The sequence below is a fragment of the Copidosoma floridanum genome, unplaced genomic scaffold, assembly GCF_036245765.1.
Source record: "Copidosoma floridanum isolate Cflo_tuat_1 unplaced genomic scaffold, Cflo_Japanese_pri ptg000013l, whole genome shotgun sequence".
NCBI lineage: Eukaryota > Metazoa > Arthropoda > Insecta > Hymenoptera > Encyrtidae > Copidosoma > Copidosoma floridanum.
The window spans coordinates 30,743,410-30,853,304 of record NW_028321890.1 but is presented as its reverse complement, the minus strand read 5'-3'; the positions used below and the strand labels follow the sequence as shown (position 1 = coordinate 30,853,304).

Sequence of the window (109,895 nt, the reverse complement as noted above, 5' to 3'; positions counted from 1 at the left end):
ATTTTCCTCCCTTTTTTTTTTTTCCATTACAATTGTCATTTTCTTCATCCTTGCGCCAGCGGAGTAATTGTCACTACTCCAATGACACCGAGAGTTTGAAATTGGCGCGATTTCGCTTGGACGCCGTTGTTTGATCTTAATTTTTTCAAAAACCCCACACGAGAAAAAAAAATCGAATGTATTTCCTTGGGAGCGTACATCGTCTTCGAAGCAAATTAGTTGCGCAATCGACAGCTCCGATCTCGAATAATCCATATTATTACCTCATATCTGCCGTATACAATAAACTTGTAATTATATCGTGATTATCGACTCACTACGAACTGCTATGGGAACGCTGCGGGTACAAAATATATTAAAATACAATTCCGATTGCATTGTACCCATATACATAATATATATATGCTTGCAAATATTGTACGACGCGCACATGAAATTTAATAGCCTCGCGAATAAGTTTTCATGTGCACGAGCCTCGACCTTGAACGACAAATAAAATTGAGAAGTAAGCTTTGACGCACGTATATTACATACCTACACGAACACTTGTTTATGCGAACTGGTGTGGAGTGTAAAAGTTTCCTTATCCCGCGTGCATGTAATATCTCTAAATCCGCTTACGTGGATATATCTTACACGCGAAATTCTCGCATCTCAATCGAAGCAAATATATTTCCCACCCATCGACTTTACGTATGTACTTACACTTACTCGTATAAGTAAAGCATTTATACATGTCGAATGAAATATCAGCAGCGCAAACCTTGGGTGTTTCTCCGCGAGATTGACAGTGGAAAGGGTGCAGTGAGTTGTGAAAAAAAAAAAAAAAAAAAAAAAAATCATCAGATCCGACGATAAAGCGGGACACGGCTCATAGAGGCGATTTGGTCTCTCTCGGAAACGTGCGAATTATTAGGTATGTAACTAGCATACTTGAAATGTATCCAGACACATAAACGCGCGCGTACAATTGATCATATATTTTATGTATGGCGGAACAAGTTTCGCGGACTACCGCTTGTACAGGGCGGAGGTGGCCAATATATGTACCTATAATGGTATCTACAACAAAATAATGCCATTGCGTTTGCCATTTTGAGCCATTTTTTTTTTTTTTTTTTTTTTTTTCTTTCATATACTCCTGGTGTGCGTATCACTGAAGCCGTTCTCTCTCGAGGGCATTGTTCCCTGTGCGCCTGCCCCTCGAGACTCGTTGGCTGTGTATTGGACCTACGTGTATAACTTGCGATGACTGTAATAGGTGCGAGGTGATTTCTAACAAGCGACGCTTATAACGTTAGAGTCTTTTTGTTTTTTGCCGTGTTTTTTTCATTACTCGATACACTTTTTCAATTTCACGGGTTACGGCGTGTTATGGATATTAACAGGGACTAGGTAACGTGGGTGACCTCATGATCGCTCCGCTCTGAAACAATATGCTTATATATGTACCCACACAAGCATACAAATATACGCGCAGACGCTATGTATTGTACTTGGGTATTTATGTTATTGGAAATTAAGGCCCACACTTGCAATAATACAAATATTAGATGGATTGTGCAATGAAATATGCTTCGGAGTAATTACGACACCAGCAGCTTTCGATTATTCATTGTTACCTGGCATTTGTAACACTGCCAAGCTAAATATTCGCTCGCTTTCATTTATTTATTTATTTTTTTATTTTTTTTAATTTCACTGTTTCACGTATACATAAGTGTAGGTTCGCTGGTTGTCATACAAATACACGATAACCGGTTGGCAATAATCGCTATAATATAATGTACAAAATATGTGGACCCGCGTATATATATATAGATACTTTTGTACACCGATAGATTTATATGGCACCTTTGGCCGTGTTGGGACACAAGTATAAATTTATGGTAATAACTCGAGTGATTTTGTCGTAGAAGCGAGAAAAAGTTTGTTATTCGCGTAACGAGAGACAGTCGAAATGCCTGAAATTTCAGAGGAAGCGGCAGAATTTCGCGTCAACGGGAACGCAACAAACGCAAGTGGATCGAGTAAGTACTTGTGGGTATATGTATACACACAGCGGCAGCTGCACGGCTAATCTCTGCAACTCAAGGGAGATAGCGCGCAGCTATACATACATAAGGAGGTATATAAATGTATAAATATGCGCATGTATGTATACGTATGAATATAAGAAAGGTGTATACATGTGGCGAGAGAAAGGCGTGGCGGAATGCGTCGAGGGTATACCCGAGTGTATAATATGTACACAGCGGGTCTTATACGGGGTGATCGTTCGGTTCGCCGGTTTTGGCCCGTCGGGAAAATCAGCCGCGACGCAGGAACCAGTCGGCGACACAAGACGCGGCGGAAAAGTCCGCGGAGAAAACGCCGAGGCTCGCGTTTCGTTTGTTTAGTCGTTTAGAGGGAGATGGAAGACGAGTTTACGCGACCCGCGGACAAGTAGATCCTCGGGAAAGTTGTCTCGACCCGAGGAAAATACCGTATATCCATCATTGTTTGTACAGCTAAACGATTGCATTTTTTTTTTTTACATCTAAATATTTTTATTTAAATCGAATCAATCACTGCTGTCCATTGAATTTGACGACAAAAATATTTCACCGATGCTATGTTCAACTTTTTTTTTCTTTTTACGTAAACCAGTGATGGGGAAATAAAAATGTATACATTTACGAGTAATAAAAATATGTGATCTTTCGCAATTGGATTACGAAACAATCTTTAATATAAAATCGATGCATAAATCGGCACAGCTGGTGCTTGGCACAGCCAATGACTTGATTTCCGGATCACGTAAAGCCGGACTTTCGGTTCTCGGCTTACATAAAGTGGGCATACATGTGCTAAACACACACACCTCCCCCCCCTCCCTTTTGATAGTCTCGGACACACAATGAGATATTATATACCGTGCATTATATGTGGCGCGAACGTATTTACCCACACGCGCGCGGGCAAAAAAAAAAAAAAAAGGAAAAGAAAAAAGAAAAAATCGGAGCTAAAAACCAAACGCGACCGAGGGCACATTCGCGACGTATATGTATATTATAATCTCCTCGCGTGCGAGCTTGCGCAACGCCGACGTCGCGCTGCAAATTTCACGCGTTTACACATATACACGTATATGAATTATATACGCGTGTGTGTGTACATTGTACGTGTGATCTTCGAAGGTATATTATTTCGCAAGATCTGCCGCTGCGGTCGTCGTCGTAGCCAAGAAACTCGTTCTTGCTCCCCGAAAGCCTCCCTCCTCCTCCCCCACCACGTACCGTATGCATCGACGGATCGGCCGGTTTTAACGAGGTACACATACGTGCTCGTTCTGAAAGCCAAAGCCACCGACTTTTCGGCCACGTAAAATCTTAATTGCAAATCATAATCCTCGTCTCCCTTGCCGGTCAGGTGGATCGGTCCCCTCGATCGGCTCGCTAAAACTCATCATCATCATCGTGTGCTTGGAAATGCCCTATTAGGTGTACAGTGTATGTACAAAAGCAATGCCCGAGCTTATTCGATCGCCGATCTTTGTAAAAAAAAAAATCAACCGTCAGGCTGTTCGCACTATGGGATTATCGCTCTACTGGAAGCCGATACTTTTATTGGCTGTACGGGCTTTTTTCTTTTTTCACTCTCCGCAAACACTTTTATCCGAACATTTAATTGCCATCCCCGCGCAATTGAAGTAACTATCGTCGAACTCCTTATCGTCTACTTAATCTAGCTTTTGTTTTCAAAGTGCCCGTGGGCGTGTGTATACACGCATGTTGTACCCTGCTCGCAACGCAAAAATCGGTACTTTGGGGACAACGATCTTGCACCGAGACGATGAGGTTGTAAATTGTTTAATAAGCGCACGGCCACTGTTAATGTAATGTAATTAAGGCGATTTGGAAAGCCAAAAAGTCTTCGTAATAGCCGTACCTATACATATGGTATAGGTAACAATTGCGTGCACGTGTCATAGTTTTGTGTAATAGAACTCCATTGTAATACATACGTTGTGCACAACGGGTTTTTAAACAACCACGTACATAATTATACAATATATGCATGGTATATATAGTTGCCTATGGTGACAAAACACGTGACCGAGCGCCAATCGGTTACATATATATATATACACTTGCATATTGTGAAAGTTCCACTCGAGTTCGATCGGCTCTTTAACGCATATATACTTATAATATTATACACGAACACGCGTGCAGCTCCATCAGAAATATACTTACGCGCCAGTGCCTCTTATAAATATACACGCGTATGTGTGTGTGGTGCGTAGGTTAGTAAAAAAAAGGTACATATAAGTATATATATATATAACGCGTCGACGCTCGAGTTAACTAAGAGATTTTGCTCTCGAGGCCAGAGGAAGTGATGAACTACATTTTTTTCCCCCTTTCTTTCTGTCGCGACTGCAGCCTGTCTCTCTATACAGGTGCTTCTTCTTCTTCTTCTGCGGGAGCTCGAAGGTGTAAAAAAAAAAATAGGTAGGTACGAGCACGTGTATATATATGTGTGAGTGCCTGTTGTGCGGATAATAATGGTACTCGGAGCCCCGGCTCATCCTCGAGTTGTGATGACTCCCGACACTTGTTTCTTCGTATTTTTCTTTCTTTCTTTTTTTTTTTTTTTTTCCGAGCAGAAGAAGAAGAAAAGAAAAGAAAAAAAATTCATTATTGTGAAACCGGCGGAAATTTCATGTATTTCCATACCGCGGAGGTGAAAAAACTCTCTCTGTATACGCGTCGTCGGGCAACTAATGCATTAGCATACACGTGTACAAGTACAGACTGTAAAACATATAGTAAAACAGTATGATATATATATAGGTAGGTATATGTACGTAGCCTTGTAGTAATTTCAATTTATTATCACCCACAAAATCTGGAAATATCACGGTGTCCTCCAGCAATGAGATTTACCAAAACACGTATATATATATATATGTATTTTAAGCTTACCTATAAAAGTGCGCTCATCCCCTTTGCTCGATTAATCAGTAAAAATCACGCATAGGTGCGCCCATCACCTTACATTTTGACCACATATACCTAATTACCGAGTGCCATGTGTACGCGACACAAAAAAAAAAAAAAACGGCTGACAAGTGCGTAGGTGGTGATAATTTTGCTCGTGCACTTTCGAGCGTGCGATAAACGAAAAGAGAGAGAGAAAAAAAAAAAGCTCGCAGTAGTTCTTGCACAATGGAAACACGAGATACCCACACCGTGTGGTACACAAAAGTGACAAGCAGACACTTACTGCTTAGCTTCATATAATATTATAATCTTATAATACCGCAGGCTGCGGTGCTGTCCGCATACGTCGGAATCTCCGAAAAATCCCCTACTGTGATGGAAATGAAAGGGTTTCTTGATCCCCGTCGAGACTCCGAAGCGCCCAGCTTCTCTTTCACATGGATTTTTTCTGCGAAGCGAAAACTTTTCGAGCTCACCATAGAATCTCCTCTATGATTTTCATTCAAATTGGCTTGAATAACTTGAGTTTTTATATACATTTTATCACAAATGTGGCAAAATCGAATTATTTTGTCCCGCAAAAACCAAAAAGCCATCCGTGCGAAGTGCACCAAAAACGAGCCACGAAGAAGTGAACGCACCGGGCAGGGGACCTACTTTTGCGAGCACGAGTATATGCCCGTGCAATATACGTATACACACAGGTGGCACGTATGCCCCCGGGATACGCGTTCCTCTCTCGCACCGACTCCAAAGGGATACCCCTCGAAGAGCGACCGAATTTTTTAAGCGGTGAAAGTACAACTCGCAAACCCAAAAGATTGCTTTCCCTTCGCGTACGTTCTCATGGCACCTGTATGAATATATATTTATACGTAATGAGTGTAAGGTCGAGCACGCCGATTCCCTCGTCTCTTAAACGAGCGCGTGCAGTTTTCCAGGCCAAATTTTTTTTCCCCCCTTTCCAAAACCAGTTCTTCGACGTTGCTTTTTACCAAAATTTCCTTACCTCAGACCATCGCAGCAGCGGTGATGAAACTCTTTTCGCCATCGGTCCATACATACTTAATGCCTTTTTCTCCTTTCGTTGGACGCACTCGATAATTTTTTTTCCTCTCCTTCCAGCAAACGACTAAAAGCGAAATCCCATGTTTCTCGCTGATCACCCTGCTCCTCTGCTCCTTCAATTAGCATTATAAAACCCCCCATTCGCCATAGAGCCAATTATATCCGTTAGCTATGCAATTAATCGTCCAAAAACGTCATCTCCACGTATGCCCCACGAACCATCACTCACGTGGGTATTATAATATATTATATGTATTTTCACAACACAATGACGTGTTACAGGAGGATCCGCTGCAAAGTGGTGTCCCGACAAACCTATATTGGCCACAATTAATAATCGTCGTATGAATAATGGCTTTGATTGTTGTAACCCTCCCTGAGCTTCATCCGTCACTCTGTAGAGGAGGCAGCGATAAAAATTCCTCCGGTCTATAGTGATCCTCTTTCCCGAGAAGTCGAAAAAAAAAAAAAAAGAAACCCTTCCAAATCCATCATATTAAGTATAAACTGTTGCATGGGTCGACGGGACGAAGCCAAAGAAGGATCGAAATGATGATCAAAAAAAGGGAAATGCTCTGTAAGCATCGGACACTTGGCTGGGGCTCTGGCCCTAATCCTGTAGTTCCGCTCGGATGGTGTACTCAACTATGCCAGTTTACCTATATTATACACACATAGGTAAGTACACCGTTCGACGCCTGCACGTACAACGCGTGGCCTCGACGTGTCAGCGCACCTCGTTTGCTAATACGCGTGCAGTAATGCAGGGTATACATATATATAAGGTATAACATTGTGCGCACCTATTGAAAACGTGCCCCCGAGTTTCGCGCTTAGGTATATATATATTATATACGTACTCGTACATAGAATGCTTGAAATTCTGCGGGTACAAGCTATAAGCGTATATACTTATACTTGGTTCTTTCTTTGCTCCGGCGCGGCCTGAGATCGTTGTACCCTGTGAATACATTATATATATATATATATACGGTTATATATAGCGTTTGTGCCTTCGGTATTTTTATAACCATACGCTCCCTCTGTGATGTATAATATAAATATATTAAAGGATTATTACACGATTTTGCCTTCAAATAAAAAAAAAAAAAAAAAAAAACAACAACTTGATTCTTTGGGAGCCTTACATCATATTGATGGTATAAGCAGATGCGCGAGGTAACTCAGGGAAACGAATTGTGGATTATGTTAACAGCACACGATACTCCGATCGACTAAGTAGTACCCATTGGCTACATACACTTGTTTGGTTGCTCGAAGGAAATGACGGAGTACCTCGTCAGTTTAAAATCGAAAAGAAGTCCTCAAGTAAGTAATGTCTTTCACTTTGCTTTTTCTTTGCTTGCGTGCAAAAAAGCTCCCCTGAAAAACTTCGAGCCCAAAAATACACAGTTTCCATTTGCTAGTTGGTATATATATACCGCGGGACTTTGTGCACGTTGGGTGTGAATGCGTTTCATGCAAAATCCCATACGCATTGTATAAGTACGGGTTAGCTGTTGCCACTGTGCGCGGAGAGAAAGAGAGGCCAAGGGACTCGCGGTAACGTACATCCAGCAGCAACCATACACACCCGCAACTAGTTTGCCGGTACGTGCGCGAAGAGAGACAGGGCACGTACAGTGTGTGTGTGTGTACCTATATGCCTCAACGTGTCTCCATTGTTCCGCAGGACGTCGGCTCTGCTCGCAAAGCGGTACCTTTTTCCGTGTAACTTTACTTCCACCAACCATGCACGTATACATATAGTTCGACCTCTGCGAGCTGTGGGTGTACCTAATTATTATCATTTTTGTTTTTTTGTTTTTTTTTCGTCTCGAGCTACGCGACGTCGCCCAGTCGTTTTCACGTGCCACGCGTTTGTGAAACCGATACGGTATATATAGGTATATACATTCCCCTTTAACGTTGCACTTCCTGATTCGCGTCTCCGATCTGATTATGTCACGCGTGCAAACTTTAACACGCCCACCCACACACACGTATAGGTGATTCTGTTAGCTTGTTCGTTTGATCTGTTCGCTGGCATGACATATGCAATATACACTATATTATAAAAAATCGAGCGAATAATATCGGTAAGAGATCGTACAGTTGAGCTACACGCGAGCGTATATACAACGCTGTTGTCCGCCTTTAAAAAACGAGATGAGGGATGTATATAATACATAGGTGTAGGTGTACGACTCTGTGGGTGTGACGATTTTTACCGTCACGAGATCTTTACTTACTTTGATTCCATCCAACAAGGATGTAATCAACTATAATCAACAGCCAGAAGAACCAAAGAATCGATGCATGCGCGAGTAACTATTTCAACAGTCACTCAAGTGTAACATACAATATATGCCACGTGATGAAGGTTCATTCGTACAATTGTTATATTATATGTATAACGGGACACGCGCAGGTATAAGCCGAATATTCAAGCGAATCAAACGATATGCTTGTATGGATGTACAATTCACGATCAGTGATACATATAATATATGCACATAAATGTACCAAGCACCTGTATGTATATACCTACCCACACAACACAATACAATAAACCATTGGAAGAGCATATATATTTGTAAGGGGTAACGAAATGATAAAATAAATAAAAGAAAAAGAAGGAGCCGAACCCATTGTTGCACGACTTGGAGAGAGAGAGAGAGAGAGGGGGGGGGAGGAAAAAGCGATTTAGATCGGCAATGAAAAGCGCGAATCTGAAAATCACTTCGACTTCACCGTTAGGTGTTGTATGTAACCGTACGTATGCAATGGTGCGGTAGTAATTGTACAGTTAAAAGCTCAGCGCCTGCATACATATATTATACCCTCGTTCCCTCTCGCGTTGGATAAACATTTTTGTTTGCCTGCTCCACGCGGCGAACGGACTTGGTTGTAACTATATAATATACCACCTACACTCTATATGTATATACGGGTGCAACATTGTTAATAACCCCGCGATAAAGGCGAGCGCGATTCTCCGGGGATGGTGTATAGTACAAGCGCCGAGTGCCCCTTTTGCCGATCTCTCGCGTCTATATATATACATGTACAATGCCTACAGGCAATGGCCGATAAGACGATTAATCGCCGAGTTGTTTATCAATACGTTGCATTTTTTTTTTTCCTCCCTCTATAAATACAAAAAGTTCATACCGATCTGCGAATGTGAGTCATAGGGAAAGTAGCGATCGCAGCGAGAAATCCAAACGATCCGAAATTTGCCGACTTGTTACATACAATTGCGGGGCTGGGCACATTCTTTACAAAGATGTATCCACACACTCACGCACGGTTATCTCTTGTGCATGATTATACATTGTACGTATCAAAAGGAGTCGGAGTGCAGCGAGGTGGGGGAATACACGGGCTGCCGGGAATGTTTCGACGGTGACACAGAGTCGAGGTGCGCTCGAGCGAGTGCCAAACTAAATAGGTATACATTGTACTTACTTGTACCGTGTAAGCTATGAGGTAATTTTGTCACCACAGGTATACCAAATATGATATAATATATATATATAATAAATGCGCACGGGTGAAAGTTCATCCACCGAATCAAGGGTGAAAGAGATGGCTGTGAGTGTGCAACGGGCCGAATCTTCTCCCCTGCCGATTGCACCTTAGTTGAGACAGACGCATGTATATGAGGCACGCGACCGGCACAGCGCAACATCATATCGTTTTTTTTTCGCTCGTACTAGCGCTTTTCTTCATAATTACACGAGAGTGCGCTCTCTGGGCTCGTTAGTAGGTGCTGTATACATAAATACATTCAGAGTCGAAGCTTGAAGAGCCTCGTTATTGCAGCGATCGCATAGTGCAGCTCACAGAGAGAGAGACAGCACAGAGGCTGTCTGTAAAGTGCGCTTGCACTCACGAGCAGCAGGCGCCGATCGGTTATATATATCGGTATGCGTTGTTTCGTTACGCCTACTGTGCGACTGCGTTGTTACTATTTTTTCTTCACGTAATCACGTCTGTTTCGATCGACCCGAGGGATGACGACGCTGGCGTGCGAATGAGGTTGCGTTTTGCCTGATGCGCATACTACGATGGGTGAACTGTCGTACGGTGATGCATCATCGACGGCCAAGTATATATGTCTTTGAATCAAAAGTAAAAGAAATTAACTTTTTTTAAACTTTTTCTTAACCAAGGGTCTCTAGATTTAGTCTCAAACGATGTGCATTATAAAGGCTATGGCAAACACAAACCCACTTTACCCCATTCCAAGAACAGCTGATCCATTGAATTTTCCAATCCGTCATATCGGTGTATTAGATATACCTATACGTATAGAGCACGTGCATTGCAAAAAAAAAAAGAAAAAAAAAAATTTCGGTCGCAGTAACGAGCAAAGAATGCAGAGTCGTGCACGCGCAAGCCTATATATGTATATTGTTGTAGCAGCTGCATTGTGCACATTTATATATGTATATATACATGTATATAACCAAGACACGAACGAGACTTTTGATCGAAAGCGATCGAGTGAGAGGAAAGCCAGCAAAATCGCTGCTGTACACATAAATGCACGTGTACGTATACATATGGAACCTTATAAAACTGCTCGCCCGCGAAGCTTTCGCTCGACACGTTCTCGCTGCTGCTGCTGTATAATATGCCACTGGCATGCACACTGTACACACATATTACACACATCGGAAAGCGCGACTCTCGAGTTCCCGATTTCTTCTCGAGAGAGGCTGCAGTCGTCGTGTCGATATTTCCCCGGCAACTGACCCTATTCGCCCCCTGCATGAGTCCCGCGAATGGTGTATGGAAAAAAAAGTCCTCGTGGCACGATCAAGGTTAAAGAGCGACACCGGGATGATCGAGCCATCCCCCTCCCCCCCCCCCCACTGTATCCAAGCTTACACTAGTGAGAGTGGACTTTCGAAAAAGCCCACAATATTAATGATGGCAAAATATAGACACATTATGAATTGGACGCTTATTATTGCTCAAAGTGTACCGTACACACGCGGAGAGTGGATATGCCGGCGTTTCGCAAAAGTACACCCCTCTCTCTATATAATATCTGTTATCTCCAACATACTGCGATATTTTTAATTATATGACGTGTATTTTCTGGAAAAACAAGGCTAGTAGGGGTGTAAAGGTCAGAGGGGGTGAGTTTTTATCGAAAACACAGCAGTTACCAGACATATCTTTTGTTTTGCATAAAATCACACAAATAAACATTCACACCACAGTGTTCGATGGTATGATACACCTACTTTAGATTGCCGCTCTTGCCCTTTTGTTCTCCCCCGTCATCCTCGGGTTAGTTTATTTTTTCCTTCTTCTTTGGACGCTCAAATGACAATGGCCGATTCGACAAAGCACCGTCGATCGGATGCAAATACTCGCGTTGCGAAACCAAAATTACCCCACGATTGCGCGGAAGGGAAAAAAATTATTTTTCAAAGTTGGCCTATCGATTGCGCGTTAATAAATCGCTCCGTCCGAGCATTAAAATCACCGACGATCGACGAGGTTGTCGTGTATATACTCTTGCTCAAATCGACGCTACGCGCCAGCCGTCGTCCTTCCGCGTAAAGCGAAATTTCGATGCAAACGAGGACTCACGAAACGCCCAATCGGTCTTTTTTTTTTTTTCGATGTCGACGTCTCTTGTAACTCCGATCGTACGCGCAGCTCGTACCATCGTGGCATCGAATACGCGTGCCTGTTGCGTCTAACGAGGTGCAGGGAGGGGCCACGATAAAACCCTCGCTCATCGTAATAAAAAAAAAAAAAAAAGGACGATGGAAGCGAAAGTGTCCACTGATGGCGTGTGTATAATACCCGTGTATTTTATACGGGAGGATGATGTAATCACGTTACATAGCTGACCGATCGGCGCGAGGAGAGTCGAGTTGATGAAACCGATCATCACCGATCGCGCGTGTCTGTGCTTACCGATCAGAACTTGAATTTACGTTTCGCATCACCTGGATCGGCCATAAATTTCGTTTAATTCCCACGATTAAACGCCGCGTGTGTCGTTGCCGATTTCACGTATATCACGTGTATTATTTCGTAATCGAAAATGTGTTTAGAGGCCGTAACTGTACACAGCTGTACGCTACAGCCGTGTAATGATAATTGCACGAGTGTGGCGTATGTGCGGTATGTAAGCGCGCATAACTTTCTTGGCTCGTGTGCATACACATGTACGCGAATATGTTTATTACCACATATACATATATTATAGACTGCTCGTCAGACCAACGGGATTCTCCTCCGATTTTTCCGGATGTTTTTACTGCGTGGGTACACAATTTTCTTTTTTTTTTTTTTTTTTTTTGGCTCCCCATCGTCAATTTGTTCCTACGTACATGTGTGTGAATAAATAATGCATAAATCCACCGATATCGACTGTTTCGGTTAAAATTTGTTAAAGTAATCGAGCCAAGGAAGCAAGAGATAAAAAAAAAACATGTAAATCACCAGAGATTTGTACTTGTTTCGTGCAGTGCATGATTATATCTAAACTATATACCTATACGAGAGATCGGGTGTACACGCTGGTCTCGATTTTCATAAATACATATAGACGCGTCGCAACCTTTGTGTTCTCTATAGAAGCGAGCTTACCTCACAGCGTCATCTCGCATTATAAAATACCTGACATGGCTATGGGCATATCGGACTCACGCAGCGGAGAAGAACTGCAGGAGAGCGAAAAACAAAAAAAAAAAGCTCTTGACATCTGTCAGGTCCGAATAAATTAGAAATCAGCGTGTGCGTATATATATTTATGTATACATAACAAAACCTCGTATATAGGCAGGGAGGAGCATCGGCGATCGGTATTCACGAGAGAGGAGATCAAAAATCGAGGAATAAAGTTACAAAAGGAGGAAGAGGGGGCTCTCGGCTCGACTCATCGAGAGTATAGGCGGCGGATGATATTTCAACGTGTATTCGCGTAAATCACATATACGCAGCAGTATGGTTTGTCGGGTGGTGTGTATATCACTCTGAAAATTAATTTTTTCCTTTTTTTTTTGTTTTCAACCCATCCTAGTCCCCTTTTCAAGGTAAACGTGTACATAATATATAGCTACCTACTCCCTCAAAGTGTATATATATATATACACACACGTCTAATCGCTCGTCGTAAACGGGAGGATGGAACGGGTGCTGCGTACAAGTGCAAGTACATATATATACTCGGATCGTATAAACGCGGGGACTAAAAAACACACAAAAAGATCGTATAGGTAGCCCTCTAATGAGCTTGTACGTGTACCTACGTATACCCGATGCGCTTCGTGCGGGAAACGAGCGGAAACGAGAAATATTATGCGTATATATATATATAATAATATATACGAAGACGACGGGGAAGGTGGTGGCGGCGACTGTTGTCGTGGCCATCCAATATTTGTATAATACGCCCCTCGTCCGAGGTCCGTCCGTCCGTCCGTCTTTTTTCCCTTTCCTTTCTCAACGGCTCGCCGATTTCGCACGTCTCGGCAACTCATCCCCCTCGAAAGTCCGCGGAAGTGCCATAAACTACACACCGAAACCCATCCCTCCCTCACCTACTATGGCACATATACAGGTGTTTACATCGGTCCGAAGGCAAAAGGCGGTGTAAGTATAACGAACAAAAAAAAAAAAAAAAATCAAAATGCAAAGTTGTATGGGAGTAGGTGTATACATCGGAAGGTGTTGTATCGGTATATAGCGCACGCGGGTGGGTTGGTATCCCATGAGCAAGTGTATACGCGCGTATACACGAACGGGCGGTGAAAGTAGTGTAAAGTACGAAAACCCATACACATGGACGTACAAGACATCCACGTAAGAATAACAATGAAAATAATAATAATAATAATAATGATATTCTGTGGAGTTACCTTTGTCGTTTGCGAGGCGTATTATGGTGGTGGCGGTGGCGCGTGAGCGAGGGAGCCGACTTATCAGGGATTCACCGGTCCGTCTCGTCCATGGTCCCACCCCCCTCCCTCACTCGGCCCCTGCACGTGAATCCGCGTCTCCTCTTTGACGATTCGCCGATGAGTATACTATCATGCACGACAAGTAATACTATTGTGCACTGCCGATCCCCGCTCGCATCGGAGGAAGCTATGTGTATGTTGTACAGGTAGATCGGCCACCCGATGAATTACCAATTTGATGCAACACGTATGTACGTGCACACGGTTGGTTTCATTCCACACTGTTTGTATACTGCGTATAATCTGTAACGAGTATACCTATATACCGATCAGAGGAGAGTGCAGCCACCCCCTCCCCCTATATATCGACACAACAAAAACTTATACCGGTGATGCACGATGATAGAAAAAAAAAAAGAAAAAAAAGAAATTAAAAACAACAACAACAACGAAAAGTCAGTCAGAGTCCTTTGGCTGCGGCTTGAAATTCACTCACTGTGTATTACACGTACTACTGGTAGTAGAAGGGCCGTTAAGCGAATCGCGGGTATAATACTTGTAATGAGGTATTACCGATGAACTTGTTGTACATGCGTAAAAAACGGTTCGGCAAAAGATCGGCCGGCGTATAATACGTATACATGTATATGTAGTTATTATGCCGGATGTAAAGGTCGCGAGGGTAAGTGGTAGTATGACTGGTGCGAGGAGCAAAAGGCCCTCTTTCCTCGCGCAATGGTGGCGTGCGTTTGCCAGCGAGCCGTGGGGCCCGAGCGGCGCCGAGTCTCTCTCGTTGTATGCGGTTGCCCGTCGCCAGGCAAAAGGACCCGCGGGCCTCGGCGCTTGCGCACACGAGCGGTCCTTCCTCTCTCCCTCTCGAGTTGAGTGCAGGCCAGGTCGGCCGAACAGAGAGAGAAACTTGCATATATACGAGTTAATCCATAAAAAAAAAAAGCCCGTGCAAGTACGAATATCTTAAGGAGTAACGGGTGGTGGTCGAACAAGTATAGCTTGAAAATGTGTGACAAATTTTGTTCATCCTGCGGGATCTTTATTCGTTTTAATTTAAAGAAGGATTTTGCTTTTGAACAGTTCTCGCTTATTTCATTTCAATGTGTGGTTGATCAAAAGTTGTTATGAAAAAGACGATTTTATGTAGAATCGCTCCTACGCATTTATGCATATATAATATAGGTGCTCACATACCATCACCGGTTACCATATCCATATCCACCATCCATTTCATTCTCTCTCTTTCTCCCGTTTTCCATGCATATACTTATACACACTCACGGCGTATAATACACCTATATACGCAGCTACCTGTTGCTCACCTGTGCCGATCTCTCAGGTGGCAGCACCACTCGTGTACACCCACGTACCGGCTACCACGTACATACCTATGACGATGCCCCATGTTTTCGGCTCCGGGCTCGTCAAAGCACATCATGCGTGTGAATGTACGTGCAAGTACATCACACATACTTTTGGTACCGATACAATAACGATCTATATCTACAGGTGCCGAAAGAGATGAGAGGATGAGGCACCTACGCGAAGAAAAAAAAGAGAAAAAGAAGAGGAGGCCCCGAGCAACTATACATGTACACATACCGTCTACGTATACCTGGGTGTAACTGTAAGGTGTGGGCCGCAGTTGCACGGACCCGATTTGCCCCTTCGCTTCTATATATTCTTTTGGGCTCGGTTTGTTGTGTACCCATACTACACGTGTACTACCTGCCACATCATCCGCGGTGACTCTTTTGCGCGCCGATTTTGTCACTTTGCGCGTGTCAAGATCGTTAATGCAATAGTTGAGCTGAAAAACACCTATAAACTCGCTCGCGATAAAAGAAACAAAAGGAGACCGAGGACGCGTTAACAAAAGCTGCTGCTGCTGCTGCTGGTTATAGTAATTACGCTCAAAAGAAGTAAATCACGTACATGTACGGTCAACACATTTTTTTTTCTTCTTTTTTTGTTTTAGAAAGCTCTTGTAAATTGTACGGGTTTTTTTTTTTTGTTTAAATTTGCATCGATATGACGTAGTATATATATTGTGCAAGACGTTGTTTGCGCAAAGAAAGTAAGAGTTAACGTGACGACCGGTTGTAACGGCAAATAATGCCTAAATCCCCCTGTATCCATCTCCAAAAGTAAGAAAAAACAAAAAAAAAAAAAAAATATTCATACGTCCAAGTAAAATTAATCTAAGATGCCAGGAATCGGCACTGTGTACGACGAGACATAGTCGGTTATTCTCGTCCACATACGCGGCTATACATGACTCATCCATCGGACGATATATACATGTACAATATACGCGTATACATTCTCCAGGCTACCGGCAGGCGGGCCCCTAACTTTTCCAAGACTCGGAGTCGACGTAAAAAGATACGCGTGTGTATCCTGTATAGACATACACATGGTCAAAGAACTAAATCCCATTATACCACGAAGCAAAAGTCCGGCAGTGATTGGGGGGAGTGGGGTCCGTGGCCATAGAGTCCCACAATGAGCCACATCCGCACAACACCCACCCACACATCTTACCCGGGCAATGCGTGTGTAGGTATATATATGTACATATTGAACGCGAGCGCGAGAGAGACCTTGAGAAGAGGGAGCAGGTAGACAATATGTTTGTGTCCGTATAGTATATATGTACAGCTCGTGACGTCGAAATGACATAATGATCGGGTGAAGAGCGGACGGGCGGAGAAATTACGCCCCCCCGTTTTCCTGACCCCTCCAAAGGGCTAGCCGTGCACAACTTACGAGGATTATTGCATCCTGCTCGGCTTCTCAAGAAGTTGGGTAGGGGTAATACACGTTATAGCGCGCCGTATAGATACCTACCGTGCACCTGTGTACTAATAACGACCATTTGGGTTCCGAAAAAGAAAAAAAAAAAAGGAAAAAGGAGGAGAAAAAAGCTATTACCTGATGTGTATATGTGTAAGGAAGCTGGGATGGGTCGCGCGCGACGTCGGTAGTTGTTGTGGTATTTACGATGGGGTCGTTAATACGAACTGCGCGAGGTCTGCAGTGGAGGAAGGAAAAAAACGGGGAGGTATGACGATGATGCGACGCGCCAGTTCTGGATGCTGATGCTGGTGGTGGTGTGCACCCCCCCTTTTTTGTTTATATTTCACTCCCCATCCCTCCTTGCCCCATGTACCTTATATACAAACTACTGCATTGCACGAGCCTGCACAGTTATACACGTTATACATGTATATACGTATGTACCCATACAATACTTTGTCTCGATAGTGGTGAATTTACGTCGCGTACACAGTAGGATGAACATGTGTATAGTACAATGTTCCCCTTTTCTCCATCTCTCTTGATGTACCTGCAGATGCTTTCCATTTTTTCTCTCTCCCCCGCCCGTACCACCGACTCCCACGCACTCGCGAGTCTCGTCGGCCGTTTTTTTTTTTTTTTTTTTTTTTTCCTTCTACACCCACGGGCACCATGACGCACGTCGACCCCACGTGCACCGTGAATGGAGCAACAGGTGTAGGTATATGTGGGTGAGCGTGCACCCACACACGCGTCGGGCGCGGGAGGATTTTTGTTTTCCTTCCACGAAAAACCCTGAGACTGCAACGGGTAAATACTTACGTGTATATATATACAATAGACCTCCATTACCTGCGACGCTGCTGATGCTTCCGACCCACCAACTCCGTGTGACCGATGGCAACTGGATTTCCTTTTCTTTTTTTTTTCCTCCCTACCAATTTGCTTTTACAATTATGCTGCGTTCCGGCTGTTCGTTTTATGGTGCTCCCTGTGTCTTTGTGGGTAACTTTTTTTTTTTTTTCGATTTAGTGGGAAGTTTGAGATTTTGCACCTTTCGGCAACGATTCGATTTGTTTATACGGTAGAAAAATTAATTATTGATTATTAGGTACAAAGAAAATACAAATATGTTTCCACAAACTTGAAAATATTTTTTCGCGTTGAGTACTTCGTTGTGGACGTCGATGGAATTTTCGTCTTTCCAAAGGGGTGATAAAAAAAAAAAAAAAAAAAAAATTCTCATCCGAAAAGACGCAGATCAGTGAAAATATGGCTTCTATTTTCCACGAAACCATTTCACGGTTATTTCATGTACCAGCTACCACCACCACCATCAGATCTAATACTGCGGACGAGTCGTAAATTTTTCCTCGGGGCTCTAAAAACTCGTCGAGGTTTTACGATTCCCGATACACATGTATACACATTGGCATTCCAATTTCCTTTACGCTAAATATCGTCCACTTGCTTCAAATATCTCGCACAACCCCTTTTTCCCCCGTCCTCCAACTCCAAGTTGAGTGGAATCAGACTTGATAGCAAATTAGACCATTGAATTCGAGGCCCGCGCGCTTAAGCGACCCCCGAGCAAATATATATTTCTAAAGTTTCAGCGAAATTCCAAAACCAAAAACTCCGTGCTGAGCCGCTTGTTTGCGGCATACTGGTACACACGGCTTTTTTTTTGCTCACGGGTATAAGGTATGCGTCCAATAACAACACCGAAGCCAATAAGTTCCGGCATTTTATACCCTATGCCCCCCCTAAGCAAATAAGTAATGCTCTAAGGCTCGCAGGCGTTTAAACGTTCAAACAGAGAATGTTTGCCACCACCGCGGTCTGATAAACGGATTGCACGCGGGGGCTCATAATCCCCCTGTGCCTGTTAATGTCATGTACCTATACCCTACACCATCCTATATAGTAATACAATCCCTGCCGCATTGGCCTACATAATATCGCACTGTTTGGTGTGCAACGTCGCTCATGTACGTATACATATACCGTAACTCTATTACATGCGCTCTCTCTGCACGCATCCTATACAGTAATATAGGGTCTCATCATCCGATCGACCGTTTAATGTATATATATACAAACGCAAGAATCTATTAAATACGTACACTCTATCCAATTTTTTAATACATAAATAATATTGTGTAATGTACGCGTGTGCAGTGTAGGTATATATATATATATCTACTTGTAATTAGATAAAATAGTTTATCTGGAAGAGCTTGAGGGCACAGGGATAATAAGACGGAAGAGAGACGTGGCTCCATTAGTGGTATCGATATTCCGCAGTACCTATAGGTATAATACCTGTGGGTACATATATATATATAATATAATATTATTGTGAGGTTCTAGTCAATTACCATTTCCCGCGAGCGAGCGACGCTTGATGGTATGTACAATCATCGCTCCTTCGGCTAGACTTTCAGGGCATATGCGGACACGCACACCATGTTTTACCATGAAAACACTTGCACGATTTTGTTCACTTCACGATTTTGTCGCGCTTCGAGGAGAAATATTTAAAAAAAAAAAGTAAACTCCCACCCGTGATTGGTTCTGAGCTCGTCCGTTTGCAGTTTGTTTCGCGAGCTCGAGTCTGCGCCGACGTGCGAGGAGAGAGAAAGTTATTGTTGGCGAAAAAAAAAAAAAAAAAAGAGCGAGAAACAAGTTTTACGCGTATAACGTAACGCGGACACGCGAATGGCCGGTCTTTGTGTGTATATATATATATAATACCCATATTGCGTATATAGACCACACGTTTGATAAGCCACTCGAGGGGGACGCGAGCATGCAATTGGCATTCCTAAAATTTAACCTACTCCATGCAAATAGCGTTATTGTCATTATTATTATCATGCCTATAGCTGTATACGTGCGCGCTTGTTATACAATGGTATATATACTTACACTTTGAGAGCCTTGTTGCTGTTGTTGTTGTTGTTATGGAGCTTGTACAGAACTCGTATCTGCGGAATTGGCGAGGGTTATTATGGTGAGGCATTTTTTGCACCTTTAAAATCGATCCGTCCAAAGTAGTACACATTATTTTTAAGACTATGTAAAAATAATTAAAAAAATAAGCTAACAGTTTGTACCAATCTTGCGTTTTACGTAGGTATACATTGGGGTACCATCAATTGAAATTTTTGTGTTAAATACATTCTTTTACCTGTACATGCAAATATGCAAATTTCAAACTCGATAACACGCCAAGATAACATCCGATGATTAATTGTAAAGAGTTTGTGATAAGAGTCCACTCAGCTGCCATTGTCTTAAGCTGTTGTACAATGTACAGATAGCTAATACGTAAATGTTTCAACGAGGAAGTGCGTGAATCGGAAAATAAAATTGGCCTGTTGTGTAATTTCACGCGAAGCGCCTGTATGTACGTGCATACTTTTACCTTATTTCATAGTTCATAGTTCATAATAAGTAGGTGCAACTTGTACAGAAAAATCTAGGTGGTGTGAATTACGCTTGTTCGACACCGACATTGTGCATTATTATATACCTAATACTTAGGATATGCAGGAACCGCACACACACACCCCTGTATCTGTATACATATGTGTGTGTTACTATAATTTGCACATAAATGTAGGAAGAAAGATATACGTATGAAAATATATCATTAGCTTGAGTCGAAATTAACCAAATTATTTGATTGCAAAGGTAACTTTTATCATTATTATTCATGGCTATTTTTACCAAGGTAGATCAAATGCATCTACAAAAGTGGATAAATTAAAAAAAAAAAAAAAAAAAAAGAAACAAAAGTTTGAATAACTCCTTCGTAAACGCAAGATTGAAAAAAAATTATTGACATCTTAATTTCAAATTTTATGTGCCATGAAGATTTCCCTCTTCATACCGTATTACATTGTACACAACAACGAGATCTACATCTCAAGTGGTGATGATGATGATAATAATAGTTACAATAGTAATAATGATAAAAATAATAAAAATAATAATAATAATAATACATAAAGATAAAAATGTCCCTGTTTATCGAAAGAACCGAGCCTTCATTCACCGTCTACAGTGAAAAACAATAGCTTTTCATTGAAAGCCAAACCAACGGTTATTTATCATAGATTTCGAAAGCAAAGATTGCTGTTGAGCTGTGACTGAAAAAAAAAACAAAAACAAAAACAAAAACCAGTCAATTCGATTTCAAGCGAGAACTGATTCACATATATTATATACATAACAGGCTGTGTATCATCGAAGATTCGCAGCGAAAGATACTTAATTTCATTGGATTGCAACCTCTATATATATTATGTACACGAGCGGGGTAAGATGGAGCGACACAGTCGATCGACCGTCTCGGCATCGCAGGTACATACACATATAATAGCTGGTGGGCATCTACACAGCTCCGACTCTAGGGCGCGCGCGGATGGGCCATGCACGTATAGAACCCATAAAAAACACCCATACGGGACGTATCACCTCGCTTCCGCTCAATTTGTCATCCCGCGAGAGCCCCCAACAGTATCCATCCGTCTATCCGCAAAATCCTCGGAGCAAAAGAGGAGGAGGAGGATAGGGTTGAAACATACCTACACAACGTGCATGTGCTTTTTAATATACCCACATTACCGTCTCTCGGTTGAAAAATGCCGGCAGGACGATCCTTTCTCTCCCCCCACGACTCGTTTGCATATCGTTACGTGCAGCGTGTGTGTGGGTATACGTGTACACACACCCTCGCGTGCGCTTCACGAAGGAGAGCCGCCTCCCGAGAATTCACGCCCGAGGAGGAGGAGGACGCGAGGGAGGCTTGCCTTGGAATTCAATCGGCCGGCCGATCCTCCATGTGTGTATATATATAATGTACCCTGCAGGCTGTTCCTGCTCCGCTGACAGGCGATCTCGCGAGATACGATCGAGACTCCGAGCTCCCAGGGACTCCCTCCGCGTGCAAAGTCAATTTGTCCCGAGAGCCCCCCCCACTACCCCTCTTCTCGCTGATGATGCCAAGCTCGCTTTCGCTTGGAGTGCACGTAGTATACATGCAGTGTTGTAGGGTGGGTACGTTTTACTTGTACCTATATGCCCCTTTTGGTTTCATCCTCCGGCGGGTTACCGATTTTTCTCGATTTTCACGAGTGGCAATACCACATGAAGAATTTTTCACGGCGATCATCGATAAATTAATATTGTGCTCAGAGTTTTTGCGGATACGAGGTGTGAAAAAAAAAAAAAAACATACATGGGTGTGTGAATTTTTTATTTATTTTTTTTTATTAGCGCTATATTATACAATTACAAAGTTCATTACGTTAACCAAGTGGATTTTGGATCAGGGGTTGTTGTACTTTCGTGTCGTGCGCGCAGGGGGTGTTGGACAGTATATTACGTTCGGAGTTCAATATAATTATCCGATACGATTTTGCAACTATTGTGTACTTGAATTGCGCTACGGATAGATAATGATATGCGTATATGGTATTATTTACAGCTTACTTATTCATGGTGTTGTGGTTGAGTGTAATTATTAGGTGTACGGTTTGCCAACCCCTACACACGTGCACAAGTTATCGGTGATTTTGAACATTTTCTTAGCTCTACCTACACTTTTCACGAGCAATGATTCATATATATATATATATACTAGAAGAAACAATAACGTTCGGTGACAATTTATCCAACTGATTGCATCGGTCGATCGCTATTACAAGAGAGTCACACACCACCTCCTGACGTAGCTCTGGGCTATGAACGACCACGGATGTAGACGTACACTACAATGCTTTTAAAAGGACAAGACCTCGGACAGATGGACCATCTCGCCCACTTTTACACTTTAATATTATATCTACATGAGTTATCTATATACGTGTATACTATTTTTGGGAGGAAAAAGAGGACAGTTCACTTTCGGGATGGAATGAGACATCTCGAATTTTCGGAGGTAAAGGGAAACATGCCTTAATAGCCAAAGTGCTTTCTTTTGCCATCAGTAGTAGAGATATCTTTCCTTTTTTTTTTTCATCCAAAAAAAAGCACATGCCTCCTTGTTCCTTTAAAGTTACGATACGTATATTATACTTACATCGACGACTCGAAGAATAAAAATTTTTCATTTATCTAGTTGGAGAACAAGTTTTGTTTGCGTAAATTATGAAGAAGTAAGATAAAAAAATTAAAAAATTATTTTTCAACACCACGAATTTTGTAAGAAACAACATTTTCGAGGTAGAAAATTTCAGACGAGCGATTTCTTCGAGCCATCGATGTAATGAAACTGCATTATACTCACCACGCAATAACCTCGCACGCCATTTTTTGGATGCAATAAAATAAAATTAAAAAAGAAAGAAAAAAAAAAGAAAAACACTTTAACCTTCACCTCATCGTATACGAGTATTTACAATACGTGACGGAAATTGTGCGCGTTTCGATAATCAACGAAATTTCTCTAAAACAAGACACACGTCTCTTTTGGCGAGAAAAAAAAAAAAAAAAAAAAAAAACCTATACACTATTCACACTCACATCCAACTCGGGGATAATATTCACTAGTAAATTACCGCCACGCTACAACCACGCGTTAATCGCTCGTTGCTTGGAAAGTAAGAATTGAAGTTTCTCTCTGACACGAGGAGAACGCGGAAGCAAAGGGAGAAGCCATACACGCGTGAAAATCGACACTTTCTATACACACACTGGGTGCTTCAACATCTCGAATAATAGCGCAACTAATCATCATCGTTGATGCTCGGAGACGTTTATCCGCAAGGAGACACCTTCGCGATGACGTGTGACTTTCGAAAGATCCTCGGCCCCAAAGCTCGACCCACCTGCTCCACGCGATTCGTACACCCAATCAACGAAACTCAATTGTCACAGCGAGCCCAGGGGCGGGTGGAGAGCTATTAACGGCAAACTAACGACGTCCAAACTGCTGGGGACGCGCCGTACGGTCCATTATCCGAATGAGTAATGGGCGTCATCGGTATTTTTCGTGAGCGCGCATTATATATACCTACTATTCGCATTCCACAGTGGGCCCAGAATAAAAAAAAAAAAAAGTAGTAAAAGGATGCGTTTTCCGTTCCCTCGTGTGTTTATATTGTATATATAGGTACAACAACAACAACAGCAGCAGCAGGAGCAGGAGCATCACTCATCTCAGGAGGAGCTTATACATAAGGGAGAGGGAAGAGGAGCAGACACAATAAAAACGAGAATAAGCATCATAGTGCAGGCAGCTCCATAAATATCCTCCCGTACCCTATACTCTTGTTCTCACCGATTCGCAGAAGAGCCTCTCCACACACACACACACACACACACATTCATACACTGCAGGGCTTGTGTGAAATCCCCCCTCGAGGGATGAAACGGATCACGTGGTGCGGTCAAAGTAGCGCTTGTTGTCGATGCTGCCGTAGCTGTTGATGTACCGGCCGCTGTACGAGGCCCGCAACCAAGCCCCGGCCCTGTTGGAGGCTATCAGCGAGTTCATGCCGCTCGGCCGGTCGATCGATACGCCCCAGGCCCTTTTGCCACCCAGACCGCTACCATGCGAGCACCCGCTGTCCGTCAGCGTATCCGTTGGCTCCTCCGAGTGGAGGAGTTCCTGCCTGCCGATCTCCGTGTACGGCTTGCGCTTGCGGTCGCAGCAGCTCACGAAGGCGAACGCCGTCACCCCCTGCAACGCAGTACGCAATTTTTTGTCGATCATTTTTTTCTTACGATTTTTAAATTAAAGATATAAATCAGGTGTGTGTATACTCACGACGAGCATGTGCAGCACGACGATGAACATGGAAGCGCTGCGGAAGCCTATCCTGTCGAAGAGTATGCCGGCGACGCTCGGCCCGATGAAGGCCCCGAGGGCGAAGGCGCTGGTCCACAGTCCGCTGATCATGCCGTAGGTCTCGAGGTTGTTCGGAAAGCCGTTGGCTCTGCAACAAGAGGGATGTGATCGATTTTATGAGGAGCCCCTGCCGATGCGCTACCCGCTCGCCAGCTGTGCATCGGCTGTCGTCTTTCGGGGGCCTTTTTTCTTGCCTCCCGCGGTATTATGTCCGCAGTGTTTCAAGAAAACCCAAATCGATGATTCGTTAACTATTTCACACCTATTCTATTAAACCAAACGACCGTTTTTCTTCAACGATCGACACGTGGAGAGTAAAACGTTTTCACGCTTTTTGAATGTGACAGCCAAGTTGTTTCACTCCAAAACATTTATACATTTTTGTTTTTTCCATTCAAAAGTGTCCAGTAGATCTGGTTAAATAATCGGTGCACCTATAGACTTGATTTTTCTCCAAATTCTTATCAACACGCAACTGCTATATGCATCTGATGAAAAAAAAAAACAGAGCAATTTTAACGACACGCTTTATATAACCGCGTTTTTTTATCATACCCTATATTAAAACATGATTATTTAGTTGTCATCGAAGCTATATGTACAAAAAATCACCACACGTACGCGCTGACCTCCACGCGTTCTCGTATCGTAAGACAATATGCAGAGGTAACTTTTGTCTTTGTCGACAAACCACTGCATCGACAGCTCGACCCTGAATCTCGTTACCGGTTGACTCTAGTTATTCAAAATCGCAAAAATGAAGTACACACAAACAAAAACCTAACTCGAAGAATTACGCAACTGTGACGCGCCGTAATATCACGTTGCACGCGGTGCGTAACACCACAACCACCACACATGATCTTCAATACAATGATTATGAAAAACAGGCTCACATGGATATTCTGAGGGCGTCGGTGAAACTGGCGACGAGCTGGGCCGACATGCCCAGCCCGTGGATGATGAGGCCGCATATGGTGACCCAGAGTATGGTGTCCAGTGGTATGACGGGCACGGGTCCGATCAGCCCGAAGCCAATCATCACGAGGGCGCAACCCGCGATAGTCGCCACCTGCGCGAAATCAAACAATTGTATACGTAATATATAGGTATGCACCGCAACGCGATCTATGGTAGGTATATTGTGTATATAGTGTACGCACTTTGGGATTGGAGTGGTTGTCGCAGAGCCAGCCCCAGGCGGGGGCGGTGAGGGCATAGGTGCCCCCGTTTATGACGAACATCAGGCCGAGGGTGACGGGGCTCAGGTTGAACTGCCTGAGGTGGGGCTCGAGGGTGGCCTGGAGGAAGCCGATGCTCATGCTCGTGGCGATTATCGAGACCGAGGCTATCATCACTCCCGGTATCCTCAGGACTTTTTTGTACTTCCCTGGAGGTTTTACGGGGGGCGATCGCATATAATTTATATATTATTACATATAGTCTATATAATTATATATATGGGCGGGTATGGGTGGTTGGTCACCTTCGATGCTCTGACTGGCGTCTTCGCCGTCGTGATGGACGGGCAGGACGAAGAAGGTCGACACCGCGGCGAGGAACAACGCGAAGCCCAGTACGACGAAGGGCGTCGTGTAGCCGCCCAACTGTGAAAACATTCGAAAATTGATGAAAATAATACTGGCTTTTATTTTTTTCATCTCTCCCCTGAATTTGGTTGTTGTCATACCTGGTAGAGGGCTCCGCCTACGGTGGGCCCGACGATGAGGCCCAGGCCGAAGAAGGTCTCGAGGCTGGCGAAGGTCGTGGCGACGTTGTTGGGGAACTCCTTGGCGATGATGGCGAAGCTGGCGGTGAGGAAGGCCGCGTTGCCCATTGCCTCGATTATCCGGATGACGAACGAGAGGACGATGAACGGGTAGTGGCCGTCTATCCTGTCGAGGAGCCCGAACAGAATGGCGCAGGTGCCTGTTGTCAGGATGCCCCCGTTGAACAGGATCTTGGGGCCTATCCGGTTTATCTGTGGAACCGTAGATCGAACTGTACCACTAGTAGTACAGTAGCTCGTTTTTTTTTTTTTTTTTTTTTTTTTTTTTTTTTTTTTTTTTTTTTTTATAGATAAAACGAAAAGTCAAATTTTCAGGATTGACACTTGCACTTGACGCGCGAATGAAGGTTGTTGCGTCCAATTTAAGTTTGTGACGAATTCAATCTGTTGTGATGAATGGACATGTCCCAACAGACGCATAGTCAAAAGAAACGTAATAAATCGTCTTTTTGTTATCGCAAAAGGGCGACACAAGTTTTATACTAAAAATAATTACTAATTTCTTTTGAAAGACAAAAAAATCGTTTCAAAACACAAAAATTCGTGGATGCGTCGGAATCTCTGGAGTTGTTAAGATGTGCTGAACAACAACGTTTATTCATTGTCAATATACAACCACACTTTTCTACCGTGATTGTATTTCTCTGGATGGAAAGCAAGTTGAGTGTGGTTTTTAATTTTCGTTTCCTCAACATGTTACTCGTGGTTTTTCCGACGTACAATCACCTACGCGTGTAAATGTAGATGTACAAAGTACACTTACGTGTTTGCCGTAGACGGGACTGATGAAGAAGACGACGAGCTCGAAGACGCCAAAGACGAGTCCGTACTCTGTGGCGGTGGCACCTTTTTTCTCCGCCTGTTAGCGCCAACGATTATCGAGAGACGCAATGAAACGAAAAAAAAAAAGAAAAAGGAAACGTGAAACAAGGTCATGCGTGGCTGAAATTCAGAAAAAAAGAGCCGGAATTCGCGGCCCAGTTTTTTTTTTGTTCCCAAACGCTCTCAAGGCTCTCGAGAGATTCGGGAGCTGTACGCGGTTTTATCGCCGAAGCGAAACACCCTCGGAGCGGCACAGCCGTAAGTTTATCGTCTGCGTTATTTATTCAATTATCTGCTCGGGCAGATTGTCGATTGCACTACACTCGAGTGAGGGTCGTGTAGTTTTATCGCCTAGCATTGCGAGAAAAAAAGTGTGACCGAAGAAATTTTTGCAAATCCATTATATACCGATGATGTTTAAATCGCGTATTATATATTTTTTGCGGCGTGCATTTACGTGGTATATGCGATTCTTTTGTTCTTATCGCACCCTCTCGCGTGTCTGTGTGCAATTGTACTTGCTCGCCGTTAGTTCAAAAGATAATGGGGTACGAGCACTCGTTCGTTCAAAGTAAACAAACACGCGTCTCGATAAAATACGGGTTAGATAGAAATCTCGGTTATTCATGTGCATCATTACGCGTTCGTTACACTCGCTCGTTTGGCTAATTGAATGTCTGGACGATTTTTTTTTAAAATGCGTCGATTAGTTGATCCATGGACAATTTTTATCTTACTGCTCGCGATTGGGCATCAATATTTTTTTCATTTTCATACTCGACTGTTATTGATTGCAATGTAAAAGATTTTTTTTTAATTTCCAACTATTTTATCACTGAACTCTGGAGGGAAAAAAAATGCTTATTTTGACTCTGCAAATTCGAGTGTTGCACAAGTGTGTTTGTTGGAAAAATGTTGTGGACCTTCGAACACAAGTAAAATCGGTTCTTCGCCCCTGATGTTATCAACGACGAAATGAGCCGATGAAACAGTTTTAAAGCCAAAGTATGGCACAAATAAAATTTCGGCTCCGTTGACGATTGCATCAATGTTTTTTTTCCGAAATCCAGCCAGTCTCGTTCAATCGCCGATGCAGCAAGCAAAAGACCGATCAATGCCCGTATTTCTCTCGCTCGGCACTTTGATTACACATTTATCATCGCGCGCGGATAAGCCCGTCTCCCGTACAAACGTACAAAGGGGAAAAAAGCCACCGGACAATGTCACCCGAAAAATGGTAAAAAATGTCAAAGGGGGAGGAAAAAAAAAGGAAAAAAGAAAGTGTGGGATTTACCTCCTTGGGGTAGAAAGGCGCCTGGAGAGAGACGCAGATGGCGTTGGCGAAATCAGCGATGCTGATGACGACGAGCGTGAGCCACTGCCTCTTGGTGAACTGGCCCATCATGTCCGTTCCGTTTCGTAAGGGCTCCTACTGGCTACTGTCGTGTCTCACCCACTCGTCCCTCTACGCCGCGCTGGGCATGGGCGCAGCAGTATATTATAAACGCGGACAAGACACGGGAGCGTTTACCGTACTGCACCGAGCCAACAACTGATGCGAGAGAAGGCCCCGTCGTCGCCACCACCACCACCTACGTCGACTCGGGAATCGTGTAAATTATGCGCGCGAACATCGTCCAGCTGCCCGACTCGTGTGTCAAAGTTCACGATAGCTGATAAGTGACAGTGCGCGCGCCCACTTTTGCACCACCGCTCTATACGTATATTTATAATAGCACACTTATAGCTTGCCCTCTGCGTGATGTATACACATGTATATTTGTGCGTATATGAACAAAGTATCTACGTCTCGTTTACCGAGTGTGTCTCTTTTCTTCTTTGCGCGAGAGTTTCCTCCCTTTCTGAATCAATCACTGCGCATTGGCGGCTCGAGGTACTTCCTTATTGTCTCTCGGATAACAAAAGTCTCGTGGCGCATCTAATGATAACAATTTCCGTGCAATACATTTTACGGTTATTTAGATCTCACTCACGATTGTGTGAATCTGTGTGTTTGTTTTTTTTAGTTAATTTAGCTCGAGTGATTAAAACTCGTCGATGAGGTATAATTTATTGTTTAATAGTATCCACGATGAAAAATAACGAAAAAGTGCTATGTATATGTATATATATTTCTAGTGCACGTTTATTTTCATAAAAACTATTTACAATTCACATGTACTCTCACGCCATGAGATATTGATTGCACGCTAAACAATATATGGATACAATGCTGCCGCGTGACGATAACGCGCTTACTTTGTAAACGCCTGGTGGATAATAATATTCGAGTACAACAAAAAGGAAAAAAATAAAATTAAACTGCAGTACGTCCATCATCTTGACGTGTTATAGGAGATAAATACCTACACTCTGTATATAAAAAATTACTACTAATTATTCTAGTTATAACTGTACTTGTTATCGTTTTCTTTCAAATTATTATAATTATTATAACAATACATACATTATACGTAACAGTAGGTAACAAAAAATATACATATATATAATACATATATTGTAGATGCGTATGCGTATGAGTATATGCATATGTACGTACTTTGATGATAGTGAATGAATCGCGATTAAAGTATACAAACGTCAAAACATTGATAGTGTCGTACATATAACTCTTTTTGCGTACAAGCATGTATAAATATCTCGGTCGATGTGATGAAATTTCGTTGCAGTCGTGAGTTATTGCTACAGAAAAAAAAAAAAAAAAAAAAAAAAGAAAAAGAAAAAATGAGCTCAACAAGAGTCCCAAGTCGAAATCAAAGTGTATTCGTATGCAACAGTGTATACTTTATTGAAAGGCGCCGATGTAAATTTTTTTCCGAACCAACTGGTGATATTTCGTACCACGGGGTTATTGGATGCAGGCCGTATATAAATAGACAGATAAAAATCCAATCGCAACGATAGGACCAAAGTTATTGTTGTTGAATGACAAAATCGGATTAGTTGATTTTAACGCCTACTTGTTGAAACAACTCTAGCAGTGAAAAAAAAAAAAAAAAAAAACTACAGGCGCGCAAACACTCCGAGAGCTATACAAAGGCACTTTGGAGTTGAGAATTTACAAAAAAATAAACACACAAGCCCCTGCCAATCGTGTGGTCCAACAAAGTTTGAGACAAAAAGGCAGAAGGAAACAAAAAAAAACTACAAAGCAACAGGCACTTTGCGATACACTTTATCCCACACCCTTTGTACACCAACGTGCGCGATGAGGGAAGGGCGTGGGAAAAGGTGTAGAAAAAAAGTGGCTCTACGTGTCGCTGAGCCAAACTTTGAGGGGTATCTTGGTGAAGGCGTTGTTGAGGAAGGCCATAAAGTGCTTGGCTATACTGGCGCTCGCGGCAGGGCGCATCTCATCGATGATCTCCTTGTGGTTTTGATTGAGGAAATTATTCATCGCTTGGCCGATGACGTTGTCACCGTTCACTTTGTCGTTTATGTTGAAGCGCGCCCGCTCGAGTTTGAAGTCGATCTGCATCTTGGCGATCCTCATGTACCGCACGCCGTTGCGCCTCTCCTCCACTCCCTGGACTCGGGCGAACGCCACCACGTCGCCTACAAGGAAACACGAGAATCATCGTCGGTCGAGGCATATCGGGTTATCGGAGCATATCGCGTATCGTTGGTCATAAATGTAATATATATATATAGAGTATACTCTTTTGCGCAATTGTTGTTTATATGGGTAAACGTGTATAGCGGTGCTTACCGAAGAAGGCCCAAAAGTCGCCGATGCTCTTTATGGGGAAGAGCAACACCTGCCCGACCACGGAGTACCGGCCCCGGATCTCGATGCTGGGTATGCCCAGGGTTATGTCCAGCCTGAGGTTCTTTATGTCGGACCTGACTTTGCTGATCGAGTAGTTGCCGGGCCCGAAGGCCGTTATGTTGGAGAAAACGGCGCGCACGCGCACAGCTCCCTGGCCATTTTCCATCAGCAGCTCGGGTATCACCAGCGGCTCGATCGGCGGCACGTCCAGGTCTGTGCTGGCGTCTTTCAGACCTACGCGATCATTTTCGTTTGTCGTTAGTATAATGGTCATTGAGTTTTTTTTCTTTTTTTTTTCAATACTGACCATCCACGAGGTACGGACGGAGGTGGTTGAAGGCTATCTGGATACACTTGCTGATTTCGGGATCCTTTCGACTGCAAGGCTTTATGTATTCGGCTGGAAGAAGATTAAACGTAAACATTACAATGAGCTTTGACTTTTTTTTTTTTTTTTTTTTTAATTCGACTTGTGTCAGTCTTCATGTATACAGCAGTAATTTTTTATTTTTCATTTCTCTCCTCAGTGTTATTACATGTATTTTTTTTTTTTTTTTTTTTTTTTTTTTCGTAATAAAAGGTAAAACTACATGTAAGCACTGATTTTTTTATTGGCACTAATACTTAATTATACTCGGAGGAATGTTTACTGCGGGTAAATTAAGTGCACGGATGAAGTCAGTCAGTCAGTCTAGTGACTGTCTTCCTGCTTCCGCGAATGTCGCGCAGCTAAAGTGTCAATCACTCGGGATTTTTTTTTCTGCTTACGTTGTATGTAATTGTCTTCGGAAATTATTGCAATTAGCAAAAAAAGTTATGAAAGAACGAGGAAAAATTTGAAGGACTGTTTTCGGGGAATCAAAAGGCGACACTCTTTACTCTTGATGCCTAAAATCAAAGAGTATTTAATGCAAGACAACAAATTTCCAGCAAAACGTTTTCGCGATTTTCATTCCTTCTTAGTTATCAATGCCAATTGGTAATTTTGTTTACTCGGTGCAAAGTTTAGCGAATCTCAATTGATGGAAAAATACATGACTAAACATTGACTAATGGAGCAGTGCAAATATAACGACACAATCGGAAAATAGTGATACGTTTTACCAAAAGCACTGAATTACAATGGAATTAACCGCGCGGCGGCGTAGTTTTTTCACAAGTGGTTTAGCCATGAAAAATTGGAAAACTTTTAAAAGCAACTCTTAGCAAACAAAGTTGCCGCAATTGTGTATACTCAAGACAGCGCACTAACGGGCCCGAGGACTATTGTATCCTTTGAAAAGAAGGTCCCATTCGATTTAGCTGATCAAAGTAGCAGCAGCAGCAGGTATATGTACCTAAACAACATAGGTATAGCTTAAAACTGCAAAGGCAACCATAGAAACGTTCAAACATCCCAAGAAGGTAATATGTACATGTATACACGACGCTGCGGCTAAAAAGTGAAAGGTAAATGAGCTACGTTCGGGAATTTCGACTGAATGATCGGGACGCTGGGAGTGATTTCGTAATAAAATGAGCACAGTGTGCTGTATGTAGTCAAGTACACACATAATATTATTCTATGACTTTTATGGGTATACGCGATGACAAGGAAGGCCGGCACTCTTCCTTGGACGGACGATGGATAGGTACGACTCACTCATTTTTGCCATCACTCGACTGTGCGTATATGAATTTCAATGTGCTCGAACGTTCGGATATGCACCGGGCGTACATCGACCACTTGTGTGTATGTATTGTAATCAATGAAATCGATAGGATCGATACAATATATTAAGCGTATGAGCTATTATTAGATTCACGAACGTACGAATATAATTTACTTTCAAACTCTCGGGGAGTGTGCCAAATCAATTGAATGACACGAAATCGGTAATCGCCAAGGCGCCCGTCAACAATAATCTCTCATATGTATAATATATACACGCGACTCTCTTGCAAAAAAACTTAACGAAAACGCCGAGCTCGACTCCACACGCAATAAACAATCAATATCATTGTGTAATGTACCTAATGTAAGTGGAGCACGCGGCAGCCGAACGATTTGTATAAATATACCGCAAAACGATTTCGAGATACCGGTCTGCCGATTTAATTCCTTGCCGGTCATTCTAAATATATGTATGTATGGATGAATGGGTATACACATCGGGTAACAACCGAAGAGTGACAATGCCTCCGTCATTGAAAGACATAGATACTTACTCTCTATTGGCTCGCATAACTCGAGCGTCGCGTATATAATATATATATACCTATGTACATACTTACCGCGGGGCACACACTCTCGCGGACTTTCTCCGGCCGGCGTAAGGGGAGTATATATAGGTATAGGTGAGGTATACAACGCACCCGATGCTCCTTATGCAACGGAGCTCTGACATAACCTTCGCCACGCCGTATAGTTATTTTCGTACGTATATACGTGTATACTTACCGGCTCGAGGCTCTCTCGCGCGCTTACGCCACTTTTTCTCTCGCTCTACCGACTCTCTAACGGAGCGTATATATACATGTATATATGCGCGCACAAAATGTGCCTGTCACGCGCGAGAACACTTTTTCGCCACGTGCTCCGGGTCCTCATGGGTCACTTGGAACATATGCTTTTCACTCGTTTGGATCTACTAATTTTCTTTTTTTTTTTTTTTTTTTTTTTTTTTTTTTCGCTCGGCTGGCCACACGACTTTATATACGTACAGCATTTCCCAGCCGAAAACATGTTGATCGGTCGGTATTTCGAAAACTATACAAGTCGATCGGACTCGGAGTCGCTACGAGGACAAATTATACAGTCCCGCGAGAGTGGGTGTACAACCAATGAATCGTAAACAAAAAAATAATTATTATTCCCAACCCACTGCCGGTCGGAAGAGTTTTCGATACCGATCTGTCGCTACGGTTGTCACAGCGATGCGTCGCGTTTCGTTTGGAGGTCGATACACCGAAGCCTCGGCGTTGCGTCCAGTCGAGGGAAATATCAAAAACGTGAATGAAAACGCCCGACCTCGGTATATTATAATGACGCGTAGCTTTTGTCGGACCGACAGAGTTATAATTCGTCGCCCGCAGGCAGGTAAAAAAAAAAAAAAAAAAAAAAAAAAAAAAAAAAACATTTCCAAGGCGCGCGCGTTTTAGTGAAACAAGCAAGTGTGGTAGAGATACGGTAGTCCATGAATCGCTTTCACTGGGCCGTTTACACCCAGGAGGGTTCAAGGATACCGTGTTGGCTAATGGGCTATTTTTTTTTTTTTCAAATGCTTTTGACACTCTGGCCAAAGGTATATTTGCATGAAAATTAAACGCAGCTACGGTCTTGCGCGATGTTCTTGGGAGTGAAAAAAAAAAAAAAAAAAAAAAAAAAAAAGGAGCAAACGAATGGTCGCACGGGCAGGTACTTACAATTATTACATGCTGGTCGAGAAAAACGAGAAGACGCGGATAAGCGAGGGGGGAATGAGATAGGACACGAGACGCGAAAAACTCGTCCTTAAGAGCGAAGGGGACTCGTTTGACCGGCAAGTAAGGCGAGCAGGTACACAAGTTGAGTACAAAGGAAACAAAGAGAGCGAAAGTGTCCGAGCTTTTCTGCGGTCCTGCGTGCGTTACCTACCCATCCCTAATTACGTAGGTAGTCTCGTAAAAATTGAGCATCCAAATGCCGAGATACGTTGTGGATGGTAAGATTGATTTTCCGAAAAAAAAAAAAGAAAAAAAAAACGATAGTCCACAGCGGAGTTTCAGAGAAGGCCTGGTAGGAAGTGTGCCTCCGTAACGATGATCACGACGGACTACCGGGATCGTAAAGGAAAAGCTTTTACCGCCTCTCATTTGCCGGATGATGGTATTTACGTCGCACTCGGTTTTTAACAGAGATGTAATTTTGCGCGCCAAGATGAGTTGTCCAATATTTATTTATTTTTTTCTCTTTTCACATCGGCATCCGATTATGAAACGCAAGTCTCCAGATTTCCCAGACAGTGGGGCACAATGTGTACCTCAACAATCGCACCTTTGATCTCCAAACTATCCTACACAGAAGACGAGGATAAGGTACTCACGTATGGGGAAATCCGGCTCTTCGGCTCCAGGGTTGTCGCCCGCGTCGATGATCACTTGAGCACTGACTAGACACCCGGCGAGCATCGGCAGCAGCCAAATCATCGAGCGACGCAGCTCGGCCATCCTGTCGCGAACAAAAAACAATGTGTTCAAGGACACGCGAAAATTATGCCCCTTGCTCACGGGCGAACAACGCGGCCGGCGCGCTCTCTTTCTCCCTCTTGGCGCGGCCCACGCGTATATACACGCCCGTCGGCTCTCGAGGTGAACCACCAAAGGGGGCTAAAATGTACGAGCACTCCGGCTGTTGGCTGACGCTTGGCGGGAGCAAAGGTGCACGAGCAAGGGGGAGCGCTGTGTGTGACGGACTAAAGACGGCTCCTTCATATTCAGACTTATATGCGGGAGCCCCCTTCCCTGGACTACGCCGCGAGCTCTCTCTCTCTCTCTTTCTTTTTCGGTCCGCGTCTCGGGCCGTGTGTATATACACCTGATGCGCGTCGGTATAGCACACCGGGTTACTCTGTGACTTTTTTTTGCCCCCCCCCTCTACCCCCATTGAATTAATTGGCTGTACCGATTGTTATCTTCGATGAGCTTCGATTCTGGATTCTGTTGTGTTTACAATTAGGTCGAGGACACACAATTTAGGTAAAACACATCCTTATTATTTTGTGAAAACAAGCGATGGACAACGAGAAATGGCACCTTTTTTGGTTGTTTCCTCTTTGATGCTCACACGAATGTCCTGTAACAACAACTTTGGCCATGAATTTTTATCTAGGCGCTGTCTTTTGCGGGATCAGCTCACCTGTATAATATATATATATACACTTGCCTGTAGGTTATATATCACGCTGCAATCGACAATCGACGACAACGCTCTGCAAAGTCATTAACCGATCGTTTTTACAATGACGATGAGAGGAAAAAGAAAAAATTGGAAAAAAAGCCCAGTCGATTTCTCGAGCCAAAAACGACAATCGAGTGGAGGAATAATAAGATAATCTTGCGAGAAGCAAGGAAATCCTTCTGATTACCGGCTCGCAAAAGCCTGCGAATGAAAGAAGATAAAAAAACGTGACGCTTTGCGTGCAAAAAAAAAATGAAATAGACTCCGCGATTCATTTTCTGGAGTGTATGGTTATTGGCGAATCTTGAAAAATAACTTGCGAATGCAAATTTAAAAGTGCTCTCACGGCTACTCGTCATGAAAGTACGATTGAAAATCTGTGCAAAACAAGGCGCCAGCCCGCTATTGTCAGCAACAAATTCTACCGATATTTGCATTTCACCGACGGTTTCAGCGACGGTTGGCGCTATTATTTAAATAACGATAGGATGTTTATCCTGGTGGCCCAGATAGTAGAAAAATAGTAATCCGGCAATTATGGATTCTTATCCTGTTGAAAGGAGCTCCGGACGACAACAAAATCGAGTCCGATCGCGGCTCTTTTTCCCCCATTGGTTGCTCAACCTGCAACTGTGGACTGCCCGGGATATATGCACCTATACCCACACACGGCATTCCCCGGATACTTTTCCGCTCCGGCCGGACTTGCTGAACTTTGAGTCCGCGTCATAATTAACGGAGGCAGTGCCGATTTTTACGATCGCGGCGCACCAAGGATTTTAATCGCGCTATATACATCTTAATTGCGCAATGGGAAATTTTTCCGCCCCTATTGTTTCACCAGCTAGTTGTTTCATGTGCTTTTATTCCGTTTGTTCTCTGGGCTGTACATTGGATCCCTTGCAAAATCGCGAAAATTTATATCGGCTCTCCGAGCGCGGCGCTCGGCTTTCGTTGCGCAAAGAGTGTTTATTGTGAAAAATCCCCCATATTAACACATTTGTTTTGTTGCTTTGAAAAACAACCGCGCAACTTGTGGACAATGTCATCGGTCGTATGGTTGATGCGCGGTAATGCAATGCACGTTGCATATGCGACAAAAACAAAAAAAACGGCCACTTGGTATATACGTAAACAAAACATTGGACGTCGCGGTCGATTTGGTGCTTTTACGGATACAAACATGTACGGCTAATATTGTTATGAAAAGTTGTTTTTTTTTTTTTTTTTATGTCTCGTCTCCGGCGGTGACTTGGCAGAGATTCATCTAACATAGATAGCTCGGGTTCACTTTGATTGATTAAACAATCCCGTCGTCACGTGTTTTTGATGGTATAGCGTGACGGCTGTGGTGGCTGGAAATTTTCCGGTTTACACATAGTTTTGGCGATGTAATTTTTTTTGTGCTTGTCTTTAGTTCTATACCGTATGTTGACCGAAACGATCGTATTCTGCTACATCCATAAATTTTTCTTACCCGTGTATTGGCGATGCACAAATATTGTGAATTTTTTGAAAGACAAATGGTTTTTTTTTCTCATATCTCTGATGATAATATAAGTATAAGTTGAGGTAAATGTGTGTCCTATCGATATCGGTACTTTTCTTCTTTTCTATACGATACTTTGTAACTATACAAAGGTAATTCCACGTGCACGGTGTACACAGTATAGCTTTATATTATGTACCGATATCTGACCTACTACAGTAGGTAATAGATTGGGTAATGAGCCATTCTGCCAAGGGCATTTTGGGTGTTTTTTTAAGTACCAGTTTTAACTTTTCTACGAGACATTTTGGCCAAAACGTGATTTTGCAACATATATATCGTGATAAAAATTATCGATGTGGCACCATAAATGGATCCGTCTTGAATTGAGTCCATTTTAAAGAGCCAACTATTTCCAAATGGTCATCCACAAATGTCGTGTTGTACAAGTAAACTTATTTTCGGAAATCTGTCACATAGAGATATAATGTTTGAGAGCACTAAGCATTTGCTCGAATTAAGATCAAAAAAATTATCTCATCAAGGACAACTATTATACGACGTTGTGCTCTCATTTACTGTTTATTGCCCCATAAAAATTCATCATTTATTCAATCAAATGAACAAACATTTCATCTTCAATGTATAACTTGGTTGAAACGTAAAGTTTTAAATGTCATAAAGTTGGATCTGATAGAAGTTGCATTTATTTTAAATACGAGAGATTTTTAATAAAAAGTGTTTGATTTACATTAGAAAAACGAAACTTTTTCCTCTGTCTCTTTCCTTTTGCCTTACCACCCAAAATAACCAAGCTGACCAGTAGATTGGCAAATAAGAGTGTGGGATAAAACGATACGGATGTGTAATCTGTTTACGAAAAATCTCTTCTACTTACCTGGTTTCAATTTTTTTTTTTTTTTTTTTTTTTTTTTCTTTTTTTCATTGTATTGAGATTCCAACTACATCGATATCCTTTAAAATTTGTTTAAAAGTTTTGCCAGACACATTATCACTTATTTCTAGCTCTACTTTTTTTTGTGTACTTTAACACGGATTACTCTGTCCTAAGAAACCTTGATGACGGATTTCAGTGGACAAACAAAGATTTTAGATGTATTAAGAAGATAATTAAAATGTTTCAAATATTTACACGAGCTTTAGAAATTTCTTACCTGCCGGATGGCAATAAAAATCACACGAGTGTTTTTTTTTCTTCTCTTATTTGAAAATCTGTTTTCAGCACCGGTTGTACGACTATGATTAGTTGACACAGTAAAGCTGACACGTGCGCCACAGCGTGATATCTTTTTTCGTATTTACATACCATGAGTCAGTTTGAATGGATTTTGAATCGTTTGATACGTCTTTGTTTAATTAACAAGCTCACTTTTTTAGTTTTTGAAAAAAATGACGGAAAAGTCTGAAAACCTTTTTATTACATTTATTTTATAAAATATGTATGGATGTATCTTGGGTAGTAGGTGTCTTTCAGGTGTATTGAAAAACACAACACGTAAATTTTCTAATAGATTTCTCGAAGGTCATGAATGAAAAAATTGGGAAATTTCAAGTCACCTTGAGACGACGTTCGAAAGTTACGAAGAAGCGACCCATCGGAGACAAACTATTATTTTTCTAATGACCCTCTATAGTCTCATGTACCAGCAATAAATTTGTATTTTTTTTTTCTTTTGTACATTGATATTCAATATTTTCATGACGGTGTTTGATGAGTTGCCGAACACTTTTTTTTTGTTCATCTTCACAAATCTATATTTCGACATGATTCGCCCACGAAAATTTGCACAAATAGTCATCGCATATTAGCATACCAGTAGATCCACTTTTTTCCTTGACACGCGATAAAAATTGAACTCATATTATAAATTATAATGACAATGACGTGGTGACGCAGTACACCAAAAAATGTACATTAGCTAAATCCTGTCATTCCAAAACACTTGTAGCCCCCACAAATCCATTGATTCTAATAATACTCAAGTTAAAAAAATCGGTATATGATGGTAATATATTACCACCACGTTGCTGCGTAATTAAATCCAATCACGCTCGGCCGAGTAAACGTGCAGTTTACTCGTACACGAGCGATTCCTCAAAAAATTTATCCAAGACATACCTCAGGAAGGAAAAACGTACGAGAAAACTCGTACGCGGATCGGTTGATAAAAAATAACCCATTTGTGTTGTATCCACAGACATACACAAAATAAAAAACCTTAGTCCCAAAAGTGCTAGTGCTGCGGCTGTTCTGAGCAATAATTTTTTAGGTAGATTTTTGTGCCACCAATATTTTTCTAGGGTTGAAATAAACAGTAGGACAACAATTAGCTCCAAAAAATGAGATTTTGCGGCATCTCGAGCAGCACGTATCATGATTTTTCAAAGATTTCGACATGCGTATGCGTGTGCCGTACGATAATATTTCCTGGCTGACAGTAGAATAAGTCATACACGTGCGTAGCCGCACTTGTGCGATTCAACGAGCTATGGTGTACGTATCATAAGGACACAATAATGCCTTAGTGCGTCCGTAAAGCTTTCACGCGGCTGATTTTTCCATCTAAAGACGTCAACAGTGGTATATTATCGCGTTGCTCAACGCCTTCTCTCCTACATCCATTCGAAGGAAATTGTCTATGTATAGCGCGAAACGTGTGTTGCCTACCTGTTTTCCTTTTTTTTTTTTTTTTATTCCTCGTTTTTGTCGTATTGTGCATAGTTTTACGTCACTGCTCATAAACACAAAATCAAGTACTAAACGAATGACGGGATTACCCCGCGATGGCAGTTATAAATGCGTATTTACAAATTAGTTGTAAATGCGCAGTTGAAAATATTATGGCAGTAGAGCAACAATAACACATATTACAAGAGTATGTATTAGCCGTTGAATTAAAGGTACGTACCCTTGAAATTAACTGGTATTGTTTTTTTTTTTTTTTTTTTTTTTTTTCATCACGTGTTACTCGAAGCGCGCAAAACATAATCATCTAAATATTTAAATTACGAGGAAAACGGTGGATTGGTCGAAAAATTAAGAAAAAACATTTGCGCTTCTTAATGATTCTTCTCTACTTTAATCTATTTGTCTATAGTATTGTTAAATTGAATTGATGTACATAATACAGTACGCCAAAATGCCTTGTTTACTAGTGACAATAAATGTTTAGTGTCTTATTTACGAGGCATAATAATTTAAAACAACAGCACGAATAAAAAGTTGAATTTTTAATTAAAAAGGACCAATTGTGCTTTCTTGTCTTTATTTATTTTAAACCCAATCGATCAACGTACATTGCGAAGCATCGTAAATTGAAGATAAAAGCTTGTTGGGAAGCTGTGACCTTGGATCGGCGACAACTGGCGCTACCTTTTCACTACTTCATTCATAAATACGCATACACCGAAATAAGCTCGAAACTGTACATAAAAAGGGCACTATACAAATATACAAGCAATGAGGTGTTTAGAGTCTCGATTGAGAAAGTCCAGGGAGTATATTATATGCGAGTACCGTTTTCTCAGAGTCACTATCTATATTTTTCGATCAAACATAAAAGTCGTGAGCGCATATAGTTGCAAATAAAGCACACGATTTTATTATACGTAAATACGTATTAAAAAATAGCCTATTAGTACGTAGATACTAACTTTTTACTTAACACAAGAAATTTGAATACGACAACACCGCCCAACTCTGAATGAATGGAGAAAAAGGCCGTCAAATGAATGAGTTAGAGGCCAAGTGCGAATCGATTGCAATTAAACATTTGTCCCTCATACATTATTTATATTCCTGGCACATCGACGGAAGACGTTGCCAATGTACATTCATCGAATTCCCAGAATAAACGACACTAACTGTTATAGATTTCTGGAATATTAGCACGTGAGAAACATTGACTGCACTGTTTGACAAACGCAGGCATCAGATAAAATAATAATAATAAATAATAACGAGTTAATGTCAGTTGAAATTAATACACGTGCGTAAAGTTGATATCAAAGGCTCCAACTTTCCTCGGATTCAGTACACGTGCTACGCATGTCAAGTATACGTAAACATATATACTATGCATTATGTCATGACCGAGCACATGCTATAGGTAGGTTAGTAGCTTCGCGACAGTGATGGGGACTATCATTATAGACAACGACTATGTAATGATACACGTAATGAGTACTCGTCCTCGGGGCAACAACTCGTGGTTCCTGCAGCAGCCGCTCGCTCTATTCAGGACCAATATATATATGATAACGTGTACCCATGCGAGTACCAAGGAGAGAAAGCTCATGATCCGACGAACGTTACATGTTACGCAGGATCCTTCCAATGTATATATCTGCTACGTTTTCTCTTATTATTTCAAAATTTTGTCCTTTTGTACATGATTACGCGAACTGCCTCGCGTGTACCGATGCGGGAACTGGATTAGCCCGAAAATCTTTTGGTTTCGCGAATATACGTGTGTCCGCATGATTTCATTGTTGGACCAGTCAAAGCTGTATCTGTATTTATCATGGAACAGTAAGTAGCAGATTAGGTGATTTCGGCAAAAGTGTACCGTATGAAAATGGTATTGGAAGTAGGCCGCGTCCAGTTGCGACAAACTAATGTAACAATCAAAAAAAAAAAAAAAAAAAAAACATCCTATGTTCGACAATCGAAAGAAGCGTGCGCATAAATCACCCATTAGAGCCACGCGTGAGTTTATTTTAATGGTCCCATTGCGTGTTTGCTCGCTATTACGTCACGGGACCTCTTTTGTTCTGTATTTTTAAGAACGAAAGGATTGAGATTGTCTTTGTAACAAAAAAATATATAAATAAATAATAATATAATAAAACGAAGGTGCTTACTTGTTGGACTGTGCATTATAATGAACGAAAGTAAGTGAATTGCGAATGGGTCTGGTCCAAGGCGAAACCAGCTTAGATGCGTGTTCCCTCGAAAAAGCTGATGCTTAAATCAGAGAAATACCTCCGATCGAAAGCTGATTTTCTATTATATATAATATATACGAGGTAACAAGGCCACGATGAAGAAGAGGAGAGAAAGGGAGAGAGAGAGGAAAAAAAAATAACTCGAAAATGGTACAATTAGATGTCAGGTGCCCTTTACCGCTGACGCCGATGCTGTACGGTGGTATGTCGGTACAATAGATTGAGCTCCGCCTGCGCGCTCGCACGCCTGACTTGCTTTGCTGAGTCTGAGGTTGTCGCTGCCAGGCGCCTATCTCACCGCTTCTGCGTGATTTTAGATTCGTATTATTAATGTGATTAATTTACAATTGGTTATTTTTGTGAATCGCTCAACTTTTGAAAAATGCCAATCTAATTTGGAATGTTATACAAAAGTTTTTTAGAATATAAGTATGACTAATGTAGCGTGTTTTCGGAATACGAATGATTTTACTTGTAAAAAGATACGCTTGTCAATAAGTTTAATGCATACAAACAACACAGCAGATGTTTGAAAAAAAAAAAAAAAAATGTATGAATATTTTAAAAACGTGTCAGCAAACAAACATTTGTATTTCCAGTACGTTGACCTCCTTTTTTTGAGACAAGGACAACAATGCCGTCCAATTAAGAATTTGCGCACGTCAGTAGATGAGTGCCTTACTTGGTAAGACGTCCGACTTGAACCAATGCACATCTACTTGTAGGTATATATTTACGTGAATCGGCTATTTTCATTATATCCAACTTTGATGGCTTTTGTCGGTACTTTTTCTCAAAATCGTTTCTCATTGCTATTTTTTTGGGTTTATTATGCATGGTTGATTTTTGGGAATTACGACTTGAATATGTTGTGATGAATTTATTCTTATAAAAACTTGTCTTATCCTTTAAATCAAAAAAAAATCTGCTTATTTTTCATACAAAATTCGCTAAAAGAAGTATAAAAATTTGAAATCCTACTGTTGGATTGAATGACTATTTATTTATAAATTAATTTTTAATTTGACACTATAAGGATGCGATTGCTCGTCTGAATCTATTATCAGAGCAAAGTTGAAGCCAAGTTGAATGCATTTAAAAAAGTGATATAAACAAAGATCATAAAATATTGGAGATCCATAATAAGATAAAACGCACAGAGAAAAGATCTACAATAATTTTTACCATGAAACTACGGTAGTGTTGGGACATTGGAATTTTTTATAGTACAACTGCGGTAAAAATTATAGTAAGTAACTGGCGAGACTTCCCAATGGTAAAAATGACCATGGTTATTTTTTCCATGCCCAGGTACAATATATACGTATACAAATACGTACATGCATACAGTTGGTGTCCTTCGTTTTCTCGACGCGTGACCGAAATAACTAAATATTTTGTTACACATTCTTATTTGTTAAATAAATCGTATTTGTAGATAAATTGTAAGGCAAGTAAATCGTTGGTTGCAATCTTATGGTTGGATGTATGATGTAAGCATTGTCAGAGTACTTTTGGAAATCTGCAGAATCACCTCATTAATTTTCATGAAACAACACGGCTATATTTATGCATGAATTGTGGAGCTGCTGTTTTCAAAGATTGTCTTATGTGGCTGCACTTGTACAAGTGCACGATGTCAAGTAAGTAATAAAGAAGCACTAGATTTTTTTTTTAAAATCTAGACGCAGAAATGAAGCATCACTGTATACTTTTTACCATTGAAGTTGAGTCAATAAACAATCAATTTGTTTACCCTTGTCCATTAGTTCTGCATGTAATGTGCTGTACAAAAATTTTATTTTTTATAAAAAAAATAAAATTAAAAAAAATTATACACTGTAGAAGGATATAAAATGTAAATGCAAAACATTTGAGGATTTAAAACAATTATTAAAATTGAAATCGTAATTGAATACAATAGAAAACAATGATCTACATTTAGAAAAAGTTGCGATTTATAAATTTTTTATTAAAAACTTGTTGTTCTTCTTCCGATGATACAATTTTGATGTACAAAAATTATTAAAAAATGTGCAGGTAGGTACAGAAATTTGAAGGTTTTGCAGGGCCGTTCGGTTGGACAGTGCGAGTCATGGACCTCGGCAAGGCCAAGATCGCGGCCCATAGCAGCTATCGAAGAAGAGTTGATAGTATATATTTATGCAAAGGCAGGCCTCATCTCAACTGCTGTTATGGTTTTCCAGTTGTCGTTAAGGAAGAGATTCATCCAGTCGGCGAGTGCCGAACCCCTCAAGTTTAGCAGAGAAAGTCGGTACCTATGTTGTGATTGTCGAACGCCGAACCCTCGCCCGGTACATTATCAGGATCTACCTCTTCGTGCCCTCGACAGTTGGCTTGTACTTCCAATAGAGAAATAATTTAAAATTAAAATCTATACTTTCAGAGTCAAGTCGTCTGTGAATTGAGATTTACACGTAACTGTGTGTTGAGGTGGATTTTTTTTTTTTTTTTTTTTCTATTTCCGAATTTGAGTACAAAACTCAGATTTTCATACATCATCTCGCTAATCCAAAAAATCGGAAACTGTAAACCGTCCTCGTAACACCAATACATTTTGAAGAAATTATTGAAATTTCAATACTTAAATCGGGATTGAAAGTTTTAAAATGTTAAGCTGCTTTATTCGCGTTCAAATTAGCGATACTACGTCGACTCACCGCGATTCACCAGAAAAGATAAACGATAAACATTTATTTATTTATTTTTATTATTATTTTTTTTTAATTTTGAGATTCAAAAATCCTTTTTTTAAGTACTACGATACGGTAAGCGGAGCAGGATACAGATAAACAAAAAATATCTTTGAGAACGACTCTATTTTACGACCACGTCCGGTGGCACTCCAATAATCTTAATACCCTTGTAGATCGACTGTTTGAGTAGAGCTCAATTTCAGAAATCACAAAACCCTGTACTTGCAGGCCGGGGATGTGCATCTCTCTATGTACGGCTTCACCAACTCCACGCTCTGTTCATTGTGAATTCCTTCAGTCATATATTTTAATAAATTATACTACATACACTACGCATTGTTTTTTCAATGGGGACCAGAGAGATTTTTTTTTTAGAAATTTTAATACCAAAATTGAAATTTAACACTGTACAGTACGAGCAACACATCGCAAAGACGGTCGGTTAAAATCTTTTTTATACCCAATGCCGTTCGATTTGCTGATACCGGTATTTCATTTCATTTTATTTTATTTTCATTATTCATTTTCAATTGTTCCGACGTACGACAAATATTTGGCAAAGAGCGAAATCAAAGCAAAATTTTCGATTTGTAAATATCCAATATTGTTTCACACGTGACCCCCATCCTCGCAAGTGGACGCGTAAAAATATTGAGTTTGAAAAATAAAAGGCATTGCGTAACGAGACACGGCGACTCGATCCGATCGAGGAGAGTCTATTTTTAAAGCAACGCGTGGCCAGCGCCAAGCGTGTAAATCCTCTAATTGAAGTTTCGAGCCTCGTTTCGTCGAAAAGAGAAAAACAATTATGCCCAGAGTACTCGCGGGGCACCTTGAAATTCATTGCATTCCTTCGAAAGATCGTCGCCGCGAATCGGGTGACCCGCGTCATCGTCGATCGACCCACTTTGAGAGCACTGATGATTAATTCGTGGCTTCGGCTATAAAAATACACAATGTATATTACACACGAGCACTGCACAACAGCGAAACCAAGTGCATCGTTTTATGAACTAGTAACACCTACACTTGACACAGCGCCTCGATCCCCGGGAAATGAAATTTTTCACCATCATCAGGGTGAGGGGGGGGGGGAATAGCGTCGTGCACGTGTGACATCATCATCGCACCCAAGTACCAAAGGTGCAGGAATATACATCAGATGGAGGAGAAAGAGCCTTGCCCCCTATTGGGCTTGGCGCTGCTGCCCCGGAGTATAAACAGATCATCGCCGGCTCTGACTAATGTCAGGCCTCTTGTATTCCACAAAACTCTGTTGTCTCCTGGCGGAAAAAAAAAAAAAAAAAAAAAAACAGATTACGCGTCAACGCCGCCGGTGGTAAGATCGACGGATCGGTCCGTGGCCCAGTTAGTACCCTTCCACGATAGTGCGTATAAAAAGCCCAGTTAGCCCGGCCAACGTCCGCACTCGGGCGCAACCCCGCACACCGCGAGCCATCGTCTTTTGCACCTGAAAAAAAAAAAAAAAAAGCAAAAAAAATCCTTTGTTAGTTGCACGGCGTTTATGAGGGACGCGCGGGTGTATTTATGTGCATCGCGGTGGGCTGCACGATCCTGCTGATCTGTCTGCTGATAGCCGTGGGCTTGGTGCTGTACCGCGGTCCCCTGTACGCCTGGGAAGTGCGGTCGGTCGAGCGACTCGACTAGCGCGAGGAGAAAAAAAAAAAAGAGGGACTCTCGATTAGTTGAAGCGGGAAAAACATGAAGTTCCCGGGGATCCTGGGCCTGGCCCTGCTGGTTGGCCTCGGCAGCGCGTCCCTCCTCGAGATGTCGCAGGTGCTGTGGTCGCGGGTGCTCAACGGGGGCTACCGTAGGATCGGGAGGTTGGACCCGTTGCGGGTGCCGGTGGTCAAGGTCGACCAGTCGGAGGGTGAGACGAGCTACCGGGTGGTACTGCGCGACCTCGAGGTGGCGGGTTTGAACGGCTCGCGGCTCGAGAGCGTGCACCTAGAGCGGGGCAAGCTCAAGAGGAACCTCGGGGAGGGCGAGGCCGGCTACGTGAGCTACAACGAGCAACGGGATCTAGATTCCGTGAGGTACAGGTTCCACACCCTCGTCAAGGAGCCCAAGCGGCCCCAGTTCGAGAGGATCGTCCAGTACGACCCGAGCTCGGTCAGCATCGTGGACGAGGACGAGGAGTACCTGTCGGGCTACGGTGGCCAGCAGCGACACCAACAACAAGAGGACATCAAGGGTGGCAGGGATCAGCAACAGCGCCAACAGCACCAGCAGGAACAGGACGCGACGCAGTACCAGGAGAGCAGACAAGAGATGACCAAACAACAACTACACAAGGGCTACCAGTCCTCTTACGGGGACATGAAAGTCGTATCCAATGTGAGTAGCTCTCGCACGCCCATTTACTTTGGACGATTGAACTAACGTCCCCCTTATCCCCAGACCACCCCGAGGAACCAAGCCCAGATGCGGTTGCACTTTACCCACCACTACAAGGGACAACAACAACAGCAACAACAACAACAACAACAGCAGGAACAGGAGCAAGAGCAGCAAAAGAGCCGGCCGTGCGTGGGCGCGTGCAGGCCACCAGCCAAGTTGCCCCATCGGCAGGAGGAGCGGCGCTTCGACCGACTCGTCTCGTCGACGGAGGCATCACCGGGTGGCTACGCGCTCAACGCCAATTTCGGAGGGTCCAGCTTCTCGGCCAAGAAGGCCACCGACGATCGAGCCCACGACACCGAGTTCGCAATTAAATCGACCGGAGCCTCGGGAACGAGTTTCTCGGGCACCTACGGCAACTCCCGGGTATCGGTCCAAGGCGGACGCACCGTCGACTCGTACGGCCAGCCGGTCGATCGGTTCTCCTCCTTCACCGGAGCCCACCAACCAGCCTCGCCCAAGGGCTACGAGGCCCACTACTCCGGGGATGGCTCGCGGTACAAGGCCACCTTTGGCAGCGGACGGCTCTCGGTCGAGAGCAACAACGCCAGGACCGTGGGGTAATGACACGCAATCCAAATCGTATATACTCCCGCAACTTGAAGTACAAAAGATGAACGGGGTCACGCGCGTGTGTATAGGTACGAGTGCGACGACGAGACCCACGTGCACCAGGAGGGCCAGTCCAAGGGTAGGGCTAACGCCGAGTCGACGACCTCGCCGTACGTCGAGCAGTTCGAGCCGTACAAGGCGCCGATGGTGCGCCTGGAGAAGCAGCCCGGCTACGTCGACGTGGTGTTCGCGAGCGACCGGCTAAAGAGCAACCCGAGGACCATCGACCCGCGCAACTCCGGGGAGGCCGACGAGGAGGTACATATAATAGGGTAGTCCGAGGGTCGAGCTATACGAGGAGGGGGAAAAACGAAAAAACGGTAAATAACGCGGTTGCAGGGCTACGAAGCGCGGAACTCGAGCGAGTCCGAGCGGATAAGCGACATGCTGAGATACGCCAAGGAGTACCAGGAAAAGCACGGCTACTACGAGGAGGGCATGGAGCTCATATTCCACTTTGGCCGGGCCAACGCGACCGGCAACGAGACGAGCGTCCGCAGGAAGCGCCAGCACGCGTTGACCAGCGACAAGGAAGACGTGAGGAGCTTTGTCACGCGCTTGTGATGGATTTTATTATCCTCCGTTGTATTGGTTGTTTGTTTCAGGACGAGGACGTGATGCACGTGATCGTGAGGATACGGGTGCCCCAACTGAGCGTCAAGTCGAACTACGTGCTGTCGGGAAAAGTTGGCAAGCAGCTGTTGCGGGGCAACGGTCTTCTCGCCGCTAACTTTTGTAAGTGCCTGTACACGTGTATATATGCGTTCTTGCTCGACGGGCTTGCGTAAGCCAAACGCGACACTCGAAGGAACGCCAAATCCCTTTTGAATGATTTTTTTTTTGTCTTTCAGCCGACGTAGTGGCCGATTTCACGATCGAGCTGAAGAAGGTGGGCAACAAGACGCTCGTGGTGCGAGCCGCGCGGGCCAAACTCGTCGCCAAAAACCAAAGCATCAAGCTCCAGGGTATGGACGGAAAGGGGCCCGTCGAAGCCATACTCACCCAAGGTAACTTATATATATACATCATCAGCGACAAACGTAATGCCGATAGAGTAAAAGTCACGATACGCTGCAGGGAGGTAGGCCGTGTTATATATTACATTGCACTGACACGTGTTACGCAAATGCTGGACTATATAATATATTATGTGCTTGGGCTCCGCGTTACGCACTCGATTTCTTCTTTCCGCGTGTATGTGTAGCTCCCCCTTTTTCCTCCGGTTGACGAAATATGCGGATACCTCGCGTGTACAATCGTCGTCCCTTGCGTTGTGCCATTCCGAGAAAGCAACGATCGGTTGATCGAAACGCCCAGGAGGAGTCGGCTCGAGGGTTTGATAATTAACATAAATCTTTGCTCAAGGCGTCGTTAAAGAGATTGGGCAACCGACGGGAAAAAAAAAAAAAAAAAAAAAAAATGGAAACACAACAAACGCGATGCATCGGAATAAAAGGATGATTGCGAACGAGCCTGGGAACACGTAGTCCATCGGCTGGGGTCATCGCGCGTTTGTTTACTTTTCAAAGTAGAACTCGCGAGGCGGTGGTGCTCTCGAGCGTTTCCATATTATAATGTAGCAAATGTAAAATATATATATAATATACCCATCCACATGTAATGTAATCGCTATACATTGTGACGGCCGTGTTGCAGGTCTCATGGCTGCCGAGGCGGTCGCGGCTATGATTGCCGACGACCTGTCGACGAAGGCCCTCAGCGAACGAGACTCCGAAGATGTGGTGTTCAAGATGTACAAGAACCTGCCGGTCATCGAGAAGGAATGATTTTTCCATCACTGAAAACCATATATAACAGCAACATGATTGTTTTCGAGTTGTTTGCCCTTTACAGGGTGCTCCTCGTCTACGCATCCACCTACCTCTTTCTCTATCTATTCGCCATCGTCCTCGTCTCTTTACTCGCATATGCCGTGTCTTACCTCTACTGAAAACTCTTCGTCACATAATATACATGTATACCAGATGCGCACTACCCACGCTCATTGTTTTGACCGTACAATAAAAAAAAATTTTAAAAAATAATTATTTTTAACTTGGCTCGATTTTTTTCCCCCCCATGAGCACCTGTACATACTTGTGTGTATACCTCCGATGGCTTTGTAATTGACGTTATGTAATTTTATGACGTTACATAAAACTATTTTTAATCCCACCCTCATGGTACTTATTGCGAGCGTAAAAGCAATTGCAGTGATGCACATCCATCGATTAAGCACAATGCCCCCCGATGCATATTCGTATAATCACGCTAATTAATGTTATTACCATGTAAAAGAGCTTATTTGTTGTACGGGCATCGCATGAATCGCAATTAAATGTTGTAAAAATGAATGCTCACTGATTAATTTATTTATAGTTTTCCCCACGAACCATTGTGTACGCGTTATCCTATGTGTGATCTCATCATACATACATACACGGACACTTTTTTTCTTTACGATTACATAACTTTTATTGCATTGCAACGACAAATGGATAAATCTAAGGTACGATTAGTACAGCACCGTCCTGCATCGAAACAATGGAAAAACGCGGGTGAGCCGGTGCCGCTGCCCTATAGTTGACACACGCGGTACTCTCGTACCGATCTCTCTCGTGCAAATTATACCGATCCTACTCCTCCACGCGGGTGCTTCCATTGCGTTTCCAGACCCTTATCTGACGATCGTTCCTCTGCATACGCGCGCGCGTTTCCTGTCGCGTGCAATGCTCTCTTCTGCGAAGGCCATCAACCGAACCGATTAGCCGAGGTTGGCCGATTGGGGCCACGCGCGCTACAGATTCGCGACACATCAAAGAACAAGGAGGGAGGGAGAGAGAGAGAAAGAGATGGTAATTATCCTTTACGGATATAGGCACCAGGGAGAGGAGGGACTCCACCGGCAGATACGTTGTACACTTATGGTGGGTGTCCTTTGGCGTTTCGCGTATATCATTCAGCAAAGACAGAGTGGGAGTTGGTTGGTATACGGGAGAAAGTGCAGGCTTAAGTTGATATATAGCGCCGGTGTCGGGACGGTGGTAGCGCATTTCAGCTCTCGCGGGTGTCAATATAAGCCACCGTTGCAAGTGTGCATAACATATATTATAAGTATACTTACAATAGTCGAGCAAGCAGAGCCGGGCCGTCCTGTCAAAATGATCGGCTACGCGAGATTGCTCGTGGCCATTTTGCTCGGCTGCAGCTTATCGAGGACGTCCTTCGCCAAACTACGTGAGTAAATTTCCTTTTTTTTTTTTTTTTATTGGTCCATCAACAAAGTATACTTTCGATGCTCTGCTCGTTGTGCTTCGGAGATTTTCTTGTCCAAGTGAAATGGCTCGTGGAAGAATTTGGAGCGAGACTTTCTATCGGCGTGTGTTCACTCGCGCGTGTAATACGTGACGCAACTTTTAATGCGGACTTTTCACTTTTCATCGGAAACGTAGCGAGACCGGTAACAGTTTCACGCGAGTCGTCAACTCGAGATGGAAGAAAACAAAACATACCGTCACTCTCACCGCGTTGATCGAAGATGCGTGTACATAACGATAAACAAAAACAAAAAAAAAAAAAAAAAACAAAGTCCACGTGATAATTTTCAGCGGATGGTATAACCGGTTGTTCGATCTCGTTGAGCCGGAACGAGTTCAACCAGTGCGTCGTGGACAAAGTTCGGGAAATGACGCCCCACATGATGAAGGGCATACCGGGCATGAGGCTCCCGGCGCTGGACCCCTTCGTCCTCCCGTCTCTGAGCATCGACCGCAGCCTCGACCAGCTCGTCATCAAGACCAACATCACCAACATCCAAGCGACCGGCGCCTCGAACTACGCCATCAACGAAATCGACGTGGACCCCCGGGCCCTCACTCTCGGCATGAAGATCCACATGCCCTTCGTCCAAGTACGGGGCAACTACGAAGTCAGGGGCAGGCTGCTCTTGCTCGTCCTCAACGGCGTGGGCGCGTTCAAGGGCAACTTTTGTAAGTACATTAATAACCCTTACTTCTTTTTTTTCCCCTCCCCCCCATTTTTTCCGATTCCATTGATCGGTAAGTATATAGCGCAGCGATACACCTGCTCTCGGCCGTGTCCCCTCATTCCGGGGAGAAAGTAGAAAAAGCCAGCTGCTTATTATATATTGAATAACACGATGGTTATATTTGTCGCGCGTGATGTAGTTGGTGATTTAATATCGAGGGTTTTTTTTTTTTTTAACAAAACTCGCGTTTACAGCGCGGTTGTTGCGCAAACCAGCGCTGTGACACAATCGGACGGCAACATTATATGTTACGGATTATCCGGGGGCGTGACGATGAGTGCCGGTGACTTTCCATCGGAGAATTCGTTAGAGTCGCTTCGTTGTCTGAGCGCGCATCTATTTTCTTTATTTTTTCCCAGCCAATATAGATGTGTTGGTGCGCGCCAAGGGCAAGGAGGCGGTCGACAAGAGCGGGGTCACGAGGGTCGAAGTCGACAAGATCCAGCTGAAGATTCGCGTTGGTCACGGCAACATCAGGCTCAAGTCGCCACCCCAGCACGCCGTCACTGGTAAGGCATTTACGCCCCTTGGGTGTCGATGATGCCACTATAATCTGTGCTTATGTGTGTATTTCCAGCTGACGCAGCTCAGGCTTTCTTCAATGCTAATCCAAGGCTCGTGCTGGACATCGCCAGCCCCATCATCGAAGACACAGCCGCCACCATCAGTCGAGCTCTAGCCGTGAGGGCTCTAAGTTCACTCACCAAAGATGAAATATTGTTGAAGTAACGCGTGTTTGTAGTTGCGTGTAATTATTATCATTGTTACTACTACTTTTTTTTTTTTTTTTTTTTTTTTTTTTTTCATCAGAAGCATATAGAATATAGGGAAAAACCAAAAAGTTGACAGTGAAAATGTTCTATTTTCGGTGGAGCGTTAGCATCACGTATACTTGATCGACCCAAGCAATTTTTCATTTTGCTTAATTGTGTGTGTTTGTGATATTAAATAAAAGGTATCTCGCAATCAGAGCGAGGCACAATCATCGATAGTGACCGTTGGTAAAATTTTTACTCAATAAATGTCATTTCTTACAAATACCATTTGGCCATTTTTCTCCACTCCCCTACCGAATGACCCACAAACGTTGGCTAATTTACAAGTGCACAGGGAGTTCAAGCTCATTTCTAAAAATATTTTTTAAATTGCACATGTAAACTATCGCAATACATTGCAAAAGAATTTTTTTTGCATATGTTTTTAATGTTATTTGTCGAGTAGCACGGCAAGCTCTTACTATTAATAATACAGGACTCAACGTGTATGTAGGTACTGTAAAAAGCCATTTTTTTTCATTTTATTTAAGTTTTACTGCATCAAATTATCTGCTTAAGGTATTCAAGTATTGTTTCATTTGATTTATCCATCTCCGACAGTCCTGCATATCTAGGGTGACGCAAAATATTACAACAAAATATGAAAGATTCACAGAATACAGAAAGTTGGAATTGTTTGTAGTAATAATAATACACAAGTATTTTTACTGGATAAAATATTTTTTATCATCGTAGAATTTTTACATTGTTTTTTTCATACAAATGCATAACAAAATAAATGGGTCTCGCAACCATGAAAGCTTTGGTATTACCAATCTACAAACTAAAAAAGTGTAATTTGTTATTAAAAAAATAATAATAATAAAAATACTCGACTACATTTTTTTTAGATTGTACGTTCAAAATGCCTTGTGTTAAAAAATAACTCTCCTACGTAAGCCTTAGTTAAAAAAAAAAAAAAAAAAAAAGAAAAAAAAAAAAAAAGAAAAGAAAAATAAATCAACGACTTGTTATGTGTTTTGGTTGCAATCTAATTAAAAAAATAAAATTCATTATTATAAAGGAAACAATTCATTGTAGGTGAACGACCGTGTAATTTTATTAGCCACATTCGTAAATAAATCGGAGAGGGATTGCTCCAGTACGGGTCTCAATTCATCCAAGAATATCGCACTGTTGGCGTTCAATATTTCGTTGCTTGCTGGACCTGAAAATCATGGGGATTTTTTTTTTTTTCTAGATTAAATCCATGCTATGTGACAATCAAAAGGTATATCTACTCACCAAGAATAGGATCTCCTCCAAAGAGATTGCTGAGGTAAACTTTGGCGCTTTTAATGGTTATATCTAGTTTCATCTTATTAAAGCTCAGATACGTGTCGTTGTTCCGGTGAATCTTGCGAGCAGTGAGTATGACATCTGACTTATAATCGGCTAAAAGAAAAATCATTTTCAACTAAAAATTTTGCAATTATTTTAGATTATTGTTAAGCATTTTCGCATCAAAGAGACGTTGTCTGTTCATGTTGTCAAAATAACGTTTCTCCAAGTGAATACAATAATATGGCACATGGTACCGATGGATGGGGGGAAGGGGTGTAAGTTAAAAATCTTCGTACTGAAATTTCCCGAAAGATCTCCACTCCCAGCCAGCCTCAGGAGCAGTAGTCTCGCGTCGATGGAGTATTTTCCCTTGAAAGTCAGTCGGTCGAAGCCAACTTTAAATGTAAACTTGACATTGTCGGTGTCCGCTTTCAAATCTTGCACTTTGAACGTTGACGGTCCGTATACCTGAAAATGTCATTACCAATATTGTCCTGTTCTCATAAAAGCAACTTTTTCCTCGACTTACTCCGATTATTCGTATCAGATATGTACCACCTATCAAGTGGAAGAGTTTTTCAGACCATTTGACTACTCCAACAGGTTTAATTTATTTCAGGATCATTACCACACTATACTTCAAGTAACCATCATTTGAAACTAATATTTTTGCGATCAAAAAAATACTGAGTCGAAAAATTTCAAACAACTATTCTACCGCACAATCGCGACGAATTATGAAAAAAAAAAAAAAAAGAAAATTCTGCACGCGGTACGCGTAATATCCCACAGACTCGATACGCGTGGAAAACAAAAAAAAATAAAATAAAAGAAGGAATCACACTTCGAGACCTCGTTCGATAAAATCAGTGTTATTCCCGGCAACGCACAATTTACAAGTGAGATTCATGCAAATTTAATTTTGCGTCGATTTTTCCCTCGCACTGAAAAATAAACGAGAGCAGACGCTTTGCGAGCCTTTTTTGTTCTCCCGTACGAGGAAAACAGTGGTTGTGGAAAATTAAGTATCATCAATGAATCGAGGCGCATCTAGAGCAAAGCCTCTGGATAAAAAATTTTTAGAAATTAAGGTGTACATGCCAAGTGCATGTATACGTACCTTGAGGCCGGTGACGTTGATGTCGAGACGCGCTCCGTGGGGTCCGCGCAGGAGCCTGATCTGGTCGAGGTAGAGGGGCTCGATGGCCGGGGCGTCGAGCTCGGGAATGCCCTCCGACAATTTCTCCCGCAACAGTTCGATCGAGTTCGTGATGCAGGCATCGATGTTCTCGTCGTACCTTTTGCAGGCCCTTATGTAAGGCGCTGCACCCAAAGCGCCGCCCTTTTTATTATCAATCAATTGTTTCTGTCTAGCGTGTTTTTTGGGTTGCATTGGGTTACATTGGGAAGCGAGGATCGGTTGAAGACATTTTACTTTCGGTAAATGCACGTGTTTTCTTTTCTTTTTCTTTTTTTCATCTATTTGCTACTTATAAAAGGAGTACTAGTGGTGTATGTGATTCTTGTACAACGTATATGTTGTAGGGTTGTTACCCATAAATACAGGTATATCGAGTACTAAAAATAAACGGTATATAGTTATGTTAAAAAATATGCTGTGAAAAAATAAAGACACAACTCAACATCCGGACAAATGGCAAAAGAAGAAGTAAAAAAAAGGTATGATGAAAAGCTAATATCAAAAATAGATTTTAAAAAAGGGGGGGGGGGTAGAGAAAAAGACTAGCGCGATCGCGACTATACGTCAAACTACCCGGCAAACACGTGAAGGGCAAAGGCGAGCACGTGGAAGACGATGAGGTAGAGGATGAGCGCGTAGCCGGCGAGGTGGTACCGAGAGGCTGCGCACTCTTTAAAAAAGTCTTTAAAAAAAACTTTGTAAGTCATTCCAAGTCTTTCAAAGATCTCGGAAGTCTCCAAAAGACTTCAGAGTGCGCAGCCCCTCGGGTGGTACACCACCGGTTTGCTCGGCGTCGCCGCGGCAGGGATTACAATGGCCGAGCCACTGCTCCAGCCGCACCACCACAGCCCCCCGGCTCGCCTTGCTCTCGTTGCCACCTTTGCCGCCGGCTCCTCCCGCGCTATCATTACCGATTCGCGCGGTGATGCCGTTTGTCGGTGATGATGGTGATGGAGATGGTGGTGATGCGGGGGATGGTGTTGGTGATGGTACTCACGTAACGCTCCGAGCGCCGATCCCGCGAACAGTGAGGCCGCCAGGCTGCGAACAGACAACAACAGACAGAACGATTCATGATGTACTCTGACGCGCATCATTTTTGCCGATTTTTTTTTTTTTTTTTTTTTTTGCCTCTACCGCTATAGCATTAGATGGAGAAGTGATTAAATTAATTTGCATTTGTTTTTTTTTTTTCATCAAACGCATGGATAATCGACATTCAGAGGAAAAACATTGAATTGCATGCTATTAAAAGGCATAATCACACGCACCCATAGTAAACATTACCGATTCAACGATTCCTATAGGGAAAAAATTTACGCACTGGACTATACACACCAACTATAGTAATGATTGGCGCGAAAAAACACTCCCCCCCGTGACTTTCAAACACGCAGTCCGCGTCTACTTCACGCGGGTTTATAAATTGTCAAATTTCCGAGTTGATTGCGAAATTTTCTACAATAAATGCCGCGCGATTTCCGGCATAAAAAACGTGTATACGTGTACAGAGCGCAATACAGAGATCAATCAGCGCGAATGATGATAATGGCACGGCTGAGAGATGCCGCCGCCACAGCTACTGCCTTTCGTTTTTTCGCAAGTGGCCCGCGCTCACCGCGAGCCGTAATGGGCCGCGTTTCGCAAAGTATTTGCACAATCGACTGCTCCATCTGATTTTCCCGGGTACTGGTGTATACACGAGTGTTATTTATATGTTCACCGCGTTACGCAACGGGCGGATCCTTTTTTTTTTTTTTTTTTTTTTTTTTTTTTTTTACGAGGTGCAATTTTCCACCAAGCACTCATCACACGATCCCAGCTTACATACAGGAAATAACATACGCACTGCACACGCGACGATCAAAAAATGTAATTACTGCTCGGTTGTCGCACTCTGTGCACGTATATTACGCATCGACGAACGAGTCGGTGCGGTGTTTTGTGCGTCCGACACCTGGATTGCATCGGCGAGCTTTGGAGAAACAAAGAAACTAGATTGAGCAATGACTTTACTACGGCCATTAGTGCCCCGGTCGCACCGATAAAACTACCCATGCACTTATTTCGGGGATAACGTTCACTTTCCTTCCTCGAATAATTTTATAGTTGGAACAACCGAGCGAGTGTAGATTACACTTGAAGACACACAAAGGTGGGGCAAACGTGCAAAAAAGAGAGAGAATATAAAAAAAAAAAAAAAAAAAAAAAAGGCAAAGAGAGTAATACTTGTGACAATGCGTACCACACGCGGATAAGAAGTGCGAACATGTCCACTTGCGGCGATCGGACACTCGTCTCTGAGCTGCCCTATTCGCCAAGAAAAGTCCCAAGCTCCCGCTCGGCGTTTTTACGGGGGCCGTCTCTGTACATACACGCGCCATATCTTTACATCTATGTGTACATATATATTTGTGCAAGTGTATGTATATATATGTACATAGACGCATGCACACCTGAAATTCGCAAAAGTTTGAAGTGGAAGCCCGGATTCCATAGGCCACACGCTCATACGCTCGCTGCATTAGGTCGCTTGATTACCTCGTGCCACTTGCCCGCCATTGGTCCAGACTCTCCCGCGGCTAACGCTGCGCTGCACCACGCACTCCAGGTGTGCATGTACATACGCACACACAAATATGCTCTTACGTATAACGTGAGCTCACGCACGGGGTCATATGGTACACATCGACCAAACGATTGCCTCATAATATAGGCCTGTGTGCACATGGGTACGCGAGATAGGCTGGCGCTGTCTGGGAAATCATAGGAACCATTTTTCCATTTCCCCTCGGTGCCCACGGTACGTACGTGCACTCCGGTTTCGTTGGCTCCTCGCAATAATCAGCCGTACCCCTACTTCCGAGAGCATAGGTATACACACCCCATTGGCTGGTTTTTGTGAAATTTCTTCTTTGGAAGCTAGAAAAGTTTAACACACCTCCACGTACGAGGCGGTCTTTTTTTTCGTTCTTGTTGTTTCATCAGTTCTTTAATGAAAAAAAAAAAAAAAAAAAGAAAAACTGAATGGCCATAGGAGATTCCCCGAAAGTGTGATAAAATGTTCGCACCTCTCAAGGCACTGTTTTTTTTTTGTTTACGTAACGCGAGACGTAACCGAAACATCCACTGATGTAATTTCGAATATATGCGTATGCGTAAGAAGATAACGACACCGTTTGTGCGCGTCGGAAATGTATATGCTTGCATACACGTATACAGATTCCCCCCAAAAAGTAATACATTGAAATCCATATAAGTATTATATCACTAATGTCCCTAGTCGGAGTGTGTTTTAAGATTTAAGTCTCCATTGCATCAGTAGTAACGCATTTATAGTCGGGATGAAAATACAATTATCCGTACCTATGTATGTTGTGCCGAGTAATTTTCAGTGAATCTTAATTTCACGTTTTCAACGAAATCCTAGTGATTACGGCTTTTTTTTCGCACTAATGAAAAACTGTGATTGATCCCGTTCAAGGAAAGATGAGAGTGTTTTATTTCGTTTTTTTTTTCTTTATCGGTGCTCGTTTTTCTCGCTAAAATATTTTTTGCCCCTTTGGTGCGTGAGTTTCGTGAATTGCTACAAATTGGGGATTGAAGGGGCACCCCTGGACATGAACAGCGAATTTTGAAGACGCAAGAAATCATTTCTCTCAATTTCGGCATTTCAGGTTGTCTATTCGGACGTTGCTGGCTACGAAGATGAAGCATAATGGTGTATTAGCAATGTATTTTTTTTTTTTTTCAAGTATGTTGTTTGCAAAGTAATAAATCGCAAAGAAAAAATGTTGTTTAGTTGTAAGTATGGTATTTCATATTAATAACAAACAAAGACGAATAAATATCTTCAAGGTTGGTACGAAAGGGACAACGTCTTTTATAAAAAAATCAATTCCAAAATCAATTAAAATTTTTCATATTTTAGAGCGACTTTCTCTTTTGATCCGCTCCAGTAACTCGACTGTGGTACCAGCATCCAGCCGCGTAACTATATGCACAATGTGGTTAGCTACTGTTCGTGAAACGATTCGACAAATCCAACAACCGGAAATTTCCACACCTAATGCATACATATATGCATTTAATGTGCCATTTTTATATTTATTTGATTTCGCAGTTAGTTTTCTGTAGGTGACTAATACCTGATATGTATATGATAATGAGCGCGACTTGGTCAGGAAGTGGAGTTTTTTTTGGGCACGTGTAGGATGCAATGGAAAGTTATAAACGCCAAATAACTAGTGTCTTTAAGGATGGCGTAAGAGAAAATTCTGCAAAAATATCTCGTCATCCGTGGAAAAAAAAGTCCAATAAAAAGTTACCCGGTCTTTTCACACGTGTTGAAAGTACCTCAGTGTTTCTTCATTTCATAACATTTGTGTATGGTGACGCACATAAATGGATTATATGTAGGTATATTTTCATCCATCTTCAATTTTCATCAAAGTACGATTTGGCAAGTTCATAAATATAGCGAATTTCAGAATAAAGTGTATAAATTTTATTTTTCCAAATCCGCAGAAAAATTTTGGGGAGTCGGTCCACTACCTGCGTAGTACAAAGTATATACGTACTGAAATATATTTGGAAAAATTGGGTAAAGAAGTATAAGAAAAGGCCAAATTACCATCTTTTGATACATGTGAGATCGTGACGGAAATTATGCATTATGTAGCGGACGAAACGAATGCATAAAAAAAACAGTAGTACAAGTTAAAGTTAAAACAAAATATGTCGAGAAAATTCTGGTTTTATGTACTGAAGCTACTTTTTTTACAAGTAGACAAAAAAAATCAGAGAAATCAATGTAGGAGGGGTTGTTTTCACCGATACCACCAACATACTAGTCTTACTAGCTGGGCAACAAAGGAAAAGTTTTTGTTTTATAATTATATGTTACGTTGAATTTTTTTTGGAAAGAAAATTTGGAGCTCAAAAAAGTGGATAACAAAGAAAATACATTATTCGAATGAGAAAACAAGATTGGTGCGAAAAATCATGGAGGGTTAAAAAATTAAAAAAGTAAAAATTAATACTTGATTAGATTAATTAAAATATATAGAAAAGTTTCATTCACGTTAAAAAATCGTTTATTAGGTATAGATCCTTCCAGTTCACGTAACAAGCCAAGTAGTATCAGCGCTTTGGTGGTCAGACATGAGAGTCACCCGGCGCGTTTGTCATAAAAAGAAAAACCCTCGTACGAATCATGAAAATGAACAAACATCAAAATAAAATAAAGGGTTTTGCCTCGTTTTTTCCGTGTCGCCAAATGATCATCAAGCAAAAATGAATCACGAGCATTCGATACATCGATCATGATATAACTCGAAATGACCGTTGAATCACGATATTTATTTTACGTCTCCAACAGAGTGCAGGCAAACTAAACAACAACAAAAAACCCAAGTTTTTTGTTGTACCCTCAAAAAAAAAGTAGAAAAGTCGCGTGATGACCATAAATCGATGATCGATCGACCTACACCAACATCATAAACACACGTGTATCGCCAAAAAAAGTAAAGTCCAATCACCGTATAAACGACGTATACGAAGCCGTTTCTGGAAAAAAAGAGCCAGAACGTCAACAACAAAGTATCAACGACCGGGACCGCCCGGCAACTTTCGGCTTCTTCCACGCGAAGGCCGTACAACATAATAAATTCAAGGTCACTGCAGAAAAAAAACGAGGGGGGAAGAAAAAAAACGATGCACCTGACTGAAAAGGCCACCCGAATTCCCAAAAATCCCGAGTCGGTCGATCAACCTGACGAAGATGAAAAATCCATGCACAACGTACGTCACAAAACGGGTCCCCCTCCCCCGTTCTGTTGCTCGCAGGTGCTAATGATCGCGTGCATCCGAAGCGCCCGAAGGGGGTAGGGGACGGGGCATCTCGGATAATCGTCCCCCGCGTAGCCGCGACCTAGAACTTGTATAAATATGGCCTGACCACCCGAGACGCGAACAGTGGCGAACAGGTTTGGTCAACATCAACTCGCTCGCTGCACCATGGCTCGGCTCATCCCGTCCACGACGCTCTGCCTCTTCGCGCTTTTCTTCGTTTTCTTCGCCGTCGATGCCGAAGTTCGTGAGTATCCCAAGTCCACGCATTGTTTTGTGTGCTCCCCGAGCTCGTTGATACGAGCAGTGCCACCCCCCCCCCCACCTTGGCTTGTGTGGAAAATATATCACTGCTCGTGAATCTTAAAAAAAAAAAAGAATAAAAATACATTACGTATTTGATAAACAAGGGTGTACGTTGTGGCGAGAAGAAAAAATCAACAGCCGCCGTTTGCGAGAGTTAAATGCTTAATTTATCGCGATTGAAAATAATGACGCCCCGATGGTGTATACCTTGTACTACCTGGTGTTGAATATGTACGTAACGCGCGCGTACACTTTTTATATGATAATGTGTCACGGCAAAGTAATCACTTTTGTCTGCGCATTGTAATTACAAGGCGCGATTTAATGCCATCAAGGTAAAACGTGATAAAAATGCCTCTCTTTCTCTCTTCGTGGCCTTACTAGTCAACGCGAATATTTACGGGTTTTTTTGCTTTGTACGCACCTTTTTCCATGGGTAATAAATTATTGTAACTCGTTGTTGGTAATCTCCTTGAGTATCTTTTTTCTTTTTTTTTCCAATACGATAATAATACTCTTTTTTGGAAAATTCAGGATTTCATCCTAGTGCTTGCGTTAAGTGCAATATGTTGTGTTTGCTACTGCGACATTCAAAGCTGAGTAAAATAACATACTCGTCAGCTTTATTTAAACAACGTGTAATTTCAAAGTTAAAAACCTACTCCCATCACCTATAAAAATATTGATTCAAGCATCTGATTTGCATCAAATATTGATTCGCATAACATGGAATCTTTAAAAAAAATCTTTTTTTTTCATCGATATAATATTTTTAAAATAATTTACGTATTAGTATAAGATTACATGTTTTTCTAAACAATTAAGAAACAGTGTGATTTTAAGTTTAAGTGACAAGATAATTCGAAAATTGTTAATTCCATTTTTCAGTTTTAATGAAGTATCGTATTTTTTCCCAAAAATTTGATACACTTCTTTCTTCCAGAAAATTTTAAATAATTCTTTCCTTCCTCAGGCCGTCGATGAAATTAATTTAAAAATAAATTTTCAATAGTTTGTTTATGCATAAGCTGTTTGAAAAAGATTGGTTTTTCTCAATCTACATTTTCTTATAATTTTGGAATTTTAATGAACGTAAGCTATGGACCTCTCTTTCGACAACCTACAAATTTTCCACGTGGAATTTACAAATGACTACGTTTAGTAAAAAACTGCAATCCTTCGTAATGATTCGATAAAATTTTATTCTAAATTTCTCGTAGTGCAAGCTTTGCATCGATCACGAACCTATTTGAAAAACGTTTTAGAAACGTGTTTTGCAACATGAGGATAGGAATGATTCATGTGGAAAAAAACTTAAAAAGTTGTACCTCTGGATTCCATCGACCGATTTTAATGAATATTTCATTTTAATTGCTAACGCACAGTTTCCACTGACAAAAAATAAATTTTGTTGAAAAAAAAAAATTACTTAAAAATAGTAAGTTTGAGAAAAAGCCATGAATGCGAGTTTAAATGTTATCCAATTATCAGTAGTTTTTTAATTAAAAATTGTTTTTCATTCTAGACGGTCATCAAAGCGTATGTGGCTTATTAAATTCGGAAAAAATCTGAAATTAATAAATATTGTTTTCGTAACGTGTACGACAACGCTATACATTTTTATAAAGCATTAAAATTTGACTCTGCAATTGTATAACCTTGCACTAAAATGACAATTACCAATACTTGCATTGAAATTGTAGTAAATACCAATTCAAAGATTGTTCAACCGCATAAAGAACACATCTTGGTTATTTTAACTTTGCAGCATCCTACATTCACGTGTGCGGTCGTCGCAATCCCCAAGTGGACCAATGCATCCAGGACAGCGTGCACGCGCTTTTGCCGAAGCTCAAGAACGGCCTACCAGATTTGGACGTACCGCCCCTCGAGCCCATGGAAATGGAGGAGATGACTCTGGCCCAACTCGACACTTTCAAGGCCGTCGCTACGAATTGCAAAATTTCCGGCTTGTCGAATTTTTACTACAAACATTATCACGCTGACTTCGAGAAGAAGCAATTCGAGATGGAACTTGTGTTCCCCGAGGTGATAATGAACGCCGACTACGATGTCAAGGCAAAGATTATCGTGCCCATCAACGAGAAAGGACCCATCCAGACCGTCTCAAGTAATTATTTTTTTTTTTTTTTCATTCTTCACTTTTTACTTTTTTGGAGATAGTTACTCTTGCGGTGGCGCAAATATATATTTCATGAAAAATGGTATACGTTCGTTCAATCGTAAAAAAAAAAGCAGTAATTCTAAAAGCTATAAATGAGTCACGCTTTCTGAAAAAAAAGAGAATCCAACGATAATGAGACACGCGCAAAAAAATTAATATCGAAAAGTCGGCTGAGTGTTTTTTTTTACAGGTGATCATTGGTCGGGACTAGAATTTAGATTAATCTGGAAAATCGTTAAATTGGCAAAAAATCTGTCGAGTCAGCCGAGTTTTTTGCCGGTTTGACGATAATTATCTACTCATACAAATGAGGTGCTTTTTGCATCTCAATAATGAGAAGTACTGATGAAATTAAAGTGTCATCTTTATTCTCCGAATTCTCACGAGTATACTTATGCACACCATTTTTTGCACCAAGAAATTTTAATGGTAAACTGCTGACCAAGATTTAGTTGATCAAAAAATAAATTAAAGTAGATAATTTTTATTTTTATTGACATTTGAGAAAAAACGTGAATTGGATCAAATTACCATTCAACGTTGCTGTTTGACATTTCTCCAAATCTTTGTTGAATCATCGCACAGTAACATTTTTTAAAACAGAAACAAATTAAAAGTACAATAGTTTGTTGTTGTGGTCGTGCATCAAGATTATCACTGAGATGTTGCTGTGGTATACACTACAAGAACTTCCTCGATTTGTATTTTACCTTTTTTCATAAGTTCATAACTACCCTTAGCCGACCCGCCAAATAAAACATCGAAACACCCTCTGTGTATAAGTGTAAAACTAGAAAAACAGGAAAAATGTTTCTCAGTGATCATGTGTAGGGAAAACCATAAACGAACAGCTCGTACGAGCTACGTCATCGCAAAGGGCCAACAAACAGCATTGATTGAACCAAAATGTATTAAAAAAAAATCGTGAAAATGTTGATCAACGGTACATCTGTTGCAGAGGACGTGGTGGCTAAGGTGGTGCTGAAGTACGAGCTGGTGCAGCGCCGCGGCCGCACGCTCATTTACTTCCCGTCGATAAACATGAAGCTGCACATCGGCGACTACGAGGCGGTGTTCCGGCCGACCCCGGAAGGCGGCACGGAGAACCCCATGAGCCAGGCCATCAATCAAGTGCTGGTGACGAGCCGCCAAGAGATCATCGACAGCATGACACCCAACATCGAGAAGACCGTCTCGAAAAAGATGCTCGAGCTCTCCAACAAGATATGCAAGCACTTTACTTTCGACGAGCTCTTTCCCGACAGCGTCTAAACTTATCGTTTCCCTTTTTTTTTTTTTTTGCTTTTGCTTTCGACCCGCGAAAAACACTTGGTTGAGTTTTGTTTTGTTTTTTTTTGTTTTTTTTTTTTAGTTATGTATACTTACTTCAAAATTCATTTTAATATCGTAATGGTTCAGCAACACACTTTTGCCGCAAACTTGAACATTTTACTACATATTGAACGTGTTCGTATAGTTGAACCGACGCAATTATTTAGTTTCGTTGAGTGCCATGTTAGCAAGCAAAAATGTAGTCTGTCAAGTGCAAAAAAAGATCCTAATGAGACGCGCGATATTTTATTTATTTATTTATTTTTTTTTTGTTTCTTATTTGTTAAGACATCTACGATTGTTTTAATAATCATTGAGTGACATTGTTGTACCTATGCGGGATTTTTGAATTGGCGGTGATCAAACAAATAACATTTTGCGTGAATTATATGGTGCCAAATGTACATAGTTTTAATTGAAATGATAATTATTTATATGTGAAATAAAGAGTCAGTTTATTTTACGATAACACCCAGAGGCACACATTCATTTCGAAATTCCATATTTTTTTACCTCCCCGACGCTCGACCTCGCCTCATTTGGCTTCCGTCTTTTAAAATTTACAAGTGTACACGACGAATTCGTATCTTTTGGGACGTGTTACTTTGCTTTTTTTTTTTTTTTCACGTGATCTGATATACGAGCCTGAAGGAGTTATTTTGCGTATCCCCTCGCGGACCGGTTTGCCGGAAGGAATGTAATGAATTACACTTGATAAAAATTGTAGTGCATACAAAATTACACTTTGGGCCGGAGATTTTTTTTTTTTTTTTTGCTTTTCTGAATAATAACTCATGGATCTTGCTTTAAAAATCTGATTTATGTTGGTACTTAAAAATAATTTACAAGTATGAAAGATCCGACGAAAAGAAAATGTTAGGTTTCGACGCGATCGCGAATGAATCGTCAGCGATAATTTATACTTGTACGTACCTGTTTAGCTGCTATACATCATGCTGCAATGTCTTTCAAGTATAATTTAAGTAAAAAAGTGAGTAAAACTCGTGGAAATTATCGACCAATGGTAGGACAGGTATTTTATGGTCCGTGGAATCGTGAACGCCGATCGGTAGTGTCCTGCTCTCGAACGCCACCTGTACCTATAACAATACGATATTCCCAGACTACACAGACTGGATGTCCGCTTGTTCGACGATTGGTTGTGGTACAGCTATTATTGGAAATTTATAGGTAATTAATGATAAAAAAATTTAATCGATAAAAGACAAATCAGTCACAATTTTGTCATCAATTTATGAAAAATCAGTAAGACGCTCGCAATTTCACTCACATCAAGTGTTCAAGTAAAAATTTGCGTGGAAAAACATAAGTGAATACAATAAAACAATCATCGACTACCTCCGAAAGGGAATTGGGAGGGATAGTCATCGATGGATATTAATAATACACTTGACAATACATGCCTGCATTCTGCTATTTTAGCTGCGGACTTGGCACGAGTTGCGATTTAATATTTGGATACATCGCTCGAGTGATTATTATACTCGATACAATTTTCAAAGTTATGTGATAAGTACGTGAATCGTAATTACTAAAACTAATCCTAATAATGACAACCTTACGTAAAGAACATATTATTGAAATTACATCACTCGGCTACTTATATACTTTTGCATCAAAGTTAGGTATATATACCGAAATATAATTAATATACTATCCTTAGAGTGACCAAATTTTGCAAATTACAGCCAATTTTTGGGGACAAAAGAATTTTGTGGCCATTTCGCATAAAAAAAAAAAAAATTTCGAACATTACAATAGATAATCGCGAGACACCGTCTTGTCATCTTGTACCCGATCGACGGCATTTGACTTTGCTGATTTGGTCACCCCGTAGAACCCTTCCAATGGGACTTGTCTACAACGATATATACGTATATTCTTCATGTTAACGATTCAATTTATATACGAATATCGCGTTTCGAGTATTACACGTGTAATTTTTCATACGTATACGCGCAACAAATATCGCGACGCTCAAAAGGCATGGAAAAAAAAATCAAGGGCTAAATTTTATTTTATTCCTCCCCTTTAGATATTCGTGATGTTATCTTGGATCTTTAGACAAAGTACAAAGATTATTCGACTACTCGATGTACAATAACCCATAGCTCACTTGTGAATCAAGCGACGCACAAATTATTATTCTCCGGACACGTTTGTACGTCGGACTTTTTACCTTGGCGCGATCGAGGATACAAAGAAATGGAAAAGTAAGGGTGCACCTACAAAATGCTGTATTTGTTGTGCCGCAAAAAATTATGTACACGTTGGTATAGGATTTTGTTGATAAAAAAAAAAAGAAAAAAATGAAAAAAAAGTAATAATCCTAAGGGATTGGAATAACGTCGATGAGAAGAGGAAAAAATGATGGAAAATGGTGGACCTGTCGCACAGGTAATGATAAAAATGACAAACGAGGGAGTAATGAGGAGGGTGATGGTAAAATGCCGATGACAGCGAGGGTTCTCAGAAGGCAGGGAACAGTTGGTTGTAGGTGAAGGGATTAACGATCTTGTTGCTGATGTCGGTAAAGGCGTTGGACAGGGCCTTCTCGATGAGGGGCTGTAGCTCCTTGAGGAATGCGTCAAAGTTGCTGTTGATGGCGTTGTTGATGACGGTGCCGAGGGTCGGGTCCCCGTTGAACAGGTTCTCGAGATTGAGGGAGCCCTTGCGGATGGAGATGCGCATGCGGAACTCGTTGAGCGTTATGTGGTCGTCGCCGTTGATGTCCTTGGACGTGGCCGCCTGGATCTTCACCGAGCCCGTGGCGTCGGTGAAGTTACCGGTCAGCGGCCCGCTGCCCCGGATCGGCAGCAACAGCACCTTCCCGTTTATCTCGTACAGGCCCTCGATGTACAGGTGCGGCAACAGGATGTCCATGGCGAAGCGCAACGTGTTCATGTCCACCCTGTACATTTTTTATCACTCGATTTTCCTTTTTCCTTTTTTTCTTTTTTTTTTTTCCTCCCCGCAAATTTTATAACTACGTTGCGTCACTGATCGATACATTTCTTATCTGTAACGGGACGCTCGTTCGCGGACAACAGTGGAACGTCACTGTAACGCCACGGCTGCGAGGACGCATCCATGGAAAACGCGGGACTTTGGGCCAGCGAATTTTTCAAATTTTTATTCTGCTCGGCAACTCTTAGCGCGAGCCAAGGTTAATGGAAACGTAATTTCGCGTCACCGTCACGTAGAGCAAAAAAAAAAAAAAAAAAAAAGGGGCAGAGCGAATGCCGTTCTAATAGTCAACGCGACGGTGGAGAAGGGAAATTAATTTTTGTGGTGACGAGTACTTGCGCGTTGAGTCGTCGATAGCTCTGTCGCGGTGAGTATACTTTTGCTCGGATGTCAGGTACTAATAATAAAAGTACGCTATAGAATACAAAACAAGAGTGGCTACAAGGTGTTGTTATATTATCATTGCTAATTTATTCCTCACGGGTGATCTCGGAGTTGTAAATTTTGCCAGTTGTGTCGGACCGGGATGCCCGAGATGACAATCACTGATTTTTCACAGGATGCGTCGGTGGGCATACGCGAGTTACACGGAGGAGCAGCGCTGAAAACGTGCCAGAACGCGGGCTTGTAAAAAATAAGCTACACACGTACAGTTTGATCGCCCGCGTAGGTGGTCTCGCGGCTCGTTTTTTTTTTTTTTTTCTTTTATTGCCCTCGTTTCTACGGATGGGCTTGTGCCGGCTATCGTATAAAACAAGTGATTTAATCATAATTCACAACTTTGCGGTGTGGACAATGAGCGGATGTTAATATTTTGCTTGCGGTCGAAAAAGAAACGGCGCGAAATTTTTTTATTGCGGTCCCCCTTACGGTTTTAACGAGCGCACCGGGCGACGGTATGTGGTTTGTATATTTTTATGCTTACGTTTATACTTGGTCACTTTGGTGCGCGCAAAGCTTTAAAGATGCAATGAAAAGCCACCGACGCGGCAGGTAAGTGCATTTACGATTCGTGGAGGATCCGCGGGGAAAAAACTCGTGTGGGCTTGACCGCGGCGATTGTAAATGACAAAACTGACCCCGCGATGGGTGTAAAAGGGTGCACGATGGGACAAGGGGAGAACGGAGAGTATCCTTTGTGCGGCCGATAAATTGTCGTCCTTGGTAGGGGTCGTTAAATTTCACGGGTAAATAAGTCCGGCGCGGACGAGAGGCCACTTTTCCGCTTCCCGGAGGCCTCGCCGTATTTTCATTCGAACTACGTACGCGCGCGCACGCTCGTCGACGCGGATCTGTTTTCGTCTATTATCCGCGAAGTGCTCTTTCTCTGGCACAAGGTGCGCTTCGCTCGTTGCATAATGTACGAGCTACGAATAGAGATATTCGGGACGACTGTGGAACATAATTGGACGCGAAATCGAAAGATACACACGAGAATACAACGCGTGGCTCTGATTTTTTTTTTTTTCTCTTTCTTTTTTTCATTTCAAGATCGCGTCTTTGGTATGGTGAGCGCGTGTCCGTTCCTTTCGTCGTCCGACTTACTGGTGGACACGATACATCTCGCATTCGTATGTATAATATACGTTACACACGTATGTGGCGATCTCGTGCGCGTGGATTCGTTTGAGCATTATTTTTCTTTTTCTCTTTCGGCTCGCGATCTCCATCTCGGCGAGCTGCTTTGTTATTCGTTTCTTTGATTGTTTTCCGTATTTCGCAAGAGATTCCGGGTACCGATCGTCGCATGCGAGGGAAAAAATCGCCAGGTTTCGGTTATATTTTTCAACACGATCAACGCAAGAGAGAACACGAAGATTCGTCAAAGTCAATTTTACGGGGCACGTGCAAAGGACAGTAGCGCGACCGGTAATTGAGCCGTGCTAATGACAAAATAGATCGTAATCGTTCCAGAAGCCGGAATCCATCGATCGTCGGAAGTGCAATTACGCGTTTTGTTATTCGATTCCCTGGCAGTTTTTCTTTTTTTTTTTTTATTTCTTACGATCGCGCCAGTGTGACGATTTGAAGCAAGAAAATAAAAAAGTTTTGTTCGGAACGAGGCGCGCAGTTAAAATCGGCACGTGCCCCGCAGTGAGACGCGTCGAGGCACGCGAGCGAAAAAAACAAAAAGAAACAATCGCGATTGCAAAATTGGTCGCAAAGTGTATAGATGCATGTTGTTTTTTTGTTTTTTTTTTTTCTCTTTTTGATAAGCGTGGCAAGAGCATACCGTCATTGGAGGATGATGTGGTGGTAAAAACATGTGTCGCGGCTCACCTGAGCTTCTGGATGTAGAAGTTGCTGGCACCGTAGGCCTTGATCTCGCGGGCGGTGATCTTGAGGCCACCCGAGCCTTCGGTCGCTATGAGCTCCTTGAGGAGCAGGGGCTCCAGGGACGGGATGTTGTAAGTTGGCTCGCCGGTCACTAGCTTTGGCTTTAGCTCGTCGACGCTCCTTCTGATGCAGTCCTCGATATGCGGGTCGTTTCGCTTGCACACGTGAATAAAGTCCGCTGCGCGTGGGCAAAGAAGAAGAAAAAGGTCAACTTTTTTATTACTTTTTTTTCTTTTGTCTAGAGGAGCCGGAATAATGAGAGAACGAGTTGGTACGCTGCGTCGAGGACAGCTCACCGGTCGGATCCAACGGAATATTTTTTCGGTTCGAAAAGTTTTTCTCGATGTTCCCGATCGGTTGAAAGAGTTATTTTTTTTTAATTAAACTCTTCAGGTCCTCAATTCGCATGGTGCAGCTGTTATATATTATAACAAATGCAACTCGATGAAAATTGTTGTGAATTTCAACAAATACGAAAACAAAACCATCCTCCAAAACAGGCTCTCTTCGTTGTCAAATATAAATAAAAACTGCATGCCATAATATAACAGATGAGCTCAAAAACGACGCATTGGGTGGAAAAAAAAGAAAGAAATAAATGAGGAAAATAAGAGAAAAAAAGTAAACACCATGGACTTACGAACGTCGACGGCGAGGGTGCAGCCGATGATGCTGGCACAAAGCACTAGAGCGAAAATAGTCGCAGAGTGTGCCATGTCGTGTAAAAAGTGTGCAAAATCGCGCTAGTTGAACTTGAACGACAAACTGTACAGGCGAAATAAGCAAAGAGGAACGTCCGAGAGGACAATTGATTTCGACGTGGTCCCTCGTGGCAAATGAATTGGACGGAGGCAGTGTTGAGGGCCTTATAGTCGCCCCCTCTCCTGCACTCGCCGAGGCGGTCCGTCTATACAAGTCAGGAGGACCATTGTACGCGACGCCGTCGCCAACCCGTCACGCGTGTGTATGCGTGTAAATATACATACGAATAAAAGGCTCGCACACGTGGATGACTGAGCTGCAGGCTCCCCCCTCGCTCTTTGACTCTTTGGATGGGGAGGCTCGAAACGAAAAAAATATCTAGATCCCTCGCAGGACCTCCGAGGTAAGGGGGAGAGCCAGAGGGCTTTGCTCCGGGAGAGAGAGCGAAGCTTGACATTGGCCTTCCTTTGGCATTCGTTCCTCTACACGATGGGGGAAGGCGGAATCGTCCTCCGGACTATCCGGAAGCATTTTTTTCCCTCTCACTCTCCGATACGCGTGCGTAGTGCTCGATCGCTATTTTTTTTGTTATAAGCCATCGCTTGAATATTTAGTTCGGACTTTATCTTTGACCTTTGGCCTGCGCTTCTTCCGAGTTGCAATAAATATGGGTTTCCCATTCTTTTTCCGTTTTTTTTTCTTTTATGTCTCTATGCTTCACGTCCTTTTCAAAAAAAAACCTACTGTGCGATACAGTTCCATGTACATCCTTATACGCAGTTTTTTTTTTTTTTTTTTTTCTAGTAATTTTTTCAACCCTTGTAACCAGTTTCCCAACTTTTTGTTTTCGTTTCAAAATTTTTATTGACTGTTGATGATCCTTGCTTTCGTAATTTCGAATACGTCGCCAACGAGACCACACGATTTGAGGCTTGATGGCAACTTTGTGTTTGACATTTTGCAAAGTGAGTGATTAAATACGTTTGCGCTCATCATTTTACAACTAAATTGTTTTAGTTACATTTTTTTACGTGAAACGCCTACTTACTGAGAGACGTGTTATCGTTTTAGCCAATAACGTAAGTTATCGACGAAAACAAGCTCTCTTACTTTCTATTTCGGGCGGAGTGAGAGTCTCCGAGCGGCTTTTATCGAACGATGACAGAAAGAAAGGAACAAAAATGCTGAAAGCCATTGTTTACATGGTCCGTAAATATTTTACCGGTATCACAACGAAATTTTTACTACTTTTTTTTTTTTCAAATTTTTTCTTTCGGCAGATGTCGAAGACATCGACTTTTTTAAAGCTTTTTACAAGAATCCATTTTTTTTGGTCTTTTACTCCAATATCTTAGATGGTAGAAATTGGCAATGAAAGTGGTAACACATCATTTTTTTCATACCCTCACCTTTAACTCGACGTATGCAAAATCGTGTATCTATACATTATTCGTTCTTCGTGGACTCGTAGATGTACCCTCCATTAGATATTTTTACTTCGTGTATATTATAATTATACAAGAGCTGTAGAATATTTATTTAAAATTTTTTTGCGATATAATTTTTTTCTAAAAATGTAATTTATCACTTATGCTAAAAACCATTACTCCTTGTAATATTTTGTGCTTGACAAAATTTTTTCCAACAAAATCAATGCATTATAATTTTAAATAAAAAAACAATCCAGAAAAAAGTAAAGTTATTCAAAACTTTGCAATAAACTTTGTCATACAAAATGTATTGCACTTATTGAACTCAATGTTGTTGCAACTGTGACTTGTCGACGCCTCGAGAACTTTGTTGGCTCAGCGATATTTTTTTGCAAATACATGTCCACCTGTGCGCTGTTGCTGAAAATCTGCTGAAAAAGTGTACGTCATTTCTAAAACGTAATTCTTATGGAGGATAGATTCACTCACCAAAAGTCGAACAAAACGTGCACAAAAAATGAAATTTTTGTAAAACTCAACATCACACACACAAAAAAAAACCTATTTTGGTGAAAATATATAATCTTACCAAATATTTACGTTCCATTCCAATGTTTTCCACGTTGTATCCAAGGAAAAGTTAGATAGCGCCGTCTCACATAAATTCAAGATTGACGTCATTATAGCTCCGAAACACAAATATTGCGCGTTTTTATAAAAAAGCCACGTGGTGTTCTCAATTTACTTTCTATCAGCCTTATTTTGACTGGACAAAAGCTTTTTTCGCATTCATCCAAGATATTTAAGTAACGCACCAAATTAAAATGTGCCTTTTTGCGGAAAAGTACGTGATACGTTATTGCGTACATGCAAGGAGTTTGCGAACGGGTGACGCAACGATTCAAAGTCAAGGAAGGATCGTTGTACTTCGCTGGTGGTAATTGCGCCAAAACAAGACGGAATAGTTGCCGCTGCCGCAAACCAGTAGCGACGTTCAAAGATGTAATTTTCTATAAACATCTTTACATCATTTATCAAACCTATACTTGACTGATTACCGCATTATGATCATAGGCTGCCAAGATCATGTGTTATCTAATCACGTTTTTGAACAACTTTTTTGCGTTGGCCCCTATGTTGCAACAATTAAACAACATAACGAGATGTATACGTTGGATTTTTTTGCTTCTGGCCATAATATATAAATGTACGTACAAAAAGAGTATAAAAAATATCGTTTATTATTGCAATGCACGAATCTTTGAAGGAAGCGACACTTATAAAGTCACAATTCATTGTTAAGATAAAAAATATATCCGCAGTGTTGGTTATGTATATCGTTTAGGACATTAGCTATGTATATAATATATTATTATATACCACAGCAGTGCCGTTAGCGATTGTTCGGAAAGACCAATTGTTATTGCGCGCACACGTTACACAAGCACGCCACACTTGCGAGAGTTAATAGACTTTTTTTTTCATTGTCATTATAATTTGATTACAAATTTTCCTTCCTCGTGCACCTTCTTTTTTTTTTAGTCGAGTGATAAATGAATCACGGGTTTATCCGTACGAGTACCTCAAAAGCAGGATCGGACAAAAAGTTTTAGTCTTGACACCGATTGAAAATTTTAATTCGTACTAATCTTTCTTTGATCCTTATTTTAAAAGTTTTGCATTAAATAACGCGTATTTCTCCTTTTTTTTAAAAAAACTAAAATCTCCAGGATCTTTGGCCTTGGAGCTGATCGATTCGAATTAAATAAAATTACTCAGTTCATAAACATCATTATCAGAAATTCCACAAAAAAACCTCCCTCGAAATTTTTTTTTCGTGTACCATTTTGACCCCCAAAAATATGGACACATTACATTCAAACTTTGACGTGAAATCATTTTATTTCCATTATTTGGTATAATACAAGTAAAACATTTCTAGGATTTTTTTGTAAGCCTGATAATTTAAGAGTTAAAAAATTCATTATTCGTAAAAAAAATCTCATAATTTTGAGAATTATTTACTAAAAAAAAAAAATCAGGATTAGAGAAACATTGCTGATAAAATTCGAGGGTGTGCGTGAAAAACTACTACTTCTAATTTTTGTGGTCTTCTACAACTACAATTTTATGTCATCATGGATTTGTTAATGTACACGCACGAGTGTGCCCATAAATTGTAGTTAATCGAGTCGATCGCCGCTATTACACTTGCAAATTCTGACTCAGAATGATTTCGAAAACGTTATCGTGACAGTTATCAGAAAATATTGCGTTTTTTTCGTCAATAATTGCACCTAATCTCCAGAATTATCTAATTCCATTAGAGACCAAAAAATAATTAATGATTCAGAATTAAAGGCGCACATGACACGCAACAAGTCAAAAAAAAAAACTGAGGAAAAAATAAAACAAAAAATATCAAAGCAGTGACTAAAACCATAGGGACGTATATTATACCAACGACCTATGACGCCTCGCACTTGATTGTCGGGAAGACCATCGGGACACCGCCGACGTGTATACTCTTACTGGAAAAAGCGCGCGTAATTCAGTGCCAGGTTGGACGAACAAACCATGAGTTAGAGTGGCTTTTTTCCATACGATTGATTTCTTCTTCGTCTCGACTCCGTATTGTTTCCTTACAATGAGGCCCAAGACACACTCTCTCTCTCTCTCTCTCTCTCTCTCTTTCTTCACTTGACACTTACAACGGAAGTTCATGGAGTCCATGTTGGCAGTTCATGCGTCGTACAATTCCTACGTGAATCAGGGGGCAACCCGTATTACGAATACATTGTACTGTAACATCACCATAAGATGCACATGTAGCTTATTTACAGAGAGAGAGAGAGAGATATTCAAATTTATCGTCCCTCCTGAACGTACCTGCACTCACACTATCATACGACGTGCTCGTAAAAGCCCATATCCGTTAAATAATCCGCGAATATGTTACCTTATCTACGACTCTTTTTCCGCAATCTTCGGAGGGGCAATTTGTGAAAATTACTTTAGCCCGACAGCGATTCTCCGAAAGAGCCGTCGCATCCATCAGCAGCACCGATTTTTTTTTTTTTTTTTTTACTAGTCGCGCATGCGAATAACGTGGCAACGAGCTCCCCTCCGACCACCTTCTTCAACTTCTCTGTGCTCTCGAGTCGATAAATTACAAGCAATAAATGTGCTGCTCTCTCAAAACAGATAATTCCTCTTATCCTCGGCAAATGTATACACCCGATGAGATCTTTGAAAAATCACAAGGCAGAAGAAAGTAAAATCTCATTTTTCAGTTGAACCACTTTCTTGACTCATAATATTACATACTACAAGGATATATACTTAGGCCCACTGATGAAGGAAAAGTTACTTTATCGATAAATAAATGAACGTTGCCATTTTACCGGAAGAACTGGAATTAGAAATTAAATTCTACATTGAAGTCTATCTTTACCTCGAGCTCAGGGGTGTTTTTGAAAAGTGAGCCATTTAGTTTCCCATATGAACCAGGTCAAGCTAAAGAGAGCACCTTTCCAAGTTTCGTCCTCTCCATCTCACGATTTTTTAAAGACTTGGACCTATACGTGATTTTTTTCCTACGTGCCGCGCTGCATGCAATCGCATTTTGAATTTGGAGCCTCGTATAGCTTTGACGACCTCTGCAGGTTCGAGATCTCCGCGTACAAATGAGAAAAAAAAAAAAAAAAAAAAAAATGTGTTCATTCACTTCCACTACTTGGTTGGCAAGCCACGTAAAATGATACGTATTCACGCAACGTTACACTGCTGGGAAATATTTTGCCAAAAAACACGTCGACCGGTTACCTATTAGTAAATATTAGATGGTGAGTTTACCTGTTTAACAAAAATGACATTTTAACTCGGACTTTTCTTCAACTCGGTCCTAAATTAGATTTCATCGATTTGAAACAAATTTTCATTAAGGATCAACACCTTCAACAATAATAACCCGAACAACAACGCGTCTACGAATAAGCCGAGCATAGATACGACATGCAAACGTTGGAAAGAAAGGAGTCTCCGTATACATATATACGTACACCGATATAACAGGTTTGCGAGCGACGTTTTCCCACTCGCGTGGTATATACACCGACGAATCATGTGACACATCTGCTGGATATGCGAATGAAATTTCAATTTTTCCGGCGAAGGTTGAGTCCGCGCTCGCGCTGTCCTTAGCCTATAGAGGAATGATTTTGCGCTCGGACTTTTGGTTTTTATGAATGTTCTACCGGAATTTCGTCTTTTCTATGTTTGTTGCTTGTTTTTTAGAGCTTTTTTTTTTTTTTTTATTTTTTTTATTGACAATAAAGCATGAAACTTAACGCGCGTTACTGCTGCCAGTGACGTATGTGTGTACCTACGCGGGAAAAAGTCAGTTCGCACGAAAATTTAGCATGTCGGTCACGCCCCGTGCAGGTACAGCGTCAATCGCCAAGGGTTTTGAATACCGAATCGCTGCGCGACGCCTGTTTTGCAAAAGTTCGCGCGCAAACCGCCTCTTCTACGTCACTGCCACGTAATTTCGATCGAAAGATCGTACTGACTCTAGACGAGTGTAAAAAAACGCTGAATCGAGCTGCGCTCGTGGAAGTATTTTTTTTATGCATTATTGTTTTTAATTTTTTTTTTTTTTTTTTTACAAGAACAGTTATTTGTTGCTAAAATTAAACTTACGTTTTTTTTTAGAAGCGAGACGACTTTATTTTTGGTTTTTTTAATCATTCAAGCTATACAGAGTCCCCCTGAGTTTATTTAATGAGTTCTACACTAAAGACGAATTATCACTTCAATGTTCTAGAATTAATTTTATATTTTTTTTAACTATACTATTAGATTAATTCCTTATTTTGCTGAAATGTGCAACGTTACCACAGCATTACTAGACAAGTAAAAGTAGACAAGATAATTTATCCACTTTTCCGTTAAATCAACGGATGGAACTCGCATGAAATTTATCCACCAGCGGAAACAAAAGCCAGTCCATGAAAATTATTTTATATGAATATAAAGATTCGGAAAAGTTGGATGATATTCTAATATATTTTAATCAAGCTACAGCAGCAATAAAACTCGTAACAATTTTCATCACAAAAAATCAAAATTACAATGGTACGATTGTAATATGCTGAGAAAACAATCATCGTTGACGCACTCTAATATATGATATAATAAATAATTTACAACTTATAGTTAAAACGATATCCTAAAGTATTCGATACTTATTGTAATAAGTAGGACTAATTACAGCCTAATAATGATGATAAATCTATGTCAACCTATTCTCTTGGATCGTTTATCAAATTTTTTCTCTTTTGTCATCATTAATTTCCAGAAAAGTTGGAAAAAAATCCTTTTTTTTATGGTCGCTTCAATCCATAATAAAAGCATTGTACGGTATTCGTGAGAAAATTCTCTCGACAAAGGTGGACATGACCTGGATGAGTTTCCGCTTCAGATCAGGTTTCATTTCCTTCAAAAGCTCCTGACTGTGGCTGTTGATAAAAACATTGAGTGCATGTTCTGAAACGAAAGAAAATCCCAATCAATACAGTACTTAATTAACTTTTATGGCACCGGAAGGAAGGTATGAAATTTGGTTTTTTTCAAAAACTCACGAATAAAGGATTTGGTACCGCCTGGTAAATTTGTTACGCCCATCTCGATGTTGGGCACTTGAAAGTCCATTTTGAGTTGCTGAAGCCTCAGGAACTTTTGATTCCCAGAGAAGTAGGGCTTGGCTCTGATGAAAACCTTGGCCCTAACGTGGTCTGAAAAATCATACGATTCCCGTTACTATGGCCGTATTGAAAAATTGCATCTTCTCTTTAAATTCCCTCGTAGAACTATTTTTTTACAATTTTTTTTTTTTTTGTTTCAAAGTTTGAAGAGTCAAAAAAAGGGTTTCAATGTACTTGTAAAGTGTTTGAAAAATGTGGAAAAAAAAAATGCCCAAGGGAACTCGCAAGGGAAACAGAAGACACAGCTCTGCAATGCCATCAGTCGGCCAAAGCACGTCCACAGTGGTTAACGTACAGTATTTTCCCCAGTACTGCCCGGCTCCGCCGGCCTGGACGAAAATAAGCTTTCCACTCGAGTTGTACTTGGCGTCAGCGGATATCTCTGGTATGCTGAGCGACAGCTGCAGCTGCACCTCGTCGTCGGTCACTTGGCTGCGCAGACCAGTCACTCGGACTTTGGAGACGCCGCGAGCCGTGATGTCTTTGAACTCTGCCTTGTAACTGCTGGGCCCACCGTCCAGGTTTATGTGGAGCTCGTCCAGGATTATCGGCTCGACTTCGCTGGGGCTGTTGTAGCCGAGCTTTGGCAGACCTGCACATTTTTTTTTTTCATTCGAGTATTTCTCTTTTTTTTTTTTTTTTTTTTTTTCTTGCGCGGATGTTTATACGCAACGTAAAATATGCTTAGTACAACAAATGCGTGAGGGCTGATACTTTGATGGTTAAAAGTAATTTCAACTTACGAGATATTTTCTATTTTAAATTCTGATGATTTACAAAATTTTTTGGATAGTTTTGCAAGCATAGTTGTTGGTGATTTTATTCATAATAGTTTTTTAAAGCAATAGCTAGATTAAAAGATTTTTCGATCATCCACGTTGAGATTAATTTTCATGGATTTTTGATGAAAAATTCGATAAATATTTTAGTCGTTCCCAAATTTTTTTACGTATTTTGAATCATAAAAAATATTTTTCTGTCATAAATTAATTTATTCATTTTTTATTTATTTATTCATCTATTCATCATCTAATATTATAGAATAAATAAACGAATTTTTAATTTACATTTAAGCATGCATTTATGTAACTGTTGAATGAATTTTCTAAATATAAAATTGACCATTAAATTAACTGAATATTAAAGTACCATAAGAAATTATTAAAATTTGACCAGTGTTTTTTTTAAACCAACCATACTAATGAAGCATCGAGTAACTCGTAAAACGCTCTATTTTTATTTTCTTCGAAAAGCCGTTTTTAAGTTTTTACTGATATACGTGATGTAATTTTAAAAAAATAGTACGCGCTTCCCGCAAAAAACTGTAAGTATTTTGTGAATAAAAATTTTCTCTCCTCGCAAATTTTTTGTATTTTATGCAATAATATAATCCCTTACAAATTGTAATTACTTTCAGTGAATTTTTTATAACTAAAAGTTTTTCGTATAAATTATTATTATTATTTATTTTATTTTTTATTTTTTTTATGAACTTAGTGTAACATTCCAATGTCGAAAATTGAGAAAAAATATACTTTAAACCTACAAAATGTACAAATAAAACTACAACTAATTTTAAAAATTAAAATAAAAACCAATCAATCAGAGAAATTATATTTTTGAATATTAAGTTTGAGCACACACTGGGTGCCAATTTTTTTATGACAACGCACACAAATAACCACTAACATACCTAATTAGTTTCAACTAATAAATAAATAAATTTAACTGTATCTCTCTGTAGCTCTTTCGTAAATGATAAATTATTTTGCTCCCTTTAAAGTGTCCTTTTCTTCCGCACATTATTATAAATTGCTCTTTGCAAAAGTGTTTGCCTTTCATCTGCAAAAACCAAACACAGGCCGCATTCAACGACAGACATGTAGGTACACAGTTACTTAACTCAGAGCAAACATTTGTGATGTGAAATACTCATGAGCATAAATCTGCGTCACAATAAACATTCTCACGCATCCATTTGACGAACCGCAAATTTTTTTTCTTTTACCGAGTTAACAATGATAATTACACAAAAGCTGCTCTCGCGCGCTTTACGTGTGCTCATACACTATATGTTGCAGCAAATTATTACTTGCGATTACATTCCTCGAATTTTGTCAGGGTGTATTGGGCAAGAAACAAAGTTCACCCCCTCATCTTGCTTTTAGAATAAATAGCGTCAGGGAAGAAAAAGAATAAAATTATTTTTCCGCGTCACCATCGGCACCAAAGCTGGCACATTTATATCACAAAGAGCTAAAGGTATAGTCACCGACCAAAAACAGTTCCGCACGCGATATAATACCTCGATCATGTCGTCTTCTCTGAATGTAGGACGCTAATTAATAAGTATGCGTATATACGCGTGTACATGTATATATAAACGTAGAAGTCGGTAACGACTACGTCGTCGACACTCGAGTCAAAGACACCGTTATACTTATAACCTGCTTTTTTCCTTCTCATCGCCTCTGCTCGCCTTCTTCCAGCGGTCTCACTTTATAAAATACATTACGTACTCTGCATAAGAAGGGAAACTAGCGGTTTACGTCAAATGTCGAATTTTTACCCAAAATTATTCATACGATAAACGGCTGAAGAAGGAGAAAAAAAAAATACGATTGGTAGCTTCGCTCAACCACATTTTCGGCAATGTAAAAAACGTATATTTACTTAATCCGATGGTTTATTATGGCAATCAAAAATTATGATGCACAATATGAGTTCAAAATAGTTTTGACTCTGGTACAACACATCTTGATTAAATGTTAAAAAACAGCACGACACACAATGATAGGAAATTTAAAATGATGATGATCATCAATTTCACGGATTACAATTAATTGAAATAAATGTGAAACCATTTAAAAATTGACTACAGCTCTTTAATGAAAATCCATCGCTCCGTAACGTGTTAACTAATAAAACTCAGATCACACCAACTATATTTACTAAATAAACAACGATAACAGTTAAAAAACCGGTCTTATTGTTATCACTTTATTTTTCCAAGATTCCCAAAGATTCAATTTACTAAAAAAAAAAAAAAACACTCAAATCGTAGCCAGTCCACCACCTTAGATTCCCTATATCATCGAAGCAACAAAACATACACACAGAGAATCTTGTCCCGGTAAAAAACAATTCAGAGCAGTATAGGTTGGATGAAAACAAAAAGGCCCGTAGCGTCAATGAACTCACCGTGTCGGAAGCGTTCCGCCAGCATGTTTGCCGATCTCTCGAGGCAAGCCTCGAAATCGGGAGCATATCTCGGGCAGGGCTCCAGGAACTCGAGACCCTCGTACCTGCCTGTGACCTCGTGGACGTGGCCCAGCACAGCGGAGACGACGACGGCAACGTGCACCAGTGCCCGCACAGTCTTCATGGCGACGAAACTGGATCGCTCTCCCCTCGCCGATGACCGATCGGCAGCGAGCGAGGAATGACCGGTTCTCGGGAGACGCGCCCGGACTTATAGGTACCTTGACATTGCCCCCCGTGGCTTTGCTGCCGCTATGGGTTAACGGAGGAACGCTGGTGGGAGGAAGCGAACTTTCTTCTTCTCCTCCTTCTCTTTACATCCTTTTTTTTTTTTTTTTTTTATTTTGTAAAATCAATAATAACTTGCTCGCTCGACTCGCTCCCGTTAGGTGTAGGACAACAAAATTTCATTTTTCAAGACAAGCAAGCCCTCCTTGGGTGTATCTCGCTTTGTGCATGGCACTCGCGAGGACACCTCCCTCGGACGTACACGGGACGGCCTCCTCGACTTGTCCCCTTTTGCATGGGCTCTTTATTTCTTTCCTCTTTGTACCTCGCTTTGTACATACTCCGTTTGAAAGAGGGCAACAAGTGCGAGGATAAGCACAACTTTTATGATTGGTGATTGGCAATGATCATAATGTATCTATAAAACTTGTGTACTCTGGAATTTGTCTCTGTCCACAGTACAAGGGGCGCGACGAGTGGTGGACCAAATAATGCCACTTTAGGGACAAATAGATGTGTAAAATGTTTTTTTTTTTTTTTTTTTTTTTTTTTTTTTTTACTTTTGATTATTGAATGTAGTCCTCCGAGTTAACGAAGGATTTTTAAGGATCGATTACCTTGGAAATAAAAAATGTATCTGTAGTACGTAATTGTTGATATTGCTAACAGTTGTTTCTGGATTAGAATGGGCTGAAATTCTCAACGAATAATTTAAACTGATGAATATAATATATACTATGTGTACCATTGAGTGTACCCAATGAAACAGGACTGTTTACTAATATTCCGATTGCAGAAATACCATTTATTGTTCAAGGGTGTTCTTACTTTTTTTTCTGGGGTAAATTCTCGTTAAATACTGCTTTATAGCAATAGTGATTAAATGAAAAATTATCGAGTAAAAATTGCGTACAACATTTTTGAATTAAAATTTATTGTCCAAGACCTTAAGTATTTATAAAATAGTTATGCTAGAGTCTGCTGGTGATTCGCCTAAAGTTATTGGCGTATGTACTCTAACCGAGACATTCTGCACTCTAGACAAATCGTGCCATCGTGGGGCATGTTATATACCTACTCCTATACTCCAGGCGATGAGTTTTCGAGCCGGTGAAATCGGAGAAATGAAAAATGAGTACGTGTGTCATTTCTTTGTGTCGTCTTTTTAGTCACCCGCGCGTGAATTGATTTTTTTTTAATTTATCACCATCTGACGCACTCGATACTTTCTTGTTTCATGATATGGTCGTTGTTATTATTTAATTCTGTGCTATTAAGTATATTGTTCCCAGGAGATTTAAAAAACAAACTTTTATCTTGCAACTTTTTTTTTGACCGTTAACTTTTAATAGTACACTTTAGTTTAATCATGTGACATGAGTAAACAATTATGATAATTTTTCGTATTCGTGAAACTTGTCATGTTATAAAAGTTTCTTAATATTCTTATTTTTTCGTAGTATAAGGTCCTAAACTATTTTATTTAACATCCAAAGAATAGCATTGAAAATATAATTTTTAGTTGAATTAATTGGGATTAAAAATGTAGTTTATATTATATTTTGCTTTACGTTCGAGTAACTAATCTCAATCCTTAATTTATTTACAACTGAAAGAAAAGAAACACATTATTCTCAAATATATAGTAATCCAATATCTTTTGGTCCGAATTTTAATTTAATTATTAACCCACGCATTTTCATTTAATTGACTCTTGAAATTTTTAACTGAGACAATCTTCAATCAATTTTAATTATGGATGAAAACAGTCCCATAAAAAAAAATTGTTGTTTTCTTTCAAGTACTAATGATTTTAAGAAATTAATTAAACAAATCTGAACTCAATCAGCTAATTTAGTTATAACCCCACCATATTGTCACAAAGTTTTATATATTACTATAAACAAAGTTGACAATGCATCCAAGCTTTTCAGCTGTAAAATCATACGGATATATTATTATCCACATGCCAATCGTACCCGGAATAGTGAAGAAAAAAAAATACGTAGGGTCAAAGTCCGGATGGATCTCCTCAAGGTAAGCAGCTCATCGGGGACCATTAGTGGTATTCATTTTTTTTTTTTTTTTTTTTTTTTTTTTTCGTATTGAGATCATTGTATACTTATGGTGTTCGTGTGCAATATACGTACAGTAAAAAAATCGGAGAAGCCACAAACGTAGTACATGTCATTGACCACTGGGCACATGCACATAATGTTTTCTTTTTCTTATCGTGCTAGCAAGTATTTGTATTTTTCACCACACCATATTGGAAGTTTATTTATCCTCGTTTGAAAATGACAATACAAAAAATAATGAGTATACTAGAGATTTTTTTTAAATCCAATTTTTGAAATAATTACTTGTATATTTGACACAATGAAAAATTGTAAACATGGTACAAGTAGTTTATGAAAATAACTGGTTAGATTTAATGCTTCATTCTGAGGAATGAAATTATTTCAAATCTGTGCCGCGTCAAATATTACCGTTATATGGAGTATACTGGTTTAGATCAATCGATAGAGAATCCAGTTTTATACGTGTTTTCTTGGTCTTTTTTTTTCTACTGCATAATATCAAATACAACCATCTTAATTATTCATACTCCAACACGTATCTTTTCAAACAAAGAAATCATCTATATTTTAAAAAGGAATATTTCCGAAGCAAAGTTTTTTTTAATTTTTCAAAAATGTTTTAAAGTTTATTTAAAACAATTTATGTACAACTGCTAGATCACTATATTATATACATGATATGATTGTACATGAAAATACGAATTAATACAATTATGGCGAATTCGTTCTTAAAACGACATTATATTTGGCTAAGCATTTGCCAATCAATAAAAATAAGCGATTCCACTAAAAATCTTCATCTTTAAAGTAAGTATTTAAAAACATTATAATCTCAAAAATCGGAACTTTTGTCGAACAACCTCTGCATTATCTTGAGTTATTTGAAACCATCAATTAATTTACCAAATCATTGTTGTTTTGTCTACTTTTATAGTTTTGAAAAAAAATCGGCCTACTATATTTCTAATCTATTCATCCAATTTTTTTCACAAAAACATTTATAATTTTTGAAAAATACAAACTAAATGAAAATAGATTTGGAAAATAAACGGACCTAACTCAAGACAATGCAGAAAAAAAAGAAACTAACTACAAATGCACTTTTCTGAGTATCCATACAGTCAAATTACTAAAAATATATCTTACAACTTGGTAACCACGACATGAATCACGTGATGGTCGAGTCAATTGAAAAAAAAAAAAAAAAAAAAGATCACAACTTGATTGGCACGAAGCGTACCGCATACGGCAGAAAATTTAGAGCAAATTGTTTGATTTTCCGATGACCCTTTCGAAGGGGAAGTTTTGGAAGGCTCTGCCAAAAATGTCGGTGAAGGCGACCGAGACGAGGTCGTTGATGATGGGCCTCGTGACGGTAAAACCGGGCTGCCAAGCCCCATTGATGATCCGATCGAGTATCCTTTCCAGGAATTCACGACCGGCCAGCAGATTCGATATGTGGAGCTTGAGATCGCGGATGGTCTCCACTTCCACCCGTACTTTGACTTTAGCGCCGGGCTCCTTGGTGATTGTCGTCGTCTGCACGAGATCGTCTGAAAAGTGGACAAAGTGTGGTTACTTGCTCCAACAGGTTGTTCGTTTGTTCGTTCCACTGGCGAAGGAAAACTTTTTCTCGTTAATAATTTTAGTTCGATCGTTAAAGGGAAAGGGGTCACGTCAATCACGGGGAGAAACCATACGAAACAACCAACGAGTGAAATTGCAGGTGAATCTTGTTATTTTTTCTTGTGTTTGTACATTACAGAGCGGCCGATTGCTTTTTCCTTACAAATTGGTTTCTTACAATGTACGTTTTTAAAATGATCTCGTAAAAATATATCGTGGGATTAAGCTCATCGCGACAACAATAAAATTCGTACTTTTCTAGATACTGTCAATTGAAAAATAATCTGAAAAACTTTCAAAACTGCTCTAGCTAGCACTACGGTAAAAAAAGTTTCTCAATCATTACTTAATATCTTGAAAAGTATACAGCGCAACAAAACCTGTTACATCACTTTTTTTTGCAAGCTCTGATGAGCCCTGATAGTTAAAAGTGTGACTTACAAAGAGCTAACGTGAACTTTCCCTTGTTTTTCATCTTCGAACCCAAAACGGCACCAGTCACTTCGTAATCGCCGGACAAAAATTTGTCTGGAAAACTCTGCGTGTACACCACCTGCATGACAAAAACGACGATTTGTGTTTAAAACTAGGGCGATTTTTTTCTTGGTTCACAAAGTGTGAAAAGAGTTGAAGAAAAAAAACCTTGTAATTTTTCAGGTCGCTGACGAATTTGGTGACTTTACTGGCGGTCCAGCCGCTCTCCGTGACGTTTCTCAAGCAGATGGTGAAGCCGAGGTTGGGCAGTCCGCGTTTCACAGTCACCTCCTTCGCGAAAAAGGGATCAAAGGGTTCGACGTTATATTTTTGAAGGCCAGTTTTGAAGTACGGCCGGATGGAGTTGAGCGCCTCGCGGATGCACGCATCGAAGTTCGGCGCGCCCAACTTGCAATCCTTGAAGTGGTCCTCTGTAATATTTGTCTTTACTTTTCATGGTGGAAATTATAAATGTTGTAAAAAAAAAAAAATTGAATCTTTGTATTGCAAAAGTGACGCGATGTAGTTATTTTAGATGAGCAATACATTTTTTCAGTTCAAAAGTCGTTAAACACAAAATTACTATGTGCGAATAAAGGGTATTTACATAAAGCCGCAAATGACGCGTGAGGTGAAATTTTTTCTTTTAGTCAAAGTAAACATAAAAAAATCATTATTGCCAAGAGACGTCGGAATACTTTGTGCTCTTGGAAAATTTCAATCGTCAAGTCTATGAATCAAATTTGAATGTACTTCCTGTTGGGCTGGCAATCCATTGAGTTTTTTAATGAGTAGGAAAACTTCTCCGGTTTTGAGAAACTCAATATAAGACAAGGACGAAGATTCTCATTATTACTTTGCTCATGTGTTTTTAGACAATTATGAATATCCATTTTTATGGTGAACCAATAAGTGGAAAATTCATCAGTATTCTTTTGTTTTTATAGTAAATTGTTAATTTAAATTAGAAATACGACTACTATGTTCCGGTGTTTGATACACGACAAAGGTATCGGTAATTTTTCTCGAGAAAAACAAATTTAATCAATCTACGGAGGCAACTTTCACTTTGCAGTGCGCACATCTATTCGTACAAGATTTTATGAAATCACTCGTACTCATGCGACGGTCTACGTTTGTAGTAGAAAAAAAAGGCGCATTCATTCATGCACACATATACGTACAATTGAGTGCAGACCTTTATTGTTATGCGGTAACGACGCGCGGAGCAAGAGCATTTAAAATGAAAACCCCTCTAATGAATTTTGCAGCATTTGTCAATGTGGAAGTACAAAATTGTTAAGATGACAACTTTTCGTGTGACATTCGTGTGAGCAAGTTTTGATTATTATGAACGTAAAACCAAAGTCGGTGACCTTAAAATTACAGGCATTTGAGTTAGAATCTCCGTTTAATTAATTTGTAAAAAAATAAAATTGTAATAATTTGCATGCTATAGAGGATAAAAAATACCGCCATTAACAGTTTTCGAAGCTAACCCTGTAAATATTAATAGGATAGGCCAAAATAAAATTGAAATAGATATGGAGGATTATTCGTCAAAACCAAACAACATCGACCACGAAGCGTCTCTAAAAATATAAGCAGGAAATCGTTTTATGATATTGAAATAAAATGTCGCAACGCTTGTGTGTAATACACAAAAGTTGAGGACTTTTTTCGTAACCCTTGCAGTTATCCAATCACGGAGGAATATTTCAAAATTACGAATAGCAAAAAAACACGCGCATAAAATCCAATTTTGCAAAAATTTTTTTTGGATAAAGAGAAATTTGATGGATCTTACACTCGAAAAAAAAAAAACACGTCGACGAAAATCAGTACAAAACTGTATATGTACGTAAAAATGGTATTCAAATAAAAAATTCCAAGTAGATGGATATTACTGTGGAGCCAATGACCAGCGAGTAAACTTATACAATTGTACGCGTAACGTGTATATATATAGATGGTCAGTAGCTACCACACTCTCTTTAACTGTATTCGTATATATTTGCATTACTACGTGGGTCAACTGTACACGCAATATTTACGAGAGCCGGTTAGCTTTCGTTACATATTACCTGGTCCATTAGGACTTTTTCGCCAAATTAACTCTTGAAACATTTTTAAACGAAAGTCACCGATTTCGATGTTTTTAAAAATTTTTTTTAGTTAAATTATTACTCGACTACCGTAATTACTTTAGAAACGTTTTTAATTTTTTTTTTTTCCAAGGAGTACATCACCCTCAGTTGCGGTTCCACGAAAAATGAAGCAATGAATTTGTTGAGAGATATGGCTTTGTTGTGATGTTAATGCTTCCCAGTCACCCATATTGGCAATCTCGTGCCCCTTTCCCTGTGCTCTCTGGTCGACGAAGGACATCGAGTCCTGAAAATTGAGACCAGTAGTATGTACGCGCATACACACAAGTGCCAGGGATTCGTTTCGCAATAGGCTGCATAAAACGTGTGCTGCACATTACATTCTGATAAAGCGATAATTTAGACATTTTTTCATACGAATGCGCGCGCACGAGCTCAACAGGATTTGTTGCTAAATGCTATTCCTGTCGCTTTTTTACTGGTAAAATACGAAATTGATCTATAATCAGGTTTTCACGATGCAAAGCTATAGCATTTAGCCCTTTGATGGCAAAGCTCGAATGGGTTTCAAAAACTTGGAGAGCAGGAAAAAACGCGCAGGTTGCAACTTTGTACGCAAACAATGTTTGAGTGAAAGAACGGTGGGTTCGATAACGAAGAACGATAATAATGCATATGTTACCTTTCGTTCAAGCATTACTTTCGAAAGTGGTGTATATGTATAGGTAGGTACGAGATTATCATAATACACGTTGCACAAAATACGCAACACATTCCCGAGGAACAAAAACATGAGTTGGCCCAAAGACATGAGTTGGACGGATACTATTTTTTTGTGAGTTCCATTAGAGTAAACAAAAGTTTTTTTACCGTATTGCTTGCATTTGCTCTCGAGAAAAAAAAAAAAAATACATATATGTACATCTTGAAGGGAACTCGATCCATTTTTCCCGAGGAATATACAGTGATGCGTGGGACTTTGTGAACTACGTCCACATAGGTATGTATATTATCTACTTGTTCTCCAGCTTACACCGCAACCGCAGCAATATCTAATTGCGAGAAAAAAAGAAATTGAATAACACTTTTTTTGTCATATAATGTTAAAAGTGTAACAAATTATCAATTTTACAAATTAGATACATGTGTTTGGAAATAATTACAAATCATGCTGTACGAGATATTGTACGTGACTCTTGGTTAATTTTTCCCCCCATTTGTTTGTTAATCGATACCGAATTCACAATGACCACTATAATGGAGATTGCAAATATCTTTCCAGTTAACAAAATTACATCAACCGATGTGACAACAAACTCTGAAACAGTTCCAATCGCTCATTATTTTCATACAACTATTTCACGAAATAAAACTTCAAAAGTACCTGAACTTGCGCTCTAAAAAAACACTATACAACGGAGAGCACAAAACGTTAGTCTGCATGGAATACTTGCCAAAATCGGCAGCATCGGCCGTAGATCGGCCAACAACTCCAGACTGAACGAGCGCCAACAGCACTGGTAACAGCATCCCCGAGGAAATTCTTTTGCGGGAAGACATGACGTCTCGTTGGCACTTTGCTGGTAATGTTATACACTCGACTGGTAAATATTTGCACTCACACGCCTCTAGGATTTTTCGTCCCTATAAAGCTCCACGGGTGATTTGCTCTTTCGTCAATTACAGCGTGAGTAGTTGGTGCTCGGGTTTGCGCGCCTGCTCGCGCTTTCACTCGCCACGATGCATCTGACTTGGTTGCCGGTCGTTCGGACCTCGAGAGCTCGGGATTTTTCGTGCACGGGGTACCGTGGGGTATACACATACACAGGTATATAGGCACGCAGATCGGTTAGGTGGCTGGATTGGCTGCCTGATTTTTTTTTCTTTTTTTTTTTTTTTTTCTTCTACGCTTACGCAATTGCGATACAACCACACACCGGCACATGGGTTCGTATAGACACAAGACAACTCGGTTGACCGTGTGGATCGTATTATGGCTGGACCATTCACTGTCTTTTTAAATTGCCCGCTGCGCTCTCTCCCTCAGCTAGCCGGCGCGTGTATGCAAGATTATGGCGAAGGATCTCTGGAACGGCGGTGACCTGTTTTTTTTTTTTTTTTTTTTTTTTTTTTTTTTTTTTTCTTGTAGAAATGGAAAACTACCGAGACCTCTCGGAGCTGATGAGATTTTCGCACGTATTTATAAGTTAGCTCGTAGCTCGAGTGAAGCGCGTCACTGAACTCTGCGCGTCGGAAGAGGCGTTTCTGCAGGATGCGGTAGGCCTGAGAAGATTTTCACTTTTTACGGCTCTCCTTCCGAGCGCGTGGAGATGTAGTTGCGCGTTGGGCTTTTACGTAAATGCGTGATATGCTAAATGTTAAAAAAAAAAAAAAAAGCTTGAGAAAGGACGAATTTGGCTGTGTGCGAGGCGAGGAAAAAAAAATTAAGCGCGTGTGTAATCGCTCCTACGGCAATTGTTTGGCTGAGGTTGCGTGATCGTATACCGGCTAGAGTTTAGTGGGCTGAAACGAGGGACCGAAATTCAAGAGCGAGAGGAGAAAAACAACAAACTTTTTTTTTTTTTTTTTTTTTTAAAGAGACAAACTTTCTTTTTGTGGGTCGGGCGCGTTGGTTATCTCAGCTTGATTTATTCGGCTCTCGTTGTTAGCGTGCATCTCCGTGTGTTACATGTGGAATTTTGCGTGGAATTTGAAGTTTTCACGATTCAAGATGGCTTTGACGATACATAAAGTGAAAATTCGTTTCGACATTTTTGGACAATGGCAGACTAGCTTCGTTTTTTTTCAAATATTTTATAATTTTATTAAGTATAAGCAGTAAACATTTTATACAACTGTTATTTAAAAAATTTTTTTTAAGCTTTTGCAAAATAAAGATATTTCATCTTCATCAATATCGTTTGTCTTGTTTTATGATTTAGTTATATAATTATTTAAAATTATACTCAAATTATAATGATAAGCAGTCGAAAAAAACACACGGATCCAAATTAACTATTCAAAATAAAAGTATTTCACCAGCAAAAAATACATTTTATTACCTATTTTTAACGTTTATCAAATTGCGATTCACTAATGTAAAATATAAACGAATAATAAATTTTTTCAGGTTTACAACTTTTTACAGAAGACTTCGACTGTATACATTTAATGGACATGAGAAAAAATTTTTTTTTGTTCCAAACGTTTTTTGCCATTAAAACCATAAGACTGAAATGAGTCATTACAAAAAGTATTTTTTTAAATAAATTTAAAACTATTCTCGACTGCACATAGAATTCAAGTACTTCAATGAACCAGAGACACATAGAAGTAAAGCTGTATAGTGCAACAGGAAGTACGTATTATTCGGTATCGAAGTGGTTACGAGTGACGGATCCTGTAATTCCTGTGACTTCCAACAGCTTCATTCGAGCATGTGATTATTACCCATACGTAGTACGGGTACAAACTTTACCCATCGGTATTAAACAAAATTCTGCAAAAAAGTACCAGTAAAACATAAAACTTTCGATTCATCTCGTTTTATTTTTAACTCGAGCGCTTAATTGGTAATGAATAAAGAAAATGATGTATTTTACAAGATGTTTGATGCATCTCGGTGGCGATGACATTATTTATAAGCCACGTGTAAGCTTTTCTACGATTCACCGATTGTGGGTTGGTTTCGAAAAGCACTGAAAAGCACTTGATTAATTCTGGGTTCTATATACAACATGTTTGGCTGGAAGATCTCCTGATTGAATTTTTGATATTTTTTCTGCGACAGGTCCTGCGTATGAGAAAAAAATATATTTGTCCAAGCCAAACGTATGATAAATGTCGTAGTAAGATCGAGTGTTTGGAAAAATAATAGCACTCACGTTTCAAAAGCAATATTTTCATTTCTCGATCCAATCGCCAAAATACACAATACTTTGAAGCCAAACTGTAAGGTAATGCTTGCGGTAACGCAAACATACACGTATAGGTATACTCTTGACAATTTTTTTTTTTTATTTAAATGAACATCTACTTGTAACTACATGGTAACGCAAAAAAAAGGCACAATATTATTCGTCTCTCGTCCGAGGCAGACATCCATCTACATGTATACGCCATCAAAAAAAAGCCAACGAGCCCATTGTCTCGGTCAGTACAGAGATGACGTATAACATTTGGAAGGTGACCGGCAAAGTACAAACTCTTTTTCATCCCGGCACGCAATATCCATAATAAGTTTGTTTTTGTCCAAGGACATGAAGCACGAGGAAAAAGGGAAAAATGCGATAGTGTATGTAACACATGAAAAGCCCCGTCACAAGTGACGAATATTTGGGTCGCACATGTACATAATTATATGTATACGATACACGCACACGTTGTGTCCCCTGCACGTGTATATATTATATTATATAAAAAGGAGAGATGACGAGTACCAGTGAACAGTGCCTAATTGGCCCGTCGATCCTACACATCCTTTTTCGTTTGTTTGATTTTTTTAGTAATAGTCAAAATATTTTGACTATACTCTTACGTGATCCCACAGGCATACCTACACAGTTTAAGTTATCCTCCGGTTAGAAAAACAAACGAGCAGACCTATTCAGAAGCTGCGAAAGGAAAAAAAAGGGGGTCAGGTATATTAGCCGCTCATCAGGAGAGCTGTCCTTGCGTTACGGCGCGCATACGTGCCTGGGTACCCATTATCTATACATGTACATATATAACTGAGGTAGAGCAACGCCAGAGGAAGCAGTAGGAGCAGGATAGTTAGCGGATAGATAGGTCTTTGCGTGCGAAATTGCATTGCCTCGTGTTACACGTATACGCGTGTAGGTATAGAGAAGGAAAATATTATATATAGCCGTGGCTAGGCTCTCCGCTGCAGTGAAAGTGCCTGCAGCGTTGTGCAGAAAGAGCTAGAAACCAGTCGCCACTGCATCTGCCAATGGCCTCTTCTCGCTGCACCTCGGCTGCTCGCTTCCTCTGACGAGCCCGTTTGGACCCTATTTCTTCATCTTCTTCTTCTTCTCTTTCCTTCTGCCTTTTTGGAGAAAAATTACCGCTGCCGATTCTACCCCTTGCCGATCTTTTACCGATTTTTCCGAGGATGCTGCCGATACGACTGACGCCCCTGTGGCCGATCTTCCTGCTGGGCCTGGCAAAGCTGGGCTACGCCGACATTAGCGACGGACCGATTCGTGAGTACCGATTTTGACACGATACCGATCTCGGTTCTCGAGGTATACAGTCCTTTTTGGGGAATCTCGAGGTAAAAAGTGCGCATAGGTGAAACGACGAGAGTGCAAGTATCGCCGGTATCTTTGGACTATCATCGTAACGGTTGTTTCGATCGGTTGCCGGTGCAACGATCGATCCGCGCACCGACTCTCTCCAAGTGCAGCAGACTGTATACCGTGCAATGACCACACCGATCGTCAACGCTTGGTTTGGTTGGTTTAACTTCTCCTTTTTTTTTTTTTTTTTTTTTTTTACGTTCGTCATTTCGTGTATATGCATTTTATTGCGCTTCGATCGCGCAGGTGTTAAAAGCCAAAAAAACTCGAGGGAGGCTTCGGTGTTTCGAAAGAATTTCACAACGACGATACCTCAGGACCCGTGAAAAGTTGCCCAAAGACGAGTCGTATACGCGGTATTGTTTCGGCTTTTTGCCCGCTTCTCCTCCGGACTGCACTTTTTCCTCTTGGAAATGATTGTTAGTTGTGCGATTGAAGAGGTGGGATAAGAACAAGCGATTCGAGTTGAATTTTTTCTAACTCAAGAGGTGAACGTGACAATGAAATTAGTCAATTTTTTTTTTTTTTTTTTTTTTTTTTTTAATTACCGAAATAATTGGAAAAACGAAACATTGATATCGGTATTTTTTCTTTTTTTTTAGCCGAGTACGTGAAACAATGCTCGAGAAGCGATCCGATGCTGAAATCTTGCCTGATCGGCTCGCTTCACCACCTCCGGCCGTATTTGAGGGATGGTATTCCCGAAATCGAACTACCCACAGTCGAGCCGTTTTACGTAAGTTTATTTTATTCTGGCGATTAATCATTACTAGAGACAATTCTGTTATTAATCATTTAATGTGATTTTCAATAAAATTGCGAGGAAAGTATTAGAAAACAACAATTGAAGGTTTTCCCGTAAAGTAATAAACGCGTTTTTGTCGTCAAGTTATTTTTTGGAAGCATAATTAATTATATGTGTTTGCTGTCTTTCCAACAACTGTAATTTTTTTACCAACCGTCCGTCTCTATTTTCAACATTGCAATAATTTGCTTTGGTTAGGCAAAGATTTCCCGTAAAAGTTCTAGTTAATTTTAAATACCATTTTTTTTTTAGTTGGTCATATAAAAATGACACGTAAAGAATAACTGTCACTTTTGGATTGTCAGAATGTGTCAATTGAAAAAAAACCTCTACAACTCATTTCGTGCAATAAAAAAAAAAAAAAATTAAATTAATCGCTCTCAAGCAACGCTCAATTATCATTCTAGGCTAAACATGTACCTACTGCGGTGGAAATGTATTTCTCATATATTTCGTGGTGTTGTAACACTTAGAGAAAACATTTTTTTTCTTTCAAGTTTTATTTGAAAGCAAAAATCAGATCTCTCATTTTGAAAAAATTAAAAATATTTGTATTAAATCTGTACGTTTGTTAAAATTCAAAGCTAAAGATTCTAATTTGGTCGAAGGCCGTACTAAGCTCTCAAAGCCTTTCGAAGTTTTAATAAATAGTCCAAAAATGACATCAGAATTTTTATCGGAAATTTTGATACCACAACAGTCGCTGTCACTTATAAAGTAAAGATTCGTGTTTATAACATCTCGCGGTTGTGTGCTGGACAGCAATAACTCGAGAGATGATTTCCATGATGAGTAAGCGCGCAAAAAATTTATGAGGTAAGTGATGAAGAATGGCACGAAAACGAGAAAAAAAAGTCCATAACAAAAATACTACAGAGCAACAACAAAACAATGTGTATTGTAACATAACGATGTACCGTGAAAATACAATTTAAAGCGATTTGGTTGTAATGACTTTTTTAAGCAATGAAAATTAATTTTGTGTTAAAGTTAAAACAATTATGAGATCGAAAAAGGCTGTTGCTTTCATTTTAAATGGAAAAAAGTAAAGGCTAAACTGGTAGTACAGGCTCGTGTCTCATTCAAAAATGTTTACTTTTGGCAACGCTTGAAAGGAAAATAAGACTTTTTAATTTTTTACGCAAACTGTTCTATTAACGACTGGGAAGGCGATGGGTTATAAAGTATAGCTGTCATAAGTACATGAAATAAGTGCAAGGGCCAAATTTAATAATCATTTGGTACATCGCAATCTCGATTATACGACGATTTTTTCACAATCCACCAAGCTCTTGTATTTTTGCTCAGAGCCCGTAACGTTACACCTATTACATTACTATTGAAAATGTCTCTGTTCAACAAGGCCAAAAAAATTATAACTCGTTTTGGACACATATATAATACAAAAAAAAAAAAAAAAAACCCTTTATAGTCTTTGGTCCCATTCCAGCGTTCAAAGTATGCTGGTTTTCGTAAAATGGCCCATATATACGCCAACACATCATAAACCCTGTACACATGTACATACATACAACGTAATAAACGTATATAATGTATGCCTGTACGTATACACGTACAAAAATATACGTACCCATGTAGTACAAACGCGCGTGTCGCTGGTCTCTGAATTCAACAGATGGACGAGCTGAAGCTGTCGCTGACAGGTGGACGCAACGGTTACACGGTACGGCTGCGCGACCTGTACGTGAAGGGTGCCAGTAACTATACGGTAGTCGGCATCAAGCTTGGCTCGTCCTTCGAGGCCAAGATCCACATGCCCAAGCTTCTCCTTGCCGCCCAGTACACCAGGTGGGCCATACAACTCCTTTTCTCTCTCTCTCTCTCGCTCACCTTTTCTCATATACCCGCCTGCATCAAATAATACCTTATTCTTTGTACTCGTACACTTTTGTAAGTACTATGGTTTTGAATAACGTCTCTCTCGAATTCCATTGTAAAAGTCGATCTGTGTACATACGTATGCGTCATACCGTTTGTGCTTGATGGGTGGAATTTTAATGAGTCGCGGACGTTCGCGGATTGGGGTATTAAGTGTACAAAACAAAAAGTTTGAAACTAAAAAAAAAAAAAAAAAAAAGAAAAACGTTTCTCTTTGTTTTGCGAGTACAGAGGCTCGGAGTCTTGTAAATTGATGTATACTTACCAAAAAAGCAAAAAAGAGAGAGAGAAAAAAAAAAAAGATTTATCTTAATGGTAAAGAGCGCCTTGCTCGGTGATGTAAGTACAGTTAAACACAGGGAGCCTTTTGTACACGTAATGTGTCGAAATCCTCGAAAAATTTCAAGAAAGAAGAACAAAAAAACTTTTGTCATGACTACGTGCATCCAATCAAATGTCTTGGATTACGTTGGGTCCATTCTATTCGTAACTTTTAACTTGAACCATCATGGAGTGGTGATCACAAAGTTCACTAAAATAGAAAAAAAAAATGTTCTTTTGGTATACCTACATCTTATTTTTAAATGAAATTGAGAGATCTGCCGTAAGTACAAGCACAATCGAAGCCAATTTTGGGTCTCGATGAAATATACAACTTTTCACTTCCTTCATCGCACCTCGTGAATTTCCAAAGATCTCGACGTATCTAGGTACACTTGGCACGCGCTACCGTCTCGAAATCACTCGGCAACATTTTATTAAAAGAATATCACACAATGGATATATCATATATATATACCTTGGGGTGCAACGCCCGACCAACCACACGCGCGCACGTGCAAAGTATCGCCGGTCGAAACTCACGACCCTCCTTCGAGCGTATACATACATAATGATAATAATAGCCTTCGCAAGACGCGTATAGTATAAACCCCCTACGGGAAACGTACTCTTTATAGGTAGACATGAAAAAAAAAAAGAAAAGTCTGTCTCTACTCCCCTTGGCTTTTTAGTTCCGGAGTTCTGCTGATCCTCCCGGCTAGCGGCAACGGCACCTTCCAAGCCAAATTCGAGGACGTCAGTGTCCTCCTGGGTGGCAACGTCTCGACGCATCCACGCGACAACAAGACCTACTTGAACGTCGACAACCTCAATGTCATCCTCAAAGTGAAAAACATACACATGCGCGTCCGAAACATCTTCCACGGCAACAGGATACTGAGTGAGTGCATAACGATAACGGTTAATCCAAAAATGTGCGTACCGATCGAAAGATTTTATACCACCTTCGCTTGACTTTCCAGCCGAAGCGACGAATCTTTTCCTGCAGGACAACGGCCAGGAGGTTCTCAAGTTGATGGAGCCCCAGCTTAAGCAAAAGCTCTCGACCCTCTTCGCCAGCATCGCCAACCAGCTGCTCCGGCACGTACCGGTTGAAACGTTTTTGCTCCCGTGACGATCGGCATCTCGATAATTACACCTAATTGTTGCTAAGGTCTACTCGCAAAGAACAAATATATCGCTCCGATGAGTTGACTCTTTTTTTATTTTTTTTTATTTTTTTTTTTTTTGCATACACATATTTTTAATTTTTTGTTACGTAGTTTTACGATACCGATGAGAGGAAATCGTATACATGTTTAGCGAAACGCTCCGACTCGAGGTTGCGAGCGTGATGCTTCTTTCCTACGATTATAATTGCCGTCCGTGACGAAGATTTGTTCATCACTGTGGTTCATACCTATTTTTTCCGCGAATACCTACACTTGTTTTTTTTTCTTTTTTTTTTTTTTTTTTTTTTTTTTACGTTATAAAGACGTTTGCTCTTTGTCGATTAAAAGTGAAATGGAGAAGGAAAACAATAGAATTGATGAAAAAAGACACACTGGGCGTGCACTGATTTCTTCCCATATGTACTCCCTACCGTAATAACTTCAGTAGTTCAACTCGTTTGTTCCATTCAGTCAATAGAGGAGTGAGAAGCGAAAAAAAAAAAAAAAATGTTCTACAAGTCACGAAAGGTTGAGGCGAAAGTCGTCATTAGAAGCCTTGACTTTCCAAGTTCACCGTCACGGCAAAGATGAAAGTTTGCGAGAAAACTTTCTACATGTTTGTGTCGAACGATTGCAGCGCTTGTACATATTATATAGGAATGTGTACAAGGATTTTTCATAGGGTTGTAATATTTTTTCTTTTATTGTCATTATAATCATCATTGTTATTATTTATTTCTATATTTACACACACAATACTGGCATATCCTCGTATCGAATTATACCGAACGCAACTGACTCGTTTGTCTTCACGCCTATGTATACTATCTCGGACGGTTGTGTTTTTTGGTGTTTGGCTCCATACGGCTCGCTTCTTCCTCCTACTGTTCAATACATGTTCTACGTCAAAAATAACTTTTTTTTTTTTTTTTTTTTTTTCTTTTTTTCCGACCAACTGCTAAAAAAATATTTTTGAAAAAATGGACGAGGCGGTCGTTCAGGGGAACAGCTTCGAGGCCGGGATCTTGGAGAAGAACTTGTCGTTGACGAAGTAGGCGAGGTGGTGGTCCCATTCCTTCTCCACGATGGGCAGCATGCTCTTGTAGATAACCTGCCAGTACTCGTTGACGAAGGTCAGGGCCATTTTGTCTGCAACGAAAAAACACACGCACCGAGCGCTTTACACGCGATTGCGCGAGATCGGGGGAGAAAAAAAGTAACGAAACTTTTTCTTTCAATCGCGTCCAATCAGCGCGACGGCAATGAAGATTAAACAAAAAAAAACAAATTCAATAGAACTTACTGAGTGCCTCGTCGCCGTTGAAGAGATCGGTAAAGTAGACCTTCATCGACTCAACCTCGGGGAAAACGTGGAAGTGCTCGACGACGAGCCTGTCGTACTCGTTGACTCGACCCTCGATGCCCCAGGTAGCGCTGATTCCCTCCATACTGACGTTGAAGTAACCTGTAGAAAAAAGTAAATTAAACAAATTACACGCGATACCGATCTCGAGCTGAACATCTCCCGGAATCGTGTCCAAATACGGTCGGTGTGTATCGCAATGACTCTCGTTATCGATACGAAAAAATCGGTTGAAATAACCTACCCTTCCCGCCGATCTTGTACGGCCCGATAGCGCCCTCGGCCTTGTAAAACCCGTCGATGAAGACCTTGGGTATCTCGATGTCCACCTCCAGGTTTACGCGGTCCCCGGTGAAGCTCGGCCTCACAGCCAAGAAGCGCGTCTTGGCCAATCCGTAGGTCGTGGTGTTGCGCAGGACGAGTCTCCCGGCTATGTCACCGGACTCGTACTCGTGCTCCATGAAGTCGATGTAGTACGGGTCCATCACCGGAAGCCCCAGCTCGGGAATACCTGCAATACCCACGCGAACAAGGCTATACATCGCACACCTGATCTAACGGTAAGTCCTTTGGTGGAGTTAAGTTCGTGTTATACCTTTGATGATGGGCATCCATGTCTCTTGGATGGCCAGTCGTAGGCACGAGGAGTAGTCCGGGGTGTCGCGCTTGCAGATCTTGAAGCTCCTCGCTACGGGTGACAACAATTATTTCATCGATTAGTTCAACTAAATCGACTACACCTGCACTCGGGTTAAATTTCCGATGAGCTTTTCCTGTCGCGCTGTACCGAAAAATCCTCGGCTGCCCACAAAATGCAGTTTCGCGTTTCGGAGAACGGCCCGGCACATGCAATCATAACTTTGCATCGCTGTGTGTGATTATACGGGGGACACGACCGAAATTTCAACTGTACTGTAAGATTGCACGCCGCGGGAGGGGTGCAATTATGGATAATACGTGTCATCTCGGCGCATCTACTATTTTTTTTCTCTTTGAACTTGATTTCAATACCTGTTTATTCGACGAGCTTTAGTAAAAAACAAAAAAAAAACGCGCAAGTCTATGGATTTCAACTGGTATTATCTTGCACGATTGACGCTTTGCGTGACAAATGAATAAAGTTGATGAAAAAAAAAAAGGTATTTAAATATATCTTTCGTAACAAGCGCGTTTTCCTCCATATTAATGCGCGTATGATAATTCCATTCAATCTCTGGGTGTCGTGTACAAAACGCGGAGCATTAATTCCATTCGATACGAATCTTTGTGGAAATGCGTGGATGTCGTAAAGCCGAGCGCGAAACCTTCAACCGCGTCGTTATGATTTCTAAACGATGATCGATAAATCGGAGCACCTATAGCGCGGTCGTGAAATACCCGCTTCCAACGTAATCCGGGTAATCGTTAATGGCGAAAGATTAAAAAAAAAAAAAAAAAAAAAAAAAGTTACCCCTTTGGTGAACGCAATTGTATTGTGCTTATTTTGATTGAACACTAATCAGTGGTTATATATTCGAGGATGATAATAATAAAACGATTGTCATGGGATGTGAGAAAAAGAAGAGAAAAAACTGCGCCGATTTCAACAGTTGGGGTCTCGACTCGTACAGATTTTCAGGACAGCAGAAAGAAAGAAAGAAAGAAAGACCGAAACTCACGCAGTTGCACTTCCTCGAGGCAGGTCGCGTGGGCGACGAGAAGGGCGCAAACGAGGGCGCAGATCAGCCCCGACGACGACATGGTGTCAATCGATGCGTAATAAATAAAATAAATATATATATACGTATATGTATATGTACGTATATACAAGCGAAACACACTTTGGCACGTTCGGAAATGCTATGCCCCATCGGCCAATTAAACGCTCTCTTTATATAGTTTCCCGCTCCAAGGACTCGCTTGCCTATCTATACCATGTACCAGTGTATGTACATAGGTAAAATATACGTACGTGCACATCTGTGTAATAGTTACACGACGGAGCAGCTAACTCCTTGCGAATCGCCGGTGGTGGTGGTGCCGAGACTTGCTATATGAGTCGTTGCAAAATTGCATGTCATTAATGCACGTGCAGAAAAAGAGATGGACGCATAGGCTTGTGCGTTGGGTATTGATGCGTCCAAGTATATATATACATATATTATGTATACTATGTAACCGTGTAAAGAAAAGTCACACGTCAACTCCTTCTCGTGCACTTGCTCGATGTTCAAGGCTTCCCTTGCTATATGGAATGTGGAATATATTCAATCACAATATTTTGACACGAAGGGTAAAGGGCACTATCATCTCGAACGGAAAGTTTTTTTTTTCTTTTTGAAACTTTTCCGAGGAAAAATCGTCACTTTTACGATCGGACACTTTTATCTACCTAAAATGTTTCTTAAACTGATTTTCACGTTTAAGGTCAGTGAAACCAGTACAAAAAAAAAAAAAAAAAAAAATCTGTTGAGTTTTTTGTTGTATCCAAGCAAAGCTAACGAGCGCGATGCAATTTATTGCGCGACGGCGTCTTTCGCTAATCAGTGATATCGGAATACTTCAGATGCAGTGAGATTATTAAAAAAAAAAAAGATATACATATATATGTATAAAATTACCGCGAAAAGACGTCTTCTCTAAAGAGTAAGAAAAATGTAATCGTATGAGTCCAAAAAAAAAACATATCCATTTTTTTTTTAACATATTAACAAAAACAACAAAAATACATGGTAAGTATATGTACGATGTTTATAGAATATATGTATATATTTTCCATCTCTTATACATGATTCACCAGAAGTGAGCTCGTGTGCGTATTTATGTATAAGATGTATATAGGTACACCTGATGAATAAGTATAGTTTGCAACCATAAAACTTCAAGTACTTGTTTACCTTCGGAGTACAAAAAAAAAAAACAGTAGTTATATTATTGATCACGTACACATGCCTACTCATTTACAAATAAACCGCAACAAAAGATTGTTGATAATACAAAAGAAAGCTCTATCGCCCGATAAACTTGAATGAAACTTAGTACAACGCGATTATCAAAATACACACCGTGTATCCACACGTGATTGTATTATCGTCCAACAACTCGACGCAAATTTATCTTTTGGCACCACCTGTAGTCATGTATTTTTTTTTTTTTTTTTTTTCTCGCCTATACACATGAGTCTGCGATGGGTATACACGCAAATCCATCGTTTTTACAACCCCCTGGTTCGTTCAAAGGCGCGAAGACACCGAGCCAACTTTCATAAGTACACTCATACGTGCAATTTCATACGTGCTCTTTGGCATTAATTATGCAACGAACGAGGAATCCCATTGTTGCACTGCCACGGGAGGTGCTGCCCTTGTCGTCGCCGGCGGGCGTTTACGCGGTGCCGGCAAAGCGAGAATAAATCAGAGATATATTACACTCGCCCGATGCGCGCCAATGGGAAATGGGGCTTGTAAAAGCCCAGCCAGTGCGTGTGTCACAAGGTGCGCTCGCATACAATATACCGATTCCTCGATAATCCTTACGAGAGGGGGGGACTTGCTTTTTTATATGATGTATGTACGATGCATAGGAGAGCTGCCTTTCCTCCCCCCCCCCACGGGTAGTAATGAGCATTTTTTTTATCGAGCTCAGCGCGCACATTGTTTCTTTCGATCCCATGTCGATCGACCGTCACACCGTATACGTATATATATGGTATTATCATTGTTAGGTGTGCGAAGAAAAGGGCAACAGGTTGGCCGTGATGTCATCGGGACGATCGATCTGTATATTCACGCGTGTGGCACGTATATACCTATAAATTACAAAGTTCTCGTTATACGCGCACCTTTTTTTTTCGCATAACAATGATAACGGATGCTGTGAATATATATACATATCGTTGTGTAGAGGGAGAGAACGGCTGACACCTTTTTTCTTCTTCTCCCTCTCTCGTTGCATCTTGTCGACTAATTTATTTCATCGGGTTGGGTGGTAATAAAAAAAAAAATAAAAAAAAAAAAAGAACAATCACAACAGCTGACATTGAAATAAGGTTGCGTATGTGGGTATGTACAATCTTATCCCGAGGAAAAGGAGCTGGTCGATCGGTACAATATGGGTATTCGTGCACGTGAAACGAGAATCAGGCCTTTTCTTAATATATTGCTGTTTTAATTGACACGGTTATTGAGGTGTTGTCAAATGATGATTGTCAATTGAGGCTTTTGGGTTACTTCGCGATAAATAGTACAGAATGTTGATTAAAATCTTGGATGGGTCTTCGTAATTCTAGAAATTTTCATAGTCCAATGATCACGTACGTAGCAGTTGTCATATTTTCGTTGTTTTTGAAAACATCTTGCCGCGACTCGAAATCAGAGGAAGAAAAAAAAAAAAGGTTTATTTGTCAAAAAGCACCTTGAAAAAGAGATCATACCTCGCGGTGACCCAGCACATGTATATATATGGTTTTTTTTTACTATGTCACATATAACACTTAGAATTTGTGATTGCAAAAAAAAAAAAAAAAAAAAAAAAAAACAGCAGCTTGCGTGTACGTCGTAAGTTTATGTAAAAGCTGAGCTAAAAGAAGATTGAGGCTGTTTGCTGGAAAACAGGTTTTTTACGAATACGTTTCATCCGCTCGGGTAACCATTGGCTATACATATATATACATGTGTATACTGACAGATCGCAAAATCGAGAGCCAAGTAGACAAACGGCCACTTTAGGAGTAGAATTGCGATATCGCGAGGGCATCGATAGCCGAGCAACGAAAAAATACGAATCGTCAAGGTCGAGAGATCGGTAATATTTATTTTTTATCCCCGCCCATCTAACCCGCTGTTCCTCTTCCGTCATTGCAAAGTCCCACGCCCAATTACACACATATACATGCACTAAAAAAACAGAGCCCATTTATGCACGTGCGTATAGATATATCGGTAAGAGCGACGCAGGCAAGTACGCGTGTAAGTATTAGCAAATGGAAAAAAAAAGAAGACAGCAAACAGCTACAACAGCGGCAGGTGAGGTGACTCTCGCGCCGCGCTCTGCCTGCGCTGACACACTTTTCCACAACGCGCTAAGGACGACGAGTCTCTCTCTCTTTCATTCTTTGCACGAATTTCTCTGCTCGGCATTTTTTTCACCTACCCTCGGCTTCTGCGGCAAGGCATCGCTCCTTTTGTCCGCACTTGCAACGAGAGAAAGAGAAAAAGGAGGCGTTTGGCAGAGTATACCTACGCGTGACGAGCCCTTTATTGAGATGCTCCCTCGCGCGCGCTCATTCCATGACAAATAAGATAATCAGATATTATCTGTTCTTTTTTTTGCCGATACTTGTGTCTCTTTCAACTATACGCGACTGCACGGACGCTAATGTTCAACGTGCAGTGATACTACGTACCTGTACTATGTATAAAGGATCCCTCACGTGCACACCGTGTGTGACTTGATTTTTTTTTTTTTTTTTTCGACACACGGAAATTTCCGCGTTTGATTGTATACTTGCATGCGTCTTTTGAATGAAAAGTTGCCGGATAGGATGACTGTGCGTGGCGGACGAGTCACGAATGCTGTATGAAAAAGTACTTGGAATGTAAATATACCTAATACGTACATAAAAAATATCTTGCTGGTTTTCTCAAATGTACGAAAGGAGGGGAAAATTTCAACAACTTGCTCTTTATATAGAATTTGAGTTCGTTCCAATGCATAAAAGAGGCATGCCCGCTTGCAAAACGTTATACTGCAAAAAAAAATTAAATAAATAAAAAAAACGACGCGAATTTTTTTCAATTTTCATTAAGCAAGAATATTAAGTCATCTTGAATTTCTGTTGCAACAGTATACGTATTTGAAAACGCGAGTAACGGTAAAGCATCATTTGTTGCTGTCTAACATAAATTTTCATTTCGATCGATTTCATTGGACTTTCATGAGTAACAGATATACTTTACCAATGGAAATATCAGCGGGTGATGGATCGTTTTTATTTTAATGTAATCATAATTTCATGTATAACGCAAAAAAGAGGCCGGATTTTACATATTTCCCATTGTGTTTTAATTCGTAATGCAATACATGCAAAATTTTCAAACGATCAGATATCGAAAATAAAAATTTATTTTAGTAAACATAAAAAAGCGAACAATATAGTAAAAAATCCATATTAAACTTGTTAGGTACGTGTACTTGTACGTATTGTTTATTGTTTTTTTTTTTTTTTTTAATTTTCATGTAATTTTAAATTTAAAAAAAACTCATTAAAACTACTAAAATGTATAACTTGAGATAACTATTTGATAAATAGATATTAGAAAAATACAACGTTGAATATCAAGTGTTTTCCTCACGATTAAAACCAGCGCAAAACTTTTTTACTTTCAGAAATTGAAAAAGATTGTGTAAAAAAATAACGCCTTGCTCATGTATAAGCAAGAAACGATAAGTTACATTCAACCCCCAAAGCCCGCAGTCGATCAGGTTGGTAGCCGGCAGCTGCAGCTGATGATGTGCGTGCAGGCTGGTAACCGTAGCCGGAAAAAAAAGCGCGCGAGCAGCAGTTAACACATGTACAGTGCTGTCTCTCTCACTCGCACGAACACACGCCATATATATATATTTTTTAACTGACAGCGACCGAATCAACAGCCGGCGTGCTAATGGAGTGTGCTGCCATCTGGCCGCCACACCACTACTACAGCAGTACTACCACTCCATTGATCCGGCGAGCTGGGATCAGCTGATTCGGCCCGATTCACGTGGACGCGTAGCAGACTATACAGAGCAAAACACGCAGTTGCACACAGTTGCGCTATATACATGGTCAAGTGCTCGCACAGGTATTTGGAATCGTTAACATTGTTAACTTGCCGTTTGAACGTGATTATGGAAAACGATGCAAACGAGGAGATCTGCGAGGACGACTTTTTCATCGTACCCTGCAAATACGAGTGTGAGTACGATGTGATTGTAGCAATACAACCGAGCCGCAACGGAGACTCGCGTGCCACATTTGTTTTTGCTTCCTTTTGGGGATAAATAACGCCACAGAACATGCCCCCTGCTTAACATGCTTTGCCAAAAGTTGCATTTTTTCTTGCTCACGTTGTTTTTTTTCTCCTTCTCTTGCAGATCTGGACCACACGGCTGACGTCCAGTAAGTGTAAACGCTAGCGTTGGGCAGGACAAATCTCGTTCGAGATGGGTTGCTCGAGGAGCTTTCCCGAGGTGTTTGCAAGCTCCCTAGAATAGACAGTTTAGTATTAAGGATGGGTGATGATGAAGTGGTGAATAATCCGTTTAAATGAGGTTAGGGGCATCGACTTAACCTACAAAGCTCGCTCTCTCTGAGCTGGTGGTTTTTTGAAGACTGCACGAGACTGCGGCCTACGCTTGAATGAATGTTTTGTTGAAATTGTGAAATATTTAATTAGATCGGTAACTTGATTACCTACCAATGGCTCTGTGCTTTGAATTTACAGGTTGCACGCATGGGGCGATACCATGCAGGAGGCGTTCGAGCAGTGCGCCCTGGCGATGTTCAACTACATGACGGAGTTGGAGCGCGTCGAGGTGAAGCAAGTCTTCCACGTGGAAGCTCAGGGTGAAGATATGATGGGTCTGCTCTATCACTTTTTAGATGAGCTTCTGTTTATGTTCTCTGCTGAACCGTATCTTGTGCCAAGGGTAAGTTTAGTGTTTTTTTTTTTTTTTTGTTTTTTTTCTTTGTACATTTTATCGGCTCCTTTTTTTTTCGTTTCTTGATTGTTTTGCAGTTACGTTTTTACATATTGCGTTTAGCACATTAGTGTAAATATTAGTATGAATGAAAAATCACAATAAAAAGTAAAAGTAACAATTACAGTGTTGATTCAAATATCATATGATGTAATGTAAGAAGAACGTTTTTTACTTATCTGCTGATACAGTGCTATCAACAGAAGCTCGAAAGTATGGAAATTTATGATCAAACTAGATTATCTTTTAATTATTTACGTCATCGGAAAATTTAAACGTTAGCACACAAGGAAAAATAATGGTTTTGTAACAAAAGTTGCAAAAATCCAAAATCATGAATTTAAACTCAGTTTTATTGTTCAAATTTCTAATTATAATAGACATTTCTATCGTTTAGACATAATGTTTATAACGCGATACCTGGAAAAATTACTTCGCATTACCGTGGCTAGCAGTCGGTAAGATGGTGTAAACTAAATGCCTATTGAGTGAAGTGACGTTGCATAACTTTTGTAGTGTCACCCAATGATAAAATGAAAATTAAATAATGCCACAATACACTAAGCTTACGAGTCATTGTGAAAATAAACGCGTTCAGGTAGTAAAAAAAAAAAAATCACTCTATTCCAAAAAACGGAGAAAAAAATAAGCAAAAGAAAAATACTAAAGAATCTCAGTAAATGTTACAGTGAGGGTAATTTTTTGTGTTCTCGATCGAAATCAGCGGGTCAAAATTCTAGAGTTTGACCAGGAAAACTTCCGGATAAAGGCAAGGGCGGCTGGCGAGGAGTTCCAAATCGGGAAGCACACACAGGGCGCCGAGGTGAAGGCCATCACCTACTCAGCCATGCAGATCCACGACAGGCCGGAAGTCGAGCGGCCCGAGCTCTTCGTCATCGTCGACATATGATCATCGTTACATACAAGTACATGCAGAAAAAAAAGAGAGAAAATGCCCAGACAGACTTCAGTGCCCTGTACTACAGCATATATATGCGTGTAATATACAGATATATATTTATATACAAATCGTGCAATGGTATTGAAAGAGCCAGTGCAGAGTCGTGCGTATACTGTTAAATGACCCTCTTTCGCCGAAAACGACGGGGAGAAGGACGAGGAGGGGTGGTAGGTATGGTTGTAAGAAACAGCCCCCGTTGAAGTTACCGTACCGCTTAAGAAAGAGGGTGAAGCAGCCGTGTACAATTCTATTGTGCGCCCTGTACACGAGAGAAGAACGCGCTTCAAATAAATACGTTAGGAAAAAAAACAAAAAAAAAAACGTAGCGGACCCCTGTCCCCTCCTCCTCCTCTTCTCTTCCTTCGCCCCTTGTGCTTATTTTTTCTCCCCTTCTTTCTCTCTTCTCATTCCAAAGTCGGGCCCCGGGAGTCAGATGCGGCTGCCCGCGCCTCGGCGCCCGCGACGACGACTCCGAGTGCTTTTATTTCCGAGGCGTCGCGTTTCTCTTGCGTTTTTTGCACATACCTATATCCACACCGCATTCGGTTCCCGTCGCACATGCACACGCACCTATACATGCACTCTTTCTCCTCCTTCCGGCTGTGCGTTAACTCTCTTTCGAGACGACATCTCGGTCTCTCTTTCTCTAGAATGTATGTATTATTTTATGATGTACACCTAAGACTCCATAGACCTGTATGATTTTTTTTTCTTCTAAAGTTAGGTACACTTTTGTTAAGACTCCTCCGAACGTAAAAGCGAACCAGCGTGTATTCTTCTTTTTTTAATCTTAAAATTAAGAACACAAATGTAAAATGCCTATTTACAGCTACGAGAAATTAAGTAATGATGCGATGCGCGTCCTCAAAGGAACGCATGGCCCTAAATGTTGTTTACATGCGGGCTTGTAATAGTCGTATTGCGACGGCTGATAAGTATCGCTATAAATATTTAAACGACGTTGGTACAGAATTGTCTAAAATAAAGAGAAACTGCTGAAATACTTATACAACGATGACAAACATGTATAACGTTAAAAATACTTACAAAGCTTGGAAAGCCCTTATTTCGTGAGTACACGGGGGATTAGTTGCTTTGTCCGAGGTAAAAATTAAATTTTTAGTGACATTTAAAAAAATTTGTTTAATGCATTTAATTCACGTTATATAGATTGTGTATGCAACGTTTGCTGGTACTTACAAAGAAAAAACTTGAGAAACATCACGTTTCAAATCACTCTTCTCTTTTCCTGTACAGTGTGCGCCATCATCTGAAAGTCGGGAAAAAATTTATTATTCAGCTTTGCCACGTACGTAAGCGGGAAAAAAAATCATACTCCCGAACTTTTATTTATTTCATGCGAGCCGAAAGAGTTTTAACTTTAAAACTTTTCTTGCCGATCCAATCCTAATTACACTCTCGATTTTAGAATACTTTTGCATGCGTCATTGCCTCTGTCTACCGTCTTTTTACATCTACAACGTTGGACAAATCTTTGAGGAAAGAGTGAAACGAATGGTCGCAGGTAAAAATCAAACGAAAGAACTGTAGTCCAATGCTCGTGGCATCTACACAGCCCAGCATATACTTCCAATCTTGAGATAATGCCGAATTTTTGTTGAAACGTTCGCAAGCGAGAACTTTTTTTCCTTCTCTATCTTTTTTATCTTCCCCTGTGAATTTTCTTCTTGATGCTAAATACCTACCAGGATCATTTGTCTCGTTTCCTCTCAATTTATGTCTATTTCTCTAGACCTTTTTGCGCGTATCGTTGATTGTACGCACACGATTGAATGCGCACACTACAATAAAAGTACACCGTGTGTGTATAGCGTATACACATTTATACATATATTTGTTTGTATTATCACGCGATGATAAAAATACCACAAAAAGGGTGTAAAACCTCTTTCGGAGGCGTCAAAAACAATAAATACGGTGAAAATCAACCATCCGTTGCTATGCGCAAAGTGCACGGAAAAATGAAGTAAAAATAAATAATACCGATTAAAGGCACACGAAAATAATGAATAAATCATAGAAATAAATACTCCCCTTTTCCTTTCCTACAAAATGTATTGTACATAATTATATCTTTACAGTCTACTAAATTGTTGAATCATCTCCTCGAAAAAACCAAGCC

At 40.7% G+C, this 109,895-nt stretch overlaps 12 protein-coding genes across 12 annotated transcripts; 5 read left to right on the top strand and 7 right to left on the bottom strand.

Annotated features, from left to right (window-relative positions):
* Window positions 1-23,866: 23,866 nt before the first annotated feature.
* Window positions 23,867-28,856, bottom strand: LOC106640790 (MFS-type transporter SLC18B1). The gene is made up of 8 exons (XM_014354931.3): window positions 28,571-28,856; window positions 27,218-27,313; window positions 26,356-26,646; window positions 26,152-26,272; window positions 25,829-26,055; window positions 25,562-25,737; window positions 24,585-24,753; window positions 23,867-24,497 (listed from the first exon to the last, which is right to left on the bottom strand). Exons 1-8 carry the CDS (start codon window positions 28,679-28,681, stop codon window positions 24,192-24,194), a joined length of 1,497 nt encoding a protein of 498 aa, XP_014210417.2. The 5' UTR covers window positions 28,682-28,856; the 3' UTR covers window positions 23,867-24,191.
* Window positions 28,857-30,485: 1,629 nt separating this feature from the next.
* LOC106640794 (protein takeout) lies at window positions 30,486-35,482 on the bottom strand. Its single transcript, XM_023389493.2, has 4 exons — window positions 35,131-35,482; window positions 31,370-31,466; window positions 31,007-31,284; window positions 30,486-30,852 (listed from the first exon to the last, which is right to left on the bottom strand). Exons 1-4 carry the CDS (start codon window positions 35,252-35,254, stop codon window positions 30,548-30,550), a joined length of 804 nt encoding a protein of 267 aa, XP_023245261.2. The 5' UTR covers window positions 35,255-35,482; the 3' UTR covers window positions 30,486-30,547.
* Window positions 35,483-46,880: 11,398 nt separating this feature from the next.
* On the top strand, window positions 46,881-49,978 carry LOC106640775 (uncharacterized). Its single transcript, XM_089590816.1, is given in 6 exon segments — window positions 46,881-47,516; window positions 47,580-48,139; window positions 48,221-48,728; window positions 48,797-48,926; window positions 49,043-49,198; window positions 49,848-49,978. Coding segments are annotated over 6 exon segments (2,121 nt in total).
* A 1,374-nt stretch (window positions 49,979-51,352) lies between these two features.
* On the top strand, window positions 51,353-52,968 carry LOC106640774 (uncharacterized). The gene is made up of 4 exons (XM_014354910.2): window positions 51,353-51,428; window positions 51,800-52,180; window positions 52,599-52,748; window positions 52,817-52,968. The coding sequence occupies exons 1-4, from the start codon at window positions 51,353-51,355 to the stop codon at window positions 52,966-52,968; spliced, it is 759 nt and encodes a 252-aa protein (XP_014210396.2).
* Window positions 52,969-54,002: 1,034 nt separating this feature from the next.
* Window positions 54,003-57,823, bottom strand: LOC106640773 (circadian clock-controlled protein daywake-like). Its single transcript, XM_014354909.3, has 6 exons — window positions 57,785-57,823; window positions 56,537-56,580; window positions 55,459-55,661; window positions 54,635-54,806; window positions 54,300-54,449; window positions 54,003-54,222 (listed from the first exon to the last, which is right to left on the bottom strand). Exons 1-6 carry the CDS (start codon window positions 57,808-57,810, stop codon window positions 54,071-54,073), a joined length of 747 nt encoding a protein of 248 aa, XP_014210395.2. The 5' UTR covers window positions 57,811-57,823; the 3' UTR covers window positions 54,003-54,070.
* Window positions 57,824-61,508: 3,685 nt separating this feature from the next.
* Window positions 61,509-65,220, top strand: LOC106640805 (uncharacterized). The gene is made up of 3 exons (XM_014354949.2): window positions 61,509-61,636; window positions 63,464-63,826; window positions 64,839-65,220. The coding sequence occupies exons 1-3, from the start codon at window positions 61,558-61,560 to the stop codon at window positions 65,150-65,152; spliced, it is 756 nt and encodes a 251-aa protein (XP_014210435.2). The 5' UTR covers window positions 61,509-61,557; the 3' UTR covers window positions 65,153-65,220.
* Window positions 65,221-67,551: 2,331 nt separating this feature from the next.
* LOC106640806 (Juvenile hormone binding protein 3) lies at window positions 67,552-71,383 on the bottom strand. The gene is made up of 3 exons (XM_014354950.2): window positions 71,178-71,383; window positions 70,481-70,715; window positions 67,552-68,144 (listed from the first exon to the last, which is right to left on the bottom strand). Exons 1-3 carry the CDS (start codon window positions 71,251-71,253, stop codon window positions 67,703-67,705), a joined length of 753 nt encoding a protein of 250 aa, XP_014210436.2. The 5' UTR covers window positions 71,254-71,383; the 3' UTR covers window positions 67,552-67,702.
* Window positions 71,384-78,046: 6,663 nt separating this feature from the next.
* Jhbp2 (Juvenile hormone binding protein 2) lies at window positions 78,047-81,857 on the bottom strand. The gene is made up of 4 exons (XM_014354947.2): window positions 81,636-81,857; window positions 78,730-79,026; window positions 78,312-78,464; window positions 78,047-78,216 (listed from the first exon to the last, which is right to left on the bottom strand). Exons 1-4 carry the CDS (start codon window positions 81,817-81,819, stop codon window positions 78,065-78,067), a joined length of 786 nt encoding a protein of 261 aa, XP_014210433.2. The 5' UTR covers window positions 81,820-81,857; the 3' UTR covers window positions 78,047-78,064.
* A 3,382-nt stretch (window positions 81,858-85,239) lies between these two features.
* On the bottom strand, window positions 85,240-89,888 carry Jhbp16 (Juvenile hormone binding protein 16). The gene is made up of 4 exons (XM_089591382.1): window positions 89,667-89,888; window positions 86,273-86,535; window positions 86,072-86,183; window positions 85,240-85,557 (listed from the first exon to the last, which is right to left on the bottom strand). Exons 1-4 carry the CDS (start codon window positions 89,770-89,772, stop codon window positions 85,262-85,264), a joined length of 777 nt encoding a protein of 258 aa, XP_089447508.1. The 5' UTR covers window positions 89,773-89,888; the 3' UTR covers window positions 85,240-85,261.
* A 3,018-nt stretch (window positions 89,889-92,906) lies between these two features.
* LOC106640804 (protein takeout-like) lies at window positions 92,907-97,967 on the top strand. The gene is made up of 5 exons (XM_014354948.2): window positions 92,907-93,416; window positions 94,115-94,248; window positions 95,954-96,126; window positions 97,230-97,438; window positions 97,521-97,967. Exons 1-5 carry the CDS (start codon window positions 93,326-93,328, stop codon window positions 97,670-97,672), a joined length of 759 nt encoding a protein of 252 aa, XP_014210434.2. The 5' UTR covers window positions 92,907-93,325; the 3' UTR covers window positions 97,673-97,967.
* Window positions 97,968-98,507: 540 nt separating this feature from the next.
* LOC106640771 (protein takeout) lies at window positions 98,508-100,856 on the bottom strand. The gene is made up of 5 exons (XM_089591415.1): window positions 100,731-100,856; window positions 99,668-99,760; window positions 99,317-99,583; window positions 99,013-99,174; window positions 98,508-98,858 (listed from the first exon to the last, which is right to left on the bottom strand). Exons 1-5 carry the CDS (start codon window positions 100,810-100,812, stop codon window positions 98,707-98,709), a joined length of 756 nt encoding a protein of 251 aa, XP_089447541.1. The 5' UTR covers window positions 100,813-100,856; the 3' UTR covers window positions 98,508-98,706.
* A 4,926-nt stretch (window positions 100,857-105,782) lies between these two features.
* Archease (protein archease) lies at window positions 105,783-108,073 on the top strand. The gene is made up of 4 exons (XM_014354941.2): window positions 105,783-106,006; window positions 106,186-106,210; window positions 106,536-106,740; window positions 107,516-108,073. The coding sequence occupies exons 1-4, from the start codon at window positions 105,874-105,876 to the stop codon at window positions 107,699-107,701; spliced, it is 549 nt and encodes a 182-aa protein (XP_014210427.2). The 5' UTR covers window positions 105,783-105,873; the 3' UTR covers window positions 107,702-108,073.
* Window positions 108,074-109,895: the final 1,822 nt, after the last annotated feature.

What these genes read in the sequence shown, in the direction of transcription:
- LOC106640804 (XM_014354948.2), top strand. Translation starts at nt 93,326, where the DNA reads ATGCTGCCGATACGACTGACGCCCCTGTGGCCGATCTTCCTGCTGGGC. An exon ending in CATTAGCGACGGACCGATTC is followed by an intron (nt 93,417 to 94,114) that starts GTGAGTACCGAT and finishes CTTTTTTTTTAG; the next exon opens with CCGAGTACGTGAAACAATGC. An exon ending in CCACAGTCGAGCCGTTTTAC is followed by an intron (nt 94,249 to 95,953) that starts GTAAGTTTATTT and finishes TGAATTCAACAG; the next exon opens with ATGGACGAGCTGAAGCTGTC.
- LOC106640773 (XM_014354909.3), bottom strand. Translation starts at nt 57,810, where the DNA reads ATGTTCGCACTTCTTATCCGCGTGTG. An exon ending in GCACTTCTTATCCGCGTGTG is followed by an intron (nt 56,581 to 57,784) that starts GTACGCATTGTC and finishes GTCTGTTCGCAG; the next exon opens with CCTGGCGGCCTCACTGTTCG. An exon ending in TCAACGTCACCGGCCTCAAG is followed by an intron (nt 54,807 to 55,458) that starts GTACGTATACAT and finishes TGACATTTTCAG; the next exon opens with GTATACGGACCGTCAACGTT.
- LOC106640790 (XM_014354931.3), bottom strand. Translation starts at nt 28,681, where the DNA reads ATGATGGGCCAGTTCACCAAGAGGCAGTGGCTCACGCTCGTCGTCATC. An exon ending in GTCCCGTCTACGGCAAACAC is followed by an intron (nt 26,647 to 27,217) that starts GTAAGTGTACTT and finishes ACGGTTCCACAG; the next exon opens with ATAAACCGGATAGGCCCCAA. An exon ending in GACGCCCTCAGAATATCCAT is followed by an intron (nt 24,754 to 25,561) that starts GTGAGCCTGTTT and finishes CTCTTGTTGCAG; the next exon opens with AGCCAACGGCTTTCCGAACA.
- LOC106640794 (XM_023389493.2), bottom strand. Translation starts at nt 35,254, where the DNA reads ATGGCCGAGCTGCGTCGCTCGATGATTTGGCTGCTGCCGATGCTCGCC. An exon ending in AGAGCCGGATTTCCCCATAC is followed by an intron (nt 31,467 to 35,130) that starts GTGAGTACCTTA and finishes ATCTTCTTCCAG; the next exon opens with CCGAATACATAAAGCCTTGC. An exon ending in CCGTACCTCGTGGATGGTCA is followed by an intron (nt 31,285 to 31,369) that starts GTATTGAAAAAA and finishes GAAAGACGCCAG; the next exon opens with CACAGACCTGGACGTGCCGC.
- LOC106640771 (XM_089591415.1), bottom strand. Translation starts at nt 100,812, where the DNA reads ATGTCGTCGTCGGGGCTGATCTGCGCCCTCGTTTGCGCCCTTCTCGTC. An exon ending in CCTCGAGGAAGTGCAACTGC is followed by an intron (nt 99,761 to 100,730) that starts GTGAGTTTCGGT and finishes TGTCACCCGTAG; the next exon opens with CGAGGAGCTTCAAGATCTGC. An exon ending in GTACAAGATCGGCGGGAAGG is followed by an intron (nt 99,175 to 99,316) that starts GTAGGTTATTTC and finishes TTTTTTCTACAG; the next exon opens with GTTACTTCAACGTCAGTATG.
- LOC106640805 (XM_014354949.2), top strand. Translation starts at nt 61,558, where the DNA reads ATGGCTCGGCTCATCCCGTCCACGACGCTCTGCCTCTTCGCGCTTTTC. An exon ending in CGCCGTCGATGCCGAAGTTC is followed by an intron (nt 61,637 to 63,463) that starts GTGAGTATCCCA and finishes TTAACTTTGCAG; the next exon opens with CATCCTACATTCACGTGTGC. An exon ending in ACCCATCCAGACCGTCTCAA is followed by an intron (nt 63,827 to 64,838) that starts GTAATTATTTTT and finishes CATCTGTTGCAG; the next exon opens with AGGACGTGGTGGCTAAGGTG.
- LOC106640806 (XM_014354950.2), bottom strand. Translation starts at nt 71,253, where the DNA reads ATGGCACACTCTGCGACTATTTTCGCTCTAGTGCTTTGTGCCAGCATC. An exon ending in CACCCTCGCCGTCGACGTTC is followed by an intron (nt 70,716 to 71,177) that starts GTAAGTCCATGG and finishes GCCCACGCGCAG; the next exon opens with CGGACTTTATTCACGTGTGC. An exon ending in TTCTACATCCAGAAGCTCAG is followed by an intron (nt 68,145 to 70,480) that starts GTGAGCCGCGAC and finishes AAAAATGTACAG; the next exon opens with GGTGGACATGAACACGTTGC.
- LOC106640774 (XM_014354910.2), top strand. Translation starts at nt 51,353, where the DNA reads ATGATCGGCTACGCGAGATTGCTCGTGGCCATTTTGCTCGGCTGCAGC. An exon ending in GACGTCCTTCGCCAAACTAC is followed by an intron (nt 51,429 to 51,799) that starts GTGAGTAAATTT and finishes GATAATTTTCAG; the next exon opens with CGGATGGTATAACCGGTTGT. An exon ending in CGCGTTCAAGGGCAACTTTT is followed by an intron (nt 52,181 to 52,598) that starts GTAAGTACATTA and finishes ATTTTTTCCCAG; the next exon opens with CCAATATAGATGTGTTGGTG.
- Jhbp2 (XM_014354947.2), bottom strand. Translation starts at nt 81,819, where the DNA reads ATGAAGACTGTGCGGGCACTGGTGCACGTTGCCGTCGTCGTCTCCGCT. An exon ending in GCAGTACTGGGGAAAATACT is followed by an intron (nt 78,465 to 78,729) that starts GTACGTTAACCA and finishes ATGATTTTTCAG; the next exon opens with ACCACGTTAGGGCCAAGGTT. An exon ending in CGGTACCAAATCCTTTATTC is followed by an intron (nt 78,217 to 78,311) that starts GTGAGTTTTTGA and finishes CTTTCGTTTCAG; the next exon opens with AACATGCACTCAATGTTTTT.
- Jhbp16 (XM_089591382.1), bottom strand. Translation starts at nt 89,772, where the DNA reads ATGTCTTCCCGCAAAAGAATTTCCTCGGGGATGCTGTTACCAGTGCTG. An exon ending in GGCCGATGCTGCCGATTTTG is followed by an intron (nt 86,536 to 89,666) that starts GCAAGTATTCCA and finishes CAAATATTACAG; the next exon opens with AGGACCACTTCAAGGATTGC. An exon ending in AAAGTTCACGTTAGCTCTTT is followed by an intron (nt 85,558 to 86,071) that starts GTAAGTCACACT and finishes TCCACTTTTCAG; the next exon opens with ACGATCTCGTGCAGACGACG.
- Archease (XM_014354941.2), top strand. Translation starts at nt 105,874, where the DNA reads ATGGTCAAGTGCTCGCACAGGTATTTGGAATCGTTAACATTGTTAACT. An exon ending in CGTACCCTGCAAATACGAGT is followed by an intron (nt 106,007 to 106,185) that starts GTGAGTACGATG and finishes CTTCTCTTGCAG; the next exon opens with ATCTGGACCACACGGCTGAC. An exon ending in GACCACACGGCTGACGTCCA is followed by an intron (nt 106,211 to 106,535) that starts GTAAGTGTAAAC and finishes TTGAATTTACAG; the next exon opens with GTTGCACGCATGGGGCGATA.